At 64.5% G+C, this 128,156-nt stretch overlaps 14 protein-coding genes across 21 annotated transcripts in view; 8 read left to right on the top strand and 6 right to left on the bottom strand.

Moving 5' to 3' along the window:
• Positions 1–4,791: 4,791 nt before the first annotated feature.
• Positions 4,792–13,666, top strand: P4HB (prolyl 4-hydroxylase subunit beta). The gene is made up of 11 exons (XM_079797580.1): positions 4,792–5,010; positions 6,061–6,267; positions 7,639–7,772; positions 7,900–8,037; positions 10,839–10,943; positions 11,089–11,214; positions 11,311–11,511; positions 11,670–11,790; positions 11,901–12,082; positions 12,191–12,277; positions 12,851–13,666. The coding sequence occupies exons 1-11, from the start codon at positions 4,857–4,859 to the stop codon at positions 12,929–12,931; spliced, it is 1,536 nt and encodes a 511-aa protein (XP_079653706.1). The 5' UTR covers positions 4,792–4,856; the 3' UTR covers positions 12,932–13,666.
• A 3,841-nt stretch (positions 13,667–17,507) lies between these two features.
• PPP1R27 (protein phosphatase 1 regulatory subunit 27) lies at positions 17,508–18,394 on the top strand (the record flags this gene model as incomplete). The annotated part of the gene is made up of 3 exons (XM_079797627.1): positions 17,508–17,697; positions 17,791–17,941; positions 18,239–18,394. The coding sequence occupies 3 exons, from the start codon at positions 17,508–17,510 to the stop codon at positions 18,360–18,362; spliced, it is 465 nt and encodes a 154-aa protein (XP_079653753.1). The 3' UTR covers positions 18,363–18,394.
• Positions 18,395–18,589: 195 nt separating this feature from the next.
• On the top strand, positions 18,590–25,128 carry MCRIP1 (MAPK regulated corepressor interacting protein 1). 2 transcript variants are annotated; one of them, XM_079797634.1, is made up of 5 exons: positions 18,590–18,631; positions 22,920–22,972; positions 23,062–23,180; positions 23,769–23,870; positions 24,332–25,128. In XM_079797634.1, the coding sequence occupies exons 2-5, from the start codon at positions 22,965–22,967 to the stop codon at positions 24,394–24,396; spliced, it is 294 nt and encodes a 97-aa protein (XP_079653760.1). In that variant the 5' UTR covers positions 18,590–18,631; positions 22,920–22,964; the 3' UTR covers positions 24,397–25,128. The 2 variants fall into 2 exon arrangements, with proteins under 2 accessions (XP_079653760.1, XP_079653759.1); XM_079797633.1 differs by lacking the exon at positions 18,590–18,631 and adding an exon at positions 18,672–19,116.
• A 4,916-nt stretch (positions 25,129–30,044) lies between these two features.
• GCGR (glucagon receptor) lies at positions 30,045–37,228 on the bottom strand. The gene is made up of 13 exons (XM_079797640.1): positions 37,140–37,228; positions 33,596–33,693; positions 33,412–33,514; positions 32,620–32,727; positions 32,238–32,535; positions 32,006–32,162; positions 31,759–31,918; positions 31,618–31,678; positions 31,325–31,394; positions 30,960–31,048; positions 30,709–30,847; positions 30,582–30,623; positions 30,045–30,423 (listed from the first exon to the last, which is right to left on the bottom strand). The coding sequence occupies exons 2-13, from the start codon at positions 33,656–33,658 to the stop codon at positions 30,196–30,198; spliced, it is 1,518 nt and encodes a 505-aa protein (XP_079653766.1). The 5' UTR covers positions 33,659–33,693; positions 37,140–37,228; the 3' UTR covers positions 30,045–30,195.
• Positions 37,229–48,988: 11,760 nt separating this feature from the next.
• SLC25A10 (solute carrier family 25 member 10) lies at positions 48,989–55,606 on the bottom strand. Its single transcript, XM_079797608.1, has 11 exons — positions 55,396–55,606; positions 53,227–53,346; positions 52,673–52,787; positions 52,537–52,585; positions 52,385–52,426; positions 51,666–51,709; positions 51,414–51,484; positions 51,043–51,135; positions 50,770–50,847; positions 50,044–50,100; positions 48,989–49,932 (listed from the first exon to the last, which is right to left on the bottom strand). Exons 1-11 carry the CDS (start codon positions 55,486–55,488, stop codon positions 49,831–49,833), a joined length of 864 nt encoding a protein of 287 aa, XP_079653734.1. The 5' UTR covers positions 55,489–55,606; the 3' UTR covers positions 48,989–49,830.
• A 3,309-nt stretch (positions 55,607–58,915) lies between these two features.
• MRPL12 (mitochondrial ribosomal protein L12) lies at positions 58,916–62,379 on the bottom strand. The gene is made up of 5 exons (XM_079797615.1): positions 62,215–62,379; positions 61,438–61,624; positions 61,176–61,253; positions 59,559–59,696; positions 58,916–59,484 (listed from the first exon to the last, which is right to left on the bottom strand). Exons 1-5 carry the CDS (start codon positions 62,286–62,288, stop codon positions 59,368–59,370), a joined length of 594 nt encoding a protein of 197 aa, XP_079653741.1. The 5' UTR covers positions 62,289–62,379; the 3' UTR covers positions 58,916–59,367.
• Positions 62,380–63,738: 1,359 nt separating this feature from the next.
• On the bottom strand, positions 63,739–74,267 carry HGS (hepatocyte growth factor-regulated tyrosine kinase substrate). Of its 4 annotated transcripts, none has more exons than XM_079797554.1 (22): positions 74,121–74,267; positions 72,313–72,397; positions 72,009–72,084; positions 71,511–71,603; positions 70,249–70,372; positions 69,846–69,898; positions 69,468–69,536; positions 69,201–69,325; positions 68,315–68,393; positions 68,136–68,234; positions 67,896–67,991; positions 67,249–67,287; positions 67,036–67,179; positions 66,904–66,963; positions 66,283–66,493; positions 65,948–66,120; positions 65,737–65,877; positions 65,482–65,659; positions 64,741–64,874; positions 64,563–64,652; positions 64,299–64,388; positions 63,739–63,987 (listed from the first exon to the last, which is right to left on the bottom strand). In XM_079797554.1, the coding sequence occupies exons 1-22, from the start codon at positions 74,155–74,157 to the stop codon at positions 63,877–63,879; spliced, it is 2,307 nt and encodes a 768-aa protein (XP_079653680.1). In that variant the 5' UTR covers positions 74,158–74,267; the 3' UTR covers positions 63,739–63,876. The 4 variants fall into 4 exon arrangements, with proteins under 4 accessions (XP_079653680.1, XP_079653679.1, XP_079653681.1 ...); XM_079797553.1 differs by having other exon boundaries at positions 66,283–66,496; XM_079797555.1 differs by having other exon boundaries at positions 64,741–64,838; positions 66,283–66,511.
• A 169-nt stretch (positions 74,268–74,436) lies between these two features.
• ARL16 (ARF like GTPase 16) lies at positions 74,437–77,104 on the top strand. Of its 2 annotated transcripts, XM_079797632.1 has the most exons (5): positions 74,437–74,514; positions 74,746–74,802; positions 75,207–75,320; positions 75,701–75,816; positions 75,944–77,104. In XM_079797632.1, the coding sequence occupies exons 1-5, from the start codon at positions 74,452–74,454 to the stop codon at positions 76,113–76,115; spliced, it is 522 nt and encodes a 173-aa protein (XP_079653758.1). In that variant the 5' UTR covers positions 74,437–74,451; the 3' UTR covers positions 76,116–77,104. The 2 variants fall into 2 exon arrangements, with proteins under 2 accessions (XP_079653758.1, XP_079653757.1); XM_079797631.1 differs by lacking the exon at positions 74,437–74,514 and having other exon boundaries at positions 74,661–74,974.
• Positions 77,105–77,158: 54 nt separating this feature from the next.
• CCDC137 (coiled-coil domain containing 137) lies at positions 77,159–81,394 on the bottom strand. Its single transcript, XM_079797609.1, has 6 exons — positions 81,220–81,394; positions 80,745–80,878; positions 79,454–79,673; positions 78,660–78,742; positions 78,442–78,521; positions 77,159–78,314 (listed from the first exon to the last, which is right to left on the bottom strand). Exons 1-6 carry the CDS (start codon positions 81,345–81,347, stop codon positions 78,102–78,104), a joined length of 858 nt encoding a protein of 285 aa, XP_079653735.1. The 5' UTR covers positions 81,348–81,394; the 3' UTR covers positions 77,159–78,101.
• A 125-nt stretch (positions 81,395–81,519) lies between these two features.
• On the top strand, positions 81,520–86,843 carry OXLD1 (oxidoreductase like domain containing 1). 3 transcript variants are annotated; one of them, XR_013815042.1, is made up of 5 exons: positions 81,520–81,618; positions 82,463–83,201; positions 85,436–85,641; positions 86,353–86,535; positions 86,732–86,843. XR_013815042.1 is itself a non-coding variant. In XM_079797626.1 (2 exons), the coding sequence occupies exons 1-2, from the start codon at positions 81,559–81,561 to the stop codon at positions 82,880–82,882; spliced, it is 480 nt and encodes a 159-aa protein (XP_079653752.1). In that variant the 5' UTR covers positions 81,520–81,558; the 3' UTR covers positions 82,883–84,096. The 3 variants fall into 3 exon arrangements, 1 of the variants encoding a protein (XP_079653752.1); XR_013815043.1 differs by lacking the exons at positions 85,436–85,641; positions 86,353–86,535; positions 86,732–86,843 and adding an exon at positions 83,930–84,096; XM_079797626.1 differs by lacking the exons at positions 85,436–85,641; positions 86,353–86,535; positions 86,732–86,843 and having other exon boundaries at positions 82,463–84,096.
• PDE6G (phosphodiesterase 6G) lies at positions 81,547–86,865 on the top strand. Its single transcript, XM_079797635.1, has 6 exons — positions 81,547–81,618; positions 82,463–82,530; positions 84,248–84,320; positions 85,436–85,641; positions 86,353–86,393; positions 86,732–86,865. The coding sequence occupies exons 4-6, from the start codon at positions 85,496–85,498 to the stop codon at positions 86,806–86,808; spliced, it is 264 nt and encodes an 87-aa protein (XP_079653761.1). The 5' UTR covers positions 81,547–81,618; positions 82,463–82,530; positions 84,248–84,320; positions 85,436–85,495; the 3' UTR covers positions 86,809–86,865.
• A 957-nt stretch (positions 86,866–87,822) lies between these two features.
• Positions 87,823–90,339, bottom strand: TSPAN10 (tetraspanin 10; the record flags this gene model as incomplete). Its single annotated transcript, XM_079798605.1, is given in 4 exon segments — positions 87,823–88,336; positions 89,283–89,614; positions 89,616–89,867; positions 90,304–90,339. Coding segments are annotated over 4 exon segments (975 nt in total). The 3' UTR covers positions 87,823–87,981.
• Positions 90,340–93,169: 2,830 nt separating this feature from the next.
• On the top strand, positions 93,170–122,656 carry NPLOC4 (NPL4 homolog, ubiquitin recognition factor). The gene is made up of 17 exons (XM_079797565.1): positions 93,170–93,354; positions 96,130–96,210; positions 99,586–99,698; positions 101,124–101,291; positions 102,736–102,784; positions 103,483–103,577; positions 105,259–105,382; positions 106,321–106,500; positions 109,089–109,175; positions 111,033–111,104; positions 111,343–111,469; positions 112,946–113,106; positions 116,973–117,044; positions 119,220–119,315; positions 119,506–119,622; positions 120,578–120,680; positions 120,936–122,656. The coding sequence occupies exons 1-17, from the start codon at positions 93,340–93,342 to the stop codon at positions 121,091–121,093; spliced, it is 1,818 nt and encodes a 605-aa protein (XP_079653691.1). The 5' UTR covers positions 93,170–93,339; the 3' UTR covers positions 121,094–122,656.
• A 2,634-nt stretch (positions 122,657–125,290) lies between these two features.
• Positions 125,291–128,156, top strand: part of FAAP100 (FA core complex associated protein 100) — a 6,495-nt gene continuing 3,629 nt past the window's right edge. The window contains exons 1-4 of the mRNA XM_079797551.1: positions 125,291–125,592; positions 125,741–125,859; positions 125,940–126,871; positions 127,707–127,863. Of these exons, the coding sequence (XP_079653677.1) occupies positions 125,428–125,592; positions 125,741–125,859; positions 125,940–126,871; positions 127,707–127,863 (1,373 nt within the window). The 5' untranslated portion in view covers positions 125,291–125,427. The remainder of the gene's footprint in view (positions 125,593–125,740; positions 125,860–125,939; positions 126,872–127,706; positions 127,864–128,156) is intronic.

The following is a 128,156-nucleotide window of genomic DNA, read 5'->3' on the forward strand; positions in this document are numbered from 1 at the left end:
TTTGCTGGACTGACGGGTTTTGAAACCTGCCCTCTGAGCCTGTTAAAGTGGTTATGGCCTGGCCTGCGCGGCTCTGTGGTTGAGCATGGACCTATGAACCAGGAGGTCACGGTTCAATTCCAGGTCAAGGCACATGCTCAGGTTGCAGGCTGGATCCCCAGTAGGGGGCGTGCAGGAGGCAGCCGATCAATGATTCTTATTGATGTTTCCATCTTTCTCTGAAGTCAATAAAAACTTTTTTTTAAGTGGTTGTGTCAGGCTGGGGGCAGGAGCTGCTGCTTCCTGGCCATGCCCTCCCGCCTGCCACCTTCCCAGTGCTTATCAGCAGGAGCCCTGCCAGCTGGGGTGGCCAGGAAATGCCCTCCTGCCCCACAGGTCAGGGACCACATGTCCTTGCCAGGTCGGCTCCCGAGGGCTGGCCACCTACTCCCCTCCCTACCAGGACCCCTGTGGTTCCCGGGGGCCGGGCCCTGTGCTGGGGGACGAAAGGGTGCTTCCCGCATTGCCCGGCTCAGACTCGGCACCAGAGCAGCCCAGGAAGCAGCCTGGCCCCCGGGCTCTCGATTCCATGGGGCAAAGGTCCTCTCGCAGCGCCGGCCGCCCCAGCCCAGGGGGACAGATTGGGTGGGGGAGGCAGGGAGATTGCAGAGCCCAGGCCTTCCCTCTAACATCAGACACAGGCACCTGGGAGCCAGGAGGCTACCCCTGGAGAGGCCAGGCGGGGGTGGCGGCGATGCCAGGGCAGCCCGTGCAGGCAGGCGGCAGCTCGGTTTATGGGCTCGGGCCCCGCGGGGCTTCCTCGGGCCCAGAGGCCTATTTTCGTGCTTGGATTTTCCCAGGTGCACATGTGACCTCGGACCCTGAGTGCCAAGTTGTACGGGCGCACAGCCAACAGCCAGGACTTTGCTCTGCCCCTCCCCTGGGGAAAGGTCACACGAGGTGGCACCTACAGAACCTGCATGACATGACGTGTCTCTCGGGTCCCAAGTCTAACCTGATCTTTCTGGGTGCACCCTGAACCCCTGTCCAACCTGGTGCTCCTGGGCCTGGCCTCCTTGCCCAGCCAGCCTGTGGTCCCCCTCCCCCGTCCACCTCATCCCCGAGCCTGTCCTCCAAGCTTCTGCCTCCTCGCCCACCCCAGGTGGACCCTCCTTCCCCTGAGGGGGTGCCCTCCTGCCCCACAGGTCAGTGACCACAGTCACCAGAGCCGGACCCTGGATGAGACCAGTCACCAGTCACTGTGACAAGAATCTCCCGTCCCTGCACTGTCCACCCTGCCGTCGGGCCCCGTCAGTCCACCAGGCCACGCTGACCACAGCGCCTGCTTCCCGGCTCCACTCCCACCGGTGCCGCCTCACCTGCACAGCCCTGGGTCCCCACTGCTGCTCAGCAGAGACCCTGCGGCCAGGAGATGTCCTTCCGCGCCAGGCGAGCACCTCCTGTTCACCCCTCGCCCCTCGGCACCCCAACCCGGCTGCAGGGGGAAGGGATGTGTATTCTGAGGACTGCTTTGGAGAGTAGCATTTATCACAACATTGAACCACTCAAGAGTTCAACCCATATTTATTTTTTTAAATATATTTTATTGATTTTTTACAGAGAGGAAGGGAGAGGGATAGAGAGTTAGAAACATCGATGAGAGAGAAACATTGATCAGCTGCCTCCTGCACACTCCCTACTGGGGATGTGCCCGCAACCAAGGTACATGCCCTTGGCCAGAATCAAACCTGGGACCCTTGAGTCCGCAGGCCGACGCTCCATCCACTGAGCCAAACCGGTTAGGGCTCAGCCCATATTTAATGGGCTCTTTCCCTGGAGGATGTTCTGAAGCAGCTGTGCCGGTCCAGAGAGATGCCACAGCCACGGGGCAGGTGGCCTTGACCTCCAAGGGCACCTCCAACTCCAGGCCAGGGCACAAGGGGGACACCAGCCCTCCCTCCGCTAGGGCGAGGCCGGCAGAGCAGAGGTGTTCCGTGAACCTGGCTGTGTGGGTGCTGGAGGCAGCCTCAGAGCTCCTTCACCCAGCTCCTGACCAACCAGAGCCAGGGGGTCACAGGCCTCCCCCCAGCTTCTGAGAACCCCACTTTGCTGCTCCCACATGGTCAGTGGGCAAGGCCAATTAGAGATAGGTAGAGATGCCTGGAGGAGAAGGCGTCAAAACACCATGACCCAGCCCGGCTGGCATGGCTCCGTGGCTGAGCGTCGACCTATGAACCAGGAGGTCACGGTTTGATTCCTGGTCAGGGCACATGCCCGGGGTGTGGGCTCGATCACCGGCGTGGGGCGTGTAGGAGGCAGCCCATCAATGATTCTCTCTCACCATTGAGGTTGGAGTTTCTTTTTTTTTTTTGTTTTTAATATATTTTATTGACTTTTTACAGAGAGGAAGGGAGAGGTATAGAGAGCCAGAAACATCGATGAGAGAGAAACATTGATCAGCTGCCTCCTGCACACCTCCTACTGGGCATATGCCTGCAACCCAGGTACATGCCCTGGAATCGAACCCGGGACCCTTCAGTCCACAGGCCGACGCTCTATCCACTGAGCCAAACTGGTCAGGGCAAGGTTGATGTTTCTATTTCTCCCTCTCTGAAATAAATAAAAATACATTAAGCAAACAAACAAACAAAATACCACCATGACCCATCCAAGCCAGAGCCCTAGTCAGGCTCCGTTTTCACAGGACTGGGACGCGGCTGTGGCCACCCGAGCTACAGAACAGTGGCCCTGTCACCACTGCCTCAAGGTGTGCTCCTCAGCTGTAGCCACGGAGGCTCAGACTCAAGTGGAGTGGGTTCGACCATAGCCAGCGGCCTGATCCTCACCTGGTCGCTCCCCCTGGGTCCCAATGTCTCCTTCTCTGGAAATACTTCACTGGGTGCTCTGGGGCTACACTACCTCACACCATCAGGAACTAAACCACGTGGTGGTGGTGGTGTCGCAATGCCTTCACTCTGTCCCCATCAGCTGAAAAGACTCAAGCCCCAGTATTGAAGCATCTGCACTCCAAGGTGCCAGTATTTAGCTGCTTACGTACTGGGGCTTGAGTCTAGATGTGATACCAATGTGCCTCGTCTCAGGTCCCCAAATGCGGCCTGCAAAACGGGGTCATAGCAATGACAGAAAACCTGGGAGTGAGGGCGCAGCCACGGGGCAGTCCCCCCCGGGGCCCAGAGAGCAGAGGGCACTGAACTGGGGTGGAGGCACATGCTCCAATGCAGGAAGTTCCCGCTCCTGTACCGTCACCCCGAGAAGCAGGCAGTGTCCCAGCGGGTACAGCCACCTCGGCCTGACCCTTGCTCCACTGGAAGTGGGGGAGGTGCGGAGAGGACCTGGCCCTGACCTTCAGGAACTGCTCTTCTTCGAGTGGAGGGAGTCCCACGGAGATGAGAAAACATGCCTTGGGGAGCCACATGCCTTGGGGAGCCACAGATTAACAAACGCAAACTCTCAAGAAGCACGAGGCTCCGTTTGGCTTCCCCATTTCTGAAATCAGGATGTTAGTCGACGTGTACATTGGACGTGGGAGTGTTTCCCCTTTCCCTGCCAAGTTATTAAGTTGATGTTGAGTCTTAAAACCCAGTGGCGGCGGCGGTTCACAAACAAGGAAGCGACTACACAGAAAGGGGAACGCTTCCGGGAGAAGGGGGTGAGGGTGGGGGGGGGCGGCGAGCGGGAGGCGGCAGGTCCCGCTACACCCAGCGTTGTGCTATTTTAGGTTCTCCAGGAGCCACGTTCAAGAACACCCATAAAAGTCAACTTAAATGTGTGTGTTTAACTTAAATGTGTGTGTTTGGCCCAAAACATCCCAACCCGTCAGTACAGAGTGTGAATCCTGTCCCCCATCAGTCTCGGGTCTGGTGGGTGCCACTCGGGCCGTCGCTGGCGGGCAGCCTCGGGGGCAGCGGCGCCCACCTGTTGGGCCCGCGAGTCCGCAGGGAGCAGCGTGGGGCCGGGTTCTGCGGCTGCTCCGCAGCGTCCGGGGTGCAGGTGACAGCTCCGGGGGGCCTGGCGCCGAGGGGAGGGGGCTCCCCCAGGCCCGCGGCCGGCTCCAGCCCTGGCGCACCGTCTGCGCGGGGCCCTGGCCCGGTTCCTCGTTTCCGCACCTTTAGGTGCACCCGCCCAGCCTCCCCTTCCTCCGCCCGCTCCGCACAGGCTCCGCGCTGGTGCCTGAGGCGCTCGGCTCCCGGGACCGGATCCCGCAGCCCAATCCGCCAAGCCGAGCCCAGACGCCCCGAGCAGGCGGCGCACGGGCCGCACGCGCGCCGGAAGTTGCGTCACCCAGCTTCCGGCCCGTCGAGCTGGGGGGCGGGGCCCGTTACGGACGCGCGATCCAGTAAGAAAGCAACACGAGGGGTTTCGGAGGCCCGGGCGCAGCTCCGCCCCGCGGCGGGCGGGGGACTCCACCCACTGCCACGTTCGACGGAGGAACGCGCGGGGTGCGCGCATCTCCTGGCCAATCAGAAGCCGCAGATCCCGGGGCTCCGCAGGTGGCAGCCATTCCAGACCCGGAGAAAGTGGTGGGGGAAAGCCACCAGTCACGAGTCGAGGGGGAGAAAGTTCTCCGCCAGGAGCCAATGAGGGGCCGGGGCAGAGTGCGAGCGCGAGCTCCTCGGCCAATCCCGGGCGACGGCGAAGGAGCCCTCCGGAGCTCTTCCGAATCCGGGGCCGGAGAGGGTGTCGGCGTCCAATCGGAGCGCGGCAGGGGCGGGCCCCGGAGTCCGTCGGCCAATAGAGGGTGGGCGCGGGCGGGCACGCGCGCGGCGACCGGGTTGATAAGGACGAGGCGGGCGGCGCGCGCTCTCGTGGCCTCGCTGTCCGGCGGCGCCAACCGAAGCGCCGTCCCTGCTGCCGACATGCTGCGCCGCGCTCTGCTCCGCCTGGCCCTGGCCCTGGCCGTGCTGGCCCGCGCGGGCGCTGCGCCCGAGGAGGAGGACCACGTCCTGGTGCTCAACAAGGGCAACTTCGAGGAGGCGCTGGCGGCCCACAAGTACCTGCTGGTGGAGTTCTGTGAGTGCCTCCGGGCCTGCCGCCCCGCGGGGTGGGGACGGGGACGGGGAGCTGGTGGCTCGCAGGGCGGGTGGGGGGGCGGATAGAGGGCCGGGCACCCGTCCCCAGCCTCCCTCCCTGCCTCCCACCACCTCGCAGCGGGTTGGTTCCTCGGGGCTGTCCGCGTTGTGGACACAGACTCCCAGCCCCTCGGGAGGCTCAGCCTGGGCTGAGCCAGCCCCGGACCTGCGGCCCCTGTCCCTGTGCGCCGGTGCCCCGGGGACTCCCTCCTGCCCCGGCTGGACGCGGGCTGAGAGCCAGGACTGCTTGCGTATCTGACATCTATCTCCATGGCAGGATCCCTCTCTTATTTTAAGAAAAACAGGGTGGGCCGTGGGAGGTGCCCCAAATACAAAACACTCAGGGTCCAGCCCCCCACGTACCTGCTCCCCAAGAATTTTAGGAAATGCAAAGGGATCCCACCAGCCCCGGTCCTGCCCGCACCCCCTCCAGCCGATGACAGCTCTCACCCGGACCCAAACCTGGTGTTTTGTGTGTTCACGCCCCGGCTGTCTGGGCTGGAGACCTCAGGCCCCACACAGCTGCTGACCTTGGCTCAGGAGGAACCTGGTTCCCACCGCTGTATAAAGACCCAGTTGCAAATCTGAGGCTCGGGCAGGTGTGCCCAGATGTGTATCACCTCACTTATGTGTGATTAGGTCTTAATGCGGGTGGCACTGGCTTCTTAGCTTCTCCGCCTTCCCAGAGGGAAATTCCAGGGCCGGCCTGCCCCCTGCCCACCTGCAGGTGATAGGAAGTCACTGGCCGTTGAAACAGTTGGTCTTCCCGTGCCCAACGGTGACAAAGCGGGGGGTGGTGGTGGTGGTGGTGGTGGTTTGTCATTCGTGGCCTCTGTCCCCATATTGCCCAAGAGGACCACGCTATCAGCCCAGCCTTGTAGTTCGGAGGGTTATCTCGCTGAGCTGATAAGATATTCAGGGAGGGGAGCGCCCAAGGAGGAGGGAGGCAGGGAGCGGTCCAGTGCTTTTCAGCCTCTTGCTTTCCTTCCAGATGCCCCCTGGTGTGGCCACTGCAAGGCTCTGGCCCCCGAGTATGCCAAAGCGGCCGGGAAGCTGAAGGCCGAAGGCTCTGAGATCAGACTGGCAAAGGTGGACGCCACGGAGGAGTCAGACCTGGCCCAGCAGTATGGCGTCCGCGGCTACCCCACCATCAAGTTCTTCAAGAACGGAGACACGGCTGCCCCCAGAGAGTACACAGGTGGGCCGGCCGCTCTGCCCTCGCTGCCCAGCGGGATTTGCCTGCCATCCTGGGAGATCGCTGGGGGCGGGGGGGGGGGGGCATGTTCGGGAACCTGGCCTTGGACCTTGTTCTCGGTCTGGTTCTAGTTCAGGAACACTCGTCCTTGAAGAACCTCCCAAGTGGAAGGGGTGTCCTCGGGGTTGGGTGGCGGGGAAGAGGGGGCTGGAGCAGCCAGCGCAGCGTTGGCGTCCACTGTGCCTGCGCTGAGCGCCGAGGGGCTTCGCTGGGAGGGCTCAGTCACAGCTGTCGGGCAGAACTCGGATTCAAGCCCAGCGCCAGCTCCCTCCGCCTCAGCCGCTGCTTGCTGGCTCTGAGGCTGCTTGGCTGGGCTGGGCCGAGTCCGGGCAGCGCCTGTGACGAAAGGAGGCTCTCGCCCAGAGAACCGGTTCCGTGGCTCAGCCGCAGCTCCTCTCCCGCAGCCGCCGTGTGGATTCTGACCCCAGCTCCGGGCTGCGGCCGGCCCCGCGCTCACTTTGGAGCAGGAAGTGCCTGTCCAGCTGCCCTGCCCTCCCAAACCCTGGGCTTGTGGGCGGGGCTGCTCCCGTCCCACCTGTGACTGAGGAAAGCTGATCCTTGTTGTTGGAAGTATTACCGATGTCCCCGTGTTTTCCGTGTTGGCCTCCACCTGCCCCGGGCAGGGTCCTTTTAAACGTGAGGTTCCGTGTTGGGCCGGATGGTCAGAGCCTGCGAGGGGACAGCGTCCTGAGCTCAGTGTCAGGACCAGGCTCTTCCTTTTCATTCTCTGCTCCTGCGGGGCCAGGGGCTGTGAGGGGCCAGGACGCCTGGCCAGCCGGGTCAGGGAGCCAGGGTGGGGCTCAGCCCGTTTTTACAGGAAAACTGGCATCGTGCTTACTTTAAGAAAAATCCTAGTACATCTCTAATTTTTTTAAAAAATATATTTTATTGGTTTTTTACAGAGAGGAAGGGAGAGAGATAGTTAGAAACATCGGTCAGCTGCCTCCTGCATACCCCACCCGCAACCAAGGTACATGCCCTTGACTGGAATCGAACCTGGGACCCTTCGGTCCGCAGGCCGACGCTCTATCCACTGAGCCACACCAGTCAGGGCTGCATCTCTAATTAAGACAAAGCCTGGAGTGAGGCCGCTGAGGGGAAAGTGTTTGTGTTTAATGAATGCAAACGTCAAGAAAAACTTAGAAAATGCAAAGGGAGGTAGCCACTGCCGGGAAGCACAGCCCCTGGAGCCCTGGGGCTCGCACAGGTGCGCGGACACGATGCCTCTCCGTGGCGAGGGGCTGTCCTGCTCGGGCCGGCGGAGAGCTGGGCATGGGCCGCCCGGTGGACCCTGCATGTGTGTTTATGGTGCAGCCGGCAGGGAAGCGGACGACATCGTGAACTGGCTGAGGAAGCGCACGGGCCCTGCGGCCACCACGTTGCCCGACGGAGCTGCCGCCGAGGCCCTGGTCGAGTCCAGCGAGGTGGCAGTCATCGGCTTCTTCAAGGTGGAGATGGGGGTTCACCTCGGCGCCTGTCGTTGGAGGGGCCTGGGCGCCGCGGCCAGTCCGGCTGCTGACCCGGGCGGGGGTCCTTGGCGTGGGGCCTGGGGCCACCTCTGGTTCTCGTCTCCAGGACGCGGAGTCGGACTTGGCCAAGCAGTTCCTGCTGGCGGCAGAGGCCGTCGACGACATACCCTTCGGGATCACGTCCAACGGTGACGTGTTTTCCAAGTACAAGCTAGACAAGGACGGGGTCGTCCTCTTTAAGAAGGTGAGCAGCCTGCGCAGCTCTGCCCGGTGGTGAGGTGCTGCGCTGGGGGGTGCCTTCGGCTGCTGCTCCCCGAGAACCTTGCCCGGAGCCGCTGGCCTGCTGGGCGCCACTGGCCCAGCCTTCAGCTCTGTGTCCGCCTCTGTGACAGCCCGGCGGTCAGGAGGCGAAGTTGCCTGCCGGTTAGCTTTGTGGCTGTGCGGAGACATAGTAGCAAGCTGGCGGGTGACCACCTGAGTAGCTGAGCCAATTGCACCATCCCCGGTGCAACATTGTTTCCACTCCTAAAACCTTCCACCCGGACGGACTCCGGGATTAGCTTTTGGGGAGCGTGTTCCCCACCTGTGGGCATAGCCTGTTCCCACGGCTCCCACGGCCTCGTCCTGCTGCCCCTGTTGGTGACGGGCCACTGGTGTCGGAGCCACTGCCCACCGTTGCTGGGACACAGCGGGGTCCATGTCTGCGAGTGACCGACGTGGCAAGGTGGTCTTTGCCTTTCATCTCAGCCAGGACGGTGGGACGGGGCCAGCCCAGCACCCCTGCCCCTGGAACAGGACTGGGCCTGGATTGGGGGCGGAGAGCACACGGGGGGTGGGGGGAGTGGGCTGTGACGAGCCGGAGAAGGGGCCATGTCTTCAGGGCAGAGGCAGGACTGCTGTCCGGCTGGTCAGAGAGGACGCAGGGTGAGGCTTTGGGGTCTCTGCGGCCCCGTCCTGGGCAGAACTCAGGCCCTTACAGCCCTGTCTTCCCTGGCGGAGCCGCGGTGTCTCCTGAGGGCGTCGATTGGTCAGTTGTCATCGCAAACCTGCCAGGATGTTGTGGTTAGCATCTGGTCAGGAAAAAACTCAATGGTGGGTGAGGCTGAGTGGGTGTAAGCGGGAGCGCCCTGCGTCTGGTCCTCGAGTTTAGGTTGAGAGTTGCTGTGAGGCTGGGAGGCCAGCCCCAGTCATTCTTTTCTGTCCTTTTTTTTTTTTTAATCCTCACCCGAGGATATTTCCCATTGATTTTTAGGGAGAGTGGAAGAGGGAGGGAAAGACAGAGAGAAACATCGATGTGAGAGAAGCACATCGATTGGTTGCCTCTTGCATGAGCCCTGTCCAGGGCCCGGGCTGGGGAGGAGCCTGCCACTGAGGTACGTGCCCTTGACCGGAATCGAACCCGGGACCCTGTGGTCCACAGGCTGGCGCTCTACCCACTGAGCCACACCAGCGAGGGCTCTTTCCCATCCCTTTTGACCTCAGGGTGTCATTCTCACACCGGGTCCTGGTTTGGGCGATTCTGTGTCCTTGAAGGTTAGAGCTGCCATTTTTCTGCAAAAATCGGTGCCAGCTGATGTCCGTGTCCACCTGGCTGGGCACAGCCGCACCCGGGGGTCTGGTGCCAGCGAGGGGCGGTGGCCGCAGGGTCTGCTCTCGGCACAGTGTGTCAGGCAGCCAGTCGGGAGCCCGGTGGGTCGGGAGGGTCTCGGCGGCAGCCAGGTGAGGCCCAGAGCCCCTCCGGTCTCCCCGCCCGGCCATCGTCCTGCTCTGGGCCTCTGGTTCACCCAGGTCCTCACGTGCGCCGGGTCTTCCTGTCCCCCAGGACCACCTGGCTTCCCCAGCGGGACGGGCCAGGATGGCGGGGACGCAGTGGCCCCGGTGCCCTCAGCGTGAGTCCGCGGGTCACTGTCGCATGGACCGTGGTCTGCGCTGCGCGCCCTGTGCCTTCGTTCTCCCTACCGTTCGCTCCGTCTTTATTTGTGGAAGCCGGGCGTTGGGGTGGCAGGCCGCCGCTCCACCACCTGCGGCGTCTGGCCTTTTGGGGTGCTGGCCCCCCCAGATGAGAGAGGCTGTTACTGAAGTGGATGTGAACAGAGTGTGATGTGGCCACATCGCCAAAAAGACTGTGGCTCCAGATTGTGTCAGGTGGCCCCTGATTGTGGCGCCCAGCAGGCCGTTGGGCAGACAATGCTCGCTGCCCAGAGCGGCCAGGAGGGGGCCTGTTGGCCTCTAATTGGGCCTCGGCCCTGCCCGGGCCAGGACTGGCCTGCTGTGTGCCTGAGGGGCCGCGCTGTGAGCTGCTCCTATTTGCACAGCAGTCCTGGCCTTGGCTTCCTGCCTTGTGTACTCTCCCCCCTTTTGTCCTCCACGGGTGCAGTTTTGGGGAAGGGAGAGCCGGCTTCAGCCTCGGCACTGGGTGTGGGAGCAGGGCTGGTTCTGGCCGGTGCCCCTGGCGCCTGCCCCCCCTTGTGGTCAGCCTTGGGGGGTGGGAGTGCCGCCTGTTTTCTGGAGGCACTTGGAGGAAGTGCAAGGACAGGAGCAGCACGAGAGGCCTGGGGTTCCTCCCCAGTCGCTGAGAGCTCAGGGCGGCGATGCCCCCCCTCCCGACCCGCTAGCCGGACGGGCAGGCACAGGACACTGTCGGGTGGCGCCCGGACTTGTCTGAGTGTTAATTCTCAGCAGTTTAGTGCGGAGAGCCATGTCTCAGGTTTCCTTTTGACACCCGCCTCAACAGGGCTGGTTTGCCTTCGGGGGCTGCGGTGCCACAGGTCCTGCCCCTCCCCCCAAGCAGGAGACACCTGACCCCTGCTGGCCCCTGACTGTGATGGGGGAGTCGCCTCGGTGTGGCCGCAGGCTGAGCGGCTGCAGTAACGGGATGCTCAGGCTCCAGGCCCGGTGTGGCGGTGCTGGCTTCCTGGAGCCCACGGGGTGGGGCGTCTGGGCAGCTGGTCCCTGCCGCCTCACCGGCTTTGCGTGGCGGAGCTGAGCTGGCTGGGACGCGGGTGCGCGTGGAGCCCTCGGCGCTCAGGCCTCCTCTGTCCACAGTTCGACGAAGGCCGGAACGACTTCGAGGGGGAGGTCACCAAGGAGAAGCTGCTGGACTTCATCAAGCACAACCAGCTGCCGCTGGTCATCGAGTTCACCGAGCAGGTGCGGCTCCTGCCAGGCCGCGCGGGGAGGGGCACCCCAGGACCCCATGGAGAGCCCCCCACTGCTGCCCAGGCGTCGGCCATTGAGGCTGTCCTGTGCCAGAGCTGAGCTCGGGGCTGAGGCCCGGTAACTGTGTTTGTGACAGACGGCCCCCAAGATCTTCGGGGGCGAGATCAAGACGCACATCCTGCTGTTCCTGCCCAAGAGCGTGACCGACTACGAGGGCAAACTGAGCAACTTCAAGAAAGCCGCCCAGGGCTTCAAGGGCAAGGTGCGCCCCGCGCAGCCGGCCTGGCCTGGGGGGTCGGCCGGGGAGGGCGAGCCGCACCCACGTCCCTGCCCCGCTCACTGTGCCTCTTCTCCCCAGATCCTGTTTATCTTCATTGACAGCGACCACAGCGACAACCAGCGCATCCTCGAGTTCTTCGGCCTCAAGAAGGAGGAGTGCCCGGCCGTGCGCCTCATCACGCTGGAGGAGGAGATGACCAAGTACAAGCCCGAGTCGGACGAGCTGACGGCAGAGAAGATCGCCGACTTCTGCCACCGCTTCCTGGAGGGCAAGATCAAGGTGGGCGCCGGCGGTTGCGTCCTCCCGGGGTCTGAATCGTGAGCCTGGGGTCCTGGGGGCAGGCCCGGCCGATGTAAGGGTGGCCGTTCGTTCTTGTCCCCTGCGTGGGGAGCAGCCCTCTTGGGTGCAGACCCTGACCTGCCCCGCCCGCCCTCCAGCCTCACCTGATGAGCCAGGAGCTGCCCGAGGACTGGGACAAGCAGCCGGTGAAGGTGCTGGTGGGGAAGAACTTCGAGGAGGTGGCTTTCGACGAGAAGAAGAACGTGTTCGTGGAGTTCTGTGAGTGAAGCCTCTCCGGGCGGGTGGCTCCCTGGGGCTGCAGGGGGGACGTGGGGGTTGGGGGAGGCATGGCCTCCGGGCCCAGCAGGACTCAGCGCTGTGGCTTCCAGATGCCCCGTGGTGTGGTCACTGCAAGCAGCTGGCGCCCATCTGGGATAAGCTGGGGGAGACATACAAGGACCACGAAAATATCGTCATCGCCAAGATGGACTCGACAGCCAACGAGGTGGAGGCGGTCAAAGTGCACAGCTTCCCGACGCTCAAGTTCTTCCCCGCCAGTGCGGACCGGACGGTGCGCTGCGGGCAGGCGGGGCGGCGGGGCCCTGGAAAAGCTCGGCCTCTACAGGGCGGGGACCCCCCCCCCCCCCGGGTCTGCTGCTCACCTCCCACCCCATTATAGGTCATTGATTACAACGGGGAGCGGACGCTGGACGGCTTCAAGAAGTTCTTGGAGAGTGGCGGCCAGGACGGGGCAGGGGACGACGACGTAAGTGGTCGCCCGCGGGGCTCTGGGGCCACGGCCTGCGGTCCTCTGGACACGTGCTTCCTGGTTGGTGCTGGAGGCGTGTGCGAGGGCCGGGCCGGGCCGTGCCGGCTGCCGGCAAGCTCTGCCTCTCGCGGCCTGCACCGGCACAGGCAGCAGGGGACGCTCTGAACGCCGGGCTTGCTTATGAAGTCTGCCCGCTTGTCCCGCGTGGTCCCTGCTGATGGGGACTCCAAAGGGCTTCCCCAGCCCGTTGGCCGAGGCGCCCTGTGCCAGCCATGCTCAGCCGTGCAGAGGGGACGCCAGGGTTGGTCCCAGGTCAAGAGGGTGTGGCGGGCTGGAGGCTGCTGACTGGCAGGGAGAGGGGGCGTGGTCAGGCCAGGGGAAGAGGGCAGGGGAGCCGGCAGCTCGAGCCGCTGGGTCGTGGGCTCACTGCCCGGCAAACCCTGAGGCTGGAGGGTGGGCACAGCGCCCAGCGGCCCGTGCTGGGTCGTCTGGGGCTGGGACCCGGCTCCCCAGAGGGCAGGTGGCCGCCCTGCTTAGCCTTGACCTTCCGGCCTCCTCCCCGTCGCCCAGGACCTGGAGGACCTGGAGGAGGCAGAGGAGCCGGACCTGGAGGAGGACGATGACCAGAAAGCTGTGAAGGACGAGCTGTGAGGTGGAAGCAGCCGGCACCCCGACGCCCCTCAGGCTGCTCCCCAGCAGCCAGCCTCCGGGCTGCGCACCCTCCCGGGAGGACTGAGCACCCATCGGAAATGCAGGGAACTTTCTGAAGCCACACTTCACGCTGACACTCGTGTACATTTAAGCCCGTCTTCTGCTTCATCTCGGGAAGGGCTTGTCTCCAGGCCAGCCCTCGGGGCCTTTTTTAATTTGTGATGTACTTTTTTGTACACGGTTTTGACCTGAGCGCTCGCTAAAATGTTTTGGAATCTCACGCTGGCAATGTCAGCTGCCTGTTAGGTTCTATGCCATCACTAGCATGGTTCGTCTGTGGGATTTTTAGGCATTTTGGGACGGCGGGTTCGGTCCCACCCTGGCCGGGCCGCCCTGGAGACAGGTGTCCCCTGTGGGGGGGCCAGGCTGGTGGTCCCTCACCTGGCAGTGTTCCCGGGACTGCAAGGTTCCCATGCTGCCTGCTCAACAGAGACATCCGGTCTCACAGGGGCTCCCCAAGACAGAGGGCGGTGGGCACCCTGGGCCAGCACAGACCCCCCCCCCTACCCCCCTACCCAGAGCAGCACCCAGCTGGTCTGACACTGTGGCCTGGCCCGCGCTGCCCAGGACCTGGCCTCCGTTCCTGCGGGGACAGCGGGAAGCGTCCCGTTCTTCCAGGCGTTTCTACCACAACATTGGAGCTGAACACATTGGCCAAATAAAGTTGAAATTTTACCGCCTGCCTCTGTGCGCGACCTCCAGGCCACGGGGTGGGGGTTGGATCCTGACTGGAGAGAAGGGGGGCTTGGGGCTCATGCAGGTGCAGCACACAGGAGTCCCCATCCTCACGTCCGTCTCCAGGTGCAAAGCCTCACGCCACGCAGGTCCCCAGGCGGAGGATGGGGTGTGGCCGGCGCTCTCCCTGGGCATCTACTGTCTGTGGGTCAGCACAGGACACGTGGCGGGTCTGCAGCCGCTGCAGGTCGGTGAGGAGGCGTGTGGGCCTCAGAAGGGGCCGAATGACAGCCCCGCCCAGCTGCTAGGATGCCATGACTTCCAGGAGCTCAGCTTGTAGTTTGCAGAGACGAGGGGGTCGTCCACTGCCTTGGGCTGAGGGCATTTCTGAGCCGGGGTCAGGGGGACCGCAGGCCTGCGGTGCCTGCCTGGGTTCAGCTGGGCATTGACCCCTGACCCAGAGCACGGCAAAGGGCCCCCCACTCCTTGGAGGGGGAGTGCAGGTCCAGGACAGTAACCTGGAGCCCATGGGGTCCACCCAAGGCCCCGCCTCCACTTGCCCCAAGTGGGAAGCGTGCGCGGTCCGACCCCCAGTCCCTGCTCCAGGCTCGGGCAGGTGTCGGCGTCACAGCCGCAGACGTGACACGGGACTTGCCGCGAACGTGGTTCTCCCGGTCACGGCGCGTGGGGAGTCTGTGGTCGTTTCCATCACGCACCCTCTCCCGGCAGGAGACCCTGTGCCTGTCCCGCCCTGCGGTGCCAGCAGCCGCAACCAGGCCCTGACACCCAGGGCTGCTCCTGCCGCCGACCAGAGCGAATGTGCGGGGCACTGGCCGGGGTGAGCTCTGGCGGCACTGGGCGGCCAGCCTGTCCCTGCTCCCGGTCTGGGCCCCGCTCCTCCGTCCTGGCTCCAGGTGGCCTGTGCCAGGGCTGCTGTCCAGCCAGTCCGCCCAGTGTTCCCATGTGGTGCCCGCCCTGCCAACACAGCCTTCCTGGTGGGGGGTCAGCACCCTGGGGGAGGTCGCCGTGAAGGCAGCTCTGCCACCCAGAACCCGAGCGGTTCCACAGCACCGGGGGCTCCGGGCTCGGCCACAGGTGGGCTGTGCTCAGTCCTGCGCTCCTGCCCGCTGACCCTGCCGTGCCCCTGGGACCAGCCCAGAGGCAGGAGCCCTGCCATCACCATCACGTGCTCCAGGCGGGTCACCAGCCCTACCCGTCCCCTCCGCAGACACAGCTGGTGGGAGCGTCGCTGGGCCTGCATTGCTGAGAGGTGGCGAGTGGAGTCCAAGGCCTGGCAGGGCCCACGGATTAGCAGGTGACTCCCCAGGACAGTTAGGCTTAACAGCCTGGATGCCCCAATCTCTCTCCCCCCTTCCTCCCTCTCTCCCCATCTCCTTTCTCTCTCCAGGTGATAAGAAGCCACTGGCTGGTGTGGCTCAGTGGTTGAGTGCCGACCTAGGAACCGCGAGGTCATGGTTTGATTCCTGGTCAGGGCACAAGCCTGGATTGTGGGCACCATCCCCAGTAGGGGGCATGCAGGAGGCAGCTGATCCATGATTCTCTCTCACCTGGATGTTTCTATTTGTCACTCTCCCTCTCTCAAATCAATAAAAATAGATTAAAAAAGAAAATACTGTTATTTATTTTAAAGAAGAAGAAAGAAGCAGCCACTGGCCTGGAACCCGAACCCGCAGCTGCTGGGTGGGCAGCAGGCCCTCTGGCCTCAGCGGCCGCTGGAGGGAGGCGCCTGTGGGCCAGGGGCTCCTTACGCTTTTCCAAGCAAGCTCTGCATGACGTGTTTCCCTCCACGTCCGTCCTCTGATGGCAGAACCCGAAGTCACGCCAAGCAGGTGGCTGCACCAGTGCCAGGGGCGTGGAAGGGCCGGGCAGAGCCACCTAAACACAGGCTTGGTCCTGGCGTGGCTGCGGGACACGCAGGCTGAGCCACGGGGCAGGCAGACTGCTCGCGGCAGCTCCTGACGGCCGGTCTCCAAGGTGCCAGCTCAGGCCGCGCCAGTGACTATCGTTTGGGGGGGCTGTTGTGACTGGGGAGGCTTTGGCCCAAATCCCTTCCCTGGTCCTAAAAGGAAACACCCCCTCTCCGCGCCAGCTCTCAGCTTGTCATCAGCAGACAGACCGACAGACAGGAGGAACGGGGGCCCTCGAGGAGTCACCAACACAGCCACCTGCTGGCTCGCCCAGCCTGCCCTGGCCCCGGGCCTGGTCCCTCCGGGGAGGGCGTGCCTGGGTGGCAGCTTCACCCCGATCTTCCACCTGATCCTCTGAGCGGGGACAGTGGACAGAACTTTCCACAACATCAGAAACGGTATCTCCACGTGAAAGGAAAGTTCTCGTCTCCAGGCTTCGTGTAAAGAAGCCAGAGAAACTGTACCTGCCTCCTCCCCAGCGACCGGGGTGAGACCACCCAGGGCCCTCGGAGCCCTGAGGCGCAGGGACAGGGACTCTGGGCCTCACCCTCAGTCTGGCCCTGCAGGGAGGGCGGGGTGGGGGTGGGGGACCGCCAGGGAGGCGGTCCAGCGCCGCTTCTCTGCAGCGTTTGTTTGGTGCAAGGCTTTGCACCCAGAGGGTGTTAAATACAAGGGCGGCGACAGCAGGTTAAACCGCCAGCCGTCATTACCTACCAGGTAAAGCGTAAGGGTATGAGCTAATGCTAAGAAGACAGATCAGCCCCAGCTGGTGTGGCTCAGTGGCTAGAGCGTCAGCCTGCAAGCTGAAGGGTCCTGGGTTTGATTCCCGGTCAGGGCACAGCCTGGGTTGCGGGCTCCATCCCCAGTGTGGGGCGTGCAGGAGGCAGCTGATCCATGGTTTTCTCTCATCGTTGATGTTTTTTCTCTCTCTCTCCCTTCCTCTCTGAAATAAAGTTTTTAAAGAAAAGAACAACATAGCCAGCGTCAGGTGTGAGGGCTGCCCTGGTCCCACAGCGCCACACCCCCCTCCGGCGCCACCGTGCGCTGCTGTGTCTTCCGCATCTGTGACCGGCTCCTCTAGGCCCTGAGCCTCCGTCGCCCTCAGTCCACGGCTGCTGCGGTGAAGGCAGGTGCCCTGGCCCGGCCGCTGGGCCGTCTTTTTTTTTATATATATATATTTTTGTTGGGGATCAAGCTGGCAACCTGGGCATGCGCCCTGACTGGGAATCGAACCGTGTCCTCCCGATTCATAGGTCGACGTTCAGCCACTGAGCCCCGCCGGCCGGGCTGGCATGTAGGTTCTAACCCAGGAGGTTCCCAGGCAAGAGGGCAGTGCCATCGAGGCCCACGTTTTGGTGAAAGTGCCAAGAGTGACACAGCCACCCTGGGAGGGGACCTGAGGGGACAGGGTGGGCGAGGGTCAGGCGGGGCCTTCCCCGGCAGCCCCCAGCTTTGTGGGAGGTGGAGCCAGCCTCGCCTCCTCGCGTCCAGGCCGGGCCCCCGACGCCTGGTGCCCGCCCTACAGGCCTTGTCCTTGCCGTGCCCTCTGGAAGGCACCTCCCGGGCCCGTGGTGGAGCTGGGTGCGAGGGCCAGGAAGGATCTGACCCCTTTGGCCGGGCACAGCGACAGGTGGGCTGAAAGACGAGCCGTGAACTCGATCTGCGCGGATCTGAGCGCGGGGTGGCCAGCGGCTCGGTTTCAGCTCTCACGGGGGAGCATGACCGCGCAGCTTTATATAGCTCCGCGGGCCGCACCAGCGGGAGGTGCCCTTGCGGACGGAGCCTCGGAGCATCCATCGCGGTCCGGCCGGAAGCCCCCGTCCTCGGCTCGGAGACCCTGCCCGCTGGGCCGGGCGCACGCCTCCCCTGAGCAGCAGGGCCCCCACAGGGGCGGCCACCCCGCTGCCCCCGGGATGCCCAGCAGGACGGTCCGCTATGTGGCCTACAGCCCTCGGCAGCGGCGCCGGCGGATGCTGGCCCAGCGCAGCGTGCGCTTCCCCAACGACGTGCTGTTCCTGGACCACGTCCGCCAGGGCGACCTGGAGCAGGTGGGGCGCTTCATCCGGGCTCGCAAAGTGGCCCTGGACACCCTCTACCCCTCAGGTGAGCGCCTGCAGGGCCAGCCGAGGTCTGTGGGCGGCAGGGGGTGGCCTCCGCCCTGACCCGCTCTGTCCGGTCCTGTCCGGTCCCGCCCAGGCCTGGCAGCCCTGCACGAAGCAGTCCTGTCTGGGAACCTGGAGTGCGTGAAGCTGCTGGTCAGGTACGGGGCAGACATCCACCAGCGCGACGAGACGGGCTGGACGCCCCTGCACATCGCCTGCAGCGACGGGTACCCCGACATCGCCAGGTGAGGGGGACCGAGCTTTCTCCCCGCACCCCAGTCGGGGCCTCCAGCAGCCTCCAGGAGGTGTCCCCCAGGCTGGCCCTGGCGGTGTAGCTAAGGGCCCTCGGGGCCGCTGGCGTCTCCTCTGCCCTGTGCCCTCCGGGGCAGACGGGAAGCCCGGGGCAGTTCCCCAAGGGGCCGGTTCTCGCCCCTCAGCCCACCTGGAATAGGAAGGCAGGCGGGTCCCGGCTCCAGCTGGGCCCCGGGGTGGGGGCAGGTCCCCCAGCCTCTCCCGCTGCAACCAGGCCGCCCTGCGCGCAGGTACCTCCTCTCCCGGGGAGCGGACAGGAAGGCGGCCAACGACGACGGCGACCTGCCCGCCGACCTCATCGACCCCGACTTCAAGGACTTGGTGGAGCTCTTCCAGGGCCCCGGCATGGGCTGAGCCGCCCCGCCCGCGCCCCCGCGCCCACACCCACGCCCCCCACGCGCGCGCCCCCGGCCTGGCTTTTTCTCCAGGTGCATTTTGTATTGTGACACTTTGTACTTTTTCAATAAACGTGACGCCTGAGCCCTCGGTGCTGCCTTCCTTCCCGCAGACGCGGCGTGCAGCGCGCCCCGCGCCGGGGTCACGTGGCCCGGCTCCTGCGCGGCGCGTGCGCGGCGCGTCACTTCCGGCCGGGCCCAGCTGGCGGCGGCGGCGGCGGCGGCGAGGTGAGGCGGCGGCGGGGGCGGAGCGGGCGCGGCCGGGACCCGCCCTGGCGCGGCGGCCGCGAGGGCTGGGCAGGGCCCGGGCGGGTCGCGGAGGCCCGTGCGCCCCACCCACCCCGCCCCGCGCGGCCCCGCTTGGGGCGCCCCGACCCGGGCGCGGGAGGAGGGGGCGTGGGGACGTGGCGCCCGGGCCGCCTTTCGGCCTCGAAGCTGCCGCCCCCGAGCGGGACCGAGGTCCCGTCTCCCATTGAAAGGGACCCTCCCCGAGGGCGGCCCCTCCGCAGCCTCCCTGCCCCGGTGTCCGCCGGCCCGACCCTTCCCTGCGGGGCCGGTGCGGGCGCCCAGGGGTGCGATCTGGCCCGCCCCGCCCTCGGGGGCTCGCGGGGCGGCGGGAGCGGATGCGCACGGGGTGGGAGCCGAGGGCATCGTCCTTCCAGTGACAGAAGCCACAGCCCAGGTTGTGGCTGCAAAACCTCCAGGTCGCACAGGTGCGCCGGCAGCGTCCCCCCCCCCCCCCCACCCGCCTGTCCCGAAGGAGCCTCCACCTGGACCCCAGGATGAGGACGGGAGTTCGGCGCGGAGGGCACAGCTGAGCAAAGGCCCGAGAGGCCGGTGGGCGGCCCAGGGCGGCCCGAGGGAGCAGAGGGCTGAGCGAGGAGCAGGACGGGGAGGAGGGCAGGCCGAGGGCCTTATCAGGGGTGGGGGGTGGGGGGTGGGGGGTGAAGGGACGGCGGATTTCCAGGTGAGGTGGAAGGGCATGCACACGCCCACGTCCGTTTCCGGGGAGGGAAGCTGCCGTGGTCACTCAGGAAGGGGGCGGGTGGTGCCCTGTGCTGGAGGCTTCCCCAGCGTGGTGGACAGGCAGCCCCTTGGGGGTCTAGTTCAGCGGGGACCTGCAGGCGCTGCTGCGGGGTGGGCCACTTTCTCATTGGCTGGAACTGGGCGGGTGAGAGCCCCAAACACACAGAATGACAGGAAGGTGGAATCTAAGGAAACCTGCTGGGGAATTCCGAAGGAACACAGAAGGAGCAGCAGTGGCGTCACCGGTTCTACTCCGGAATCCCTAGTCACTGTTCTGGGCAGCAGATCCGTCTCTCCCGCCCGGCGATGGCTCTGTGTGGGGAAAGGGCTTGAGATGGGGTCAGAGGCCAGGCTGTGGGCCCCTCGCCTCTCCCCGGCGGTCTCTGGAGCCCGTGGTTCCCAGGGAAGAGCAAGGTAGGGCTTGTGCAGGCTCCCTCCACGTGCCTGCACAGGGCCACCTCGATGTCAGGGCGCCCAGAAACCTTCGGGGAGGCAGGCAAAGGCACAGGCGGGCACTGGGGTGTTGAGCCCAGCTGAACCATCCGGGCGGCCCTGGCTGCCGTGGCCCTGGAGGCCCAGAGGTTGGGGTACAGACCCTACTCTGCTGGGTAGCAGGTTGCTTTATCCACCAAGCCTCCAAAAAGGGGGTTGTCAGGACCATCTCTTTCCGGCCCAGTGTGGGACTTGAGCTGCGTGTAAAGCGCCCAGTGCAGTGGCCGGGTGTCCGCCGTGGCCGGTGTCTGCGTGGCCGGGTGTCTGCGTGGCCGTGTGTCGCCGTGGCCAGGGGCTCTGCTGTTCTCCTCAGCGCCCTGTATTTGTCTGGGTCTCCGCCTCCTCTGAGTGAGGGGGCCTGTCGGGTTGCCCAGAGCTGCCCTGGTTCACGCTTGGCCGTCAGCAGCACCCTCGCTCTCAGAAGTGCCTCGGTTGGCGGTACATTCCTCCCGTGATGGCCCGTCCGCCGTCCTGTCAGATAAGCAGCCCCGGAGGTCTCGATGGAGGTGGTGGCTTCCCGCAGCTGAGCTTGGATCCCTGTCGGGCAGGAGGGCCCGGGGAGCACCTTGGGGGCCGCTGAGGCCCAGAGAGAGAAGGGACTGGCCCAGGGGCAGCGGGAAGGGTGGCCTTCTGCCACCGAGTGGCTCTGGACTCCGCGGTGTGTCCAGTAAGCAGCCCTCCAGGCACTTGGGCTCGTCAAGGCCTCCAGAGTGTGGGGGAGGGGGGGTGTGGTTCTCCGAGCTGATGGCAGCTGGCAGAGGTGGCTCTGTGGCAAAGGCTGTGTTTGGGGGTGGCCAGGGCCCAGCAGCGGGACACCTGATGGAATGGATGGGGCCAGGCCGAGGGCGAGGTGGCAGCAGAGGCCGGGGTGGTGTCCGGGTGAGAAACTGCTGGGGAAGAGGGTGTCGGGAAGATCATGCTGGCAGCGTGTGCTGGGGGGGGGGGGGGCAGGAGGCTGTCCCCATGTGGGGTGGTCCTCGCACGGGTCCCCGCCCGGGAATGGGGAGAAGTAATGAGCACCGTGGCGGAGGCTCTGGGAGGGGCGCCCCTGTGGGCTGCGGGGAGACTGATTGTGTCCTCAGCTCTGAGACCCAGGGATTGCGAGCGCCTCGAGGCTGTTGCACTCGGTTGGAAAGAGCAGGCTGACGGGGACGGCCCAGCTGGGAGCTGTCAGTACCTGGGGAGGCCTCGGGCTGACAGCTCGCTCTGTACACCATGGATGGCGCTTTGAGCTCAAGGCTTGGAGTGACTGTGTTCGACGGTCCTTGTGAGGGAGGTTCTTGGCAGGGCAGGGCCAGCAAAAGGTCCTGCGAGAAAGCCCGCGGGAGCTGAGCTGAGGGAGGCGTGGGAGGACTCGGACTCGGAGGTTCCTCGCTGGGAAGCCGGGTGGGGGGACAGAACCATTCAAGTCAGGCCCTGGGGTGTGGCCCCCCCTTGAGAGGAGGCAGGCCATGGCTCCTTTGAAAATGTCATGTGATTTGTCTTCACATCTGGAGGCGAGAACCTGCGGAGTGTGGCTCCTGGGAGAGAGCTTCCCAGGTCCTCCGACCAGACCCCTCGGGACGGCGCGGACGCTCGGTGACAGGGCACAGCGCTGGGCCGGGAGCGGCGCCACCTCAACCCGGTCCTGGTCCTGGTCTGGTCAGGAAGCCCAGCCCGAGGGGTGGCCTGTGGTGGGCCCCCAACGCCAAGACCAAGCATCTGGGGGCCTGAGGCCCAGCCCAGCCAGGCCTGGGACGCAGAGACGGGAGCAGGGGGAGCCAGGCTGTGACCAGGGGCCGAGGCCGAGCTGCACCGGGCAGAGAGGAGGAGGCCGGCCAGGTCGAAGGGCACAGGCTGCAGGGAGCAGAGGGCCAGGATGAGAGGAGGAGGGCCTGGCCCAGGGCGGGCAGGGAGGTCATCTTGCTGGCACCTCCATCCCCTCTGCTCACGGCCACAGCCCCTTGGGGCGTGTCTCTGGGCACCCCCTGTGCCCCGGCCCTGGAGACCCCTGCCTGGAGGGGTGCAGGGCCCCGCGTGCCTCCTGGAGGCTGGTTTTGTGCATTTTTGTTCTTGACTTGGCCTGTGGGCACCTGCTTACCTGCACGGTGTTTAAACATGGCTGAGTGAGCTGGGGAGGACACACCACCCACCCACCCTCCGGGCCTCCAGGAGGGGCTGTGGCTCACGCTCTGAGCAGTCTGAGGGCCTGGGACCCAGGGTGAGAGGGGAGGCTCTTGTGCTCAAAGCCCCCTCCCGGGCCCCCACCCCAGCACCTGGGGTGCCCTGTTCTGGGCGAGGACTGGCCTGGGACCAGCCTGTGCAGCCAGTGCCCTCAGCCTGCAGTGTGTCCAGCTGGCAAGGCTGAGAGTGAGCCTAAGAATAGCCTCGCACCCAGGGCTCTGAAATCCCCTGGGCAGAGCGCGGGTAGAGACAGGCCGAGCTCCAGGGTCTTGGTCACTGGGTCAGGCCCCAGACTGGCCGCTTCCTCCTGGCTCTCACCCCTCCCCCGCCCTCGCCCTGCTCACTCACCCCAGCCTCGGGGCCCAGAAGCTGGGCGGGTTCTGTGCAGCCATTGGGCTCCTCACCCCTGGAGGCACGTCCCACTCACAGGTGGGAAACTGAGGCTCGTGGGAACAGCGTGCCAGGCCTTGCAGGTGCGGGGCAGTTGGGGTTCACCGGAGAGAGAGGCGCTCTGTGGTTCTGGAAATGGGTGTCAGCCGCTGGCACCATCCGTACCTCCCGACTCTGGGGAAGGGCTCCCGGCAGCTTCTCCGGGTGCTGGGACTCAGGTGCTCCAGGTCCCATGCCGCTCCCCGCACCCAGCCCTGGGGCTCCCACCCGTTGGGCCTGCTGCATCCCTAGCCCAGATGGTGGTGGACCCCCCCTCGGGGTCCCCCCAGTAGCGAGGCCACAGCAGTTTGTCATCAGCTTAGAGGGAGGAAGGCGGCACCCCACGCCCTCCCCTCTCTGAGGCCCTGGAGAGGGTGACCTGCTCTGTGTCCGGGTTTCCCTGCAGAGGCTGAGGGATCCGGCAGCCGAGCGTGAGGACCAGACCCCAGCGATGACCAGGTGGGTTTTAGGCCTCAGAGCAGCCTCCGTCCGTCCTGGGGGCAAGGGGAGTGGGATCCCCACTCTCCTCACGAGCCGGGTTCCCCCAGTTCCCCCGTCTCCAGAGTCGTCTACAACGGCAAGAGGAACAGTAGCCCCCGCTCCCCCCCCAACAGCAGCGAGATCTTCACCCCGGCCCACGAGGAGAATGTGCGCTTCATTTACGAAGGTACAGGTGCCCGCCTGGCCGCCCCCCAACTCTCCCAGCCTTCGGGGCCAGGCAGGCGGGGTGATGGGGCCTGTCTGGGGAGAACAGGTTCTTGTAATGGGGGCCGGTCAGCACTTGGGGTTCCCAGTGGGCACTGCCCCCAGAAGAGGCAGTGTTTGTAGCTAGTGGGGGTGGGGTGGGGGGAGGGCTGTGGAAGACAGATGTGCACTCTAGGGGAACCCAGTGGTGTCCCAGAAGTGGGGGCTGTGTGCCTGGAGGGGTGAGCGCTGTACCCCAATGGATCACATGAGCCTCTGGGACCGCAGCCCTGGTCAAACATAACAGGATGAGGGACCGGCCTGCTAGAGGAGCCGGGCAGGAGGCCGAGGGGGTGGTCCAGGCGGGTGTCTGAGGGAGTGGGGTGCACTGGGAGTGACTTCAGGTCCAGAGCCAGCCAGTCTGGGGGCCACATGCTGTGAGTGGGGAGATGGTGGGGCCCGGGAGGGGCTGTGAGGACGCCCTGAGGGGGAGGGGTGCTCTCCTGGCCGGACACTGGCGGGGACGCTGCCCAGTGGGCTGGAGCTCTGACTGCTGCCTCGCCGTCCTTAGCCTGGCAGGGCGTGGAGCGGGACCTTCGGAGCCAGATCTCGGGCAACGAGCGGGGCCTGGTGGAGGAGTACGTGGAGAAGGTCCCTAACCCCAGCCTGAAGAGTGAGTGGGCGGGGCTGGCGGGGCGGGGCACACAGGGGGCGGGGCCTGGCGGAGAAGGTCCCTAACCCCAGCCTGAAGAGTGAGTGGGTGGGGCTAGCGGGGCGGGGCACACAGGGGGCGGGGCCTGGAGGAGAAGGTCCCTAACCCCAGCCTGAAGAGGGGGCGGGGCGGGCGGGGCGGGGCGCACAAGGGGGCGGGGCCTGGCGGAGAAGGTCCCTAAGCCCAGCCTGAAGAGTGAGTGGGCGGGGCGCACAAGGGGGCGGGGCGCACAAGGGGGCGGGGCCTGGCGGAGAAGGTCCCTAAGCAGCCTGACGAGGGGGCGGGGCAGGAAAGCCCACCTGCTTCCTGTTTCCTGACGAGAAGCTGGTCGGGTGGGTGGGTCCCGGGGCCTCCCGAGGTAGGAGCGGGGTCAGGCAGGAGCCGCCTCCTGCTCCCCCACTGACCGAGCTGCCCCCGCACAGCCTTCAAGCCCATCGACCTGAGCGACCTGAAGCGCCGTGGCACGCAGGATGCCAAGAAGTCCTAAGGCCGCGGGCCTGGCCTCTGGGGATCCGCGCCGCCTGTGCGTCCGCCCTCCCCTGGGCCCAGCGCCCGGGAGGGGGAGGGGAGCCGGCTGCGCTCCCTGTGGGTGGCAAACCCCAGGACCCAGACAGCGTGATTGAAGGCCAGCCTGCCCCTCCTCCCCAGCCCCTCCTCTCCTCTGGGCGGTCTCAGCTGCCGTCCCTGGGAGGGTCACCCTGCCAGCCCCGCACTCCCGGGCCTCCGGCCTGGGTGTCTCTGGAGCTCCCTGGCCCTGCCTGCCTGCCCCCAGGGTCTTGACCCTGACTCTTCCTGTCTCCCCCACTGCCCCAGCCCCGACCCGGCCACCTCCAGGAACAGGACAGACTGAGGGCCCTCTAGTCTCCTGGGCCTGGGGCACTCGTCCAGGTTTGACTCTGAGGTGGCCAGAAGGCAAGGCAAGGGCGGCCCCACCCACACCCAGCCTGGGTCCCCACGTTGCTGCTTCTCTGGCCTGGACACATGGGAGCAAATAACCCCGACCCCTGCACCCCCTCACTGCCCAGCCTGGCCCTTCCTCCAGGCCTGGGATCCCCGGTGCCTCATGGGGTTCTGGCCCTGGGGTGCGTGCCCTGTGGCCATAGCAGCCCCCAGGCAGGGGCCAGGGCCCTGGGGTCCTGTCTGTGCCGTGCGGGGAGGGTCGCCAGGGCCCTTTGCCTGTGCTGAGCCCGGGCCGTGAATAAAGGTGGCAGTGCTGGTGGCCTCTTGGCGGTCTGTCCCTGCAGCCCACACTCGCTGGAAACCGAGGCCACGGTCAAGGCTCCTGAGCCCCGAAATTTCATCTGATCTCGGGCTCTACTGGGGGCTCAGGCCTCTTGGGGGCTGTGGGGGGGGCCTGGAGGACGAGGGGGGGGGTGCTGTGGGCTCTGGGCCAGCCCTCGGGGGCAGTGGCACCCTCTGCAGCCTGGACCCACAGAGACCCAAGTGCCCGCGACCTTCCAACTGGAGAGCCTGCCGGCCACACCAGGTCTGTTTGGGAACATCTCTTCCCAGAGGAGTGTTTGGGGCTTGAGTGCCCGCAGGTGGCTCTTGGGGTGTCCTCTGGGGGTGGTTCCGCAGCGCCAGACACAGGCAGGACGTCCGTGCAATAAACAGCCACCGAGGCTGCTGCCAGTGGGCGCTGAGCCGAGTTCCTGTGACCCTGCGGCCTCTGCTCCGGGGGCCTGGGAGGGTTGTGAAGCCTGGGCTGGGTCAGGCTGGGTCGCTGAGCTGCCCCGCTGTCGGGCCGGAAGGGAGTGTGCGCCAGGGGTGGGCGGGGTCCAGCGGGCTTCAACCAGAGGCTGAGTGAGCACCAGGCCACATCACGTCCTGCACCCGCAGGACCCAGACCCGGGGCAGCGGAACCAGGCCTGCCCCTGCTGCCCTGGGGGTCCCGCTGGGGAGGGGGCGGGCGGGCTGGGCCCAGCTGCCTGTGCTGCAGGTGTGACCTTGAGTAGGTGCTGAGTCTCAGCCTCAGTTTCCTCAGGTGGAAATCGGAACCCACCTCCCAGGTGCTGCCCAGTGCGAACGCCGCTGCCGCTGATGGTCGCCTCTGGACGCGGCACAGCCCGGAAGGCGAGGGCTCCTGGGCAGCAGCTGGTGTGTGTCCCCCTGTAAAGTGGGGGTGGGCTGTGGGGGTTCAAAGGCCTCTCCCGAGGGGTGGGGAGGCCCAGGCGGCACGTGGGGAATGGCGGCATCTAGCTGTGTTAGTTAAAAATCCCCTAGGCCAGTGACGGGCAACCTTTTGAGCTTGGTGTGTCAAACTTCGCCAAAAAACTGAGCATAACTCGGGTAGTGTGTCACTTTGAGGAAAAAACTAACTCCAAGACTCTAGTCGCAAATGTTTCATCCTCAGGAGCAGCAAATGTTTCATCCTCGGCATGCGGCCGCGTGTCATCAGAAATGGCTACGCGTGTCAGTGCTGACACACGTGTCATAGGTTCGCCATCACTGCACTAGGGTTTTTTTAGTTTTTTTTAATCCACTTGATTTTGACTCCACGTGCCTCTGGGTTATCCGTCCTGTGGGGCTGGGAGGGGGAGGGGCACCTTCCCCAGCTCCCTCGGCCACACGGCCCTGGCATCGGCCTCCTGCCCACAGCACCGTCCGGGCCTCACTCACTCGTGGTGATACCGCTGGGCCTGGGCACCCCCTCCGTGTGGGTGGCCACGAGACCCCCTCCAGGCCTCACTGCCGCTGTTCCCGACTCGGCGTCTCAGACGGAGGGCCGCGGGCTGGTGTGTCCACCCAGAACACCTGGAGCTGGGAGAGTTCCACGGGCCGCGTGCTGGGAGGAGCTGGGGGCTCTGGCCCTGGAGGCAGAAGCTGGGCTCGGGCCGGGGAGGGGAGCACGGTTGGGGATGGGGCCCAACCCATGGATGCCCAGTGGTTGGGCCTGGAGCCCCCCTTACAGCAGACCCGTCCTCCAGGGCCCTCCTTCCCCAGGTGGGGCCCAGACATCCCGTCTGGGGGTTCCCCCTAATGGGCGAGCCCTGCCACTTCCTGGTCCCAGGCACTGGGGGCTCAGCCTCCCCCAGTGGCTGCTCTGGCTGCCTGGCACCCCAGCAGATTCCTCCCCGGTCTCCCTGGTGAGGGCACGGGGGCCTGTGAGAGCCCGGCTTATTGGGACGTGGCTTTATCTCCATCAGCTATTCATGGAGCAGACCCGCCCGGAGCTGTGAGCACCCACCCAGTCCGGGTCCCCGATGTCTGCCCCGTGCCCCCCCCCCCCGCCCCTCGACCTCCCCCCCACGCTCTGGATTTGGCTGGTCCCCGCGTGTGGTGGTAACAGGCCACTCTTTCTCCTGCATTTCTGTAAACGGGTGAGACTGAGGCTCCATGGGATGGGGGTGGGGTTCGGAGGAGACGTGGATGTCAGATATGTGCTCTGCTCTGTGGGTCGGGGAGAAACAGACCGGCTCGGAGGGCGTCCAGCAAACCGTGGGGGGAGGAGCTCATGTGGACAGCGTGGGGAGCGGGGCCCACAGTGTGGATTCGGGGGGGTCCAGGCTGCAGATGGAGTCCTTTGGCTGTCGACTTTAATTCTTTGAATATTGACTTTTAAAGATTGATAAGAAGGGAGGAGAGTTGGGCCTGACTGCTGGGGTACTGCACCCCACAAGAGGAGGAGGAAGCAGGAAGAGGGATTGAGCCTTGGAGAGCAGGTGGGGAGGCCTGGGCTGAGGGCCGCCAGGTACCCGGGCTGAGGGCCGCCAGGTGCCCGGGCTGAGGGCCGCCAGGTGCCCGGGCTGAGGGCCTCCAGGTGCCCGGGCTGAGGGCCTCCAGGTGCCTGGGCTGAGGGCCGCCAGGTGCCCGAGCTGAGGGCCGCCAGGTGTCTGAGGCGAGGAGCTCCAGGTGGACCTGCCCCAAGGCAGCCGCTTCCTGCCGGCAGCCGGTCTTTGTATTTCCACCCCAAAGGGCAGACAGGAGCCCTGTTTCTGGGTCTTCCCATCCGTGCTCCCCTCCCCCACTGCACCAGCCCTCCCCCGCCCGCCCAGCGGTGGTCCCTTCTCCCAGAAGGCCCACGACATCGAGCATTTACACCCCGATGTGTGTGTGCTCAGTGCCGAGCCATGTGGTAAACGGGTCATTTTTCCTTTCCTGCCCTTTGGTTTTCCTTAGTTATTGTCTTCTTTTTCACTTGCTGTTTCCTATGTACCTGTCTCCCCGGTCATCCCAGTCTCCTCCCCGTGGGTCGGTCACTTTGGCCCTTTGGGGTGCCTCCCCGGAGCCTCTGCCCTGCTCGGGGCCCAGGGACCCCCTCCCCCGGGCACACCTCCTGGGGATGCGCCCTGAGGCTCCTGGTGTGATCTCTGTTTATCAAAGTCCATGTTTTCCTCTTCCTTGGTCTCCACACTCTTTTTAGTAACACACACACGCATGCGCACACACATACATACACACGCACACACACACGTGCACAGGCTGGGTGGGACCTGTTGCTCTGGGCGCCAAGGGAAGGCCTGGGTGGAGGTGGTGAGAGACGGGGAGCAGGCCGGGCATTTGTCTCCGGGGGAGTGATGCTGTGGGGTGCGGGCCCTGAGTGAGAAAGTGGGGCCCTCCCCTGGCCCCCTCCCCCCTGCAGGGCCCCCCACTCAGAACCAGGGTTTACTGGCTGGTCAGGCCCAGCCCTGCCAGGCCTCCACTCCGCCCGACTCCGCTGCCGCCCGGGTCCCCTGGGGACGGACGGGGGAAAGGCGGACAAGGGCAGAGGGGTGGGTGGGGGGGCAGCAGGCGGCCCTGGTGAGGACGCACCCCCAGGCGGTCACCGACCCTGAGCTCAGCCGCCGTGAAGGAGAGCTGTGCCTTCCTGTGCCAGCTGGGGCCACACAGGCTCCCGGCGCCGAGGGCTGGTGGGTGCCCCGTGGGCAGGGCTCCGAGGAGACTCGGGGGCCTGGGCCGGAGGTGGCCTCCGGCCCCTCGGCTGGCACAGGGGCGCTGGCTGCCCACCAGGACTCTCCCCTAATTAGCCTCCCCCACCCCCGCCTCATCCGGGCCTGGGGGGCGTGGGCGGCTGGGCGCAGCCCCCTCAGGAGGCCCCAGTCCTGGCGGAGTAATTCTATTTACCTTTCCTGAGAGCCTCCAGTCCTCTCATTTGCTCCCATTAGCCCGGCTGTGCCTGAGTGGCTCCAGCCACGTGGCCGCGCGGTGGGTACCCCTCCCCCAGGCCAGCCTGCCGCCCGCGCAGCGGCTCCAGGAGCAGGGCCACCTGGCTGGCGGCCTGGCCGCGCGCTCTGCCCCGGCTGCCCCCTCCTCTGACAGCGCCCCCGCCCCCACACATCCCGCCAGGCTCTCAGCTGTGCTGCCCGGAGGGGTGACCGCCGCCCCAAGTGGCTCCCCCTCCCGCCCACACCCCGGGCGCCTGGTCGTCCGCCCGCACTCGGCTCCGTCCTGGGGTCAGTCCCCCGCCTGCCCGCAGGTGCCCGCCCACGGACTGCAGCCCCCGATGGGAGGACGGTGGCCTGGCAGAGGCCGGGGACACTGGTCACCTCACTCGGGCCAGTTCAGTCGGGGTCCCCTCTCCCCCACTTCACCTGCTGCGGGGCCTGCTTGCTGCTCAGGTGGGGGAGCCCGGGTGAAGCAGAGGCGAGGGGAGGACTCGGGCCAGGTTGTCCGGCAACGTCCCCGCTGACCCTGAGTGCAGCCGGCCCGTGTCCATGGGGAGGAGGGGTGATGTCAGTGCCCCCCTGGCCATCGCCCCCCATGACCCTCCAAATGGTGACCCCTGAGGGCCGGGGCCACAGCTGATGGGGGCCTATCCCCTCGGCCTGCGATGGCTGAGGCCGCCTGACCCGGCGAGAGGCGGCAGCCATAACCTGCTCCATGGGGCAGCCGGGTGCTGCCAGCCACCACCCACACTCGGTCCCATCGGGGGTTCCAGCTCCAGTCCATCTGTAAAATAGGGGTCCCAGAGGGCAGGGCCAGCCCAGGGGTGGGAAGAGGACCTGGGCCCAGCCCGCCCCGCCCCCGGCCCCCCCTCAGGGCGCGGCAGCCACTGCACAAGCTCTTTATTGTTGGAGGACACATTCCTCCACAGACTCAGACACACGGGACACACAGACATGCACTCACGAGACAGCTCCCCCCCATTCCCCCCGACCCCCCGGGCCCCGCTGGGCACAGGGCAGGTGTGGGGAGGGGAGGGGAGGGGAGGCCTGCCCCTCAGGGCCTGCAGTGGGGACCCGGGGACAGTGGGGCGCTCTGGCGACACCCCACGCCTCTCTGGGGCCTGGTCTGAATTGTTCGTCGTGGCCTCTCCCTCCTGAGTCCAGCCCAGGGCGGCTCCGGCTCACAGGGCGCTCTGGGCCCACCCCGGGATGCGGCCGGCCGCGCGGGGCTCCCCGGGGGGTGCGTGGCCGGCCCCGTTGCTGTCGTGGCCCCGGGACAGCAGCAGCTTCTCGGTGGGGGCCCCGCTGGTGGGCTGGGCCAGGGCCGGGTGGCCGCTGCCCCTGCGCTCCGCCCGCAGCGCCTCGCCCTCGCGCCAGCGGTGCCAGCTCCGCAGCAGCTCGGCCTGCACCTGGGGGGCCGACAGGTGGGGCCGGGCCCAGCGCCCCAGTCCCCCCGGCTCCCCGAGGGCCGCCTGGCACCCGGGCCGGGGCAGCCGCGGGGCAAATGCAGGTGGGCATGAAGGGCTCACTCTCCCCCACCCCAGGCCGGTGCCAGGCTCTCACTCACCTCCTTGTTGAGGAAACAGTAGAGGACAGCCACCAGCAGGCCCTGCAGAGAGGGGGGGTCAGCGCAGCCCTGAGGGGGGGGACCTGGGGGGGGCACCTGGGGGTCGGGCACCTGGGGGGGTGGGCACCTGGAAGGAGCTGAGGAAGAGGTCGAAGAAGAGCTTGGCAAAGCGCAGGGTGCCCTGGGCGTGCTCGTCCGTCACGAAAGCAAACACCACCTCGTGGACCCCCAGCAGGGGGATGAGGGTCAGCGTGGACTTGGCCAGCCTGTGGGGGCGGGGCCTGAGCACCGGCACTGCCCCCCGCCCACTGCCCCGCCCCCCGCCCCCCCCCCCCGCCCACCGGCCCACCCACCCCCCGCCCACCGGCCCGCACCCACCGGAATTTGTAGTCCGTGTGGCGCATCTGATGGGCCTGCAGCTTGGCCACAAGGATGTGGAGGATCCGGATGAAAATGAAGAAGTTGATCTGCACGTGGAGGGCATGGCTCAGGGCGGCCCCGGGGCTCCCCGTGCTCCCGGCTCCCGAGGCCCTGGGGCTAGAGGGCACGGGGCCAAGACGGGCAGCCCAGCCCCAGGCCAGGGCGCCGGCCAGTGTCCTGGCTGCGTGCCGGCCTCCCTCCCGGTCCGCCCAGGCAGGATGCTGTCTGCCTCCTTGGCCGCCGGCGCTGCAGGCCCACGAGGAGGGGGCTGGAGGCCAACCCCACGCCCGCCCTGAGGAGCCGCAGGCCCGCCGTTTCCTCACCACAAGGGCCAGGAAGACGGGGACGCGCAGGATCCACCAGAAGCCCATGTTGTCGTTGCTGGTCCAGCACCTGCAGGGCGGCCGCACACCGCTGTCAGCCCCCGCCCGCCCCCAGTTCCCTGCAGATCTAATCAGTGACTCGGGAAAGACCCCCATCCTGGGCACCAGGTTTGCTTACCCCCAGTGGCCTCAGGCCAGCGATACCCTCCCCTCCGCCCCCCAGAACTGGCGGCCGCCCCGCCGGCACCAGGAGCGGGGAGCCGGCCCGTCCTCACGGAGCCGCTCGTACTCACTGGATGTTCTCGAACAGACACTTCACCACCGCCCAGGGGATGACGAACAGCATGGGGGCGCCTGCAGGGGGCGGCAGCTGTGGTCCAAGCTCCCCCGCCGACCCCCGACCCCGCGCCCCCGCCCCCCAGCGGCCCACTCACCCCAGCCGATGCCCAGGTAGAGGGCGAAGAAGCTCCGCTCGGGGCCGGTGGAGAGGCCCAGCAGGCTGAGCAGGTACACGCCCTCCACCAGCAGCCAGCAGGCGTTGGCCACGACGCCGTACTGCATGAACACCGCGGCCACCCGGCAGCCGGCCACCGCCTGCGGGCGTGGGGTGGGCAGTGCGTGAGCCGGGGCCGCCGGCCGCCCGGCCCGGGGCGGGAGGGGGGGGGGGGAGCGGGTGCTCACCCCGTCACTCAGCCAGCCCCTCACGCTGAGGTCGTCCCCGATCTTCTGGCCGTAGCGGGTCTTGAGCAGCGTGTCGATGACCAGCACGGAGCTGGCCTTGAGCACGAAGGAGGCGAACAGGTTCGCGTGGATGTAGTTGCGGGTGCAGTGCAGCCTCCTGTGGGGACGGGAGTCGGCGCCCGCCCGCACCCTGCCCGCGGCGCCCTCCCGCCCGGCGCGGCGCGGGGCGTACCTGAGGCCCAGCAGGACGGCCAGGGCCAGCAGCAGCGCCCCCAGCGAGAGGCAGTACCCCACCGTGTACATCACCTGGAAGCCGCGGTACAGCTTGGCCACCTCCCTCTGCGAACCACAGGGCCGGTCAGGCAGGAGGGGCGGGCGCTCCCCCGGCCCCCGGCCCCCTTCGCTGACCTGGACCTGCACCTCCTCCTCGTCCATCTGGCACTGGGACGCGTTTCTCCACGGCTGCCCCCGCGGCCCACGCACCCACTGCCCGTCCGGCCCGCACCTCTTGTAGACGAACCGGTGCTGGACTGCGGGGGGAGGCGATGGTCAGCGCCACGCCCTGAGGCGGCCCCGCCCCCCACCCCCCGCGGTCCCCCGGCCTCTGCAGTCACCTTTGTGGTACCAGGGCAGGTACCAGGGGCAGGAGATGTTGGCCGTGGTGTTGGGAGGCGTGTCGGGCCAGCAGGAGTACTTGTCAAAGGTCCTGTTGCAGACCAGCTCTGCGAGGCGGGCGGGCGGGCGGGGGCTCAGCAGGCCACGGCCTCTCGTCCCCCGAGGGGATCCCCTGAGAACCGTCCTCTGCTCCCGCCTCCCAGGCCTCTCTGACCACCCGCCTCCCCTGGGACACTCTGCATCTCCCCCAAGTGGCCCCAAACCTACCTGGGCTCCCACTCCTCCCGGTTCCCTTCTCAAAGTGCCTCCTGCTCTGGGACTGACCCCTGATTTCGTTGGCTCTCTTCCTGGCCCAGCACCCACCTGTGGGCCGGGCCCCCCTGCCCTGTGCGGGCCCTCCCTGCCAGGACAATGCTGGCCTCCCAGGCCGCCCTCCTGCTCCCGCCTCTCTGCACCCCCGGGTCCTCCAGGATGGACCCCATCCTGGGCTGGCCCTCTGCACAATGGCCGCCCCCCTCCCGGCCGTGAGGCCGGCCCACCTGTCTCCGCAGCCTCCTGTGGCCTCTAAGCCGTGGGAGCAAAGACACTGTCCCCCAGCCCCAGGGGGCGCCCAGCAGGGGGCACGGAGCACCCCGGTGCGGAGGCCAGTCTGCCACCTCTCTTCTTCCTGCTCCTGTGGCCTTGGGCAAGTCACCGCCTCTCCGTGACTCAGTTTCCTCCCCTGAGCTGGGCCTTCCCACAAGCAGAGCCCAGGAACGCCCCTGGGAGGGAGGCGGGCTCACCGGGCTCACCCGTGGGCGGCGGCAGCAGGCTCAGGTTGTGCAGACACTGGTCCCCGTAGAGCTTCCACTTCTCGAACAGGAAGTCCATCACCTGCGCACGCGGGGCCTGCGGCTGCCGACAGGGAGGGGGGCGGGAGCGGCCGGGTCAGCGAGGGAAGGGCGAGCGAGGGTGGGAGAGGGAGGGGGCGCTCACCTGGCAGGCCAGCAGCAGCAGCAGCAGCAGGAAGGGGGGTGGGCGTGGCCGGGTGGGGGGCATGCCTCCGGGCTGCCGCCCCCCACATCTGCCTGGGGCTGCAAGGCGGGGGCAGAGGGTCCTTTCAGGGGAGCGCTCCGGAGCTGCGGGGGGTCAGGCAGCTGGGCCTGGGGCGAGGCCCAGTGCGGAGGCTCGGCTGGGTCCTGTCTTGGCCACGGGGTGCCCTGCTCCCCTCAAGCCCCCTCGGAGCCTCCGGGTCCCCTCGATGAGGCGGGACCTGGGAAGCAGTGCTCCTGGCCCGAAGGTCCTGCCCGGGTCCGGGGGGCAGGGGGCTCCGTGGCCGCAGCTGTCTCTCCCGCGGCTCCAGCCCCGCCCTCCCCTCCCGTGGGTGGCAGCCATCAGCCTGCTGGCCGAAGCTGAGGGGGGAGGGAGAGCAGCGCCCAGGCAGCCCCCTCCCCCCTCGGCCCCCACCGCCTCCCCCATTAGCCCTGGGAAAGGCGGGGGCAGGGGGCGGCCATGATCACTCGCCCCGTGCACATTCTCAGGGTGGCCCCTGTCCCACGACTGCCAGCTGCTGGGCCCAGACGCGGGGGGGGGGGGGGGGCGCCATGGGGCCTTGTCCCAGGCGGCAGCCGCCCCATAAATCCTCCCCGGGCTTCCAGAGCCCGCCTAGCGCTCCGACCGACCGACTCCCATGGGGCAGCCGGAGGGCCTCCCTCGGGGCCGGGCGCAGGGCTGGCCCCCTCTCTGGGCACTGGCCTGGCCTAGCAGGTGACCGAGGGACGGAGGGACGGTGGGCTGGCTGGAAGGCACTGCCAGGGAGAAGCCAGGAAGGGGGAGCGGGTGCAAGCTGTGGCTGAAGGTGGAGGTTGTCCAGACACCCCAGGTTTCAGCCCCGCCCACGAGGCCAGCTGGTCCTCACGGGGCCATTTCAACCAGGGGCCTCCCTGAGACGCACCTCCCCTCCCCTCCCCTCCCCTCCCCTCCCCTCCCCTCCCCTCCCCTCCCCTCCCCTCCCCTCCCCCTCCCCTCCCCCTAATGGGGCCCTGAGATGCCACCCCGAGGGGAGAGCGGGGTGACCTGGGTGCACCTGGCTCCCAGCCTGCTTGGGGCTCCTGACCCAGCCGTGGGCCCGGATGCCGGCCAGGCCTGGGGAGGCCTCCCAGTGTGGCTGGTCCCCGTCCCTGCAGGTGAGGCCCCGAGCTCAGGGCTGCAGGTGGGGGAGCCACCGTCTGAGGGGTGCTCTTGGCAGAGAAGTGGGCAGGCACGTGTCTTCAGCCCCAAGGTCACGAGGTCATGAACGGTTCCTTCCCTCCGGATTCTGACCAGACAGCCCCTCACTGCCCCGCCCCTCCTGCCCCAGCCCTGAGCCAGAGGGGGGGGTGGGGGGGTGAGGATCTGCCTCTCCCTGTCCCACCGCTGCAGGTGAGGGGGCTCGGGGTGCAGGGGTGTCCTGAGCAGCTAGAGGCTCCAGGCCCCGGGAGGGGAGTGACGGGCCGGCTGGGCGAAGTGGACAGCGGGACGCTGGGGCCACGGAGGACACTGCCCGATAAGCTGTTCCCTGTCCGGGCCCTGCAGCGAGGGGGGGGGGGGAGGGGGGCTGCGGGCCCAGGAGCTCCCCCAGGAAGCTCAGCCCCTGAGAGCCAGGGGGGCTCGCCCGGCCGCCTGGGGCCCATGGGGGAAGGTGGGCGGGGCCTCGGGGCGCCCAGGCCGGGTGGCCTACCTTCCTGCAGGTGCTGACTTATTCCTGGGACCCTCTTCCCTGTCCCTCCCAGGATTCTCTGGGGCAGCCACGGCCAAGGCGGGGGGGCGCCCCACTCCCACCCGGTCTGGCAGGGGGTCAGGAACCAGCGGCCACAGGCACAGGCCTCGGCTCAGGTCCAGAGGCTGCGGTGACCCCGCGGAGCCTGAGGGCAGGACAAGGGGCAGGGGGAGGAGGTCCTCTGTCCATTTATGGGCGGGGGGGAGGGAGCCCCTTCCCCTGTGCAGAGCGGAGGCCCTGGGGTCCCTGCTGGGCGCCCAGTGCTGGTCCCGGGTCCGAGGACAAAGGAGTTAACTCCTCGGAGCCTCAGGTTCCCCACTTGGGGAGGGGGTGCCGCCTCCTCAGGAGTCAGGGAGCTCTGCCACCTGAGGGCTGGTGGGGTGTCCTGGCCAGGCCCCCCCCGCCACGGGACACGGACCCCCAGGGCAGCCCGAGCACAGGTCTGGGCTGTGGGGTGAGTGAGCTGTGAGCCCGGCAGGTGGGGCTGCAGGTGGAGGTGTTCTGGGCCCCTGCGTTACGTACTGACCCCCCAGCTGAGCAGGGGGGGAGGCGATCGGCCAGGGACCAGGACTGTGCCCCGTAAATGCCAGCTCAGGACGGGGCGGCTCGAGCGGACAGGGGGGGCCTCTCCGCTCTTCCTCAGCCCCACCCGCCCCCGGGTTCCCCCCACCTGCCCACGCCCAGCAGAAGGCACCACTCACTCCCCAACAATCACGGTTTGGCCAGTGTCCCACCAGTTTCGGGCGGGGGGTGGGGGTGGGGGGGGGCGGCCGGAGGGACTCCCAGGCCTGGGGGAGGGACCCCGGCTGGTGGATGACGGTTAGGGAGAAGGGCAGGTCCCCCAGGATCGAGGGTGGGGTTGAGGCCTCCCAGCCTCGGAGGTGCAAGAGGTGTGTGTGCGTGTGGATGCGCGCGCGCGCGCGCGTGTGTGTGTGTGTGTGTGTGGGGGGGTGGGGGGCGGTGTTTGTAAAACCAGATCAAGTGGCAGGAGGTGGTGGCCGAGGTGGACCAGGGGCCAGGCCTGTTGACAAAGCCTGATTCCCTGTCCTTCACCCCGGCCCTGGGGGCGGGCCAGGGCACAGCTCCCCCTGCACCCTCCCCCTTCCCCCTTCCCCTCTGCACCCTCCCCCTGCAGCCTCCCCCTTCCCCCCTGCACCCTCCCCCTTCCCCCTTCCCCCCTGCACCCTCCCCCTTCCCCCCTGCACCCTCCCCCTGCAGCCTCCCCCATCCCCCTTCCCCCTCCCCCCTCCCCCAGCCCTGGCCGGCCGCTGCCTGCGGTGGATGCATGCGGGTGCCCAGGCCTCCGGGGTCAGTGGGTTCAGCTGGGGGTGGGGGGGCGGGAGGGGAGGCGGAAACCCTGCGCCTAGAAGCGAAGGCGGGGGGGGGGGGGAGCGGGTCACAGTGACAGGTGGGCTTCCGGGGTGCTGGCCTCTCGCCCCCCCATCCCGGAGACATCCCCTCCCCGGAGCTGGGGTGCTGCTGGGAGCTTCCTGGGGAGCAGGGCCCCGAGGGGGGGGGCAGGCCGCCGAGGACGCGCGCTGGGGAGTCTCCAGGGGGCTGCCCGTGGGGGAGGGAGGCGGGGGTGCTGGAGGGAGAAGCGGGGAGCCCCGTGGGGGTGGGAGCGGACGAGCACCGGCGGCCGGGCACCCCGCGCTTCCCGGAGAGGAGGGCGCACCCCGGGGCTGGGTCGACGGGGTGAGGACGCAACCCCGGGTCCCCGTTGGCCGGTTCCGAGCCCCCATTCTGCGCGCCCCCGGGACGTCCCCTCGGCCGGGTGCTCACCGCGCGCTCGGTCCGGGTCCGGGTCCGGGTCCGACTCCGCGCTCCCCGCCGCCCGCCGGCTCCGCGCCCGCGCCCCGCGCCAGCCGCGCGCAAACTTTCCGGCGGCGACGCTGGGCGGCGGCGGCGGTGGCGGCGGCGGCGGCGGAGGGGGGCGGGGAGCGGGGAGCGGGGGGGGGGGGGCAGCCGAGGGTCCCCGCTCCTCCCAGCGACGCCCCGCTCCTGCCCGGCCCCGGCCCCGGTCCCCCCAGGCCCCGCGGCGGAAGGCGGTCGCCGGGTCTGCGCTGCGGCTGGGCCGGGGCGGGGACGGACAGGTGGGGGGGCCCGGCTGGGGCGCCCCTTCCTCTTGCTCCCTCTCGTCCCAGCTTCTCCCGGGGTCGGGGTGCGGGGTGCGGGGCTGATCTCCTGGAAGGACCGACTCCCCACTTACCCCCCGCGGCTCCTGGGCGCAGCGCGGGCGGATGGGGTGGGGGCGGCCGAGGCGGGAAGGGGGCCCCGGGTGCCCCTTAACCCCGTCTCAGGGCCCAGGTCACCTCCGTTAGCCCCTCCAGCGCCCCTGCCCCCAATCGTGCCCCGCTGGCTGCGTCAAGCCCCCCCCCCACACACAGTTTGGGGGCGCTCCACAGCTGCACCCCAGCCTTGTGCCTGCAGACCCTGGGGCGCCCCGCCCTGCTTGGGGCCCATCCACCCCCCCACCCGCCAGGCCCCCCAGCGGTCCCCGCTCAGGCCATCACCCCCACACACACTGGGGCCCATCTGTCCTGGGCTTTCAGCTTTCAGGACAGGACGTTGCCGCTCCTTCTAGAAAGTTCCCCCACCGCTGTGGCTTCCAGGGGCCGCTCCGGCCACTGCCCCTCACTGTCCCCCTGCTCTCCAGGCCCCACGGCTGCTCGGTCCCCCCCGCCCCCCCCAGGGGACACCCGGCCTCTGTCTCCGGCCCTTCTGTACTCGGTTCTGGGGGCGCCGGCAGCCATGGTCTCCCCGGGGCCCCCGCCTCCAGCCCCAGAGCCGAGCACCCAACGTCCCACCCGCAGATGCTGGCAGGGCCTGGGCCCACCTGTGCAGCCTGGAGCCCGGTGGGGGGCCCTGGGGGGAGCCCGCCGGACCCCCCTTCTTACCCGTGCACCTGGAGCCCTGCCCCCAGGGCGGCCTTTCTATTTCAGTTCAGGTGCCGCCAGAAGGCAAAGGTCAGAGGCAAAGGTCAGAGGCAAAGGTCAGAAAGCGGGCTCTGCCTGCAGGTGCGGGCGGGGGAGGGGCCTCCAGCCTGTGCCCGAGACCGGCCCCCTCCCCCTCCCCCTCCCCCTCCCCTCTCCCTCCCCCTCAAGTGCACCTGCGTGGGGGCACAGATCCGGGTCAGGGTGGCCCCTGTGTGTGGGGTGACTGGACCACCCCCAGGCGGCTGTGATGTCAGAGGTGGGGCGACCCCTCCCGTGTGATCCTCAGAGATGCCCTGCCTCCCTGGCCCTTATTCCCACGAGTCTCTGGCTGGGCACAGGCCCAGCTGTCCCGGGCAGGCGCTGGGTGGCCGAGAGGGGACAGATGGGGTGGGGGTTCCCTCCCGGGCTGGGCCACCTCTGTTTACATAACTGAACTCATGGACATAAACAGAGCAGATGGGGACGGAGGGGCTGGGCCTTCCCACACGGCCGTCCGGGGCCTGGGGACCAGGAATGCGCCTGCCCGCCGGGTTCCCGGGGGTCCTGTGGGGCGGCCTCGGAGGTGCGGGCACCCGTGCCCGGAGCCAGCGGGGGGCAGGGCGGGTAGCTGCCTCGGCCCGGTCCGTGCGGGCCTGTCTGCACGGGGCTTAGTGGGGACCTGCGACCACGCCAGGAGGACTGCACCCCGCCCTCGTGTTCTTGGGGGGCCCAGACGACAGTAAGTAGAGAAAGGGGGCCAGACTGGGGGGCGCGGGCGGAGCCAGGGCGGAGGGACCTGGTGGGAGGCCCCGGGCGGTGCCCACACACACGGTGCCTGAGGCCCCGGGCGGTGCCCACACACACGGTGCCTGAGGCCCCGGGCGGTGCCCACACACACGGTGCCGGTGGCCCCGGGCTGGTCCCTCCGTCTCCTCACTGCACGCTCTCGTTCCTTTTGATTCCTTGTCTCCAATTTTCTTGGCACAACTCAGAACACAAGCGTTTCCTTCTGTTAATTAGAGGTCCTCACCAGTTGGGCGGCTCAGGGTTGAGTGTTGACCTAGGAACCAGGAGGTCACGGTTGGAGTCCCGGTCAGGGCACAGGCCCGGGTTGCGGGCTCCATCCCCCGTGGGGGGCGTGCAGGAGGCCGCCGGTCCGTGATGCTCTCATCATGGATGTTTCTCTCTCTCCCTCCCCCTTCCCCTCGGAAACCAATAAAAGTACATGTACTAGGTTTGTGTAGAAAAAGAACTAAAACCCTGATGCTCGCCCAGCCTGCCCCATGGCTCCCACTGAACGGGGGGTTGCGCCCGGCGTTTGCAGGCGCCGGTCCCGGGTGGAAGTGGAAAAGGTGCGTCGCATCAGCCGGACCTTCTGAGGCTGTGGACGCTGGTCGGCTGACCGCCTGCTGCGCGGCCCCGAGGGCTGGGACTTGGGTTTACCTCCCGCCCCCCTTCCTTTCTTGTTTTGACCCAGACGCGGCCCCTCCCTGGACAGGTCCCCTCGCTCTCTGGGGGGCGCCCTGGGTGAACCCTGTGTCCTGGGGCGGGCGGCAATCTGTTCTTGGAAACGACTGTGTCCATTCACAGTCCCGCCAGCAGGGGTCGCTGCTCCTGGACACACTCCCCAGCCCGCAGGTTATTTTATTTTATTTTATTTTATATTTTATTTTAAATATATTTTATTGATTTTTTACAGAGAGGAAGAGAGAGGGATAGAGAGCTAGAAACATCGACCAGCTGCCTCTTGCACACCCCCTACTGGGTATGTGCCCGCAACCAAGGTACATGCCCTTAACCGGAATCGAACCTGGGACCTTTCAGTCCACAGACCGACGCTCTATCCACTGAGCCAAACCGGTTTCGGCTATTTTATTTTTTTTAAATATATTTTTTATTGATTTTTACAGAGAGGAAGGGAGAGGGATAGAGAGTTAGAAACATCGATGAGAGAGAAACATCGATCAGCTGCCTCCTGCACACCCCCCACTGGGGATGTGCCCGCAACCAAGGCACATGCCCTTGACCGGAATGGAACCCGGGACCTTTCAGTCCGCAGGCCGACGCTCTATCCACTGAGCCACACCGGTTAGGGCCCTGCAGGTTATTTTCAAGTACACATACGTGTTAAAAAATTATCTTTATTGATTTCAGAGAGGAAGGGAGAGAGAGATGAAACATCCATGATGAGAAAATCATGGATCCGCTGCCTCCTGCACGCCCCCTCCTGGGGATGGAGCCCGCAACCCAGGCCTGTGCCCTGACCGGGCATCAAACCCTGACCTCCTGGTTCCTGACCGATGCTCAGGCCCTGAGCCGCGCCGGCCGGGCCACAGTGTTAGTTTCACAGCGTGTCTTCGGGGGCTCGCTGAGCGTGGTTAACACACAGAACCATTCGCCCTTGAGAAACGTCCAGGCCAGTGAGTGCAGAGTGCGTGACCCCGGGAGCAAGGCCCCCCAGGAGCCGCAGGCCCGGGCACCGGCACCGTGGAGGGCGGGCGGCACGCGGTGTGGGAAGGGGTGAAAAGGGCCCACAGGGCTGTGGTTCGGGGCGAGTCTGACTCAGCCAGTTCCAGGCTTAATGCCCCCCCGTGGCTTCCCAGTCCTCCCCCAGGCCCGGCCCTCCCATCTCTCCCAGCACCCTCTCACCCCCACCCCAGGCCTGACCACGCGGACGGGCCTGTGGCTTACCTGTTCCCTCCGGGGTTCGGGGCCTCCCGCCCTGCTCCCTCCTCGGCCCCCGCCCACCTGTCCCTGGCCAGTGCTGTCCACCCCCAGCCCCCACGCTTGTCATTGACCCCAGCCTGGTACCGTCCACAGCTGCGGCCCCGCGCCCCCTCCCGCCGCGCCATCCCTCTAAGTGGCCTGATTCAATCGGCAGGCCGGCTGGATGCGGCTCCCGGAGCCTAACGACCTTGCTGGTGGCTCGGGGCGAGAGGCGCCGGCGAGACGAGGCCAGGGCCCAGCGCCCTCCCGGGGGTGGGGGGCCACTCGGGGAGAGAAGAGACACGGAAGGTCCCTGTTCCAGGCTGGACTGTGTCCCCCAAATTCACGATGAAGCCCGACCCCTCCCCCGGGAGCTCGGGAGGTCTGTATTGGGAGGGAGGGCTCTACCGAGGGGCGTAGGTAATGAGGTCATTAGGGACCGGCGGTGCAGCTCAGGGGCTGGGCGTCCACCTAGGAATCAGGAGGTCAGGGTTCGATTCCCGGTCAGGGCACAGGCCCAGGTTGCAGGCTCGATCCCCAGTGAGGGGGCGTGCAGGCGGCAGCTGATCCATGATCCTCTCTCATCATTGATGTTTCTATCTCTCTCTCCCCCTTCCTCTCTGAAATCAATAAAAACAATAACAACAACAATAATAATAAAGTGTGGAGGGAGGAGACAGGCCCAGGGCGGGGGCGGGGGCGGGGGGCTGGCCGTGTCTCCTGTGAGATCATAGAACCGGCTGCTGACCAGCTCCCTGAGGCCCGGGGCGGGAGCCGGGTGGTGGGTCCGTGGGAAGATCGGCTCCCTCAGGGCAGGGTCGCGGTGGGGGGCCTGTGGAGCCCAGGTCCTTGCGTATCTGTAGGGTGATGCTAAGGTGGGGTGCTCGCGGGGCAGGCGCCGATGGCCTCGGGGAGCCCTAACGGCAGGAGCTGGACACCGTGTCCTCGCCGAGGGCATTAGCCACCCACCGCTGCAGAGCAAATTACCTAAATGTGTCTGCTCGCAACAGCCAACACTTATCCCCACGGGGTTCCTGCGGTCCCTGCCGGTCAAGGTGACAGCTGGGCTGCAGCATCCTGAGGCCCCTAGAGGCGCCCCTGCCCAGCTCAGCCGTGGCCGTCTCAGGCCTCGGTCCCTGCAGGCCGCTCGCTCCTTCCTCGGGCCAGGCAGGATGGCGGCCACCGTCCTCCTTGAGCCTGATCTCAGAACATCGCCTCGGCCAGGCCCATGCGTCAGAGGCACGCCCGTCTGTCGGTCCGGTCTACGCTACAGGACGGGGGTGCCAGGGCGGGGGTCGGTGTTGCATGGGACAGAGTTTCAGGTTAAGAAAATGAGGACGTTCTCACCCGGCTCAAGGGTTGAGCATCGACCTAGGAACCAGGAGGTCAGGGTTCGATTCCCGGTCAGGGCACATACCCGGGTTGCGGGCTCTGTCCCCAGTGTGGGGCATGCAGGAGGCAGCTGGTCCATGATTCTCTCTCATCATTGATGTTTCTATTTCTCTCTCCCTCTCCCTTCCTCTCTCTCTAAAATCAATTTTTTAAAAAACATTAAAAACAAAAAAACGCTCACTATCTGTTTTTTTATCCTCACCCGAGGATAGCTTTCCATTGATTTTTTAGAGTGGAAGGGAGAGAGACAGATACATCGATGTGAGAGAAACACATCGATTGGTTGCCTCCTGCTCATGCCCTGACCAGGGCCCAGGCCAGGGAGGAGCCAGCAACCCAACTGAGGTCTGTGCCCTTGACTGGAATCGAACCCGGGACCCTTCGGTCGGCAGGCCAATGCTCTATCCCAGTGGTCGGCAAATTGCGGCTCGCGAGCCACATGCGGCTCTCGAGCCGCGGTTTGCCGCTCTGCTGACTAATGAGTTTGCCGACCACTGGGATAGGGGCTTAATCACAAGGAACAACAACAGCCTGTAATTATTGGAATCGAGAGTCTAGGTCAGTGGTCGGCAAACTCATTCGTCAACAGAGCGGCAAACCACGGCTTGTGAGCCGCATGTGGCTCGCGAGCCGCAGTTTGCCGACCACTGCTCTATCCACTGAGCCAAACGAGCGAGGGCACAACCCTCACGATTTAAAAAAGAAAGAAAAGGAGGCGTTCTGGAGATGATGGTGACGGCTGCACAGCCACGTGCATGGGCTTCCTGCCGCTGAGCCGAGTGGCGGGCCCGGGCTCCCCAGCGCTGTCCCAGTCCGATGCGGTATACCTGCAGCGTGCGCACCGCGCACCTGCGGGAACGCTCCTGCCCTCGGCGAGTTCACCTTCCGGAGGGGAGGGTCGGCCTTGACCTTGACCTCGATGGACACGCAGCGTCTGAATGCAATGGAGTGAGGTGTACTCAGATTCATGATATGTTAATATCATTATATTATTTATTACATTTCACCATAATAAAACAATTTTTATATATGTTTTTATTGATTTCAGAGAGGAGTGGAGAGGGAGAGATAGAAACATCAATGATCAGAGAGAATCATGGATTGGCTGCCTCCCGCACACCCCCCACTGGGGATGGAGCCCGCAACCCGGGCCTGTGCCCTGGACTAGAATCGAACCTGGGACCCTTCGGTCCCCATGCTGACGCTCTATCCACTGAGCTAAACCAGCCAGGGCAATAAAACAATTAAAAATATATATATTTTTATTGATTTCAGAGAGAGGAAGGGAGAGAGAGAAACATCAATGGTGAGAGAGAGCCATGGCCGGGCCGGGTTGGGCGAGGGCGCTGGGCCCAGGCCACCCTAAGGCTCCCGCGGGGCCAGCGCGTCGGGGTCTGGAATGGGCCTCGTCGGCATCTCAGCTGCCAGCGGCTGCAGGACGTGGATGGGAGCGGGAAGGGGTCAGGTGCAGGCTCACCTGAGGGTGCGTCTCCCAGGGGGAGGCCTCAGGGACACGGGCCTGGGGCCCGGCCTGGGGGAGGGGACCTGTGGTGGGCGGTGGGTGCCCCCAGCACTAGCCGCCGGCTCTTCCTGCTGCCCGTGCGGCCCCTGCAGTGGCTCTGCGTGGTGGTGGCTGGTCCTCCAATCCCCACCTGGGGACTCCGTGTTGGGGTGCTGGGTAGAGGCCACCCCAGGGGGGTCCAGGGTTCCCAGTAACCCCCGCGGGGTGCGAGCTGTCGCCTGGGAAAGAAGGCTGCACCCCGCGGCCTTGGAGGGTGAGGAAGGACTGTCACATGCAGGGGCACGGGGGTCAGAACAGGAAGTGGGGGTGCAGGCCCTTGGGGGGACACACGCTGCATCCTGCGTCCAGCGTCCCCAGGCCGGCTTCCTCTGCAGAGCCCTCTCCCTCCAGCCCCCATGTCCACCTGCACCCGCGGCCACCCCAGTCACGCACCAGAGGCAGCCGGAGGCTCTCTGCACACGCTGCGCGGGCGGTCTGCTGGGGTCCCCCAGGCCCCCCACGGCGTCCGCAGGGCAGACACTCCGGCGGGACAGACTCGCCTTCGCCCTCCCCGGCCTGCGCTCAGGCCACACGAACCCGCTCGCCCCTGCAGCTCCGACGCGTGTCACCCCCGCACGCCCCGCCGCCCCTCCTCCGCGTCCGCGCCGGCTCCGGAGCGCAGGCAGGTCGATGTCGGCCGGGCGCCTCCAGTTCGGGGAGCCCTCAGGGTGGGGGCCCCGCCGGCCGAAGCCTGCGCCCTGGTCCCGCCCGGCAGCCCCCCTCGCTCGGGCCCTGCGGCCTCCTCCGCCGGGCGGGCGGCTCGGACCGGATCTGGGCCTGAGTTTTCCAGTTCGTATGGTCCCGGCCGAACCCCGGAAACTCTCCCTCGGCCGCTCCTTCCACCCGACGCCCCGCCCCGGCCCCGCCCACAAGCTCCCGGCCACACCCACCGCCCCGCCCACCAGCCCCGGCCACACCCACCGCCCCGCCCACCAGCCCCCGGCCACACCCACCCCGCGGTCAGCGTCGCCCGGCTGCCCCCCAGCGGCCGCGCGGGGAGTGACAGGCTCTGCTGTGTTGCGGGCCCCTAGGTGGTCACCCCCCACCCAGGCTTCTCCATCCTCAACTGGGTCCCCTGGGGGCAGAGGGTCAGTTCCGGGGTTTGGGAGACGGAGGAGGAGCAGGAAGACACACGCCCCTATACGAGGGCGCTAGGAGTGGCCCTGCCCCCGGGGTGGGGGGGGGGTGGAGGCCATGCCGTGCCTGGGTCACCCTTGGGGTCAGTGATAGGGTCAGGGGTCAGGGTTCATGCTGGGGTGGGTCAGGGTTAGGGGCCATAGAGGGTGATCAGTGGCACTCATAGTTGTTAGGATTTCGCCAGATTTAAAAAATATATTTTTATTGATTTCAGAGAGGAAGGGAGAGGGAGAGAGAGAAACATCAATGGGAGAGAACATTGATTCGCTGTATGCCCCCTTCTGGGGATCGAGCCCACAATCCGGGCATGTGCCCCGACCGGCGACCTCTTGGTGCACGGGATGGCGCTCAACCAAGTGAGCCACCGACCAGGGCAGGAGTGACTTTTTTTTCTTCTTTTTGAAAATATATGTCTAGCCCTGGGTGGTTTGGGGTTTGGCTCAGTGGATAGAGCATCAGCCCATGGACTGAAGGGTCCCAGGTTCAATTCCGGTCAAGGGCATGTACCTTGGTTGTGGGCACATCCCCAGTGGTGAGTGTGCAGGACTCAGCTGACGGATGTTTCTAACTCTCTATCCTTCTCCCTTCCTCTCTGTAAAAAATTAATAAAATATATTTTATATATAAATATAAATATAAATATATATATATATATATATATATGTATATATATATATATAATCTCTGGCTGGTTTGGCTCAGGTGATAGAGCATCGGCCTGCGGACTTAAGGGTCCCAGGTCTGATTCCAGTCAAGGGCACAGGCCCGGGCTGCAGGCTCGATCCTCAGTGGGGGCGTGCAGGAGGCAGCTGATCCATGATTCTCTCTCAGCATTGATGTTTCTATCTCTCCCGCTCCCTTTCTCTCTGAAATCAATTAAAATATATTTTTAAAAAATCAATGAGGCCTGGGGCTCGAAACCCCACCCGGCCTTTGGCAGGAGGGTGGGAGCCACCCGCCAATGACACGCCCACGTGAGAAGGCGCGAAGCCTTAGGGGAGTTCTGAGCTTATTTGAGCCAAACAGGCCACACAGGTGTGGGAGCAAGAGCTCAGGTGCTCCTGGGAAGGCCATTCGCAGCTGCTTTCACGCGTTTGTAAGGAGGGGGTGCGCCCTGGCCAGTGTGGCTCAGGGCACAGTGTTGGCCCTCGGACTGAAGGGTTGGATTCCGGTCAAGGGCACGTACCTGGTTGCAGGCGCCATCCCTGGCCCTGGTGAGGCACCAATCGGTGTCTCCCTCCCTCGTGTGGATGTTTCTCTCGGTCTCTCCCTCCCTCGTGTGGATGTCTCGGTCTCTCCCCTCCCTTCCCCTGGAAGAACATCCTCGGGTGAGGATTAACCAAAGAAAAAAGCAGCAGCAGAGGGTGGAAGGGGCACAGGAGGGGAGGAAGCCAGGGGTCCGATTGCGGGCTACGTCCTCCTTGAGGGTTCATCCCCGGGAGGTAGTACTTGGGGCACCTGCCCGGTACGTGCCTGTAGCCGCAGCGCTGACTGCGGGCAGACAGCAGCCCCGCACACGAGGAGCCCGGCTGCTCCGACTCCCGCAGGGCTGCCCGGCTAGGGCTCACCTCGCCGGGACACTCCCTGTGGCCCTCACCTCTGTGCGGACACCGGCAGGCACCCCGAGACGGAGCCGTGGGGAGCGGAGCAGCTCCTCCCAGGAGGCTGTGGCCGGAGCCCCGCACCCTGCCCCCCCCCCCCCGGGAGGCGGGTGACCTCGGGTGTACGACCCACACAGGACAAGGCAGAACCCCAGATGACACACAGGACAGGGCCTGGGCCCCGGCCGTGGGAAACGGTGGGAGGATGGGACCGACCGCGGGCGCGCTCCCGGGTCACGGAGGCCCCTCCCGCCGAACTCTGAGTGCACAGCCTCTGCTCGTCCCCTCCGTGTTCTGCCCACGTCTCCACGTTGTCGTGTGAGCTCTGCCCTTTAGCTCGGGGTCACTCTGCGTGTGCGGGAAGGGTCCAAAGTCGCCTGTGCATGTGACTGCTCGGCTCCGGCGCCGTTTGTTGAAAACCCTGCGTCCAGCCCGGCCGGCATGGCTCAGTGGCTGAGCGTTGACCTATGAACCAGGAGGTCAGGGTTCGTTTCGATTCCCGGTCCCCAGTGTGGGGCGTGCAGGAGGCAGTCGGTGATTCCCTCATCATCGATGTTTCGCTCTCTCCCTCTCCCCTCCTGACATCAATAAAATATATTTAAAAAATAAAGCCAAACCTGGCTTTCCCACTGAATCTGTCTGGTGCCCTTGCTGAAATTTTAAAAAAATATATTTTTATTGGTTTCAGAGAGGAAGGGAGAGGGAGCAAGAGAGAAACATCAATGAATTGATTTCAGAGAGGAAGGGAGAGGGAGCGAGAAACAACAATGATGAGAGCACGCTCCCCACTGGGGATCCAGCCTGCAACCCGGGCATGTGCCCTGACCAGAATCAAACCGGGGACCCTTCAGTCCGCAGGCCGACGCTCTATCCACTGAGCAACACCAGCCAGGGCATTTTACAAACCAGACAGTCTTTCTTTAAGGAAAAGGCCTGGGCTGATGGGAAAGGTGGGGCTTCCCTCCTGCCCTCCCGGGGCCAGAGGACCCAAGGCCGGGGCAGTGAGACCCCCGGAGGGCGGGGCCGGCCCAGGCCCCTCACACTCCAGATGGTGCTGACCCCACGCAATGAGGGCTGTGGGCCCTGAACCAAAACCTCCCCGGGGAGGGCCCTGCGCCCAGCCCTTTGCTATGCTGGGTGCTCTGTGCCAGGAGGCCCGGGGAGCTCTGCCCACGCCCTCCTCTGTGCCCTGGAAACCTCATCCCGTCCACCCCACCCTCTGCTCTCTGCCCTGCACTGGGCCCCGGCCAGGCCCGTCCCTGCCAAACCGCCTAACCAGACGGGGCACTTTCTCCCTCAGCCCTGGTCCAGCAGGCGTGGCATCATGGGGGCCAGGCTGGGAGGCTGGTGAGATGCCAACTGGCCGGCACACTGGCACGCAGGTGATCGATGCCAGGCTGGTGCTCCGTCAGAGCAGCTGAGGGCCAGGTGGCCGAGGCCAGCACACCGACCCGTCCTCTTCACGCCCACGAGGCTGCTGGGTTGGCGCCCCTGCAAGGCCCTCCCAGACGCGAAGCGTCTCCCCACCAACGACCCGACTCCCAGGGTTTGCTCCCGAACGCTCCAGCGGGTGCGGAGGGCCCGGGTGCTCCCGCGGAAGCTGGGGAGGGAGGTGGGTGCGGGCGCTGGCTTTAACAGCAGCCTCATTGAGGTTCCGCGGTTTTCAGCGTGGTCACAGCTGTGCAACCATCGCCACCTTCTACAGTCCTGCTTACCCGCTCGACGCTCCAGACCGGGGTCAGGGCCCTGAGGTCTGAGCGGGCTGGGCTGCCCAGCCCTCCTGGCCTGTCCTGGGCAGTGCCCAGCTCCCCACCCCCACCCGTCTGAGGGCCCCCCGCCCAGGCTCTCCCCAGCCCTGGGCTCGCTGGACCAGCAGCCAGTGTCCAGGAGCCGCTGGGACTCGGGCGCCTCCCACAGCGGAGAAGGGGACGCCACCAGCTCAGCTAAGGGTCTCCCGCCCCAGGTGCCTGCTGGGAAGGGGGCCTGTGGGTCCACGGTGAGCGGGACCTGGGACACAGCACCGACCAGACCTCCCAGCTCGCACACCTACCCACCCCCATGCTGGTTTAGGGCTGCCATCCCCACACCCCAACCCCTCACCCACACCCCCAATCCCTCACCCACACCCCAACCCCTCACCCACACCCCCAACCCCTCACCCACACCCCAACCCCTCACCCACACCCCCAACCCCTCACCCATACCCCCAATCCCTCACCCACACCCCAACCCCTCACCCACACCCCAACCCCTCACCCACACCCCAACCTCTCACCCACACCCCCAATCCCTCAGCCACAGGCCTCAGGGCACCAGCCAGGGCTGGGCTTCCCGCTCTGGGCCCCCCATGAGCCTAGGCCTCCTGGGAGGGTGTAGGGGGCCCCGTTGCCCTTGAACAGCAAGGTGGCCAGACCAGCGGGCAGCCTGGACACAGGGACAGACGCACCAGGGGCAGCTCACTGTCCTTTATTGCCGTCCCTGCCCCCCCTGCCGGGGGCACAGCCGAGGCCGGGCGCAGAGGACGGAGCCGGCTCGTGGGGAGAACGGGCCGCGCTGCAGCAGAGCCTGCGGGTTCTGGCTGACCCGCTGCTGGGCCTTGGGGCGCCGTCCGCAGGGAGGCCCCGAGGACCCCACTGCCCAGCTCTGCTCGGGAGGGGGCGCAGCGCGGCCAGCGAGGGACAGGCTCAGCCCAGGGACAGCAGTGGCCTCTGGGCGCTGAGTTCTGGCAAAACGAACTGTTGAAGCAACTGGGGTTGGCTGGCGCGGGAGGGGCAAGGGGCCCGGCACTCGAGCCCGTGCGCCCGTCTGCACCGCCTCGTGGTCCTGACCTAGCTGTGGGCTCAGCTCCTGTGAGCATCACGGAGGCCGCAGCCCGGGACAAGGGCGCAGCGCCCGCTGTCCCTGAGGGACGTGCTGAGGGCCCCTCGGGGCCAGGGGGCAGGGACCCCAGGAAACGGGACAGCCCAGCGCACCCCCCTCGTGTTCACTGCCCGCTGGGGAGGGGAGCGGCCCGGACGCCTGCCTCTGCGTGTGGCCGTGTGCAGGGCGGGGAGTGGGGGGGGGTGCAGCCACGGGGTGGGGGCCACGCTGCCGGAAGGGCTCTGACCAGGCAGGAGGCAGGTGGCCGCGGGGAGGAGGGGCGGGGCCGGTGCTCCCGCCCGTCAGGACGGCGCTCTGACGCCAAAGTGCCTGCGCAGCTGCTCCAGGAACACGAAGGTGAGCACGGTGTGCGGCATGAGGCGGATGCCGGCCGGCACGAGGCCCTGGGGGGACGGAGTGAAGAGCTAGGGGACCCCAGCCCCCACCCGCTGTGCCCTGACCCCCGGCACCACCATCCTCCCCACCAGTGCCACCCACGCCCCCTCTCGCCGAACCTTGTAAAAGGCCAGCGGCCCGAGCTTCGCCGTCTCCATGGTGCAGTGCAGCACGCCCTGCAGGGACGAGGGAGGCAGATGGAGGGCGCCCCTCCCACACGGAGCCCCCCTCCCACAGCCCGGCCACAGCGCCCCTCCCACACGGAGCCCCCCCTCCCACACGGAGCCCCCCTCCCACACGGAGCACCCCCTCCCACACGGAGCACCCCCTCCCACACGGAGCCCCCCTCCCACACGGAGCCCCCCTCCCACACGGAGCCCCCCTCCCACACGGAGCACCCCCTCCCACACGGAGCACCCCCTCCCACAGCCGGGCTGCAGGCCAACAGCTGCGTGCAGTGACCCGCGGCCGGACATTCAAACAGGGACAATGTGTGAGCCAAAAGGTCACGGCTGCCCGGCCGCTGCCCGGCTGACTGCTGATGTGGCAGAACCAGAGCCCTGAGGGCGGGGGGGCGAGGGGGTGAAGACACAGAGGGCGCCGTGGGCACCGTGGAGCCCAGGCCGTGCTCCTGGGTGGGCGCCGGGCCCTGCCTGTCAGCGTCAGAGACTCTGACTCAGGGGCACACGGGGCCAGGCCTGCTTGGAGGCGGCTGGGAGGGACGGGGCGGGGCAGGGAGGGGGGAGCGGGGGGGGGGAGGGCAGCTGTCGGCCACCCCCGGGCCAGGACCTGGGCGCAGGGCAGAGCCTGGCAGCCGCAGGGCAGGGACCCCCAGGCCCCCTCACCTGGTACTCGCCCTTGGAATTCATCAGGCGGGTTTTGAGCACGTCCAGGGGCTGGCACAGGACCGTGGCACACCCGCCCTGGGGAGGGGGCATGTCACCAACGGGCCTGCATGGGCGATGCCTGGGCGCCCCTCAGCCCTGCCCAGACCCCTGGGAGGCGACCCAGGGCTGCAGGGGCACTGACCACTGTAGCCTGGGCCGGGGTGCCCTCTCCTGGCCTGGCACCCCCAGTCTGAGGGGGCGTCCAGCGCCCCCGCCCCGCCCGGCACTCACGGCGATGAAGCTGGCGATGAAGTGCGTGAAGATGCCGTCCGACAGGTACCCCGTGCTCAGGACCAGCTGCTTGGCCTGATCGTAGCAGGACAGCTGTGGGGTGCAGGGAGGTCAGGGAACGCCGAGGGGGCCCACGGGGACACCACCCAGGTCACCCAGCACCCGCGGGCGTCACGGGCACGCACTGGAGCTCCTGGGCAGGTGAGACCCGGGCCGCGAGGGGCTGCCCACAGCCACCACCCGCCCGCCTGTGCCCACTTCCCAGTGCCCACCTGTGGCCCCCACTTCCTCTGTGGTCTCTGGGGGGGCTAGGCAGGACAGGGACCCCCGGAGGCTCCCCCGAGCCCCCCTTTCCCTCATAGAAGGCCTACCTGGCCCACAGTGACCAGCATCCCCCGACTGGAGGCCATGGTTGCACCCGAGAACAGCTTCCTCAGACCCTCTGCAGGGGGGAGAAGGTGGGGCACCGGCCACGTCCGTCAGGCTGCCCCAGCTCTGGACGATGCTGCCTTCCCCTCTGCCTCCTCGGGGCTCTGGGCTCCCGGTTGGGGCTGCCCAGCTCCTGCCCAGCCCCTGCCCCAGCTCCTGCCCCAGCTCCTGCCCCACCAGGGCCTGCTCCTCACCTTCACGGGCCACGCGATACAGGCCGTCCAGGGCGTGGGCGTAGCTGCCGGGACACAGAACGGAACCACGTGAGGCTCCCCCGACCACGGCTCCCTGGGGGTTCCCCAGGACGAGCCCCGAGACCCTCAAGGAAGGATGGGGGAAGCCAAGGAGCCAGGGCCTGTCCGGAGCTCAGAGCAGTCTCCTCCCTCGGGGACCTCGGCCCCAAGACCCCAGAGACCCACAGGAACACCCCTGGGCACCCGGGAGCGGCCCGCCCGGCTGATACCAGGACAGGAGGACGGGGCGCCCGGGTCCCGTCACCAGGCCCCTCCGCACGCTCTGCCCGGCTGGGGGGTGCACAACGGGCTGGCTCGGAGCCACCTTCCCCCTAAGCTGACGCCCGTGACGGGATTCACCTGGGCGTCTGTCCACAAACAGCCTCAGAGTGGACAGTGCTTAGACGTCATGAAAAACGGTGCTTTTATCACCAAAAAAATCCCAGCTCCCCACCCCTTTGAAAAGCCCAACGCAGGCTCCTAGGCCGTCCTCCGGAGAAACGTGGGCGAGGCGCCGACGGGGAGCAGACGTGACGGGCGCCCGCCATCAGCCCTGGTCCCAGACCCCCCAGGGAAGCCCCCGCGCCCTGCTCTGCTCCCCATGGCCGCTGAGTCCCAGCTGAGCCCCCGCACAGCGCCCACCGGCCACACCCAAGGGCAGAACTCGGCCCACGACTCACTTCCGGCGCTGGTTCTGGGGCAGCTTCATGTCGTTCTGCATCCTGAAACGAGGACGCGGCTCAGGGGGCGGCGGGGATCCCTCGGCTCGCCCCACAGGCTCGGCCGGACCCATCGGGGGACAGCCGAGACCCTGACCTTGGGGGCCACTGACCTGACGTTGACCATGTCGGCGGGAGTCCCCACAAAGCCTCCGATGCAACCTGGCAACAGACCAGACCCAGCACGTGACCCGGCAGTGTCCCTGCGGCCCCGCGGCCCCGCGGCCCGAGCCCCCGCGCCCCACTCACCGCTGACGGCGCCCAGCAGCACCTTCTTGTAGAAGGGCAGGGGCCCCTCGCTGCCCTTGGCCACTCGGTCCCGCACGGTCTCGTAGATGGCGAACCGAGTCAGCGAGTAGGTCATCTGGGGGGAGGGGCCGGCTCAGAGAGTGCAGGGGGCGGGGCAGGACAGGGCAGGCACACCGTGCACCCCTGACCCCCCCCCCCCCCCCGCCCAGCTGGCTGGGCATCACCCTGACCACGGGGACAACGAGCAGCCCTCCCGGCCAACAGGTGGCTGAGCCCGTTTGCCTCAGTTTCCCCACCTGTAAGTGGCAGTCTCCCGCCGGCTGTGCGGGTGGAGCAGCACACCCCACACCACCCGCCCTGCGCCCACCTGGGGGCCAGCTCCCGGCCCGGGCTCCTCCCTCCTGAGCAGCCTCACAGAGGAGGAAGCTGCTGCGATGCCCACGGGCGCCCAGCGGGCAGGAGGCACAGCACGTCCGGGCCAGCCCTCCCCTCTGCCCCGGGGGCCGCTCAGCACGTGGGCTCTGGGCCCGGACCCACGGGAGCCCGGCAGGCACCTGTCGGCACAGCGAGGCGCTCAGGCCGTTGTAAAGCGCCAGCAGGCCGTCGGAGCGCACCACCTGCAGCGCCATGCCCGTCATGCGCATCCGCACCTCCTGCTGCGTCTGCAGGTGCACCTGGGGGGCAGGGACACACCGCTGAGTCCTTTCCCGCAGCCTAAGCTGCTCCCCTCCCCCACACAACCCTGTGGCCACGGGCCACGCCTGCCACCAACCTACTGTTTACAAGTGACAACACCAGGGAACTGGCGCACCCACCAGGCATGTGAGAGTCGTCTGGGCACCTGCTGTGGGTGGGGATCAGCAGCCCCATTTTACAGACGAGGAGACTGAGGCAGGACCCAGCAGGGTGACTCCAGAGCCCCACTGTTCAGCCTAACTCACTTCTCAGGGGACAAAATTATGGGGACTCAGAAGCATGGGGACTGGGAGAGGCAGGTGGGGACTGGGAGAGGCAGAAGGGAAAGGCCGCCTCAGGCAGTCACACTCCGCAGGGCCGGCGTGGGCGGGTCACTGACCCGTGCCTCAGTTTCCCTCGTTGTGCTATGAGGATGAAGGGACTCAGTGGATACACCCTCCCCCCTCTTCAGGCTCTTCCCGGGGCCTCCGGGTAGTGGAGCAGCAAAGGTGGGGATGGAGAGGGCTTGTGCCCAGCTCAGGGACACAGCCGTGTCCTCCTGCTGCCCGAGCCAAGCTGGGCAGGACAGCAGGCACTGGGCCTGCGGTCAGGGCGGCCACGCGGGCAGCAGCTCCCGTCCAGGCAAGAAGAGGCTGAGGATCAAGTCAGGACATGAGACAGAGAAAGATCCAGGAGCTTTAAAATAATTTCCCCAATGGCCACGCTGAGAGGTAAAAACCCGGCCCGGGCCTCCTCCAAGGCCGGCCTCCACCCCTGGCACGAGGCCACCTGCTCCCGGGCAGAGGGTAGCCCTGCTCCTGTGGCACCTGCCTCCCCTGACTCATCCTGGAGGCAAACAGCACCTGGGGGCGGGTGGGAAGGGCCAGGGGCAGAGACCACGCCCCAAGGGGCCAGGCCAGGCTGCGAGGGCTCCTGGTCAGAGCCTGAGCCTCGGGGCCCCCTGTGGTGGGGGTGGGGACCTGTGTGGGCATCCAGAAAGCAAATAAACAGGGTGAGGGAGGGCTCTTCACTCCCAACCAAGAAGCACCTTCCCGCTCCCCGCCGTGCCCTCTGGTGGTCAGCGCACCCTCCAGGCCCGGGGGCTGCTGCCAGGCCAGCCAGGTCTCAGGCCCGGCAACTGGGCTGCCAGCCTCAGCTTCTGCTAACCGCAGGGCAGGGACGCCCAGGTCCCTGCTCACCTGATACTCGCCCTTGGAATTCATCAGGTGGCATTTTTACTAATTACAGGCAATCCCTTCCCTTTAGGAGAAGGGCTGCGGAAAGAAGCTTGCCCACAGGCAGGGGACGCGGGGCTGGGGGGTGGGGTGCCCGGTCAGGCGGCCCACAGGAGTCCATTCCTCCCAGGAGGCCACGTGGGCACAGACAGCTGGGGGTGGCTGGGTGGCCGGCCCTTGCCCACAGCCCCACGTGACACAGTGCCCACTCCCTGGGCGGCCTGTGGTTTGTGTCCCGGCCCTTTCTCCTTTGTTCTTTGTGGGGAGACAGGGCAGAAAACCAGCCCGTGGCTGGCCCTGGAGACAAGGAGGTTTGATCTGATTCTGCCCATAAGCGGGGCAGCACCCGTGTGTACACAGGCCCGAGGCTGCCAGGCACCCACCAGTCCAGGAGGAAGCAGCCCAAGGCGGGGGCGCCGGGGCCACATCCCTCCTTCCCCTCCCTCCGCCGGGCAGGGGGGCAGCCGGGTGCGGGCCCTGGGTGCGCGGGGACCGCCCCTCGACCGTCGTCGTCGGGCAGCACAACGTCCTCGGAGGAGCGGGGGGAACCGGCGCGGCGAGGCCGAGTGGCTGCCGAAGGTCACGGGTAGCGAAGCGCGGGGCGGGGAGGGACAGGCCTCCGGGGCCGGGACGCGGGGCGCCCACCCCCCGGGGACAGGCTGGGGCCTCCCTCCTCCCCGCTGTCGGCGGCGGGCGGGGCAGCGAGCCCGGGGGCTGCGGTCCTCGGGGCCAGGCCAGGCCGGCCGGTGCCCGCGGGTGCGGGAGCCTGGGCGGCGCGGAGCCCGGCCCCGCCGCCCGGCCGGCCGCCCTCACCTTGAGCAGGTCCAGCGGGTGCGTGCAGCAGGCGGCCCCGGACGAGGCCAAGCCCCCGAAGTACCAGCGCGACACGCGCGCCTCGGCCGCCATGCCCGCGGCAGCGCCGGTTGCCCGGCTTGACCCGACCCCGCCCGGACCCCGAGCCCGACCCCGACCCGAACCGAACCGGCCGCGCCGCCCCAGCGCCGGGTTCAAAGCGCGTCTGCCACCCGCGCCCGGCGCAGCCAATACGCCCGCGCGGCGCGGGGCGGGGCCGCATCCGGGGCGGGGCCGACGAGGCCACGCCCCTGTGTCTTAAAGGGGCCGCGGAGCCGTGGATGCCACTGCCCCGTTCTGCAGGCCGCGCGGACTTCGGAGGCTGCTGCGTGGGCCGCCCCGGTGCCCCCAGGTCCGCCCCACGCCTGGGGCACGTGGCTCTGCCAGCCCCCGCCTCCGCAGGCACCCGCCCCGCAGGTTGCGGTCCTCCCCGGACACGTGCAGTTGCAAGCAGCAGCCGACTCCCCTGGGACCAGCCTGCGGTTTCAGTAAAACTAGGGGCGAAAGGCAATTCCGAGACCAGACACCGCCTCAACCCGGACTTCCCGGCCAAGTCCGGCCTCAGGCCTCCCTCTGACCAGGCAGCCCCGGGCTGGAGTCCTGGGAGACAGACCCGGGTTCCAGCGCCAGGCTCCGGCCCCCAGGCGACCATCAGCAGGGTGCCCGCCTGTAGGCTCCCGCGCTCACCCACCCCCCAGCCAACAGTAGGAAGGGGAGGGAGGCCCAAGTCCCCAGGGCCACACTTTCAGGCAGGATCTTGGGGACCCAGGCGTTCTCTGCCGGAGCAGCCTCCAGTCTCAGAGGGGGCACAGCCAGCCAGACCCCTTCCCCAGGGCAGGACCTACGGGCTCCACCACTGCAGCCCCCAGCCCAAGGGAGAAGGGGGAGGGGCACTGGGAACCCACTCCTGGTCCCCTGAACCCGCAAAGCCTGGCCTCATGGCCTCTGGGCACCAGCCAGTCTCCAGGATGTGAGCAAACCCGCCATCTATTGGACTGAAGTGGCCACTTGGAGACTCTGGAGCCAGGTCTTCCGGAGCACCGGCGGCCTCGGACCCTGAGGTCATCCGCTGGGCAGTGAAGAGCCGGATGGTGTCCGGGGGCAGGGGGAGGGGCAGGTTGGCCACAGGCAGCTGCCTGGTCTGAAGGGGGAGGGGGGCTTGAGAAAGATGTCCGTGCGGCGGGGCTGAGCCGGCTCCTGTGCCCAGAGAGGTTGCTGGTTTGATTCCTGGTCGGGGCGTAGGGAAGGCAGCCCATGGGGTTCCTCACATTGATGCTCCTCTTCCCCCTCCTCTCTAAGCACGTCCTGGGTGTGGACTTGTTTTTAAGGATGTCAGATGCAAACTAAGTAAGCACACCCCCAGGGGCTCGCTGGGGGCGGAGGGAACCAGAGGGGAGGGGGTCTCACAGGAAGCCCCACCAAGGAGACCGAGTGGCTCTCACAGCTGATCCACAGGCTGGGAGCCGCCCTGGCCCGGAGCTCAGTTAGCGCCCTCCCCAGGCACCAGGGCTGTGGGGACCCCGGTCAGCGCACCCACAGGGTCAGCCAGTGAGTGCACAGGTGGGTGGGAGCAGCCAGTGTTCCTCCCTTAATCCGTTTTTAGCAAACAGAACCCGGGAGGCAGGGGGCGTGGCCCTGGCAGGAATCCCAGGAGAGTGAGGGGCCGGCCAAGCCCACTCCCTGCCCCACACCTGCCCCGTTCACCCTGGGATCAGCCCCGGTGAGGTGCTCGGGCCCTGACTACAAAGAAGCAAACAAGCTGATGAGCAGGGGCCTCTGAAGTGGGAGTGAGCGACCTCCGGGGGCCGGGGCTCGAGGGGTGTGAGGGCTGGACCGGGTCCTGCTGGCAGGGACCCCCAGCACTCCCTCTGGGGACCGTCCCCAAATTGGGAAGGGCTGGCGGGAGGCTCATCAGCCTGGACACTAAGAATAAAAATGCAGCCCTGGCTGGTTTGGCTCAGTGGATAGAGCATTGACCTGGGGACTGAAGGGTCCCGGGTTTGATTCCAGTCAGGGGCACATGCCTGGGTTGCGGGCTCGATCCCCAGTAGGGGGCATGCAGGAGGCAGCCCATCAATGATTCTTTCATCAATGATGTTTCTATCTCTCTCTTCCTCTCTGAAATCAATTAATAATAATAATAATAAAAGAATAAAAATGCAAAGAGCAGCATCTGAAATGCAGTTCCTGGAAAAGACCGGTCAGAATCCGGGAGGTGGGGAATGCACTAATACTGCGGGTCAGGGACAGAGAACGGCCCAGCGGGCTTCGCAGATGGATCCCAGCCCGGGGCTGACGGGCAGTGACGGGCAAGTCTGAGGACAGGGCTGCCAGCCAGGCCGGGCTCTCGGGTGGGGCCTGGGGTCTGTTCTGGGACATCTGCACTTTCTCCCGGAGCCCAGCAGGGAGGACGGAGCCACGTGGGTGGCCTGGCAGACACCGGGGTCCCTGGAACGGCCAGTGGGGGCAGGAAGCACAAGCCAGCTCCAGCTCCCTCTCAGCTGTGTCCCGTGACCTTTCCACCAGGCTGGGCAAAGAGCAGGAATGCTAATAATTCCTACTGGGATCTCACGGGGTCCTGTAAGGTGCTGTGTGGGCACCAGCGGGGAAGTCGGGACCCACAGATCCCCCTCCCAGTGCAGAGCCCACGGCCAAGGCCAGGTGGCCCCAGGGCCAGGGCCATCCCCCGGGCACAGGCCACAGGGGCCCCCAGGTCTGACACTGCTGTCCGGCCACCTGCAGGCTGCAGCACGTCCGGGGGAGCCAGGATGGTGGGCGAGACCCCCAGGACCGACTGTGAGGTCGGCTGCAGGGCACCAAGCAGGCGCAGGTGCTGGCCTCGCCTGGGGTACAGAAGGCACTTGGCCAGAGCGCCCCGACCGCAGGGCCACTCCCTTTGAGAGCTGCCACGGGAAGAAGCAGGGGCCCCATCCCCCCAGCTGTGTCCCTGGTTCCCTGGGAAAGCAGGCCGAGGGTCCCCGAGCTCAGCCCACTTCCTCCCCCCAGCCCCCCAGAGGCAGGCAGCTCAGCAGGCCCTGCCCGGCCCCAGGTGACCCAGCAGCCACTTCTGGGAGGGGGGGGGGGGCCACACCCAGAGATCTGCTGATGGAGAATCATTAACCCTGTGCGGCGGCCAGGGAAGCTCTTCGGGTCAGGGGGCAGCCTTCCCGCCTCCTTAGACCTACAAGGTCCAGTGGGAGCACAGAGGGGGGGTGGGGGGGAGCCGGTCCCCGGGCTTGGGGACCACTGGGAACGCCCACCCGGGAGCTGTCCCACCAGAGGCCGACTCCCCGACACAGCGCCCCCTCTGGTACCACAGAACTTGCAGGTCATTCTTCCAACAGGCAAAGGGGGGTGCGGGGTCCCCGAACTCAGGGGATACCGCAGCCCCTCCCTCCCACTCCGGGCCTAGGGCAGGGGAGGAAGGCTCCTGGGAGCAAGGCCCCGGCCGTCTTCACTCTGCGGCTGGCGCTCTCCAAGGGCCCAGGGCACAGCCTCACCCCTGCCGGCCGGGGCGGGAGCTGCACACCCAGCTCCTGGGGGAAGATCTGCCGCCAGCCAGGCAGGACGGTGCAGGCTGCCGGCTGCGGGGTCTCGGACCCAGGTGATCGCCTGCAGACCCCCATCCCGCTGCCCAGGACACACAAGCAGCGCGCTCGGCCCAAACCATGTATTTTCTCAGCGGCCACCAGGGGGCGCGTGGTGAACCCGGGGGCGGTCCAGTCAGGCCGGTGCCCAGGGTGCCCACAGGCAGCGCTGTGCCCTGCCCGCTCGGTAGGTCCATGCCTGTCCCGGCCCGGCTGCCGCGCAGTGGCGGGTGGATGTGGCCTTCTGCTCCGAGGAGGAGGCGCCGGGCAGCTGGGCCTGGGTGCTGGGCGGGCGGCCGGGCCTCTCCCGGGTCCCAGGGACCCCTGTCCACAGTTCTCGGGGAGCCTACTCCAGGACCACCGTGCCGCCCACCGCCTCCAGCGCGGCCTTGATCTTCTCCGCCTCGGCCTTGGCGACGTTGGCTTTGATCTCCTGGGGCAGCGACTCCACCAGCTTCTTCGCCTGCAGAGAGCCAGGTCAGAGGCCGGCCGCCTGGGCTCCCCGCCCCCCGCCCCCCGCAGGGGCCGCCCTCTCACCTGCACCAGGTTGATGCCCTGGACGTAGTTCTTGATCTCCTTGATCAGCTTCACCTTGTCCACGGGCTTCGCCTCCGTCAGGCGGACGGTGAAATGCGTCTGCTCCTTTTGCTTGGGGACGTCTTCTTCCTCCACCGCCTGGGGGGTGGGGGGGCTGGGTGAGCAAGGAGCGGGGAGCAGGCACCTTTGCTCCTGGGCTGCGGGTCCTGTGACCCCAGAGGCAAGGCCCCCGATTCTGGCAGGAGGGACGCCCAGCAGGCCGCCCTCCCACGCGGTGCCCCCCCTACCTGGTCCGCTCCTCGGTCAGACTGGGTTCCACCGCCCAGAGCTCTTCCCAGCTCTCCAGGGGCTGTGCTAAGACTGCCTCCCTCCCTGGCCCCCCAAACTCATCCTTTTATTATTTATTTATTTATTTATTATTATTATTTTTTTTAAAATATATTTTATTTATTTTTTACAGAGAGGAAGAGAGAGGGATAGAGAGCTAGAAACATCGATGAGAGAGAAACATCGACCAGCTGCCTCCTGCACACCTCTCACCGGGGATGTGCCCGCAACCAAGGCACATGCCCCTGACCGGAATCGAACCCGGGACCCTTGAGTCCGCAGGCCGACGCCCCATCCACTGAGCCAAACTGGTCAGGGCAAAACTCATCCTTTTAAAACTGTAGCTTAGGAGACAAGGCAGAGCAACCCCCAAAGTGCTTTGTGGGCGAAATGACGTTATAGAGAAGCGGTGGGTTCCAGCCCCGGCCAAGCCAGAGCCGTGTCTCAGGACCACGGACACCGGCTCAGCCCCCCCTCGCCCAGGGGCCGGCGGGGAGCCCCCGAGATGGGAGGCGTTGGGGTCGGAGTCAAGGCCAATGCCCTCTGCCTGGCCACCTGTGCTTTGGGGGGGGGGGGGGGGGCCGTGCAGGGCCCCGCGGAGCGGACAGGCCAGAAGCCTGCCTCCAGCGTAAGGGAAGGAGACACAAATGTGGCAAAACCTTCGTTATTCCTCAGGCTGGGGAGGGTGTGATTATTTCTACTTGTGGATAACTTGAGGTTTTAAAAAAGGACAAATATTGAAAAACACACACATACAAAAAAGCAACAACAAACCCCCACAGATGAGCGTGTGGCCTCACGTCTGGTTTCCTCGCCGACACCCAACCCCGTGGAGCTGCCCACCGCCTGCCCGCTCCTCTCCAGCCTGGACACACTCACGGCCTCGTGCCTGGGAATGCCTTGCTCTCTCCCTCCACTCCTCACGTCTCCTCTCCTCACGGCCTTCCTTGAAGCTGTAACCCTCCCCTCCCCCAAGCTTCTTCCCTACTTCCCCCACAGAACTTAGGAAGCCCTGCTACTCGACGTAACTTCTTTGTGTCCTTTTCCTTCCATCGGCTCCCTGTTCCCCGCCCCTGGAAACACAGTCCCCACTGGGCACACGGTCCCCAGTGGGCAGGGAGGAGGCGCAGGGAGGCTGACCAGAGCCCCGGCCGGAGGCACACAGAAGTAGGGGGGTGTTGACTGGTGCAGGACAGAGATGAGGGACAAAGAGGGAAATCGGGACGTGAGGGGAGCTGGGAACTGGGCACCAGAGGAACAGGTCTCTGCGGAGGCCAGCGCCTGGCTCACCTCGGGGGCGGCAGGGGCAGCAGCGGGCATCGCGCCACCCATGGGCATGAGCCCCACATCCTGGATCTTGAGCGTTTTCTGCAGGGACAGAGGAGAGCGGTCTCAGAAGCTGGCGGTCACACCCAAACAAGCGCAGGGACGAGCCTGGCGCAGCCTCGCACCAGGGAGCACACTTTCCACAACTGACCAACCCCCCCCCCCCCCAATACTCCAGGAGCGAGACACCAGCCCCAGACCCCGCCGCCCGGCCCGGCCGGGGTACCTTCAGGAGCTCATTGAGGTCCGAGATCTCCAGGAGCGTGAGGCTGGCGATGTCCTGGACCAGCTGCTGGATCTTGGGGGGGTACTCCTTGGGGGCGTTATCTAGGGGTGCACCGGCGAGGGCCTCTCCCCTCCGATGGCTGCTGCATCGCATCAGCCGCACGTTGCTGATGCGTGGAACCTGTTGCCTGGACCCCATTCAAACAGAGCTGTCAGCCCGGCACAAGCGGGTGACAGGCAGTCCAGGCAGGTCGGTGCCATGAACCCAGGTTCTCAGACTCCAGGGTCCACGTCGAGAGCAAGGGGCTTTCCCAGCTACTTTATATTTTATCCTCTTCACAAGCCTTAGAAACTCACATCATCATCATTATTGTTATTATTGCAGGATGTTGCCCTTAACAACTTCCTGGTTTGAATGAACCGTAGCAGCTCACGGGGAAATGCAATCACGTAAATGCATTTTGCTGCACAAAGCTTTCAGAACCCGGAGCGCCGGATGCAATGGTGGGGGTCCTACACGTTACTGGGCTGCGGGGGAAACTGAGGCCCGGGCAAAGGCGGGAACCCTTCCCATGTGATCTGAGGCCACCCTGGCACTCTCTGCGGCCCGCACGGGGGGGGGGGTTCTCCGCACGGGGGGCGGGGGGGGAGTGTCCCCGCTTCCCCTTTGGGACCCGCCGGACTTGGGTGGCCTCCCGCCCGCTGCCCCGACCTGAACCATCGGTGGCCGGCTGAGGACTCCCACTCTGCCCGCCCGGCCCTCGGCAGCCCACGGTACCTGGCGAAGCGGAGCGCGGCGCCCCTAAGCCCTAGACACGGCCCCCATAGGGGGCGAGCAGCCGCCGGCAGCATCGCTCCACCGGCGGGAAGGTCACACGAGGCTCCCAGCAGGAGGGACACTCTAGCTGCCAGAGCAGCCGAGTACACGCGCTGGGGAGGACGCTCTAGCCGCCAGGGCCGCCGAGTACACGCGCTGGGGAGGACGCTCTAGCCGCCAGGGCCGCCGAGCATATGAGCTGAGAAGGACGCTCTAGCTGTCCGGGCCGCCGAGCATACGAGCTGGGGAGGACGCTCTAGCTGTCCGGGCCGCCGAGCATACGAGCTGGGGAGGACGCTCTAGCCGCACCTCGCGCTTGCCTCCTCTCGCTCGCCGAGATTACCCAGAAGGGACCGGGGCCAAGGGAGGCCTGTGGAGGCCCCGGGTTAGCGCGGGCTCCGTCGGAGTCGGGGGCGGGCCCGGTCCGTGTAGAGCTGCGCAGTGACCCCTCGGGAGCCTCGCGTCAGCCGACCGCGGCTTCCGGCTCGTGCCGTTTGCTCGGCATCCGTGGTCACCACGCGCGGAGTGCTCGCTGGGCTCTGGCCCGCGCGGCTGCCTCTCCCGCCGGCCCGGGAGGGAAGGAGCACGTTTTGTCCTGCGGTGCAGCCGCCCCGGGAGCGAGGACGCCTCCTTCCGCGGGACCGGGCGCGCGTCCCGGGGCTGTGATAGCCCGGAGGGGGAACCGGGCGGCGGGCTAGCAGGTCCCGGGAGAAGAGGCTTTATAAGCCCTGGTTCTGTCTCCAGACACCGGACTCTGCGCCCTGCCCGCCTCCTGGTCCAGCCCCCGGACACCGGCCGCAGCGCCTGCCCGAGGGTCTTGGCGTTGCTCTTTAGTTGCAGCCAGAGGAAAGGCGGGTTCCTCTCCCGCTGCCCTGCCGATGCTTAGAGCCAGCGCGGAGCGGGCTTGTCCTGGCCCTGCCTTTGGCCTGCGCTCCGGGAGCCTCTGTGCCTATTAACTAGTCCGGCCCCTCCGAGGAGCCAGGGCTGCAGTCACTAGGAGTCTTGGGTGTTTCAGGGGCTGAACTCTGGATGCAAGCGGCGGACTCAACATTGAACATTTCCCTCCAACTACAGCTGCTGGCGTTGCAGTCGGACCGCAGCCGCGGGCCCTGTGAGCCCGTCCCAGGACTCGTGGTCAGGGGGGGGGGGAGGGACAGGCTGGCCTGCGGGGATGCCCACACCCTCCTGCCCAGCATCTTTCCCCTGAGCAGACACGTGGTTCTTGTTGAAGAGACTTTATTATGGCCGATCCATTCCGTCTACTGGGCACTGGGTGACATGACAGCTCAGAAGCAGAGAAGCTGGAGACTAGCCCCCCTTCCTGTGGGGGCCAGGAGCCCCTGCTGACAGCTCTGGGGGGTCCTAGAGGGCTCTGGGGTGGGGCAGAGGGACCTGACACCCAGGCTGGGGCTCCCCCGCCCCCCCAGGCCCGGCCATGGGGAAGCAGGTCGGAGGACAACTCCGGGACAGGAGGGTGGAGCCCGAGGGGTGAGGAGAGAAAGGCGGGCTGGGGGCAGGGCACTACATGGAGGAGGGGAGCGCGAGGAGGGGACAGGACGCTAGTCAGACGGAGGCGGCGGTCTCGGGGTGTAGTGTTACTCTGGGCAGCGCGGGCCTGGCAGGTCAGTCGAAGGAGATGAGCTGGGCTTCGCTGCCCTGCACCTGCAGCCCCTGCGCGGGCGGCTGCGGGGCCCCGGGCGGAGGCTGCTGGGGAGGGCCGCCAGCAGGTGCCATCTGGGGGCGAGAGGCCATTGGTGCTCCTCCCAGGCCCAGCTCCCCTCTACTGGCTGCTCTAGAACACCCCACCCCAGCCTTGTCCCTGTCCCCTCCAGCCCAGGGTGCAACCCCCCCTCCCTCCCTCGGCTTGTCCTGGGCTCTGAGCTTCACGCCCCAGCAGGGCCCACCCCTAGAATCCCGACAGCTGAGCTTTACGTCAAGGTGGTTTGCTCCCCCCGGACGCTGCGTGCACCCAGGGTCTGTGGGCCGAGTGGCATTCCCAGCTGGACTGCCTATCTTCCCGGGACAGCGCCCTGCAGAGGGCTCACCTGCTGGTACATGGGCTGCTGCCCCGAGATGTAGGGCTGCGGCGGGGGCGGCAGCGATGCGTCCTGGCTGGGGAGGGCGGTCATGAGGTTCTGTGGAGAAGGAAGGGAGCCCTGTAGCCAGACCAGTGGGGAGTTTCTGACTTGGAAGACCAGCTGGGGAGCCCAGGGGGGGGAAGGGGGTGGGATCAGAAGGGTTGCGCCTGGCCAGCGTGCCCCCAGCGTCTCCCCCGGGACCTGCCTGTCTGGATGCCCGCGTGGTCTCACCTGCATGGCGTAGGGCTGGTAGCCCATGGACACCGCCTGGCTCCCCATGTAGCCCACGCTGGCGGGCTGCGGGGGCTGCGAGGGCACCGTCTGTGGAGGGAAGGCCTGTGAGGAGCTGGGAGGAGGGCTGGGCTGGCGTCGCACGGGGCCTCTTGGGGAGGGAGCAGTCTCGCCCTACCTGGTAGCCCTGGGTGGGGGTGGGCTGGTAGGAGGAGTAGGCTGGGCTGGCGGCGGGTCCCGCTGGGCCCTGGGGGGCCGTCTGTGCGCCAGTGACCCCTGCTGGGTACATGTAGGTGCTCACCACGCTGGGATCTGGAGGAAGAGGAGGGAGGGGGAGACCCCGGAGTTGGGGAGCATTTTTCTGAATTTTCCTTTTGGTTGTGAGACTTGGAACCAAGTTCATGTTTTGCCTTCTCACCAAAGGGAAGTAAGGACATCAACGCAGATGGGAGGGGCCCCCAGCGAGGAGTGGTCAGGAATGAACCCCACTGTGTCCCAGCTGGGTAAGGACACTGCAGGGCGGGCAGCTCCGCCTCCACCTCCTGAACCCAGAGCCGGGTCAGGACGGCAAACAGCCTGGCACAGGCCTGGGCTGGCATTCCTGAGACTCCTTTCTGAATCCTGGGACCCAACAAGTCAGTCAGCACAGGGGACGGGTGGGGGCGGGGGATGAAAGGGGGAAGCCAGAGCCTCCAGACAGGAAGGTGTCAGAGTGAACGCACTTTAGTGTGCGCAGTAGAGGCGTGTGCATGTGCGTACAGAGAGCAAATGTGGTAGAACATTATTAACATTTGGGGAATCTCTTTGCACCATTCATTCTCTTAGCTATTCTGTAAAACAGGCCAAAATAAAAACGAAACAAAAAAGTAATGGTCTGGGGCTCATGTTGGCTGTTCGGCTCGTCCGCCCACCCAGTTACCTGCTCCGGCCCCGGGCATGCTGGGATAGGGGCTGCCGGCGGCCGTGGCCGGCTGACTCATGTACACGGTGTGCATGGGGGAGCCCTCCACCGAGCCTGCCGGGCTGTAGGTCCCTGGGAAGCTTGTGGGGCCAGAGGGCTGGTACAGCACGCCACCCGCCGTGGGCATGGCCTGGAGCTGGGGACAGAGAGACGGCTGTCAAGGGGCTCCGGGCGGCTGCAGGGCAGCAGGAGCGGGAGGGGCAGGGCGCCTGCCTGGGCGTAGGGAAGGGAGAAGGCGGGCATCTGGGCGCGCATCTGGATGGTCTGCTTCTGCTGCTCCAGGCGCAGCTGCCGCTCCTTCTCCTGCTCCTGCAGGCGCTGGATGGCCAGCTGCCTCTGCACCTCCAGGTACTCCTGCGGGCACAGAAGCCGTCAGCACCGGTCATGCCGGTGCCCACAGCCCGGCCCAGGCCGCCCTCCGCACCTGCTTCTTCTGCCGCATGATCTCCAGCTTCTGGGCCAGCTGGATCTGGCGCTGGCGCTCCGCCTCCTCGGCCGCCCGGCGCAGCTTCTCGCGGTGCTCCTCCCGCAAGGCGCTCAGCGCCCCCCGGGCGTCTCGGATCTGCGCCAGCTTGTCCTGCAGCCCCTCGTAGTACACTGCAGGGGGCAGAGGGGCGTGGCTGGGGGATGCCTCCTTCAGCTGCCGGTCCCATGCTTGGTGGGCTATTTCCCGTCACTGGGACCACCCCCCGGAGCCCAGGAGCCGCGCTGCCCAGCGCCCAGCGCCCACCGCCCGGCAGCGTGGAGGCGGGGACGCACGCCGGCGCTCGTCCAGCTGGTTGAGCAGCTCCAGCAGCTGGGGGTGCATGCTGTTGATGGACTGGAAGAGGGACAGCACGGCCGAGTCGTTGGTGATGCTGCGGCCGCGCACGTGGTTGCTCTTCATGCGGTTGACGAAGGTGCTGACGGCGTTCTGCAGGGCCTTCAGGAACTGCGCGTGGCTCTCCTCCGACTCCCCGTTCTGGAACTGCTGCTGGGGACGGGCACACTGTGGGGTCCCCGGGCTCCCGAGTCAGGATCTGCCTCCGTGGGCAGGGCCTCTGCCCGGGCCTCAGCAGTCCCGCCTGCACCAGCCCCTGACCCGAGGCAAGCACCTCAGGCTCCGGTCTGTCGATGAGGACAGAGCCGGCTGCAGCCCCGTGGCCGCCCACAAGCACCCCCCGCCAGGTGACCCGGACGGGCCTCCTCTGCGAAGGCCTGGCATCTACTCCAGTGGCAACAAGGCCGGAGCCCCAGGACCGACAGCTGGGCGGCCTGGGCACTGGTCTGCCGGGTAGGCAGCCAGCCCAGCCGCCTCCAGTCACTGGGCAGCGGCGCCGAGGCAGCGGGGCCTGCGCTCTGCACCCAGAGGCTGTTCCGTGGCCCGAGGAGGGCGCTTACCTCGCTGAAGAGGCCCCCGGAGGAGGTCAGGGGCTGAGGGTCCGTCTCTGGGAGGGCAGTCTGGAAGACACCAGAGGGTGAGCGGCCGGCCAGTCCCCGGGGCCCTCCCAGCGGCACTGAGCGCGGCCTCACCTCCACCGCGGCCGCAGGGGCTGCGTGCGCCTCCACGGGCTGGGCGGCGGGCTCCGCCTGGGGCGCGGGGGCGGAGGGCGTGGGGCTCTTCCGAGCCTCCTCCTGCTTCTTCTCCCAGTAGTTCCGGTTGAGGTACCGGGCGAGCTGCGGGGGCAACGGGAGGTCATCCAGGGCCAGGGCTCAGGAGGGGAGCCCCGTGCACAGGACACTCACCTCGGGGTCCATGTCCTCAGCCAGCGGCGCTGACGAGTTCTGGGGAGAGAGGGGAGGGGCCGAGGGTCACTGGCCACAGCACAGCACCCCCACAGCCGTCACTCAGGGGCCCGATGAGCCCAAGGGGCTCCATAACAGCTGACAAGATGCAAGGGAGCACCTGCCCACCCCCCCACCAACCGTACGACTGGTCCCCGATGGGCAGACGGCAGGGCTACTCTCAGCCTGGGCCTGGCTGGCCCCACCCCTCGTCACTGAGGACTCGGCCGCCCCCACAGAAAGTTAGTCCCGTCCTGGCCAAGCTGAGGCTAGAAAGGGCAGCCACCTAGGCTCCCGCCTGCTCCCGCCTGGGACAGGCGGACAGCACGGGCCTCGGCACCCGCACACCGGGGACGGGGCCTCCCTCCTGGTCCCACCAGGAACTTCAAGCCCAACTGAGAGGCGTGGAAGAGCCGGGGCTCTCACCAGTGGGGCTCCCTGCCTTCCCAGGTTCTCCCCCTCGGGGGACCCCTGGCCGGGAGCTGAAAGCAGGGATGGGAGGGCGGGGAGGCCAGGGGATAAGGCGCCATCCTTCTGGGCAGCCCCCCGCTTCCTCCCACGGGGAGCAGTCCAGCAGTGTGTGGCCACGGGGGGCGCAGGGGACTCACCACAGGTGACGCGTACAGGCTGCTGGCGGGGGGTGCGGATGAGGTCACAGGCGTGGGCTCCGCCTTGGGGTACGCTGTGTACCCCGACTTCTGTCTCTGCGGGAGAACCAGGAAGAGTGTGTCCCGCAGGGAGCACGGGCATAGCAGGCCCAGCCTCCATACTCAGCCCTCCCCAAACATTTAGGGGTGCTCCCCCAGCACCCCAGCTCGGTGCAGCCTCGGTTCCCCCTCCCCACTCACCATCCTCTCCTTCTCCTCGGCCTCCGACTGGGACAGCGCCAGGGCCAGCTGCAGCTCCTCCTCCTCCTGCAGGGCCGTCTCGTCCCGCTTGGGGGGCAGCTGGGGGCAGACAGGCTGGTGAGCGGGGCCGGGGAGAGGGGCCCGGGGAGGAGGGCTGGGGGCGGGCCGCGCGGGCGTACCTGGGACTGCTGCGACAGGGGGCTGGTCAGGTACTCCGGGGGCAGCTCCGTCGTAGGGGGGGCCTTGCCATCCGCTTTCCTGGACAACAGGGTGCTGTGGGGACCGGGCACCGCACCGGCCCCCAAGGATTCCCCAGCGTCACCACAGTGATCACCGTGGTCACAGCTGCACCCCAGAGAAAAACTGAACCTCAGACTAGCGGGCGCTTCCAGGCAGGGGACCCTGGTGAGTCATCGGCCTGAGCCACACAGCCTGTCTCCAGGAAGTGAGGCTCAGACACCGCCTGGGACAGACAGGCGGACAGCACGGGCCTCTGCACCCACACACTGGGGACACGGCCTCCCTCCTGGTCCCACCACGAACCACGAGGGACCTCAAGCCCAAACTGAGGGCCACGCGGCAAGGGCCTGGACGCGTCGGGAAAGACAGAGGGGACGCCGGGGAGCGGAGAAGAACAGGCCGACATCACTGGGACACGCGGGACCAACAAGGTGCAGAGGGCACGTCAGCGCCGTGCGTGGGCTCCGGAACAGAGCGCTCCTCTTCTGGGGCACGCACACGAAGGTCCAGGACCAAACACGTGTGTGAACACACATGCAGAGGGAGCCCCCATCAAGGTCAACACCAAGGGACCAGGCAGAGGGCACCCCTCACCTGTCACGCCCCTGTCTTTCCTGGAAGTTTTACTTCCAAAGTAAACAGTTAAGAGGCAGCAAACTCCAGCAACGGGCTGGCAGCCCCAGGCCCTGGGTGCCCGCCTGGCTCCGCCCTGTGTCCGGGCGGCTGAGGCTGGAAGGGGGCAGGGCCGGCCTCTGCCAGGCCTCGCTTGGCGAACAGAAGCCGGGCTGCGGGGAGCGCGGGCAGCAGGCGGCGCCGGGGACTCACTTGTTGAGCTGCTCGTAGCAGGGCTCGCACACACGCACCTCCTTCTCGATGCCGAACTTGGGGATGGTAGAGTACCGGGAGGAGCACTTGCCGCAGAAGATCTGGCCGCAGGCCCGGCAGTGGTGCTGTGACAGGGCGGTGGCGGCTGCAGGACGGGCCACTGCCCCACTCGCCACTCCACCCAGCAGCACCCACCGAAAGCTGCCAGCTGGCCTCCCGGGGGGGGGGGGGGGGGGGGGAGGCAGGCCCTCCTGACGGTGCGCTCACCTTGCGGGTCACCACCCCGAACTGCACCCTGCAGCGGTGGCACTCCTCGGCGTCCACCCAGTCGGGGGCCTGTGGGCGGCAGAGTCAGGACAGCCCCGCCCGCCGTCTGCTCCCGCTCCGCCGAGGCCCGGCCGGGAGGAGCCCTCTCCAGAGGACTTTTCCTCCTGAGGCCGGACACCAGGCGCAGTGGCCTCGGGGACAGGCCAGTGCCATTTAACCGCGAGCCCGCCAGCCACAGCCTGCTCACTCCACTGGGCAACGCTGGGTGCCTCGCTTTCAACGCAGACAGCGGCTCACGGCGGCCCAGGCTCCCAGCAGGCCTGTGCCCAGCCCCCTCCGCCCCAGAGCAGCCCTCCCCTCGCCCGGCACCAGACTCACCCTCTCCGCAGCGAACATGGCATCGCTCTCCTTGAACTCCGGGAAGACGTGTCCTGGAGAAGAAAGGCTGCAGTCACCACCGGCCGCCAGGTGCACGAGGCCCCAGGCTCGCCTGTCCCCCAGCCTGCCCTGCCCTGCCCGCTTAGGACCACGACCGAGGCTCAGCACCTGTCTCCACAGGCCTCCCTGCCCGTGTGTGCTGCTTGGCCCCACCCCGGCCCCAATGGGGCTGAAGTCTGGAAAGGCAGGGGCTCGCGTGCCTGGAGCTGGGCTGACCCATGCATCACCTTGGGGATACCCGCTCCGTGTGCCACTGCTGGTTTGGGTGGGTGCTGTCCCCGCCCGCCCAGAATGAACACAGCCCTCAGGTCACCCGATGCGGGCACTGTCCCCGCTGACTCACCCTCCACCTTCATGATCTGGTAGGTGTCCTGGACCACCTTGTACTTGGGCTCGTTCCGGAAGGCGTGCGCCCAGGCCTGGATCAGGTACAGGATCTTGTTTCGGACGTTGACTTCCACCTGCCTCTGCAGAGGAGGAAGGCGTGAGGAGGGACACGCACAGGCAGGAGTAAGGAGTGTCAGCGTGGCCAAGCGGTTGGGAGGACCCACTGCTCGGGCAGAGGTGGGCAGGTCCCCGGGTGAGGCGCAGGGGCCACCCTCTCCCCAGGGCCATCTGCCCTCCATGGAACCCCAACCCTGAGGAGAACCCCTTGCATCTGTCCACCCACGGGGCCTGCACAGTAACCCCAGATCCCGTAACAAGACCGGCCTGGGAACCCCTCAGCCTGTACCCTGCCTGACGCTGGGCCCTCCTTCCAGTTACAGCCAGGCCCACCGGGCACCCTCTCCACCAGCTGGAGCACCCAGCTACACTCCTAGCACCTCGGGCGCCACCCACCCCGGCCGCCCAGGGTGGGCCTTTCCTGTGATCTGTGAGCACTCGGTGGAGGCCCTCTATCTCCACGGGGGCCTAACGGCCTTAGGCCATGATCTGCCGAACTCCTCCCCCTCTTCCCAATGGGCTCTCGGCCCCATGGGCCCAAGGCACCGGCAGGACGAGGAAACCATTGGAGCCTGGGGCTGCGCTCCTCAGAGCACCCAGGCAGCCTCAACTCCGTGGGTGCCCTTTCACCCCAAAGAATGTCTGCCCCACCCAGCTCTGCATCACACAGCCTCGGGGTCACTGCCCACGTCACAATCCCTGCAGGGGCAGCGCAGGCCCGGGGGCTGCGGGCCGGGCCCCTCTGGACCGTGTTTCGGGCTCAGCAGGACTTTCCCTCCTCTGCCAAAGGAGGGCATCGCCCCTCCCCCCTCCAAAACACATTAGCCCACGTGCACCCCGCTCAGAGTAGCCGGGGCGCCCAGCTGCCCTCGGGGCTCCCCCGGCCTCTGCTCACACACACGCAGCTCCTCCCTCCACCTCCCCCCTCAGTGAGTGCCGTGACTACAGCCCCGAGTGTCAGTGTGAGGTGGGGCAGGTGAGGCCCCTGCGCCCAGACATCACCGGGTGAGACCGGCCTGGCGCAGGGACCACCCACACTCACCCCGTGGCCTCTGCCACACCTGGAGCTGCTCCTGCCACAGGTGCCAGCAACACCCACACAGCAAAGGCCTGGCAGCGGGCGACACCCCCTCTCCCCCCCGGCTCCCGAGGAGCGCTCACCTTCAGCAGCTCCTTCAGCTCCTCCATGGTCTGCTTGTTGGCCACCTCGTCGTGGACCGTCTGGCCACAGTTCTTCACCACGGACTCCATGACCTGCAGACCCCGAGGAGGGGAAGGGACAGGCTGCTGGTCAGCGCAGGGACCGCTCCTGGACGGCCCACCTCCTGCAGAGGCCGCTCTCCACAGGCTCTCGGGCTCCCAGCCCGTCAGGAGTGCCCCGGAGCCTGCGCAGCCCGGGCTCCACCCAACCCCGCGGGCCATCACCACAACCGAGGCTGGAGCCACCCTCCCTGCCCGAAGCGTGTCAGTGTCAGGTGGGGCAGGGGAGGCCCGGCCCCGGCCCCGGCCCGGCTCTGCAGGGCTGCTCACACCTGCCTCCCGCCCGATGCCTGCACTGTGCTGGCGCTGCCCGGGCGGTGGGAAGGCCGCGGGCCACTCCCCTGCCACCCTGACCGCTCGGGACGGGGCCCTGAGGGGGGGGTGCAGGCGTCCAGTCACCTCTAGGGCATACAGGGCCACGTGGGGGTTCTTGTCACTGACTTTCTTCTTGATGGAACTCACAGCATATTTTGCCCTAAAAGGAAAGGGTGTTGGTAGGAGCGCAGAGAGACGGGAGAAAGAAAACCGTCTCAGCAACTAAGACGAGAGCAGCCCAGCTGCCGTCTGGCCCTCGAGGCCCCCAAGCTGGACGGAGAGTCCTCTGGCTGCACCCAGATCTCAAACACCCCAGCGCCCGGACCACGCAGCTCCGCCAAGGCTGCGGGGCCCTGAGGGCAGTGGGCACAAGTGTCCTCTCACTTACTGCGTGTCCCCCTGGCGGATCAGGTCACAGATCTGCAGGATGGACTCCCAGTCGGTCTCCAGCAGAAGCTGGCTGGTCGCCTTGTCTAAGACAGAAACGTACCATTATGGGGGCTCCTCCTGCTGGGATTGCCTAGGGGGCCCCCGGCTCAGCAACAGGGAGGAGCTGCCTCCATCCCATTTTAAACACTTGGACGCAATGGAAAACCCCCTGAGAATCCTCCCGGCGCAGTGGTAACTGTGAGTGCTGGCCTGACCTAATGAGGCAAACAGCCTGGAAAAGAACCACGAGCCGGGCCAGCGTGGCTCAGTGGCTCAGCGCCGACCTATGAACTAGGAGGTCAGGGCTCAATCCCACAACCTGGGCAGCAGGTAAATGACTTTTCTCTCGTCATTGATGTCTCTATCTCTCTCCCTTTCCCTTCTTCTCTGAAGACAATGAAAATGTTAAAAAATATATAACAACAGAGAAACCCTGCTGTGTGCTGGTCACAAGCCTCTTCCCAACGCTCTGCATGAACTCACTTCTTGCACAGCCTTACCAGTCAGTGATGGCGAACCTATGACACGCGTGTCAGCACTGACACGCGTAGCCATTTCTGATGACACGCGGCCTTTGCGAAATAATGTTTTTTCCTCAAAGTGACACACTACCCGAGTTATGCTCAGTTTTTTGGCGAAGTTTGACACGCCAAGCTCAAAAGGTTGCCCGTCACTGAGCTAGGTCCTACTTCCACCCCCTTGCAGATAAACTGCAGCAGAGAGGGGAGGTCACTGCCAGGGGTCACACAGCTTGCTGGGGACACAGCCAGGACTTGACACTAATGCTGGCTGACTCGCATCCCTGAGCCCCCGTTGAGGGGAAGGGACAGGCTGCTGACAGTTTGACCTCGTTGGTGGGATTTGCGCTGGGGCCAGGCTTCGGAGAGGCCCCTGGACGCCTGTCCTCTGCTTCAAAGGACTGACCTCCGAGGATTCTCCAACGAATCCCTCCCTCCCTCTCTCCATCACGTGCAAGGCTCCAGCCCTGCTGGCACCCTCTTCCCTGGAGACCGCGAATAACCTAGCAAGGCCTGGCCACCTCCACGTTGATCTGCTGGTAACTTCTGGATTGATCCTCGAAAGGCTGAGCCACCCCAGGTGGCTGGGTCCCTCGCCTGCACCTCCCAACACCAAGAATGATGCCTGGCCCGAGGGTGGGCTCGGACTGACCAGTGGAGACCCAGAGCGCCTGTCCCGAGCCGGCACACGCCGTTTCATCCGAGGGAGGGGGGCTTGCCCAGGAACATCCTTTTCCTTCCTAAAACGTGTGACCTCCAGGAGGCTCAGAAAGGATGGGCCACAGCCCCCGACAGACGGGGAAACGCCTTCCCGAACCACCCGAGCCATTGGGGACAGGGGGGCTGGCCTGGTCCGCAGGGAAGCAGGCCTCAGAGGAGCGTGGCAGGTCCCAGAAAGGTGTCCTCTTTTGGGGGTGCTCATGTTTGGGTCAAGAGCCCTAACCACACGCAACCTAGGCTTTTTGCGGGGAGGACGTCCACTGAGATTTGCTATTCGGTCGAGTCACCCATCTTGATGACTCAGAATCTCGAGCTCGCTCGGTCAGGCGCCCGTGGTCGGCTCCGGGAGACCTGCCGGCTCCGGGCCCGGCTCCTCCGCGGACCCTCAGCCGCCCGGCCAGCGCCCGCGCCTGGCACTGCCAACCCCCGCTCGCGGCGCGCCCACCCAGGGCCCGGGCCGCGCGGCGGCCGCTCCGCTCGGATCCGCTCGGGGCCGCGGGCCGGCGGGGAGGGGCAGGGGCCGCGTTACCTAGGAGACGCTCGAAGGTGCCGCTGCCGCGCCCCATGGCGACCCGGACCCGACCCGACGCCGAGGCCTCCTTTGCTGCGAGCCAGCGCGTCCCCGACTTCCGCTTCCGCCTTCCCCCGCGGGCGCGCGCACGTACACGTCGCCCTCCTCCATCCGCGAGGGGGCGGCCTTTGCGCTCGCTCCAGACTCTGCGCGCCGATTGGGCCGCGGCTGCTGGAAGACCAATGAGCGGCCCAGGAGGCGAGGCTTGTCCAATGAAAGCGGGGCCGAGGGCGGGCCTTGCGTCCCCGCGGGGCGGAGCTACGGGGGCCGAGCGGCGCGAGTGGTTGGGATGTGTCTGCTGTTGGGGGCCGCCGGCGTGGGCAAGTCGCTGCTGGTGAAACGACTGCAGACTATCCTTCCGGCCGGGCGAGGGGCACCGGGGAGGCGGGGGCGCCTGCGGGTGGGCGCGGTTGTGGGGGCGCCTGGGGTGGCCGGGGTGGGCGACGCGCGACTCTCCGGAGGCGGTCGGGGTCGGGGTCGCCTTGGGGGCTGGAGAGGGAGCCTGGGGGCCGGGGGCGGCCCTGGCGGAGTCCCGCCTCCGCCGCCCCGCTGTCCCGCTTGCGTCCTTGACCGCCTCGCACAGCTGAGCTCTCAGGATGGGAAGGGCGACCTGGGCGATCCTCCCTCGACGCGACCCACGGTAGGCGTCGCGCTCCCGCACGTTTAGTAGAAACGGCACCCCTTGCGTCTTGCCAAAGTGCTTTGGCTTCTTAAGCGGACCGGGAATCCAGCCGGTCGATGAGCTCAATGCACCCCAGGGAAGCGAGGGGGTGTCGGGAGGAGCCGGGCCCACGAGGACACCGCGCTGTAAGGTGGGATTCCTGTCGCGGGTCGCCCACAGAGCGCACCCCCGGTGGGCGCTGACTGGCCACGGCCAGCGGGAGCGGGAGGGCCCAGACGGGAAGCCCCTCTTCCTTACGGTTCTGCTTTAGGGCCCACGGCCTTTTGAATTTGGGTCACAGTGTGAAGGGCCTCGCACGTTGGCTCTGCGGGGGTCCCAGTGGGAAGGAGCTGTGCTGGTCTGCACCCTGTTTCTCCCCGCAGGTGGGCACCAACCTCACGGACATCGTGGCCCACAGGAAGATCACCATCCGGGAGCTGGGCGGGTGCATGGGCCCCATCTGGTCCAGTTACTATGGAGACTGCCGTTCCCTCCTGGTGGGTCCCAGTCTTGGAACTCTTTTAGGGGAAGTATGTCCCCGAATCGGTATTGTCTGGTCCCGGACCTGACTTTGTGTAGGATGGAGTTTGGCTTCCGGAGCGACTGTGCTAGTGGAGGGAACAGGGCCCACGCTCCTGTTTCCCTCTGGGAACTCCGTCTGACCCTGGGGTCCCCCTGGCAGCCCCCCCTGGCAGCTCGTGTACAGACTCGGGGAGGCTTGCTGAGGGGGTGTTCTTGCTCTGCACAGCCCTCCCCACAGCCCTTTGCTTCAGAGTCATCTTGCTCGTCTCAGGCCAGGGCTGTGGTGCCCAGGGGAGGAGGTTGGCAGGGGCTGCCTCCATCACAGAGTGGCCCTGAACTTTGCCCTTCTCCCCAGTTTATGGTGGACGCCTCCAACCCCACCCAGCTCTCCGCATCCTGTGCACAGCTCCTGGGCCTCCTCGCTGCAGAGCCGCTCGCAGAAGCACAGGTCCTGATCCTCTTCAATAAAACGTACGGGTCCGCGAGCCGAGAGGGAGCAGAGGGTTTCCGGGGGAAGGTGGCCCCTTAGGGAGGGGTGCAGTGGGGTCTGGGGTGGGCTTGTGGGGCCCACTTTAACAAGGCGCCCCTTTTGCTCCAGTGACCTGTCCTGTTACATGACCATGGAGGAGATGAAATCGTTAATCAGGCTCCCAGACATCATTGCTTGTGCCAAGCAGACCATCACCGTGGCAGACATCAGTGCCCGGACGGGCACGGGCTTGACCAAGGTGCTGCGCTGGCTCCAGGACACACACGGAGCCGGCCGGTGACTGTTGGGTGAGGGCGTGGCTGGACCGCCCTATGGGGAGGAGGCAGAGGGCAACCCAGCTTGGCCCCGGAGGCTTGTGCCTAGGAAGAGGAGGACCCAGCGTAAACCTCAAGGGGGGCTGCAGTGCCGCCGTGCAGTGATCAAAAGCCGAGGCACCCAGGGTGCAAGTCCTGACGGCGGACGTTGGAACGAAGACTGCCCAGGGCTGGGGGAGCAGCACCGCTCCAGACCTGAGCACCGGAGCAGCGTGCGGGCCAGGCTCTGGCGGCCGGGAGGGGTCTGGTGGAGCGCGGGTGCCGCTGAGCTCATGACATCGGCGAAGGCCCGTTCACATTGGCACGTCCTGGGGTTACGCTTGAACGTACCTCTTTGGGCCACTATTCCCCCTCCTGTGACTGGTAAGGAGCCGTCTGCCGAGTGTGGTGACACCTCAGGCTGTGCCGTGCTTCTGGCTGCACTGGTTTGCTTCGGCTCTTTGCTGTGCACGGCCTGTGCCACTGCTGGGCGCCACCTCCCAGACGCCACCAAGCAGCCCTGGACGCGGGCCATCTCCACTCCTCAGTGGGGTCCCCGTTGATTTCACAGGCAACTTGAGACCCAGAGGACTTTAGCAAAGCCTGGTTAAAGGCGTGAAGTGTTAGGACTCTGGGCTGTAAATCATCCATTTTTCAGCTAAGAGTGTGACTCCCAGAAGGGGCCGCAGCAGGCAGGAAGCCCCCTTTTTCGCTGTAAACTTCTGAATTATGTAAACCACGCTCTCTGTGTTCAAAAAATGAATTAAAACAGCAAAGCAAAAGTGGCAACTTAAAGCCTAAAAACACAAACGATCTTAACTGTATCCAACTGGTACCCCAACCAGAGAGAAGAACCTAAGGTGCCAATCCAAAACCATTGGCCTATATGGTTGGATGAGAAAACTGAAATCTTAAACCTCGTTCTGTACGTTTACGTTAGTGCTGTTCATATTAGAGCTATTTTATGTTTGTTGGAGGATAAAGTATATTTGTGAAACATTCTCATTATAAGATACAAAGAAAGAAAGCATAAAATATTAAAATTTAATAGCAAATATCAATACAAACTCAGAACTTTAGTTACACGTATATACATTTAAAAAATTATATTCCTAAGGCCCGTCTGCAAAAAATGGTCTAGAAACAAGGACATCTCAGCCTCAGTGAGCATTCCTAGAACCCAGATGCTGGTCTCTAAGCACCACACCCCCCACCAGAGGGAACAGTGGTCCTGGACAGAAATGGCTCCGTATGGTGGGCAGGGAGAGGCGTGCACCTGAGAGCTGGGAACCTGTCAGGTCAGTGTCCAAAGGCACCAGGTCTTGTTTGGAGGACCGCTCCCGGTGAGAAATGCTTCCTGCTGCCACGCCCCTTGGTGTGGTGCTGTCATCGGCCTCCACGTCAGAACTAAGGCGTGCACGGACTCCAGCTGCCTCTGTGGGGACTTAACTGGCACTGGGAGCCAGCAGTGTAGGTGCCAACAACCCCTGGTGGATCCTGCCCCACCCTCCCCGCACTGGCTGCCCCCGGCCTCCGGTCCAGCCGTGCTGCTCAGGTGAATCCCGGAGCCTGTGATGGATTCGGCTCGCCCGAGTCCACAGCGTCTACAATCAACTGGCACTTAGGGATGGGATTAGGGGATGGGCCTGCGGTTGTCTCAGCCCGGACCTGTGTGTGCAGTACAGGTGAGGGCGATGCTATGCTCGGGACAGTGCCAGGTGTGATAGGCTGTGACTCAACCAGGCGCTGGCCCTGCCATGGGGGCTCGGCACAGATGCTGTCCATGGGACGGGCCTGGCGGATGGTCTCGCTTGAGAGAGTGTGTAGGGAGGAAAAAATGAGAGCCAAGACTGGAGCCCTTTCCTGAACTCTGAGCTGGTGCACCAGGCTGTGTCCGGGGGTGCGTCCAGGGAAGGACTTTGATCTGGGGACCCCCTGCCCCTCACCGCACCGAGTGCAGGAACCCTAGTCTCTCAAAGGCAGGTCTCTGGCTTCTTCCTGGGAGGGAGGTGGGCTGACGGAGGCCCCTGCGACTGCCGCTGCGCCTTCTTTACCGCCCTGTAGGCCTGCACAGCCCGCTCTCGCTCCTCCGCCATGATCCGCTGTCGGGCCATGGAGGTGGGTGGAGGCCGGGACACACCACCAGGGCTCAAAAGCATCGCCAGCATCAGCGATTTCTTGCCAGGCTGAGGACCAGACAGAAGGGGGGCACGGGGTCAGGAAGAGGGGAGGTGACAAAGCCTGGTCCCAGAGCCGATAGCCCCGTGAGAACCGCACTCCCCGGTGGAGGCAGGGAAGCCCCACCCTCCTTACCTGGCCCGCGCTCCCGCTCTTCCTGGGCTGGGCGGTCAGCTCGGGGGGCTGCAGGGCGACCTCACCAAACTTCACCGTGTCTAGAGGGGCAGAGAGCACGCCTGAGGCCTGCTGCCACCTGAGCCGCTCGCTGGGTGCCCACCCACCGACCCGGGGGCACATGGGTGCCGCCGGCCCCAACCCCCGCCCAGGCCCACAGTCCCCTCAGGATGAGCCACCTCGGAGCAGCTCCTGCTCCAGCCTCTCCGCGGCCTTTTCCTCTCTTTTCTTCCGGACTTTGTCCCGCCGCCGCTTCAGGAACCTGGGGAAGGGAGCACCGCGGGTTCCCAGCTCATCCCACTGGGCTCGGAGGCCCGAGGGTCACCCTGTCCTCGAGGGGTGCCCAGCGGCTGCCTCCAGTCCCCACTCCGTCACCCCCCCACAGCTGTCCACCAGAGGGGGCTCTGAACCCCGCCAGCTAACCGCTGTAAGATGGAGACACCTGCGCCCCCTCTTCACAAGGAGGAACTGGCGCTAATGGGGGTCACTGCTAAGGGCTCGCACATCTCCTCTGGAAGGAAAGGTGACACTGAGAACAACCCCAGTCCTGGTCCAGGGAGAGACGTGGCACCCGCTGACCTGAGGGGGAACCCGGGGCTTCGTGTCAGCCTCACCCAGACCCCCACCCACAGTCCTGATTCCCACGGGGGTGGGCATGGTCCCTGGCAGCCAGCAAGCCCTCCTGGGGTGACATTAAGCCTCATCCTTTCTCCACCTCCCGACAGCAACCAGCCTGGTGGACCGCTGGCCCTGACCTGCGCTGGCTCTCGGACCCCCTTGATGACTTTCCAGAGAAACACAGAGACAAAGCTAGGCCCTCAGAGTTCCTGGGTCAGAGCCTCCCTGACACCCCGCCCCCCCCACCAGGTGACCAAGGTTTTCAACTTCTTTCCGTGAATCACGGGGTGGGGTGGGGTGGCCCCTGGCAACAGAAAACCATCATGGGACCCCAAGCCCCTCCAGCCCCACTCACGCTTTCTTCCCCTCCGACTTCTTCTTGGGAGCCACCTGCGCTTCGGGCTGCTGGTCGGCCTGGTTTTTGCTGAGGAACAGCACGTGCTGGGCCGCCTGCTCCATGCGCTGGATGTAGGCCCCGTCAGACTCCCACTTCCTCTGCTTGAACTTGGGGACCGCGATGTCTGGACCCACTCCCCTCGCCTCCTTCTCCAACGTCCTTCTAAAGGCCGCCTGGGCTGAGGGTAAAGGGAGATGGGGCACGAGGGGCCGGAAGGGTGGTGGCCCCAGGCTGGCTGCCATGGTCATTGCCCTCCCAAGGCCACAGGAAGGGAACAGCAGGCTCACGAGGGAGCAGCCCAGCGACTGTGGCTGAAGGGGATGTACGGTGCCCATCTCGGGGCACCCACAGGGACGGGGTCACCCCAGACCACGGGTACATGTCGGAGAGGTCACTGCAGCTCAGCTGAGAAAGGAAACAGGAAGCCACCTAAACGTCCATCAGGAGATGAGTGCTGAGCGAGTCCCTGTGCTCACACAGAGGCCTCCCTGCCCCGGTCAGAGGAGAGCACAGCGGAGCTCCGCACAGGGGTGTGGACAGACCCCTAAGTCCACTGCACATGACATGGAGAAGGCAGGCACGAAGCTTGGACAGTGGTCGGCAAACTCATTAGTCAACAGAGCGGCAAACGACGGCTTGTGAGCCGCAGTTTGCCGACCACTGCCTTAGGGGGAGGAGGCCTTCAGAGCGGCCTGATTTTACCACACGTGAGTTTACCTTCTAAAGAGCCGGGGTTTAGGTTCAATTACCCAACAGCAGGGCTGCAAAACCAGGCCTGCATTTGGGAGAACAAACACATCTACACAAAAGACCCCACCCCCCAACATGTGCCAAGGGCCACCTCAGGCAGAAGCTGATGGAGGGCACTGGCCTGGCCTGGGGGAGGGGTGTGATGGGTCCGTTTGTCAGAGTGAGCCTCGTCAATGCCTTCCTTAACCCCAGAAACCCCCCACTTCTCCCCACCATTCTCTCTCACAACAGACTCGCGGGCTAGCCCTGTCCACTCTCCCTCCCTCGCTTGCTCCACAGTGACCGCCGTCAGATGGCTCTCCACTGCTCTTGGGGGAAATCAATGCTTCTTACACCAGGCCCCGGGCTCCCTGGGAGCCTCTTCTGAAACCAGAGGCGGCTGTGGCCCTGGAGACCCGGCCTTGGGTCAGTCCTCGCCCCCGCCCCCTCGGACCACTGGCACACCCTTGGATATTTGGACAATTTCGCTCTATTGCCACCCACATGGGCCGCACATTACCCTCTTTCTTCCTCTTCTTGTTACTGACGGGTTTTTTCATCTCCTGGCGGCTCCTCATGATCTCCCGGAGACGGAAAGGGATTTCCTGTTCATCCTGGTTCTTGGGCTTGCAATTCACTTTCTTCTTTTCTTGGCTAAGAAGGAGAACACGGGGGTGAGATGTGTCCTACGTCCAGCAGAAGCAGCGTCGGAGGAAACAAAGCTTCGCAGGCCGCCCTAGCTGCGGTGGGGCGCGCGGGTCGAGGCGGCATCCTCCCCCGGAGGCTGTCCCTGACCCGGGTTCTCGCAGAACGCTCCGAGCGCCCCAGGGGCCGCCGCTCCCTGACCTCGCCCAGGATGGCCAAGACGCACCCTGGAGGTGGCAAGTGTCCCCTCCTTCGCGCCTCCACGCGCGGCACGGACAGGGCAGAACGCGAGGGGCCCGGCAGGGGGAGAGGCCGGGGCAGAGACGTCGGGGGGCGGGGGGGAGACCCACCTGCGCGGCCTGGGCCCCGGCGCCGGCTGCTTCCCCAGCAGCTGCTGCCGCCGCCCCTGCGGCCGCTCCTGGCCCCTAGGCCCCCCTCTCTGCGGGGGGCCCGCTGCTCGGAGCCTGGCTCCCGGCATTTGCACGCGCCGGGGTCCGGGGAGAAGCCACTTCCTCTCTCGCGGGCGGTCCTGCCCAACGACCGCCACTTCCGCTTCCTGCACCGAGCCCCACGCTCATTGGGGCGGTGCAGCTCCTAGCCGAGTCGCGATTGGCTAAGGTGGCCGCCGCTCACGGCCCGGAAGGGGCGGAGACTGGAGCCCGCGTGCGCAATGGGTCGGGCCGCGGGCGATGCTGCTGTGGAGCGTAGCCGCGGGCGGCCGGGCGGCGGCCTCAGCTTCCCTGTGCTCGGTGAGTCCCTGGCGGGGACGGCGGGGACGGCGTGGTGGGGGTGGGCCGGGGGCTGGGGCGGCACGGACCGGGGAAATCCCGGCCTCCCCGTTTCCCAGGGACCGCGGCTGCAGCCCGCGCCGCCGGCGGGCAGGGCAGCCTCGGACGCCGCTTGTCCGTGCTGCTCCCGCTAGGCCCGCTCCCTGTCTGCGAGGAGGGCTGTTTTGCTTCTGGGCCGAGCCCCGGCATTGGGCCAGCGGGTTCTGGCTCGTCCACCCGTCCGGCCATATCTAGGAGCGCCTGCTGCATGCGCGCCCTTTGGGGAGGCCGCAGTGAACAGGGAGCTCGTGCTCCCCCGGAGCTGGAGACAGGAGTTCGGGCTGAGAGGGTCGGTTTTCAGTGCCCTGGAGACACGTGGAGCTGGGAAGGGGGCCCAGGGCTAGGCCGGGGCTGGGGGAGGCAGGGAGGCTGCCCACGGGCTGTGCGGGGACCCGGGCCGCCTGGGCTTCTCCTGTGACTGAAACAGGACGAAGGGGTGATGCGGTCAGTGCGATGGTCAGAGGGGACGGGCCCTCTGCACTGGCTAGAGGGAGAGGTGGCGTGGCTGGGGGTGCCAAGCTTCCCACCACCCTCCACCTGCTGGAATGCGTTCCCAGTGACAGGCCCTGAAACCCGCCCTTGTCTTCAGTCACATGTCCTCATACCAACCATCACATCCGGTCACGGAGGGAAACCGAGTCTAGACTTGTCTAAGGTCACATGGGAGCTTTCTGCCATTGCCCAGAGGCCGAGATTCCCACGGAGCTGGGGGCGGGCCAGGCCTGACCAGCATCCTGGAGACTCAGAGGCCTATTTGCGTTCTTAGGGGCCAGGACAACTCGCCAGCTGGGAGTGGTGCCGCGGGCTTCCTGGAGGCGGCAGCCCTCTGCACAGGTACCGTGCCTGGATCCTGGTCTGGGAAGGCCGCAGAGGGTTGGGGAAGGACCATGGGGAGGAGGGCTCCCAAGCAGGTGCCGTCGGCACCAGGCATCCGAAGTCCTCCCTGCCTGGCGGGAGCACCTCTGAGGCCCCGTACCCCCCGCCACCTGAGCTGCAGCCCCCCACGAACTGCTGCATGAGCGGCTGCCCCAACTGCGTGTGGGTGGACTACGCCGACGCACTGCTGCAGCACTACCAGGACGGCGGGGAGCGGGCCCTGGCCGCCCTGCAGGAGCACGTGACCGACGAGAACCTCAAGGCCTTCCTCAGGATGGAGATCCAGCTCCGCATGAGGAGCAGAGGCTGAGCGGGCCCGGCCCACACGCTCACCCGCGGGGAGCCCGGCGCTCCTGCCCAGCAGCACACGACCCTCTGTCCCGGGCGCTTCATGAGGCTTGGTCGGGTGGGAATCGACTTCACCTGAAAATAAACAAACTCTGCTGCGGAGACAGGGGCCTCTGTGCTGTGGTCTGCGAGGCCTCGTCAGAGCAGGCGTCCTCAGACGGTCCCCGAGCCTCTGCACCAGCCTGTGAGGGCGAAATAAGACTCCTTTCCTTGAACATTCAAATGATGCTGACCCCAGGGCCCCCTTCCATGTCGCAGCAACTCGGGAGTCCTGCGGGAAGGTCAGCTGTGGTTACTCAGCAGTGGGGCAGAGGGAGGCCTATCTGGTCCCAGGAAGTTGCCCTTGGCAAAGCCCTTGGCAGCCTGGGAAATTCCCCATTTGTCCTTGGGGAGACACCCATCTGCCAGCCAAGTAGCCGGCTGCCCATCAGCCTGCAGGGGCCTGAGCGCCGGGAGCCACCAGTCCTTCCAGCCACTTGGGCAGTTGGCCAGGGGGAGGACTAGGAGGCCTCAGGCATTAACCCTAGAACCAGCGTCCCCACTCCGGCCTGGTCCTTGGCTGCAGACCTGGCCATGGGACCATCGGCCCAAGTGGGACTTTATCTCGGGGCCCTCGCTGCGCATCCCTGTCTTTCCTCATCCTTGTCCATGGAAATTCCCCACCTCACCCCCCACCCCAGCAATCCCAACTCCGATGCTAGTGGCCTGGGCAGGGCAGGGTTAAAAGAATTTATGCCGGTTTATTTCCTCATTTAAGGGAAAAGCTAAGGTTGTAACACGACTTTACGAGGGATTTGAGCTGACAAACCAGCCTCCCTTTGATGTGAAGCTAAAAACGGGGAATGCTAATTCCTGCTGGGATCCGGTGGGGTCTGTAAGGTGCTGTGTGGGCACCAGCAGGGAACTCGGGACGCACGCCAAGGCCAGGTGGGCCCCAGGGCCAGAGCCACCCCTGGGGCACAGCCCATAGGGACCCCAGGTCTGACACTGCTGTGTGGGCCACCTGCAGGCTGCAGCGTGTCCGGGGCATGCAGGCGGTTTTCTGGAAGTCAGTCGGGACTGGACTGAGGTGGGGAGGCCCAGGATAGCAGCGTTTCGTCTTTGTCTCAAAGAAGAGCTGCTTCAGGAGAGCCCTGCCGGGCTTGCTGTTCCTGACCACACTCCCCCCGTCCTGGCCCGTCCCTAGCTCCCTAGCTCGCCCTCCCTTCAGGCCTGACCGCACCTGAGCCCCTTCCCCTGGCATCCTGGGTGGTGCCCGCCCCAGCGGCCCCGTCAAGCTCATTAGTGTGGCATCGAGGACCGTGCTAATCAGCTTACCTGGCAGCAGGATAAATGCCCGCTGACCCCTGGTGAGGGAGGCCGCCACTCACACCGATGCCCTGAGACCTGCCGGGTGCCTGGTGAGTAGTGACCGCCCCCGTTGCCTTTCCTGGCAGCCACTCACCCAAGGGTGTTCGTGGGCGTCTGCGCAGGGTGGGAAGCGGGCGGCGTTTTGCCACCATGCTGAGGCCTGGGTCTGAGGACACACAGCTCATCACCTCTGCTCCCCCAAGTCAGACGGAGGTGCAGGCCGTCCCCAGGCCAGCGATGCTCTGGGAGTCCCACGCCCAGCCACCTTGCGGGGCACCAGCCGGGAGCCTGGCTGGAGCCGGGCAGCTCAGGCAGCGGTTTCCATGGGGACAGCATCTGCCGCTGGAGCTCCCTCAGGGCACAGCTGTCCACGCCAGGCCCGGGCCCAGGACGGGAAAGGACCCGGCCAGGCCTGCTGCCGTCCACCTCGGACCCTCCTGGGCTGGTTCTGGTCCCAGCACAGAGGCCGAATCTTAGGGAGGGAAGGTCCAGGGCGGGGCCACCCCAATCCCAGGCACCCAGTACCCACCACTGAGCCTTCCTTGCCAGAGGGACCACCTGTCCTCGCAGCCCATGAGACGGGGGACGGCGCCTGGGGCCTGCGGTGTGGGCACCGCACTCCTGTCTGCCATGCTGAGCCCCAGAACCTGGGCCCCAGTGGCCCCGGGGATTAGTCTCCCTCTGCTGCCAATAGGCTTAGAGGAAGCCGAGCTGCCCTTGTTCTTGGCCAAGGTCACTGGGGCTTAGGGCACCTGGGGAGTGGCTCTGGGGGAGAGGAGAGGAGGTCACCTGGTCAGTGTTGTGCGGACACCAACAGACACTGGTGCCCGGAGGGAGCTCCGATGCAGTGAGCGGCGGGGAAGATCCTGCCACAGCGCAGCTCGGCGACTCCTGTGAGACGCCCCTTCCTGCCGGCGTCCCGCCCCCTCCCCGGGCCCCCCTCATTGGCACTGCTGGGTGAACGAGACAGTATGTCCCAGCCTCGGGGAGGAGGGGCGCACTTGGGCCTCCAGCGCTGTCCCCGGTGTGGCCCAGTGGAGCCCTGCGTGGAGGTGGCAGGGGCTGCTGTCGGCCATGCTGAGGGCCCCTAGGTCTCACACTTCGGGGTTCCCTCTGGCGGGTTGGAAGCAGGAGGCTGACAGAACTCCACCTGGTCTGCCCCCAGCGCCCAGCCTGAGGGAGTCCAGAAGCCCAGGGTCGTCACAGGGTCTCTGCCAGCCTGGCCATGAACCTGGAGCCACCCAAGGCCGAGATCCGCTCGGCCACCAGGGTGACGGGGGGCCCCGTCACTCCCAGGAAAGGGCCCCCCAAATTTAAGCAGCGGCAAACCAGGCAGTTCAAGAGCAAGCCCCCCAAGAAAGGTGTCCAAGGGTAAGCAGAGCTGGGGAGGGGCCTCTTCAGGGGATGGAGGGGCCCAGCAGGGAGGCGGGGGCTGGGGGCTCAGCCATCCTTTGCTGGTAGAGGTGGTCCCATTGTCCTCTAATGGGGTTCTGGAGAGCCCGAGCAGGGCCTGTCTCAGGGCCCCCCACTCCCAGGAGGGGTACTCCTGTCACTGTCTCCCGTCCTTATTCCAGACAGGCCCAGAGAGCGGGCTCACTGTCATCTGGACTCCATCACAGGCACCGGCATGCGTCCCTGCACGCACACGCACACGCACAGCCCACGGTGCACACGCAAGGCACACCCACACACTCCACACTCAGACAACTGCACACCCACACACTACACACTCAGACACCTGCACACCCACACACTCCACACTCAGACACCTGCACACCTGCTCACACTTCACGCTCAGGCACCTGCACACACTCCACACTCAGGCACCTGCTCACCTTCACGCTCAGGCACCTGCTCACCCTCACACTCCACGCTCAGGCACCTGCACACCTGCTCACACTTCACGCTCAGGCACCTGCACACCTGCTCACACTTCACGCTCAGGCACCTGCTCACCCTCATACTCCACGCTCAGGCACCTGCTCACCCTCACACTCCACACTCAGGCACATGCATTCGAGGGCAGACATAGCCCCCACCCCATTCCACTCTCATCATGGCCTGACGGCTGTGTGCTTGCAGGTTTGGGGACGACATCCCTGGAATGGAAGGCCTGGGGACAGGTATGACCATGCTGGGTCCCGCCAAGTTTTCCCCACTCACCTGCCCACAGCAGGCAGGGTCCCAGCCTCCTCTGGCTTCCCCAGGCCAAGACTCATTTAGGGACGCCCCCAGCCTGTCCTTCATTTTCTCCCAACATCAAAGGTGAGGTCCCCCTGGAGGGGCTGGGAGAGGAGGAGGAGCCCTTGCTGCCCCTCCCTGGGGCCTGCTGCACCCACCGTCTTCCTGGCGGGGTGTCCACTCGACACCCCAAAGCTGGTGTGTCCTGGGAGGAGGGTCTTCCCCATTTGAGGTGTGGACAGCAGGGCCCTGAGGGGACGGCGGGGCCCCTTCTCCGCAGACATCACGGTCATCTGCCCGTGGGAGGCCTTCAACCACCTGGAGCTGCACGAGCTGGCCCAGTACGGCATCATCTAGCCGCACCTGCGTCCCGACCCCCCGCGGCTCCCCACCCCCACACACCGCAGCCAGGGCGCCAGGATTGCGAGATCGATCTGAAGACCAGAGGGCAGCGACGTCAGGCCCCCTGCCCCACCTCCCGGGAGACTGGCCCACATCCCCTCCTCCTGCAGCTGGAAAACCAGGGCTGGTGCCTCTGGGTCAGCGCGGTGGGTGGCCACGCTCACGGTCCCCGTTTCCAAATAAAACTATCATCCTCATCGCTGGCTCGTCTGGGGGTGTTGGGAGGGGTGTAGGTCGCTTCCGCAGGAGCGAATGGATGAAGGCACGGCGCTGGGGCAGCAGCGGCCTGGCCAGGCAGAGAGGGAAGAAAATCCGCTGGCCGCTGAGCCTGGACCTGTGATGGCTGGGCACGTGCGGCCAGACCAGGGTGGGTGGCCAAACGCACTCCCGGCGGCCAGAGCAGGAGGCGGCCTGGAGGAGGCCCAGCAGCAGCTTGCAGGAGGGAACTCCTATCCCCACCTCCCCGGGCGGGAAGCAGGTGCAGAGAAGGTGGGCAGCTCGCCCAGTGGCCCAGCCAGCCGGGCCTCAGTGTCCCCTAGAGCTGGACAGGCTGGCACCTGGGACCCAGCAGTGCCGCTCCTGACACCACCCCCAGGAGGAGCAGGGCCCACGGGGACCTGTGCCAACAGAGAGTGCATGTCCACACGGCCGGGGCAGGGGCCAGACGACGACTCGGAAAGGCCCTCTGGGGCCCCACTTCTGTGCGGGCCAGAAAAGACCACCCTAAAGAAAGGGGGTGAGCCCATACAGGGATGGCCGCAGGGGGTCGGGGAGCCTGCGGGGCTGGAGCTGGGCCTGAAGGCGTGTCCGTCCGCAGGAGTTTAGATGCTAAGAACTCCTCACACTGCCCACTTGAGATCGGTGCAATTTACTGTATGAATGACGCATCCGCACCCCGAGAATGTACTCCCTCCTCAAACAAGCCCTCTAGAGGGAGAGGCTGGGGGGTCAGGGATCAAGCTGGCGGTGTTGGGGGTGAGGATCTGAGGATGCCCTCAGAGGGTGTCAGACATGAGGTTAGCAGGACCGGGCGGGCGGCGGGTGGGCACCTAGGGCAGGGGAGCCCGGGGGCAGAGGCGCAGCAGGTGGAGGAGGCGGGTGTCCGAGGCGCGCGTTCACAGCCCCAGGTCAGCAGGAGACTGGCGCGGACAGGGCCCCGGCGCGGGGTCCGCAGCTCCCCGCCGCCCCCTTGCGGCCGGCCAGGGCCCGCAGCAGGTGCGCGGCCACCAGCAGCTCCGCGCCCTGCACTAGCGCCGCCGCGATCGCCACGCCGCCCGCCGCCCGCACCGCCCCGCGCAGCCACCGGCGGAGCGGCGCGCCGCAGCCCTGCACGTGCACCAGCCTCCGAGCCGCGTCCTCCTCCAGGCCCAGCGCCCCGAAGCCGCACTGTTCGTTGACGGAGGCTCCGTCCTCGCGGGGGTCGAGGCAGCAGGAGGCGGGCAGGCTGCAGGCCTGGACGCCCGGGGCGCTGCAGTTAAAGTACCTGCGGGGGGAGGGGGGCCGCGTCAGTGTGCAGGGCGGGTTCCAGGGTTCGGGGACCCCACGCTGCACAGGACATCTCCTCCCACCTCCACACCTTTCCAGGGCCACACAGGCATAGGCGCATGCGTGCACACACTCAGGCCTGAATGCACACGCGTGAGGCACACAGGGGTGAGTCCACACAGGCACAGACACACACACACACACACACACACACACACACACACACACAGCGGCGGGAGAACAGCCTGAATTAACCTAAAAGCCATTTTCATTCGACACTGAGCTGTTCCACGTGCCGCCCTTACTGAAAACTCCCACAGTGACTTCCCAGTCTGCAGCTGAGCTCTGCATGGCCACCTGACTGCACATGGGTGTGTGTACGAGTGTGTCCATGTGGGAGTGTGTATGAGTCTGTCCATGTGGGAGTGTGTAGGAGTGTGTCCATGTGGGTGTGTGAGGAAGTGAGTGCACGTGGGTGGGTGTAGGAATGAGTGTGCACGTGGGTGGGTGTATGACTGTGTCCATGTGGGCATGTGTAGGAGTGTGTCCATGTGGGAGTGTGTATGTGTGTCCATGTGGGCGTGTGTAGGAGTGTGTCCATGTGGGAGTGTGTATGTGTGTCCATGTGGGCATGTGTAGGAGTGAGTGCATGTGGGAGTGTGTCCATGTAGGAGTGTGTATGTGTGTCCATGTGGGCGTGTGTAGGAGTGTGTCCATGTGGGAGTGTGTATGTGTGTCCATGTGGGCATGTGTAGGAGTGAGTGCATGTGGGAGTGTGTCCATGTGGGAGTGTGTATGTGTGTCCATGTGGGCGTGTGTAGGAGTGTGTCCATGTGGGAGTGTGTATGTGTGTCCATGTGGGCGTGTATAGGAGTGTGTCCATGTGGGCGTGTGTAGGAGTGAGTGCATGTGGGGGGGTGCCCCCTCTGGGCATCAGGACTCACAGGTTCCGCTGCCAGTCCTGGTAGGAGGCCGCCCCACAGCACTGCAGCCCGAGCTGGACTTGGTCCATGAGGAAGCACAGGTCAGGGTCGTCCTGGTAGTGGGTGATGGCCACACGCAGCGCGCGCTCCAGGCCGTCCTGCAGGGGGCCCCAGAGGGCCGCCACCAGGGCCCCCGCCAGGGCCTCCAGCACCAGGAAGGCCAGGAGGCCCCCAGAGAAGCAGCGCAGCAGGCAGGCGTTCTCACAGAGGGCGCCCAGGCAGCCCGCCAGGCTCACCGCACTGACCGCCAGCCCCCCCAGCACCAGCCCCAGCATGGGGTCTGCAGGCAGGGGGGCCCCCCCAGCTGCTCCCCAGAGAGCCCTTGACGGCCAGGCCCCAGAGCCCGGTGGCCAGGGCCAGCAGGCCGAGCAGAGAGAAGAGGAAGTTGGACAGAAAGATCAGGCACTGGAGGCAGCGGCTTCTCAGCGGGAGGGAGAGCGTGGCGGGGGCCCGGCCTCCCCCCAGGCCTGCCCTCCAGGCCCATCCTTCCTGGCTCGCGGGACCCAGGCAGCTGGCAGGGACGGGTGGCTCCTGGCCCCCAGCATCCTGCAGAGGGAGGAGGGACAGGGGTCAGAGCCTGCAGGGCAGGGCGAGGGAGCCGGTGAGTGGAGGGGGCAGTTCAGAGACCCTAGACAGCCAGGGACATGAGCATGGGGACGGGGTGCCGGGGAGGTGAGGGGGCTGAGGAGTAGGGGTGGTGGAGGGGGATGGGGAGGCCCTGAGGGAGGCCTGAGGGCCCGTGGGCACCATCTCCTGGGCCTGTGCTTTCCTGGGGGCCGGATGCACCCCGTACCGGGTCAAATGCAAGGGCAAGGCTGCGCCACACTCCAGAGACCAAACGGGGTGCGGGGTGAGGGGCAGTGCCTGATGCCTGACTGGGAACAGCCCACCCCAGTCCTAGCAGCTCGTCCGGGGCCTTGGGCCTGGGGACATCTCCAACGGGGAGAGGGGGGTGGGGGCGGCCGCCAGGGCACTGACTTACCTGGGACAGCAGGGGGCTCTTCTCCCCCTCCTCCATCCCCCCTCCCCAGGACAGGTGTGCTGGTCCCTGCGGCCTCTCTGGCGGGGACACGGACACGGGGGCTGGTGCGGCTGTGTGCCGGCCACTCTGGAAGCCGGGAGCCCCGCCGGGATGCGCAGTCACGATGGGATCATGTGAGGAGTCACATTTTAGGGCTCAGGACGGCCTCTGCTTGTCCAGACGCAGCCGCCTTTCTTCCTGAGCCGGTCCGCAGCCTGGCTCTGCGGGCACCACACGGGAGGGTCTGCCCCCACGGCCATCGCTGTGGGGCCCCAGTGTGGGCCTCAGCCTGGCAGTGTCCACGGCTGCTCCCCCTGCTCCCCCAGGGACAGGGAGCCCTGAAAACTGGTCACAGTGACCGTCTCAGGCCACTCGCCCATGGCTCAATGCCCGTTTATCCCCATTTACTCCCTGTAAAAATGAGCCAGGCCACGTCCTTCCTGGTTACGAGGTACCTGGGATCTGAGCTTCAAAGGGGTAGGACTGCCCCAGCCGGTTTGGCTCAGTGGATAGAGCGTCAGCCTGCGGACTGAAGGGTCCCAGGTTTGATTCTGGTCGGGACACACCCCCGGGTTGTGGGCTCGATCCCCAGTGGAGGGCGCGCAGGAGGCAGCCGTTCAGTGATTCTCTCTCATCATTGATGTTTCCATCTCTCTCTCACTCTCTCTTCCTCTCTGAAATCAACAAAGAAAATAAAGAAATATTAGGTGTGCTGGTTAATAATGCAGATTTTTTTCAATAGATGGAGTTACACATATGTTGATATATATGCGATGTGACATGTGTGCTATTTTGTGGTGTTGCTCCTTCAGATGACCACTTGTTCTGATCGATGGCACACGCACTTTCTGAGCAGTACTTCAAAATGTACAAAGAAGTGGACAATTGGGCCTCTGAATGGTCACATTAACTATTAACCGGTTAATGACGAGGGTTGATTATTAACCGGTTAATAGTGTAGATTTACTATTAACCAGTTAATAGTGCGGATTAACTAGTAACCGGTTAATAATGCGGATTTTGTAATCCAAAGAAAACACGATAATTTAAAGAGAAACATCAAAAGCGTTTTATTCAAAGTAAAGTCCATCGATAGCTACACATTTCCCCCATCTTCCAGGTAATTTGTGGATACCGTCCCAATAGAACTTTTCTTGTTTTGAGGCAGACCATTCAGAGACCCAATTTTCCACTTTGTACGTTTTGAAGTGCTGCTCAGAAAGTGCATGTGCCATCGATGGGAACAAGTGGTCATCTGAAGGAGCAACACCACAAAATAGCATACATATCAAATCGCATATATATCAACATATGTGTAACTCCATCTAGTGAAACAAAATCCGCATTATTAACCGGTACACCTCGTGTATATTAAAAAAAAACAAAACACAAAGGGGTAGGACTTTGTCATGGTCACCATTGTGCCTCATGCCTAATATACCTTTAGAAAAATCAGTGTAGCCCTGGCCGGTGTGGCTCAGTTGGTTGGATTGTTGTCCCATAAACTGAAGGTTCATGGGTCCGATTCCCCGTCAGGACACATACCCAGGTTGTGGGTTTGATCCTGGTTGGGGTGCTCACGAAGGCAGCAGATCAATGTTTTCCCTCACATCAATGTTTCTCTCTGTCTCTCCCTCTCCCTTCCTCTCTGAAATCAATAAAAACATGTGAGAGATGGAACCAATCCTTAAAAAAAAAAATTATTTGGTGACGAAATAAGTCAATGGAACAGAATGTGTCCCAAACACTGACATTGTAACAGTAACAACAAAATCAGGTGGAGGGGCAGGATGAGGGAGTGGCAAGTTCCTGACTTTTTCCAGCACAGCAGTTAAATAAATACAATTTGAAAGTGAACCGCAGGCGTTAAAAAAACATAGATTTTCGCCCGGACCGGTTTGGCTCAGCGTTGGCCTGCGGACGGATGGAAGGGTCCCAGGTTCGATTCCGGTCAAGGGCATGTACCTTGGTTGCGGGCACATCCCCAGTAGGAGGTGTGCAGGAGGCAGCTGATCGATGTTTCTCTCTCATCGATGTTTCTAACTCTCTCTCCCTCTCCCTTCCTCACTGTAAAAAAATCAATAAAATATATTTAAAAAAAAAACACAAAAAAACACCACCACCAAGAACCTACTTTAAAAAAAAGAAAAAAAACACATAGATTTTCGCCTCTTGGATGTTTTCATAACTTTTTTACAATCAAGGGCGAGGTCAGCCACAACATGTGCAGGGCCCAGTGCAACATGAAAACGTGGGGCTCCTTGTTCAAAATCACTAACAATTTTAAGACAGTGCGCTGGGCGGAGCTTGGGGCCCGGGCGGTCCGAGGTGGGGAAGCGGCCCGGGGGCACGCGGGAGGACGTGTCTGTAGGCAGAGACACGTTCACCGAAATGCAGCCGAGCCCCAGCCGGCGCGGCTCCGAGGACCGAGCGTCAGCCCGGGACCGAAGGGCCCGCTTCCCCGCCGGGTCAGGGCACACGCCGGTGGGGGCTCATCCCCAGTGCGGGGCGTAGCCCATCCGTGATGCTCTCTCGTCATCGATGTTTTCCTCTCCCTTCCCCTCTGAAATCAAGAAAAATATGTAATTTTTTTCAATGGCAGCTCACAGTCACCAGTCCTTTACGTTAGCTCCAGGCGCGCCCCCACCCGCCTCCCCCTGGGCTTCCCGGGGGGCCAGGTCCTGGCTCCGGGCCGCGCGCCGGGCCCTAAGGGGCGGGGCGCTGCGAGGGGCGGGGCGGGCGCAGGGCCGCCGTGCGCATGCGCGGCCGTTGGTGCAGCCGGAACCCTGTTTCCGGGCTGCGCGGCCTGGGGAACGCGTTGCGCGAGGCACCGGACGTCGCGGCTGTGGCTGTCCGGCGGCGGCGAAGCTGGAGCGGCGGTGGCGGCGGCGGCGGGAGGCCGGGGCCGGGGCTGAGGCCGGGGCTGGGACTGCGAGGCCCGCGGGGCGGCAGGCGGCGGCGGCCCGGGCGTCGAGCCCGGAGGCGGGAGCGGCCGCCATGGCCGAGAGCATCGTGAGTGGGGCGCCGGGCGGGAGCGGGCGCCGGGATGAGGCAGCAGATTTGCCGGCGCGGCCTGTGGCGGCCCCCGCGGCCCGCCTGCCCTCCGCTCCGGGCTGGCTGCGGGGCGGGCCCCGGCCTCCCCCGCGGACCCTCCCGGTCCCCGACCCTCGCCCTCCCCCGCGGGCCTCCCCGCGGCGGGGCTGCCGGGCGTGCCTGGCCGGGCGCTGTCCTTTGCTCACCTCTCGTCGCTCCGTCCTGTCCCACACCCGCCCCAGTCGGTGCCGAGTCACGACTCACGGCGGCAGGCGCTGCCTCCACGCGGGGACCTGGCAGACCCCTCCCCGGGGAGGCGCGGGCAGGAGACGGGAGCCCGACCGGCTCGCTCCCGGTGGCCGGAGCGGGTGACAGCCTCCTGTCTATGCAGGGGCCGTATGGAAGTTGCTCTCCTGAAGTTAGGACTCGCCACCCTCTTCGTTTTACCCCTTAAAGGACACAAAAAAAGTCCCTGAAAATCAGAAAACCGGCCCGCGTTTACTCGTGGAAAGTTTTCCCTCCAAAGTCAACATGGCAGGGAGCAAAGTCAACAGACCAGGTGGACCGAGGGGCCCTGGGGCCTTTAGGGACTTGGGGATCCCCCGGCGGCCGGGCAGCACCGGGGGGGGGGGGGGGGGGCAGGGAGCCGGGGAGCGGCCTGGTCTGCAGGCTCCAGGCCCAGGCCAGGGCCTCCCTGCGCCGCCTCCTTCCCGGCGCCCAGCAGGGGCCCAGCCTGGAGGGGACCCAGGGAAACTCCACTCCTGGGAAAATACAGTTCACCCATGGGTGGTGGCTTCTTCTAGAAACTGGCCGAGAGCTCTCAGACTCGCTTTCCAACTTCCTGCCGACAGCTGCTCCCTCACCTGAAGGGCAGCCCCCGGGCCGGTTCCCCAGATTGTGGGGGACAACAGGGGTCTTCTTCCTTCTTCTGAAATTGATCCAAAGGTTTTTTGTTTTTTAATTGATTTCAGAGAGGAAGAGAGAGATAGAAACATCCATGATGAGAGAGAATCATGGATCGGCTGCCTCCTGCACGCCCCACCCGGGATGGAGCCGGCAACCTGGGCCTGTGCCCTGACCAGGAATCGAATGGTGACCTCCCGGTTCATAGGTTGATGCTGAGCCATGCCAGCCGGGCAGGTGGTTGTTTTTAAAGTTGAGAGAGAGGTCTTCTGAGAACTTCTGTAGGTATAACTGATGTTCATCTGGTCAATTCTTAGACTTCCCCAAGAAGCTTTCTGAGCTCATTTACTTAGAAATAGGGAAAGCTAAGCGACCCAGGGCTTCATCCCTGTTGCAGGTCTGCCCCTGGGGGTGTGTGTTTTGTGTGTGTGTTTTTTGGTGTGTGTTTTATTGGGGGCCGTGTTAGAGGCCAGGCCAGAGCTCCCCTGGGGCAAGTTAAATGCTGGGCTCAGCCCAGAGGGGCGCCACGCCCTGCCCCTGCGGTAGCCAGGCAAGTAGAGTGACTTCCTAGGCGGCAGCGCTGTCCCCACGCCTGGGAACCTGACCTTGGGCTCCTCACGCGGTGGAGGGTCCAAGGCAGGCGTGTTCCCAGGTGTGGAATCAGTGGAGGCAGCTCGAAGCAAAAGCCAAAAGCCTCTGTGTTTGCACTCCACACGGATGAGGGAGGAAGTTACACAGAAAGTCAGACCGCAAAAAGGTAGAGAATATTTCATGCTCCTAACAATTGGGATTTCATGGGGAGTATTGAAAACAAAATCGTAAAAATTGAGAATATGGGGCAAAGCCTCTTCAGTGAAGTGAAAGCTAATAGAATATGAGGACAGTCAAGCTATTTTAGGAAAATCTGGATTATTCTTTGATAAGAACAGATAGTAGATTGAAGCTGTTTCGGCATTTTGTCGTGTCATTGAATCTTTTTTTTAAAACAATGGCTTGTGACGTTTTTTCATCCGTATAGTGTTTCAGACAGTGCAGTGCCGTGGTTGCTGAGGGGAATATTCTGGCATATTCCTGTCTGGCATACCCCTCCCCCCCAGGTGGTTGGAGCATCACCTGTCTGGGCGGCAGGGCATGCTGTCTCCTGCCCCGCAGTTGCCAGGTAGTCAGTCACCTTCCAAAGGGCTTTGATCAGATGAAATTAAGTCCTGGAATATGATGCTGTTTTACATTTTCTTAAAATTCTGCTAAGTTTCACACCATGTCACACACATTTCTTTTAATCTTTACCACAAGCCAGTGATTTCAGAGTGGAATGGAGAAGGAGAGAGAGAGAAACATCAATGATGAGAATTATCGATCGGCTGCCTCCTGCACACCCCCTGCTGGGGATCAAGCCCTCAACCTGGGCATGTGCCCTGACTGGGAATCGAACCCAGGACCCTTCAGTCTGCAGGCCGATGCTCTATCCACTGAGCCAAACCAGCCAGGGCTGGTGCTTTTAAATCAGTCTAATGTGTGTGTATAGATCCTGGAACAAAGTTTGGTCTTTTTTGAGGAACCCAGTCTTTCATGATTCATGGTGGGCTTTTTTCCTTCCCTTTTTTTGGAATCTGAAGATGAACATGTGTCAGTGTTTCAGATACACTCTTTATAAGTGACGGCTAAGAACTGAAGTGGTGTGCTTCTGAGTGAAACAGTAAGCTGAGAATCAGCGGACTTCGCCCTGTGCGTCACCTGGGCACATTGGTGGGCACTGCCAGGGGGAGGGGGCTCCGAGAGACTGCACCCATTCCTGGGGATAGAGCCAGACCTTCCCAGCCTGTAGTGACCGTCTTGTTTCGTTTACAACAGATAATCCGTGTCCAGTCCCCGGACGGGGTGAAGCGGATCACAGCGACAAAGAGGGAGACGGCTGCAGCGTTCCTGAAAAAGGTACCTGTGCTGTGGCTCCCACCGCTGAGGCTCCTGCTCCTCCATGGCGACTCCCTTTTTGTTCTCTGCCTTCTCTCCTTCCCTCCTTTCCTGGTCCCTCCCACCCGGGTCAGTCTCCCGCTCTGCTCTTTCCTGTTGTGACCGGTTGGATTGATAGAGGATCAGGTTGTGGCACAGCGTACAGTTGTAGGACCAAAGTCCCAAGGATTTAGAGAGGGAGAGGGAAACATTGATGTGAGAGAGACACATTGATTGGTTGCCCCCAGAAACATGTCCCAACCAGGGCCGGGATTGAACCTGCAGCCCAGGTATTTGCCCTCGACCAGAAGTCAAACCTGAGACCATTGGGTACATGGCCAGTGCTCCAACCACTGAGCTACTGGCCAGGCGAAGGGCTGTATTCATTTTTAACTGGATAATTTGGCTGTACATATGTGCCCTATAGGGGGCTTTGAAATGGCCTTCTGCCCTCACAAACTTGCCTGGGGAGTGTGTGTCGTCCACTGTGGCACGGCTGGCTCCAGCTCATTGTCCCCACAGCCGGTGGCCTTGGCCCTTGTTGACACGTGGCATCATGCCCTGTAAGGGATGGAGGTGGGCAGGCGCGCTGACTTTGTGTGCGTTGCAAATGCCTCACAGAATCTCAGTCCACGGTTCCTTTGAGAGCAGCTGCTGCTCCTCCCTCGGCTCCCTCTCAGTCCCCTCTCTGCGTCTCAGCCGTACCCAGGACAGTTCCTCAGGCCACCACTCGCCAGGCCCGCGCCCTGTCTGCCTTTTGCTGTCCCTCCGGAAACGGCCCCTGTTGAGTCACCCCAGGTCCGACCTGTTCTTTCTCGGGGGCGGTTCCTAGTCCGGTCATAATTGGCCGCTCAGCAGCATGTGACACGGTCCCTTCTTTTAACACTTGGAAACTTTTTTTAAACCATGAAATAGATACAGACTGAGAAATGCTTGAGAAATGGTGACCAAAGGCCCAGGTCACAGCGGGGGTGGTGCCAGCCTTCCTCGCTCCTCCACCCGGCACCCCTCTCCTGACCCGACGGGAATTGCCCCCTCTGTGCCACCTCCTCAGCGTGCGTTCCTGAGCCCTGAGTTTTCATTTTGCTGCTTTTGAGTCTAACTTAGATGGAGTCACGCTGCGCATCCTCTTTTGTCGCCTTCCGTGGTGTTTGCAGTGTTTTCATTCCATTCCGCGTCCCTGGTTATCCATGTCCTGGCGGCTGACCACAGGCGCGCTGTGAGGCTCCGCTGAGCTTGTGCCGAAAGGCTCAGCACCTCACGTTAGATTTCGGCATCTTCAGGTGCAGAACTCAGACTCTCCAGGGGCAGTGGCTCCCCAGGAGCCCTGTGAACACACCCGGACTCCCGCACCTCCCCGGGCCAGCACGTGTGCGGGGCTGCCGCAGCTGTCCACTGGGCATCGCTGCGTCCGTGCTGACAGGACAGGACGCTCCGTGGTGTGCTCGTCCTGTCCGCAGCCACCTTCACTCCGAGGGCTGGTCTCGCGGCTCCCCTCGGAGTGTTTACCTCGGGGAGTGTTATATCCCTACGGCTGGCACCCTGCGGAAGAGTTCTCACTCCTGGAGGTAGCTTGCAGTGCTTTGTCTACAGGAAGCATCCTTTTTGCAGAATTGGTGAAATACCACAATTAGTTCATTTCAGTTTATATTGAAGCATTTTCAGAGAAGAGTCAAAGCTATTATTTTTAGTCTTGAGTCCTAATTTTTTTGCAGTTGGGAACACAAAATTTCAGTCTTAATTTCCTGATGCTTTATTGTATGAATGCCACTTTTAGCTTGGGAAAAAACTACATGGTATCAAATACTTATTACAGTATATCTGATATAAAATTGTAACTTTGTCTTAAAGATCTTTTGGTCACTTTTAGAACTTCAGAATGACAAGGTGATTTGGAGTTAGTTTTAATCCATTTTTTAAAATCAGTAGAAAATAGGTTAGTACCTAAAGTTAATTATTAAGTCAACTCCTTTTCCTTAGTAAGTCAATGCTGGTTCTATCCGTAACTCCCTGTGAAAGGACAAATCCCTCGTCGGTAGAAGGACCAGGTAGAAGAGAGCGTGTGAGGTGAAGGGCTCGTGTGGGTCTCGGACAAGCTCCGCCCTGGTTCGCACCTGCCTCGTCCCCGCAGGCTTCTCAGGGCGGGTCCCTGACGTTTCCTGTGTATAACGCAGGGTTTCCTTAGGTCTGAGTTCTGTCTGGTCCGTTGTTCTGCAGCCTGAAGGGTGTCCACGAGCACTTACTCAGGGGAGCCTGTGGCCACAGCCCCTTGCCTGTGGCTGACGTGAAACCGGTTTCCTCCGACCCGCGTGGGAGGTGTTCCCAGCTGCGGGATGCGGGGCTGACCGTCTTGACCCGGGCACCTGAGAGCTGTCACTCCGTTGTCTTCTGGTCCCGGATGCCCGTTCAGCGTGGGCCCACCATGTGCCTGGGACAGCTTCCTTCTTACTCGTTCTCCTTTAGGTTTGCTGAGCTCCCTGGCCTTGTTATTCTATGGTTTTCATCAAAGCTGAGGTTTCCAGCCATTTCCTTTAGGATGTTTCCCAGTTCTGTTCTGATCTCTCCCTGAGGGTCACCTGACATGTCCCCGGGTTCCTCGGGCTGTTTGTTTCCCTTGTGTAGTTCCTGTGAACCGTTTGTATGTTAATCGGCTCCTTCTGTCCTCTCCCTCCTGCTGAAGCCCATCCAGTGGCTCTCCCATGTCAGTTCCTTATAGTTCATGGCGGATGAGGGCCTGCTGCCGCTCTTCCCCGGCTCTGCCCGTGCGGCTCTCTGCTCAGGCCTGTGCTCAGGGCTCCTCACTCTTCCTTCCCTGCCCTGGGGTCTCCATCTTGGTTGACTTTGTCTCCCTTGTTGGTATTAAGACCCTCGATGGCAGGAGCCTTGTCTGTGTCACCCACTGCTCGGGGCGCCCGTGGAGCCAGCACGAGGACTGCTTGCTGCATGCTGGGTGCCCGTGTGCATGGCCCGGCACCCGGCCCAGCGGGTGTTCATCGCTGACGCACAGGCGTCTTCCGCTGCTTCATTCTTCTCGTAGGGTCAGCATTGGAATTGGGTTTTCACACTTGATTTCAACAGAAGTTACACCTCCAGACAGTCATGGCTCTGAAATGTGCCGCTCACTCTCAGTGTCACATGGCGCTTTGCTTCTTTTTGGCCACTTTTCTCGTTTGGCTTGGCATCTGTGTAAGCAGCACTCTCTTCCTCAGGAGAGCAAAGGTAACGAGAGCACTGTGGGTAACCAGGAGCCGTTTCTGAATTGAGGGAGTGTCCCAGGAACGCCTGCAGGGCGTGCGTGCAGTCAGAGGACTGATACGGAGATAATTTATTAAATCTCGGTTGTTTGGGCTCTTTCAGGTCGCAAAGGAGTTTGGCTTCCAGAATAACGGCTTCTCGGTGTATGTCAATAGAAACAAGACTGGAGAGATCACAGCGTCCTCCAACAAGTCCCTCAACCTGCTGAAGATCAAGTGAGCACCACTGAGGAGACGGGGGGGGGGGGGGGGGGCATGGTGGCTGCTTTTCTTGAGCATTTTCTTCTGTGGCATTCCTGGTGGCAGGGGCCACACGGCACGCTGTCAGTGTGGGCGCCGCACATGCGTCCTGAGGCGGCTTCCCTGGGGAGCGTCGTGCAGCCACCCGAGGTGACGGTCAGACGAGACTGGGGTGGTCTATGAAGTGTTGTCCCATGAGAAAAGCAAATGCAGCCCCGCGTGTGGCTGAGTGGTTGAGCGCCGACCTATGGACCAGGCTGTCAGGGTTGGTTCTTGGTCAGGGGGCGTGCAGGAGGCAGCTGATCAATGATTCTTTCTCATCGTTGATGTCTCTCTTTCTCTCTTTCCCTTCCTCTCTCTGAAATCAATGAAAATATATTGGAAAAAAGAAAAACAACCTGGGGCCTGGGCAGGAATTCCTGACCAAAAAAAAAAAAAAAAAAGCATGCCCTGGCCCGTTTGGCTCGGGATAGAGTGTCTGCTTGTGAACCGAAGGGTCCCGGGTTCAATTCCGGTCAAGGGCACGTGCCTAGGTTGCAGGCTCCTCCCCCGCCTGGGCCCTGGTGGGGGCTCACGCAGGAGGCAACCAGTCAATGTGTTTCTCTCACAGATATTTCTCTCTGTTTTTCCCTCTTCCATTCTCTCTAAAAAGCAATGGAAAAATATCCTCAGGTGAGGATTAAAAAAAAAAAAGCAAATGCAGACAGTTGTCTCTGAGACTCGTTTTTGTGCAGCAGTGACGTGTGTGCGCACCGTGCGTGTGCAGGAACAAGGAGGAAGAAATGGAAGGGTGTGTCCAAAGCAGATAGGATGGGGGCGCTGAAGAGGGGGCTTAGGAGCGAATGAAGGAAAGTGGGGGCCAAGCTGAGAATGAGATGGAGAGAGAAGCTGCCTGCCCCCCGGTCTGTGTTGTGACCACAGCTGACCCTTGACCGATGAGGGTCTGCGCTGCGCAGGTCAACTCACACGCAGATGTTTCCCAATAAATACACGGGCTCAACCACCCGCAGATTGAAAACAGTATCTTCAGTCGGCAGCTGGAAATCCGAGGGGTTGGAGGGTCGTCTGCGTGATCAGAGCATCTTAGAGGAGGGCGGTCCTAGCGCCGCGTTCCCGCGTCCGCTGGGTGTCCTCTGTGTGAAGCTAGCTAGGCATGTGGGCGTGAGGCCCCAGTGCTCACATGCAGTTGGCAGGGAAGCGCCGTTGCAGAGACCCTGCTGTTGGCCTCTCTGAGCTGGAAGCGGAGGGGAGACGGAGGAGAGCCTTCCGGACTCTGTTAAGAGCGGAGGCCTCGTGCTGAGCTTTCAGCACGGCCGGCCTGATTCTCACGTCCAGGTGGTGTGTGTGCAGCTCGGGTGCTGGAAGGAAGATGGGCCTGGACTGATGTTTGTCGTTGAACAGGCATGGCGACCTGTTGTTCCTGTTTCCCTCGAGCCTGGCCGGACCCTCGTCAGAAATGGAGACTTCCGCCATGATGAACTTGAAGGCTCCCAACGTGGTGGAAGATGAGATCGACCAGTACCTGAGCAGACAGGACGGGAAGATCTACCGGAGCCGCGACCCACAGCTGTGAGTGCCGGATTGGGCTGCTGGCTTCCGGGTCGGGACTGTTCATAAAGCGTCTGCTTGTAGCGAGGGTCCGAGGAGGAACCTAGGTTGACCCTGACGTGCCCAGAGAGACTTGAGTGCTCCGTGGCAGAGGGGGTTAGGAAGTGTGACGGGCGGGAGGAGGGAGGGAGAAGGGGTGACATCTGGGTGCCCGTGCGTGCAGGGTGCTCGTCCCTGCCACCTCGTGTAGTGAAGGTGGAGCGGCTTCAGCGTCACAGGCACAGACTTGCTTCTGTTCTTCAGTGAGCACCTCTTGCTGGAGACAGTGCCCTTGGAACGTTCGCTTCCTCCTGGGATCACATAAGCGCCTGTGGCGTGTGCATCCGTTGAGACTTTTCAGTTCCTTTTAAGGACAGCAGTTAGGAACACCCGAGTCTGCGCTCGGGGAGCAGAGCTGCCTGAGGGAAGGTCCTGCCTGCGGCCGAGTCTTGCTAACGCGTCCTCCCTGGGGTGGAGGTGCCAACACCCAGACTCGGGCTCCAGACGCTGCCTTTGCGGCTTGTCGGTCTCGGGTCCAAGAGCCCGGGCGGTGCTCTGCTGCCGTCAGCACAGAGCCGCCTCCGCGCCCTCTCCTCCTGGCTCCACTGCCCGCTCCCGGCATGCCTGTGGCTTCCTGAGCAGCGTGTGCGTGTGCAAGCTGACCTCTCGTCTGGCCAGAGAGCCTGCCTGTTCGAGACCAGCCTCTCTGCTCAGAAATGGAGAACTCGCGGCACCTAAGAGATGGCCCCGTTTAGAACGGGCTCTGGCGGAGCTCTGGCCGTGCACGGCTCAGCGCTCAGAGCGTCAGCCCGCACGCCAGTCTCGGTTGGCAGGAAAGCGCCGCTGCAGAGACCGTGCTGCTGACCTCTACGCTGGAAGCGGGAGAGACTGGAGAAGGGGTTCTGTCTCTTTTAAAAGTGGAAACCTCGTGTTTAGCTTTCAAGGGCACCCTGCCAAGCAATCATGTGTCTGTCATCGATGTCTCTCTCTCCCTTTCCCTCCCTCCCTCCCATTGTCTCTGAAAGGGCAGTGCAAAATATCCTCAGGTAAGGATTAACAACAACAAAAAAGGACTCTGTGAGCGGGGAGGGACCGCTCGGCTTTCCCACCAGCCCATCCCGCCCTCGTGCCCTGGGTACGTGTCCGCGTGGCTTGTGCGCAGAGAGCTCCCGAGGTTTCTCTGCCCAAAGTGACGGACCCGAGCCAGGCTCCTTGATGGGCCTTTTCCGAACTAGAGTTGTTTACCTCCCTCTGTGCGGGTTCTGCCGTATCCAGGGAGCCCCTTGCTAGTACTTGCTTAAGATTTTTATTTGTTTAGATGACTTTACGTCCCTTCGCTTTCACTTGGTTGGTGTCAGCAGCGCCGGGAGGCAGCAGTAGAAACAGGCACGCTAACCACTGTGTGTCTGTGCCCCTCTCTTCTCAGGTGCCGCCACGGGCCGCTGGGGAAGTGCGTGCACTGCGTTCCTCTGGAGGTGAGTCTGCAGCAGCTCCTGCTTCCCCGGCCGTCTGGCTCTCCCTGAGCCCTGCACTGCGCTCGGGGTAGAGGAACTCGCTTCTTTACTGCCCTGGGCCTCGTCGTCCCTCCAGTGCAGGCTGCATGGAGGCGAGCCCTTATTTATGGCGGCGACCTTCTGGGTGGATTGTGGACGGCTCAGCACTTGTGTTGCTGTGATGAAGGGCCGTGCTTACGGGGCTCCCTGGACCATCCTTTAACCCTGACACACAGCTGCGCCAGGCACTTCCGTGCTCCTCGTCTTTTAGATTTGCTTTGCCCCGAGTCCCACGTCTGCTGATCTGTCTGGTGAGATTGAGAGTTACCGTGGGCATGCTGACCGTGACTGGCCAGGCTGAGTTACGGCAGAGGCAGCCCATCGCCACGAGGCTTCTCTTTCTTGCTTCATCTTGTGACTTTTTTGGGGAAAAATTTTCCCAATACTTACTTGACTTAGGGCGTTTTATATTTAATAGGGATCCATTTTCCATTTTCATCTTGAAAAGATAGGGACCCAAAGAAAAGGTGGGTTCTGACCTAGAGTGGTAGAGAGAGCCAGTCCCAGCTCCCCCTTGCCCGTGGGCCTGGCCTTCCTGCCGCACCCGTCCTCCTGTGCCAGCCTGCGGCCCCAGCAGGTGGGAGCAGCAGGTGTGTGACGCTCTGACTGTGTCTCGGCAGCCGTTCGACGAGGACTACCTAAACCACCTCGAGCCGCCCGTAAAGCACATGTCCTTCCACGCCTACATCCGGAAGCTGACCGGGGGCGCCGACAAGTGAGTGACCGCGTGCGGGCAGCACGGTTTGTTGTGTGTGTGCGTGGGTGTTGCTTGAAGCCACTGGGCAGATAAATAAGAAAAGCAAAGGTGGGCGCCTGGGCCCGGAGCACTTGGACTAGGGTTTTTCCTGATTGTAGAAAAGAAACAGGTGGAAGCTGATGCCTGGAGCCTGGAGTGTTGGGCAGGTGCCAGGCTGGCGATGCCACTGTGGAGGCCCCAGGGACTTCCCAGGCTTTCCTGGGAATGCAGTGCCCTGGCCACTTGGTCCATGAAGGTGGATGAGATAAGGCATGATGGTGGCCAGTTGTGGCGGGTGTCTGAGTTTTTGCTCTGCTTTCTGGAAAAACAGAACCACCCCATGGTCATGTCGGACCGCCTCCGTCAGCCCCCTGCCCAGAGCCTGGTGTGTGGCAGCCCTGTGGGTCTGGAGCGGCGCTGGCACGGGCTGGCCGTGTCTGCAGGCTCAGCCAGGTGGGCAGGGGCGGCGGCAGCGGGCAGCTCTTCCCTTGAGTGCAGGCCGTGATGGTGGCCAGAGACCGACCGTTTTGATGTCTTTCAAACCATGTCGAGTCCTTGCCTGTGTGAGCCTTCTGTTGACCACAGAGTCACTTACCTGCTATGATGTCTCATTCCTGCCGGTTCAGCAGGAGATGGTGAGCCCGCGTCAGCAGCATCGTGAGGCCCGATGGTCGTTTTTCTCTGACAGCCCGCTGACACCCTAAAATGACTTTAAAAATGTTTGACCAGGAGGGAAAATCCCACCAGAACCCATTCTTGCCTGCCAGTGGGATGAGCTATGGAACTTTCTGGACCAGGGGCATGACTGTGTCAGCCTTTCTTCCGTCTGGGTCAAGGACCTTGGGGTCCGGGGGACACATTTGTAGCTGTCACCAACCTGCGACCACCGTGGCGGCAGCCGCTCCACTCGCCCTCCGAGCAGAGGCCCGTGGCCTGGGAGATGAGGCCAAGTGTTTGGTCCACTTTGTGGGGAGGATACGGCAGAGGGCTCGCCCATGTTCAGAGCAGGAACGGCAGAGGGCTCGCCCATGTTCAGAGCAGGGCAGTGCTTCCTCGCTGGCAGGCTGCTAGGGCCAAAAGCAGGGTGAAGCTGTCTTTGTTGTGTATCCTAATCAGTTTTTTCCTCAGAAAAAGCAATTTTTACAAACCTCGAGGTGTGCGTCTCACAGTGTGAGTGTCGCTGATGAATTAATGAAACTTACAAAGCACTGCATTTCCCTTCAGGGGCACAGGTTAGATCAACAGATACTCAACAGTACCCTTTTAAAAATATATATTTTTATTGATTTCAGAGAGGAAGGGAGAGGGAAAGAGAAATAGAAACATCAGTGATGAGAAAGTCATTGATTGGCTGCCTCCTGCACGCCCCCCACTGGGGATCGAGCCCTGAACCTTTCTGTGCACGGGATGACACTCAGCCAGCTGAGCCACGCCGGCCAGGGCTCACCAGTCTTCTTGAAAACCTTCATGGAAGTTCGAGCTGGACGGGGACAATCAGATGGTTTATGTGGGAACAGCGAGGCGGGCCGCCACTCTCCCTGCTGCTCCTCCACGGGCTCGCACGCAGAACTCTGTTCAGAGTGGACAGTGTTTGAATATTGTTGCCAGTCTCCTGCCGGTTTTCTTATTGTCACGTCTAATTACGTTGGCTCTTGTTCAGGGGGAAGTTTGTTGCCCTGGAGAACATCAGTTGCAAGATTAAGTTGGGGTGTGAGGGACACCTCCCGTGGCCCAACGGGATCTGCACTAAGTGCCAGCCCAGCGCCATCACGCTGAACAGACAGGTGAGTGACGGCGGGGAGCGGGGTTTCGTGGCTGAGAGTGGACTTTGCCTGGAGTGGAGCTGCCGCTCGCAGAGACGTCGTCACACGTGGCAGATCCCAGTGTGCTGGCCGAGGAAGGACCCCTTGTGCACTCGCACCCGGAAGACGGGCTTTGTGAGGTCGGCAGCTCTTGCCAGCAGGGGTGGGCGCCAGCTTCCTGTTTTGTCAGCTTGTGTGGAGGCAAAACTTTCCCCGTGGCTGTTCCTGCCGCTCCGTGCTTATGGCTCGGCCTTTCGAGGCCTCGAATCTTCTGGAGCCTCGTGAAGCGCTGTCCTGGACCAGCTCGGGGTACCTGCCCAGGGCTCGGGGCGGCGGGGCTGAAGCCGGAGGAAAAGAACCAGGAAAACGGGTTCTTCTGGCCTTTGCCGCCGAGGCCCTGCCCCGAGACGCCCACTGTGTTCCCTGCCGCTGCGGCCGCGCTTGCTCCTCAGGGAACCCCTGTCCATCTGGAAACTGTTCTTCCTCCTCCTCCTCCTCTTCCTCCTCCTCCTCCTCCTCCTCCTCTTCCTCGCTCTCCCCTCGTTCTTTCTTTTTGAGAACTATTCTTTCCTCTAGAGACTTTGAACACCTCCATTTTAGGTGAAATCCCAGTACGGTTCATTTGAATTAACTTATCGAGGAACCCCTCTCCCCCGCGTACCCACTAGAACCTGAAGTGGTCCTGAGGCACGTTCTAAAGTGGCACATTCTAAAGCAGGGGTTGCCACCGGTGGTCCGCGAGGTCTGAAAGGATGGCGGCCGCTGTTCTAAAGCGTGTGTGCGTGTGTGTGTGTGTGTGTGTGTGTGTGTGTGTGAGAAGAGCCAGGTCAAAGCTATTTATTTTTAATTTTTATTTAATTTTAAAAAGTCTACTTATTTTTATGGATTTTTTACCTAGCCCAATGTTGTTAATTCTACAGAAATACAGACATGTGGACAATATCATGTTTGAGAATCACACGGTTGCTGACCGCTTCCTTGACTTCTGGAGGAAGACGGGGAACCAGCATTTCGGGTACTTGTACGGACGGTACACGGAGCACAAGGACATTCCTCTGGGCATCCGGGCCGAGGTGGCTGCCATTTACGAGCCTCCTCAGGTGGGTCTGCGGCTCGGCGGCCCCGCGTTTCCTCTTGAGGCTCTGCGGGCCTCTCAGGTTGTAGCTGCTTTTGTTTCGTCCTTTGCCCTGTGTCTGTTCCACACATGCGCTCGCGCGCACGCACGATGCTTATTTTCTGAATTATTGGAGAGGAATCATGGCTCCTAAGTACTTCAGTGTGTGTTCCCCTGAAGGACGTAAGAGAGCATCAGGACATCCTCTCACATGACAAGTACATTTGTCAACCTAAGTAAATTGGACGTCGACACAGTGTTCTTCTCTCACCTGCCATGGGCAGTCCACTTGCATCAGCTGCGCCCAGAGTGTCCGCAGTCCTTCCCTCTCCCCTGGCTCAGCTCTCCAGGCATAGCGGAAGCAGGGTCACGCAGTCTTCACCCCAAGGCCCCCCCCCCCCCCCCCCCCCACGGCTCAGAACACGGCCCCGGCATTGCCACTGGTGTTGCACTGAAAACAGTAAAAGGCTTTTTTGGTGGGGGGAGGATCCTTAGGGTACCTCTGTTCCTGTGTGTGTTTGCTTTTTAAGATTTTGATTTTTAGAGAGCAAAAATATCGATGTGAGAGAGACCTCAATTGCTGCCTCCTGCACGGGCCCCTGTTGGGGATGGAGCCCTCAATCCAGGCATGTGCCCTGACCAGGAATCGAACTAGCCATCTTTTGGTGCAGGGGATGATGCCCAGCTAACTGAACCACACCGGCCAGGGCTGTCACTGCTTTAAAGTTACGTGGGCCCTCGCCGGTGTGGCTCAGTTCGTTGGAGTGCTGTCCTATATACCGAAAGGTTTGATTCCCTGTCGGGCCACATACCTAGGTTGCGGTTTGATCCCTGGTTGGGGTGCCTATGGGAAGGAAACTGATGGGTGTTTCTCTCTCACATGGATGTTTCTCTCCCTTTCCCCTCTAAAATCAATAAGCATGTCTTTGGGTGAGGTTTGAAAAGTAAAGATTAAAATTAAAAAGGAAAAGTAAAGTTCCTGGGAAGACCCTTCCGTATGACGATGGACCAGTCAGTTAGGGCCCACGCTCGGTGGTGGTTTTATTTTGAGGCGAAGGGTTGCTTTTACGTATTGTGGACGTGAGTTCCAGGCGCTGCCACGGGAGGTGTGCCCGTGTCTGCACTTGATGGTGAGATGCGACAGAAACAAGATGGCCGGAGGGGTGGCTAGGGCACGGGATGGTAGAGCACAGCACGCTGGCAGCTGAGCTAGGTGCTGGCCCACGGTGTTCTGGGTACCTGCTGGTGACTTTGCTATGTATTTGGGGAAGAATCGCCCATTTCTAAAGTCAGACCTGCAAACAAGGCGTTTCCTCCTCCTGTACCTCCCTCCCCTGCAGGTAGTACCACCTGTAGCAGTTTCTAGTCTAGTTGCCCAAGTCTGACGGTTATGTAAGCAGACACCACGCACTCCCTGTTCCCACCCTCGGTCCCGTGGGTCTACCTGCCCTGGGGAGCGCGCCACGACCGCCTGCTTTATACACGAACCAGGGTCTGACGGCAGGCGCGTGGCCGTGCCGTGTGCGGGCCTGGGCTGCCCGCCAGTGCCAGTGCCTCCCTGCTGTGTCTGTGAGTAGGTCTGAGTGCAGTCTCCCTCCCATTGGCATTTGCAGTGTTTACTGAGCTACCATGAGGTGTGTGGCCACGCCTTTGTGTGGTTTCCTGACGAGGGGACGCTAGGTGGCAGCAGAGAGCCCTCTAGAAGAGCCTGGTGTGGCGCACCCCCCTCCCCCTCCAGGCATTGGGCTCGGCTCAGTGTGAGGACCCCCGTTCCGTTAGAGTGAGACTGAGCAAGCGGTCGGGACAGGAACCTCTGGCGCCCAGACTGCTCACGGCACCCTCAGCCCCACCGGGGCCTGGAGGTGCACCGGCGACCCGGCACCTCCCGCTCACCGGGGGCTGAAGCTCATGCTGCACGTGTCGCGAACAGGGTCCTCGGGTCTGTCCCGAGTGTGACTTGGTCTCTGCTCTGAAGGATTAATGGTCCCGGATGGGGACACCAGCAACAGGCGGCTCTGTGGCTCTCCAGGCGTGGCTGGTGGGCAGGTGCAGGCAGGGAGCGCGGGCTGGGCTTGCTCGCTGTCCTGGCTCTGCGGCCGCGCTTCTGCTCAGCACCACACTTCTCCCTGCTGACCCACAGCTGCCTTCCAGTGTGGGTTCAAGGCGCCCGAGCATCGCCTCCTGCAGGCAGTTGGGGCCGGGGGCCAGGAGGCTGGGCGTGAGCCAGCCAGAGGGAAACTGTTTATCGAGGGCGCTGTGCAACTAGCCTCGTCCCAACAAAGGACCCTTAGCCCGTGGAGAGCCTTCCTGAGCCCCGACAGCCCACGCTGGCGGTGCCGCTGCGGCATCGGATCTCCATGTCTGAGTCTTGACTGGAAGCACACGCAGCCGAGGGACACGCGGAAACGGCTTGGGCTGTGTGTTCTCTGGCGGCCTGGAGTTCTCTCCGCTGCCCTCATCCTCCTCTAGGCCAGGGCGCCCAGCGCTCCTTTGTGACGGCGAAGCCAGGGTGGAGGGGGGCCCACGCTCTTCTGAGCCACTCCTCTAAATCCCTCTCCCTTCACTGCCCGGCAGATTGGGACACAGAACAGCTTGGAGCTTCTTGAAGACCCAAAAGCCGAGGTGGTGGATGAAATCGCTGCCAAGCTCGGCCTGAGGAAGGTACTGGTGGAGCCGGGCTCTGTGGGGTCATCCAGGAGGGGGCGTGGCCAGCCCCGGGCAGGACTGAGCCCTCAGCTGCTCGCAGCCAGCGGCCCGCGGTCGGTGCAGGTGGCCTCGCCATGTTGCCTGGGTGCCGATCGCTTTTGTTTCTCTGATTCAGTGCGATGCGAACGTGTCCCTGAGCATAGAGGGAATGACCCCCAACGCAGGGCCGTGACACTTCAATCCGCCAGCCACACTTCTTGGGGACTGCCTCATGAGGGGGACCCCGTCCTCCTGCCAGGCCGTGCCCTCCCGCACTGCTGCGCACACCTCAGGCAGGCGCTCCTCCTCCCTGCACCATGGCTGCCTCTGGCCAAGGCCCGCCACGTGCTCACGCTCCACTCGGGCTGGAGGTGTGTCCTCTTCTGTCGGCGCTGAGCTCCGATCACAGTGGGGGCGGAGGCCCTTAGGAGGCGGAGCTGCCTGTTGAGCCTGTCGACCTAGCTCAGTGGTCGGCAAACTCATCAGCCAACAGAGCCAAATATCAACAGGACAACGATTGACATTTCTTATGAGAGCCAAATTATTTAAACTTAAACTTCTTCTAACACCACTTCTTCAAAATAGACTCGCCCAGGCCGTGGTATTTTGTGGAAGAGCCACACTCAAGGGGCCAAAGAGCCGCATGTGGCTTACGAGCCACAGTTTGCCAACCATGGACCTAACTTGTCTCATCACATCCTTGTAAGGTGGCCAGGACCTTGAAGATGGGGTTGACAGCTGCATGTTGAGCTGTGGGTCTGAACACAGCTTAGAGGCTCACTGTTAGTCCCTTTACTGCCAGATCCGTGTAGACAGTGAAAACATTCCCTCCGCTCGGTACGGGAACAACTGGAAACGCGCCTTCTAACCCAGCAATGTCAGGGCGAAGGCACTGACTGTTGTAAGAAAGGCGTCCCTTGGTTTCTGATGGGTCAGCATCTCCGTTTAGGGCCACGTGTCTGTTTTAGTCCTGGGAGTTTTTCTCGGTATGACTTTTTGACCTATGTTGGTTACACGCATGAAGTTCATGATCACTGTGACTACAAGGGAGGATTTGGAGTTACCTAAATGCCTTTCTGCAGACACTGTCTCCCCAGCTTAGTCACCTCGGGCTGGTTGTGGATCTGCCCCTTTGCTGCTTCCTCACAGCTGTCCTTGAAGGCTCCTCCCCCTCATTGCCACCCTCCTGTTCTTCATTCATTTGGGCGTTTTAAAGGAGAAGGACGGCCTCCAAGTCGGCCTGGTGGTGTGCGCAGCAGCCGGATCTGAGGAGTTCTGTGTCGGGGTTGTGCAGGCGAGCGGCCTGGGCACCAGCTCGCTCCTCCAGGGCACGGGGGTCGGTGTGAGCCTGGATCCAGCCCGTGGACTCCCAGCCAGTCGGCTTCGTGAAGGCTGGAGGCTCGCGGGCGGGGGAGGGCACAGACCATCACGGTAGCAGGACACACCTCGAAGGCCACCCCGGGGAGGACTTGGACTGGGTGGGGGTGCCTTGGCGCCGGGAGGGTCTCGCCCTGCACCCTCAGGTGCTCCCTTCAGCCGCAGTCCCCGAGGTGCTGCTCCTGTCCTGCCCCCTCCAGGCCTGGGTTCCTGCCAGCACAGAGACACGCCGTGTGCTTATTTCCAGGGACGGTCTGTCCCTTTTGCTGACCGTGGGTCCCTGCACCTGGCACAGTGCTGGGCATGCCCTTGGCTGGCGGGTCAGTGAGTTTGGTTTGTTCACCAGGAGGGTGGCCGCCGGGAGCTGAGCAGGTTGGGAGCCCAGGTGTGGCCTGGCTGCTCGGAGGCCCATGGTCACCTGCTTGGGGAGAGGCTCAGCCCTGTCCTTGTTGGCAGGTCGGCTGGATATTCACAGACCTCGTCTCGGAAGACACCCGCAAGGGCACCGTCCGGTACAGTCGGAACAAGGTGAGGGCAGGGCGGCTCTCGCTGACCACAGCGGGGTCCACTCTCGTCTGGGTGAAGTGAGGCTGCGTCTGTCTCGTAGAGCGCCCCCCCGGGCCCCCCACCGCCCATAGACCAGCCTTGGGAGGGCGGCTGGCCAGGCGCCGTGGGCATGGGTCCTGCCCCAGCTCCTGGCGTGCTGCAGTCCAGGCCTCGGTGTCTCTGAGGGCGTGGGGGCCTAGCTGACCTGCTGTCTCCCCAGGACACCTACTTCCTGAGCGCAGAGGAGTGCATCACCGCGGGGGACTTCCAGAACAAGCACCCCAACATGTGCCGGCTCTCTCCGGACGGGCACTTCGGCTCCAAGTTTGTCACTGCCGTGGCCACAGGTAGAGTCAAGACCGTGACGCTGTGAACACCGCTTGTTCCCTGTCGTCCTTCACGGACAGTTTCCTGAGGCGCGAAGTGACTGCGTAAAGCTCTGAGCTGAGGGGACCCTCCCTCAGCTCCCACGCGTCCTCCTGGGAGCTTGTCCTGATGAGGCTGCATGCTTGCTTCTGTAGTTCCACATCGATCCGCTCCCCCTGAATCTCGTCATCAGAACGGGGTTGTCACCCTGGCTGGTGTTGCTCAGTGGATAGAGCGTCGGCCCTCGGACTGAAGGGTCCCGGGTTTGATTCTGTCAAGGGCACGTACCTCGGTTGCAGCATCAATCCCTGGGTCCTAGTCAGGGCCCGTGGGGGAAGCAACTAATTGATGTGCCTCTCTCACATCGATGCCTCTCTCTCTCTCTCCCTCTCCCCCCCTTCTCTCTCTCTCCCTCTCTCCTTCTCTCCTTTTCTCTCTCTCTCCCTCCTTCCCCCTCCCTTCCACTTTCTCTAAAAATCAATGGAAAAATATCCTTGGGTTTTGTCTGCCCGAGTGTGCAGGTCCATTCAAGGCCCTGCTGGCTGTGAATAGGTGTGTGTGTGGGGGGGAACTCTCCTGAACTCAGCAATGTCTGCGTCTTTTACTACATTTGACTACAGCCGCCAACCCTTCCCCACTGCTGAGCCACCAGCACCTTCCAGATTTTCAGAGCACGTCCCCCGCCCCAACGTGCTCTTTTAGGCTCCTCCGGGCTCCGGGGCCGCCTGCCCCTTTAATGCCTGTTTCTACAGGGAATTACTCGGGGGGCCAAAGGCATATTTAGAATGACGGCTCCTCTTGGTCTCACTGGCCGCCTCACTCCCGCTCAGCAGCTGTTTGCACTTGGCCTCAGCCTTCACTGGCGCGCTCACTGGAGGCTTATGGGTGGGATTGGGAGACGGAGAGGGCCGTGTGGGGCGGTGCAGGTGCAGGGAGAGCGGCGCCCTGGGCAGGGCCACGCGGCAGCTCACGCTGGGGCCGTGCAGGTTTCTCAGGGCAGAGACTGCGCAGTGTGATGCAAGTGCGGTCGATGTTTTGGCTGTGATGGCTCCGGCCTGCTCTTCTCTCTCCCGCTTCGCGCCTCCTGCCTCCAGCTGAATCCCCCCCGCCCCCCCCCCCCCCCCCCCCGCCCCTCACTGGAACGAAAGCTAGCTGGCATGCAATCTCTAAACCAGTAGCCCAGGCTTTGGCTCTGAGCCGGGTTTGGGCGGATGTTGGGGAGTGCTTACCACCTCTTTCCCCGATTCTGAGAGAGGGAGCCCTGGGTGGGGCTGCTGGAGGTGCCGCTGTGGCGGCTCCATGCCCTGCGTTCAAGGTGCTCAGGCCGCTCGGAAAGCCGCTGCCGGTGGTCTGAAATCTTGGCTACAACAGGCTCCTGTGGCTGCCTGCCTGTGGTCTGGAGAGGAGCACAGGGGCGGCCTGCCCGTCCTTGGGTGCTCACGGTGTCTCTCTTGCAGGCGGCCCGGACAACCAGGTCCACTTCGAAGGCTACCAGGTGTCCAACCAGTGCATGGCGCTGGTGCGGGACGAGTGCCTGCTGCCCTGCAAGGACGCGCCCGAGCTCGGCTACGCCAAGGAGTCCAGCAGCGAGCAGTACGTGCCCGACGTGTTTTATAAGGTAAACACGGCGCCCAGGGACGAGGCCATGGGGACCCTGGCCGGCCGGCCCCGCCTGTTCTGGTGCTTTCTGGCCACGTGGCCATTGATCAGCGGCCGTGGTTTAGTCTCAGCTGTGGATGAAGGTGTCCGGGGCGGTTCTGGGGCTTGGTAGGGCCTGTAACTGGAAGTGGGCGTGGCTTCCCTGGGTCTGGCGTTTAGGCACCAAATCAGACCAGGCAACACGAACAGCTCGGTCTCCGAAAACAAGAAGACGTGCGCGCCAGGGCCTCCCCGGATGGCGCTGGAGCTGTGCTCAGTGCGGGCTCTCCCGAGGCGAACAGCGGTCCCTCCGGGCCTGGGCTTCCTGTGGAGCCGTAACACACGGCATTGAACGGCGCGTCCGGGTCGCCCGTGAGGAGTGCCGTGCTTCCTGCTGTGACAGACCCCTCACGCTCAGCTGGGACTGGTTCCTGGTCGTGACCGAGGCCCTGCCCTCCCTACTCCGGGCAGCCTAGGGCTCACCTGGCACCGCCTGCCGCCGCCGGGACTTGGACGTTCTCGGAGAGCGGGGCGGCCTCTATGTCTGAAGGCGTTCAGTCTTCACTTTTCACGGCTGTTCCACTGGGTAGACTTGAGGCTGAAGGCTTTCGCCAGTCACCTGACCCACAGGGCTTCCCCAGGAAGTCGCTGTCACCCGCGCGCGTCCCTCTGTCCATAGTGCGGCTCTTGCTGCTGCTGAGCCATCCTCCCAGGTCAGGGTTTTTGCGGTCTGATCGGGATGTGCCCGGGCCCTGGCACGTGTGTCCTGTCTGGGGTTTGTTGAGCTGCTTGGGTCTGTGGGTTGATGGTGGTGTTTTTGGGCCCTTGTGTTAATTTCTGTTGCTGCCCTAACACGGCCGCAGCTGGTGGTTGTAACACACGACACCTGTGACTCCCCGGACTGCTGCGTGTGCAGGAGTCTGGGCAAAGCCGGCTGCACCTGCTCCAGGCCACCCCGGCCACAGCGGGTGTGGGTCTCGCCTGTTTCACCTGAGGTGGCAGCACTGGCTTCCGGTGTCCGCCCGGGCGGCTCCCAGCCTGGCCGCAGGAGCATCTGTCTCGGAGGCCAGCGCGGCCTTGAGGGGCTCCTGTCGTCCAGTGGGCGTCCAGGTGACCCCAGGTCATCAGATCTTTTTTAAAAAAATATATATTTTACTGATTTTTAACACAGAGGAAGGGAGAGGGAGAGAGTTAGAAACATTGATGAGAGAGAAACATTGATCAGCTGCTTCCTGCACACCTCCTACTGGGGATGTGCCCACAACCAAGGTACATGCCCTTGACCGGAATCGAACCTGGGACCCTTCAGTTCGCAGGCCAAGGCTCTATCCACCGAGCCAAACCGGTTAGGGCTCATCTCCTGATCTTGAGGTCAGCGGGTAGTAACCTTTGCTACACCTGCACAGCCCTGGCTTGTGGTGTCTGCATGCACATGTTATAACTTCTCCACGTTACAAACAACACCTTCTAAAGCAGGTTTCCAAACTGCGGCTGTTGGAAGCTGGTACACTTTCGTATCGAGCCCCTTTGCTGTTCCTGCCCCGTAATTCCCATGAGGGTCCTGTCGTGGTTCCCAGGACGCACCCCCCACCCCTGCCCGTCCCTGTGTGGCCAGGTTTCCGGGGTAGCACCCTGTGCCCACTCCCTTGTCCTGTTTCACCGTAAAGGACGTGTGTCAGGATCTCCCTGTTAACTGTGAGCTGGCTGTGGGTGTTGCTAACTTTTGCGGGCCACGTGCTTTCCTGGGTCGCGCTGGGCGCTGCTTGCACGTGGCCGCGGGGCCTGCGCTCCCTCCTGGGTCCCCCCACGGTTCCCATGGGTTGTTAGCTGCCTGGGAGCGGGAGCAGCGGAGCGCGCTGCCCAGCGTGCGTGTAGCCCCGGAGGGTGGAGGCTGAGGGCAGGCCTGGCAGCCGCTGTCCGGGGGCGCGGGTCAGGGTTAACGCGTGCTCGTGAGCGGACGTGCGCAACGTTGGTCTGAGGGGCCCCGAGGGACGTCTTCCTGCTCCAGCCTGGGAAGTCGCAGGTGGAGCTGCTCATGCCATTTGCTGCCTCTTGTCTGTTCATTCAGGGTTTCACCCGCCTTTTCCAGAGCAGGGTGGTGCCACTGATTGGGGGGGTGCTGCTGTCCCAGCACCAGGCCCGGTGCCCTAAACGCTCACGCAGGCAGAGGCCCTGGGCTTCGCTGTCTCCGTGCTGGTGCCCTGGGTCCAGATGTGGCCGTGGCAGGGAGGGAGGCAGTAGGGACCACGACCTTTGACTTGGTGTCTTGCTGAGGAGGAGACAAAACTGCCGGCAGACTCGGAGGGAAGGTTCTCCTCCCGCTGCTGCGCCGACAGGGCTGACGCTTGTGGAAGTGACGGCCGTGAGATGGTGGGTGGGCTCGGCCCCGGCACAACCATTGGGGGAAGGCATGCGGGGCAGGGAAGGGGGTGCAGCACCTTTATCTTCTTGGGGAGCAGAGAGGTGTGGTTGGGTAGTTAAATTTGAGAGAGAATGGCAGACAGAGCGACATTAACAAGAGCCTCTGGAGGGTCCCAGTGAGCAGGTGCTGGGACTGCTGCTGCCGTCGGAGCGTAATTAGATGTGAATGAGTTCCAGGTGGGCTCGTTACGTGTGAGTGGTTGCAGGTTAGGTCTTGTAGGGGCGAGCGTGCATTTTTGGAAATGGTGATTTAGTTGGATTGGATTTGACTCCTGCCTCCTAGTCTCCTCCATCAAGAAACTGCCGCTTCGGGGACCCCGGGCCCCTCAGCAGGCCCCCACCTTTGGCTGCCTCTGGAACCCGGTGAGCTGGCCCAGCCTGACCACCAAGGAAGCCAGCGCAGGGCACTCCGTCCCCTCCAGGCCGAGGGGAGAGCCGTTCGGCTTCACGGGTGCAGACAGACAGATAGACAGACAGACAGCTGTGTGTGGTCTCCAGGGAGGTGTCCTCTGGCGGCCGATGCGCGTGCAGGCAGCTGGTTGGGTGGAGCCAGGACAAGTGCTTGTTGGCAGCTCTGTCGTCGTGAACAGGAGGTGAGGAAGGTGTGGACGCAGGCGCCATGTGTTGCAGCCAGGAATTTCCATTTCTGAATCAGGAGCCAGGCCAGAGGGCAGCAGGCTGGGTCTGACCAGGGCCCTGCGTCCTGGGAGGGTGGGTGTGCCGTGCTCCACCCCGGCGGGTCCGAGAGCTTAATGAACGGAAACTTTTACGTAAGACCCCGCAATGGGAAGTACGGATGTCTAACTTACATACGGTCCGTGAGCGATTTACACAGTGTTCAGTGAGGATTTCAATAGGAAATAGCCCTGCAGGGTCTCTGTGAGGAGCATCCGTTCTCATGAGTTTATGTCTAGGGCTCTGGTGGAACTCGGCATGTTGGACATAAATCGGGTTTAATTGTCACTTTCTGATGAATGACCATGTGCTGGCCGTCTTCCCCCTAATTAAACTTCATGTTCTGCGCATCTGACAGCAAACTGCGGACAGGGCAGATAGGCGGTGGGTTCTGTCTGTGTCCGTGTGCATGTGGGCTCATGTGCGCGTTTTCTTAGAAACGCGTGAGTATTCAGGCCCATCAGGTGGGGTTTCTGCGTGGTAAGAGCGTGGAGATGGAGCGCTCAGCCCTGCGCGAGCTTGTGGAGGAGAGGCGCCGGCGGCCGGGGGCGGGGCTCGGGGTGGAGGCTGTTTCCCTGTGAGGCGGCACTAAGAGCTCCGAGGGATGGAAGGCGGGTCCTGCAGGGAAAGGCTCGCTCCCCTTCCTGTTCGCACACCTCGGGAGGCACTGACACCATTTCCCAGGGAGGCAGCCTGCGCGGGGAACGGTCGCTGGTCAGCAGACCGCCACTCACCCTGTTTCCGTTTCAGGACATAGACAAGTTTGGCAACGAGATCACCCAGCTGGCCCGCCCGCTGCCCGTGGAGTATCTGATCATAGACGTAAGTGTGTGCCCCGGGCCCGGGGGCTCCTGGCTTCCCTGAGGAGCCCTCCGTTTTAAGGGCTTTTTTTTCAGTCTTTTCCCTTAAAAACCATTAGGTGTTAGCTTCTCCCGAACCAAGTGCAACAGCCGACCGCCAGCCGGGCAGGCGTGGCGGGTGCAGGTGCTGCCACGGGCGGTCCTCGGGGACCCAGCTGTCGTGGCCTTGAGTGGGGGCAGTGGGGTTTCCTGGGTGGAGCTCCAGGAGCCGAGAGGGCACCTGCTCCCGTGCCTCTGCCCAGGGTCTCAGCTCGGCTCTGGCCTCAGGCTCTGGTCACAGATGAGGCCACAGGCCAAGGCGGTGACTGTTAGTTGACAGCAGGCCATGCTCTGCCCGCCGGGACCTGGGGGCTGCGCTGGGCTCGGGACGGCATGTGAGGCAGGCCTGGCATTGGAGGGGCGGGCCCAGGAGCCAGGCCGTCGATGCTGCATCGGGTTGACAGCTCCCGAGAACATAGCGATTACCCAGGTCGCAGGCATCTGATTTCAGACGACCGGGTGTGACGGCGAGGCAGGCAGACTGCGGGGACACACACTCGGGCGGAGTCGGCGCACCTCCCAGAGGCCGCCCGCCCGCCCGCCCTGAGTTCTTGCCTCGCGCATGGTTCCGGTTGTGTTTGGTAGAGGAGGGGGTCCCTGTGACACCCAGTTCCTGTGGAAGAAGTTCTGGGCAGCAGGTGCCAGACAAGTGCTCAGCGCCTCGCCCCCAGGCCCAGGCCTGACGAGGGCCATCTGCTGTCTGAAACCTTGTGACGGGGCCGTCGCCTCAGGCTCCTGTGGAGGTTCTCAGAGGGGCCCATGCATCAGCTCGTCGGCCCCGAGAAGGGCCGGAGGGAGAGGGTTGATGCACAGGACCCGGTGCCTGGTGGCCTGTGCCCACCCCCGGCGGGCCCTGGATTAGTCCTGGGCTCTCCAGGGGCAAGTGCACGTGAACAAGCACTTCCCTTCGCTCCGCTCGCCCTCACCAGCAGGCGCTCTGCTTCCTACAGGGAGGGCCGAGCTGTCCACGGCTTTGTCTCAGCCGCACGGGCCGCCCTGCCACCGTCTTTCGAACCGTGACCGGCTAAAGTTGAGTCCGTGTGTGGCCGTCCTGAGGGCTTTACAAAGTGTCTGAGCATTTAACTCTCTGAGCAGCCTTAGGTGCAGGCGCCAGGTCACCCTCATCTTGCAGATGAGCAGAGAGGCCACACCGCTGGGACGGGCCTGTGGCTCAGGTCCACGCCCTCCGCCATGACCCGCCTGTCGGTCAGCGAGGCACAGCACAGCCGTCGCTGCCTGCCCCTCCTGGCCTTTAGAAGCAGCCCCGAGGACCCAGAAGAGCTGCCGAGTCTGGCCTACAGGCTGCTGCCTCTGGCTGAACTGCAGAGGGAACGCCGTGGCCACCGCAAGGGGCAGGCAGGCCACCCTCGTGCTCGTGCCCTCTGTGGGGAGAGGACATCTGCCAGGAGGCGGGAGAAAGCCTGTGATCCCAGAATGGTCAAGTTACGCGGCTCCCGTGGCTCCCACCGCTGGGTCTCACGTGCCCTTCCTCATCGCCCGAGCACGTCTGAGCCGAACGAGGGCGCGGCTCCCTTTGGACACAGGCGCTTGACTCCAGCTGTTGTGGGGGGACAACAGGCAGCTGTGCCCCATCACAGGCCCCGATTCCCTTCCCGCCCTGACTCGCCTGCTCTGGAGCAGGCCCCTGGACTTCAGGGCTCGCTGCGGCTCTCCGACCCGCGGGCTGCTCTGGGGCCCTCAGACCCAGCAGTGGAACAGAGTCCGCTCCTGAGGTGCCTGCTCGGCCTCCGGCTGTGCCTGTGGCTCACCCTGGAGGTCGTCCAACCACGGAGAGCAGCTGGGGGGCTCGTCGGATGGACGCCCCTTGGCTGACCCAGTCCGGCTGAGTTATATCCTAGAGACGGCAGACAGCAGCTGCCTGGGGGCGAGGCCATCTCGGAAGCGACTGGAAGCGGTTCTCAGCACGCTTCCCAGGGTCAGGTTCGGCGTTTCGCTCAGGGTGCCCAGTGGTGCCCGTCCTCGTGGGCAGCGAGGCCTCTGGCTCTGAGTGCTCGAGGCTCCGACTGCTTTGCCCTTGAGGGTCGCCCACACCCTGTTCACACAGGTGGTTGACGCGGTTTGTCTTTTCGTTCCTTAGATCACAACAACGTTCCCCAAGGATCCAGTTTATACTTTTTCTATTTCACAAAATCCATTTCCTATTGAGAACCGGGACGTATTAGGGGAAACACAGGTAAGCTCTTTGCTTTAGCAACCGAATTTGAAGTACCTGCTGCCTGTTTGTCTAGTGCCAGGGTCCTGGTCCCATCAGGGGGACAGGCAGGGGGAGAGGGATGTCTGTCGGCCTTGAACCCCTCAGGAGGGAGGGCTCCTGGGGCCTAGAACGATCCGTGTTTATGTCTTCCTTCCGCCCGCCGGTCCAGGACTTCCATAGTTTGGCCACCTACCTGTCGCAGAATACCTCCGCCATGTTCTTGGACACCATCTCAGATTTCCACCTCCTGCTCTTCCTGGTCACCAACGAAGTCATGCCTCTGCAGGTGGGGAGCGAGTGTGCCGCGAGCCGGCAGTGTGCCGGGGGCGGTGTGCCGGGGGCTGGGCACGGGGCGTCCTCGTCCTCTTCCTCTGGAGCAGACGGGCCGTCCCCTGCGCCCTGCGGGCTTATTGATGGAAAGGTGACTCTTTCACCCTCGGCGTCTGCATTAGACAGCGTCTAGGTGGGGCCCTGTGCTGGGGCCGGTCTGCTTTGTGTGAGTGAACCACGAGGGACGCAGGGCGGTTAGCTCGGTCCCTGGCTGAGCCCTGTCCCAGCAGCTCCAGATCCACAGCCGCTCCTTCCCTGTCTTCCCTCCCGAGCCAGCTGCTGTGGCCGTCGGCGGGCGGGCGCCCAGGCCCCGTGCAGCTGCAGTTGGCGCCTGGAGGCACATGGAGGGAGGAGAGGGCAAGTGCACGGCGGCAGGTGCTTTCTGAGCAGTGCGGGCCCTGGGTGCGGGCAGCGTCCAGCCAGGAGGCCCCGGCAGGCACCGGGGTGTGGGTGGCCTTTCTGCCCAAGACCCCAGGAAGCATGAGAGAGGAAGGGGCGGTTTCTCCAGAGCCTCTGATGCTGGCTCAGCGTGTCCCCCCAGGAAACAGTGGATGGAGCAGAGGGGCCCCCCAAGGAGCCCAGGCTTCTCTGTCAGCTGGCCCGTGGCTGCTCTTGTATTTCCCTGGCTTTGTCTGGCGCAGGACCTTGACTCCTGCCCGTCCACCTCAATCCAGGAGCCTGTCACCTGGGTGCTGGCAGATGGCTCCGTGGCAACGCGGAGCGTGGGAGGAATGGCAGTGCTGGCTCAGTTTTCTCCTCTGTGTCTACACGGAGTGTGACAGTGTGCGTTTCGTAGTGACAGCCTGTGCGGGTCCCGCATCCCCTCTGAACTGTGTGATGCTGGGGGAGAAGCCGACGGGCAGGAGCCGTCCACCGCAGGCAGCGCACGGACCCCCCTTTTTCCCCCGCAGGACAGCATCAGCTTGCTGCTGGAGGCCGTGCGGACCCGGAACGAGGAGCTCGCCCAGACCTGGAAGAAGTCGGAGCAGTGGGCCACCATCGAGCAGCTCTGCAGTAAGTGCTCCCTCTCCTCGTCCCAGGACACCCTCGGGCTCCCGGGACCTACGCTCCCAGCTCCTCAGGCCCCAGCGGCCACTGGGCGCAGGCGGCCTCTGCCAGGGCACGGGCTCTCGGGCTGTGAGGTGTGCGCTGTGGACCGGCTCGGCTGCTCTGGACTCGGGAGCAGGTGCTTGGGGTGCACGTTGATGCCGAGCTCAGCTGCAGGCTCCTCCCTGTGAGAAATGACGAGCGCCTCTCTCCCCTCTGCAGGCACAGTTGGGGTGCAGCTTCCGGGCCTCCAGGAGTACGGAGCCGTCGGGGGCTCCTCACATGCCGCCACGGCCGCCATGTGGGCCTGTGAGCACTGCACCTTCATGAACCAGCCGGGCACCGGCCACTGCGAGATGTGCAGCCTCCCCAGGACCTAGGGCTTCGGCCCTGCTGGCAGGACTGGCCCCGCCCGCTCTGAAGCCAGGGACGTGGAGCCGGGCCGCTCCTCATGGAGGGCGGGGGCTGCCCTGGGGTCTCCGGCCCACGAAGCCTCTCGGCACCAGGCTTCCCTGGAGGATGGAGCCCCTCCCAGCAGAGGGGCAGGTGGCCGTGGACGCCTCTCCGGGGGGAGGACTGGCGCCCCGACATCTCCGCCTGCGGGGTGGGGGGGGTGCTTGCTGCTGCCCCCGCCTCCTCCCGTCCTCTCTGGACGCTGTTTGCTCTTGCTGGCCTCTGTAGCCCGTTCTCTGGGGCAGACCCTGCTGTGGGGGCCGCTCCCCGCCCGGTAGCCGTGGTCTGGTGGGAACGCAGTGGCCATGGGCTCGCGGCCGCCGTCTGCTTGGCCCACAGGTCACTCTGCTGCCCGCCCCTTCTGCTCTCACCAACCTCCAGGCGGGATTTTAAAGTTGGCATTGGTTGTAATAACAGTTATCAGTAATTCCTGCCCCGAAGACTTTTATTTATTTTTCTAAAGATAAAAACTGCAAAAGGGGAGTGAGAGAGACTAGCTTCCACTTCCTTCCCTCCAGGAGTCCCAGTGGGAGTGTGCAGGGCGGTGCGTGCAGACGGGGAGCCCCAGTCCCTTCTTGGAAGTAACCTCAGTGCCTGAGACTTTTGCCGGGTGCATGGCTGCGGCAGCCGAGGCCCGGGCCACCTGAGCAGGGGCACAGCCTGGCTCCCACCAGGCAGGCCCTCCAGATGCCGAGGCAGCTGACCGGGCTGCTGGGGTGAAGGAGGCTGCCCAGAACTGGAAGCTCCGGGGGCCTCGCCCGCTCTGGCCTCTGACAGTGACGTGGCCATTGAGACAGGCCTGGGGAGGGAGGGGCCTGGCCTGTTGTGAACCACGTGGGTCTGCCACGGGCGTTGGAAGGTTGCTGCTGTGCTGATGGTGCGAGGTCTGGGCCATCCCACGTGTGCTCTGGGGTCCCCACACGTCCTTGGTGGCACCCTGCCCCAGGAACCTACGGGCGCTCTGATGCCTCTTTGCCTTAACAAGAGCCCCTGACTGAGCTGCTCTGCGCCCACGGGGGAGGCTGCTTAGGAACCCCACATCTGCCCTGGGGGGCCGGCCTGTGGGCTCCTCTCCACCCACCCAGTGCCAGGAAGGCGCTCGGTGTTGGCTGTGGTGGGAACGGCCCTGTCTGGCACCTCCAGGTGCACAGCACAGATTTGTCTGCTTGTCGGCAGGGGCTGATGGGGTGGGTCTGGCCAGGGCAGAGGGCTGGTCTGGGGGCAGGAGGGGCAGAGCAGCCACCCAGAGCACAGCCACCTACACGGACCGTTGATCGCCCTCCCAGCAGCCCTGGCCTCTGGTCCCTGCGACCAGATGGAGGCTGCAGGTGGGCCCGCGCCGGACCTCACTCAGACCTACTCAGACCTCGCGCCCCAGGCTCTCCGTCTGCCCAGCTCGCTTCTCACCAGCATCCTCACTCCCGTCTGGCGTCACGGAATTCACTTGTTCCTGTGTCTTTTAGCTAAAGAAAAAGCATTGTGATTCTCTGCTTCTGGTTTTGAGTCGCTCTTTGTTCAGTAATGCACTTTATTTTATTGTCCAAAGAGAGTCAGAGCTCAATATTAGGGTGGGGGGGCGCCTTGATGGGCTTGACCCAGGCAGCTCAGCCACCTCCTCCTGCACAGGGAGGGCCCCAGCGCCCTGCGTCCCACCTGCCCTTGTGTGAACACGACCTCTTCTACCAGGCCCCCAGCGGAGGGTGACTGCGTGAACTGTGCCGGCTGCCGGCCGCCTCCCCCTCGGGGCTCCCCCCGGCCTGCAGCGCGCTTTCCGTCTGCAGGGCCAGTTCACACGGCCCCGTCAGGTGGGGACCATTGGAGCAGAGGGGCCCTTGCCGGGGCTCCTGGGCTCTGCTCCCAGCAGGTGGGAGGTGGGGGAGGAAGAGGGGAGCCTGGCCTCCCTGGTGCCCTTCCTGACCGTCACCAGGTGTCACTCCTGGGCTTGCGTGCTGGGACAGGTGCACGTGGCCGGCAGCAGGTGAAGGAGGGAGTCAGGAGCCCCTCAGCTGCAGGGAACAGGCCAGAGAACACGCTGCTGGCCTGAGCGACCGTCCCTCTGGGTGCGGTGCTAGCCTTCATGCACCCTTCAGCACTCTCCTCCGGGTGACTGCTCCCCGAACAGGCATGTAAGACACCATGGCTGGTGGGCAGGCCCTCAGGCCGCCAGGCCCCCTGAGACAAGGCTATCACCAGCAGTGGCTTGCATGGCTGACAGCTCCCACGTCCAGGTGTGGCCGCTGTGCTGGCCGAGGGCACCTGAGGCCGCTGAACTTGGTTCTGGAAGTGAGAAGGTTCTCGGCCTCCCCCCAGTAATCAAGCAGGTGGAGTGCACTACTTGGCAACAATCTCGGGGCCGCCTTCCTACCCTGGCATGTGCGCCCCATCATGGCTGTGCTGCCTGTGAGCAGCACCTGGCACAGCCTGAACCTGACTGCCCCCCCCCCCGAGTCTGGGGCTGTGATCTGTCCTTGGTGACGCTGCCTGCAGATGTGGCGTAGAGACCACTGGCTGTCCCAGGCTCCCGCCGGGAGCACGGAGGGTCCTCAGTGTCCCCCTCGGGTCTGAGCCGACTAGAGCCCTTTGCTCGTGCTTGACCTCCACAATCAGCACTCAAGGCCCCTTGGAGTTTGGATGGGCAGGTGATGCTCATGAATCCTCGAGTCACAGGTGTGGGACGGCCTGGGCTTGGGGCCAGGAGCCTGCTAGCCGAGCAGAAGGTCGTGGGCCGGAGGGGCCACCCACGTAAGTGTTAGAAAACTCAGGCTTGCTGAGCAGGGCAGCTCCGAGCACTCCTGTGTGGGTGTGTGTGGGGGTGTGGGGGGGGGGGGGGCTAGAAAGGAGCATGGCACAATTAGAAGGCCGAGGGGAGCTGGTCTTCCTTGTGCCCGTGGCCGCCCTCCCAGCGTCCAGGACAGCAGGGAGCAGAAGGGGGCCAGCACTGCAAACGCCACGCTCCCGCTGTCCACCGGCACCGAGACAGGAGGACTGGCTGGCTGCTGCCCGGGGCTGCGTGCCCGCCCACACCTCAAGGGCAGTGAGAACTTTCGCTGCTGGCTCTGTTTTGGCAGGATCACCAGCCTCCCTGGTGCCAGCTTAACTTCCAAGCCAGAGAACATTTGGCAGCTAGGCCCCTTCAGCATGCCATGCCTGCCGTGCCCCCCATATGCCTCTCGTGGGTGGCCTTGGAGATTGTCCCATTCGCTCTTTTAAAAAAATAGAGTTTTATTTCAGAGAGAAAGGGAGAGAGAGGGATAGAAACATCAATGATGAGAGGGAATCACTGATTGGCTGCCTCCTGCACATCCCACACTGGGGATGGAGCCCGCAACCTGGGCATGTGCCCTGACCGGGAATTGAACCGTGACCTCCTGGTTCATAGGTCGGTGCTCAACCACTGAGCCACACTGGCCTGGCCCATTGGCTTAAAGGAGAGGGGTGTAGTTGACGTCTGCAGGCACCTTTCAGGGGTGCTCTGGTCTCCGTTTTTCATCCAGAGGAAAGTTCTGGGCTCCTCTCTGGTCAGCACTTCTCCAGCCCCGGAGGGATGAGGGCAGCCCTGTCCACTCTCACCCCCAGGTGATTGCTGGCGATCCCCTCATTTTCTTTACGGCCCTGCTCCCAACCCAGAATTCCTCTGGCTTACCCCACTGTCCATGCAAACCAACACACCCACACCCGGTTCGTATCCAGGCACGGAGCGGGCTGTCTGTCCACGTTTGGCTCAGCAGGTCCGAGGGACGGGACCCATCACTAGGCCCAGAGCCTCTGGCTGTGACCAGGCAGCATCCAGGCGCTTCCCAAACCCTAGCAGATCGCTGTAGGAGTGCCCGCCTGCTCCGAGGGGAGCGGGACTCGGTGCCGGGCCGTGTGGCTCTGCACGGGCGAGGGAGATGGTGCGGACGCACAGGGCACCCCCAAGAAGCGCCTCGGGCCGCGCAGAGGACGGACCGCCGGGTTTCCCGCGTTTGCTAAACTGCTCGGTGTCCCCTCCCTCCCCGCCCGCGGGCGGGGCTGCAGCACAGACCCCAGGACCCTGACCCGTCCCTGTTCCATCCAGGCCCCGCCCCCGTCTCGGCCCCGCCCCGTTCCTTATTGGCCACGCCCCCGCCGCGCCGTTTTACGGCGGAGGCCGCGCCGCAACGTGGGCGGCCGTACGGCGCCCCCGCCGCCTCCTCAGCCTCCTCAGCCTCCTCAGCCTCCCTCCCCAGGCGGAGCGGCCTCCCGCGCGCCACCCGCGCTTCCCGGGCGGCGGGCCCGCACCATGGCCGGGCTGGCGCCGCGCGTGCACTACCTGGCGGGCTTCAGCTGCCCGGTCGGGGGCCTGACGGCGGGCGGGCCCCGCGTGCTGCACCGCGGCGCGGAGGTCTTCCTGGCCGCCGGGCGGGAGCTGGTCTACGTCTACGACCGGGAGGCGCGGCAGCTGACCGTGAGCGGCGGGGGCGGGGCCCCGGGCCCGAGGGGCTGCGCGCACGGGGGGCGGGGCTCCCGGGTCGTCGGGGGCAGGGGGCGGGGGGGCGCGTCCGAGGAGCTCGTTCAGACCCGGAGCCTCCGCCGTCCCCTGCCCCGCCGGCCAGGCGGCGTACAGGTTTCCCGGGCAGGTGTGGCACCTGGAGGTCCTGGCCCCTCGCAGGGCGCTGCTCGTCCTGTGCGCCCGGAGGGGCGTCTACTGCCTGTCCTTGGACCAGGCCCGCAGGTAAGGAGGGGTCGCTGTGGCGGGTTGCCATGGAGACAGCAGGGGCCTCTCGGCAGTGACACCTCCCTGTGTTCCCAAAGGTCTGTGAGCCAGAGGGATGGGGACGACGAGGACGGCGAGTCCCCGTCCCCCGTGACCGCTGTGGACCCAGACACCTGTGTGCTCCCCGACGCCACGCTGTGCGCGTTCACGGTGCTGGGCGACCTGCTCATCGCGCTGGCGCAGGGCCCCGCCCAGTGGAAGGTGCAGCTGTTTGAGTGTCCGTGTCCGGGGGAGGACCCCGGGCCCAGAGGCCAGATCGGGGAGGTGGAGCTGTCGACCCACACCCCCCCAGCGGGGAGCCCGGGGAAGCCCCAGGCCCTCCCCTTCCTCCCGGTGCTGTGCTGTGTGTCCCTGCCCAGCTCCAGGGCTCGGCACGGCCCCCCACAGGGCCCCAGGGCCCTCACGCTGGAGCGGTCCCTCTTCGGGCTCCTCTTCGGAGCCGACGCCGCCCTCCTGGAGTCGCCCGTGATCCTCTGTGGCCTCCCCGACGGCCAGCTCTGCTCTGTGGTCCTGCAGACCCTGGTCACCTCCGGGTTGGCCCCTGGTGACCCCAAGGCCCTGGTCAGGATCCTCCACCACCTGGAAGAGCCCATCATCTTCATCGGGGCCTTGAGGACGGAGCCCTCGGCTGAGGGCCCAGAGGCTGCGGACTTGGACTGCCTGGTGGCGCTCGGCCGCCACGGCCGGACCCTGGCCATCAAGGCCAGCTGGGACGAGGCGGGGAGTCTGGTGCCGGAGCTGCGCGAGTACTGCCTGCCGGGGCCTGTGCTCTGCGCTGCCTGTGGCGGGGACAGCCACGTCTACCACAGCACCCCGTCCGGCCTCTGCGTGGTGGACCTGGCTCGAGGAGGCACCCCCGGGGACCCCGTGCCGCCCGACAGCCCGGGAGGCCTGCCCCCTCTGCTGTGTCCCGCCAGCTTGGGTGTCTGCAGCGTCGTCACCCTCTCGGCGCCGACTAGGTCGCCTGAAGGTATGAGCCGCTGTGGGGACCCGATACCTGGAGCCTGGGGGATGGCGGACCCCCCTCGGCCGGCTTCTCCCCGTGCGTGGCCTCCTCCCTCCTGTCCCCGGCTGCTGTAGCCCTGCAGGGCAGCCCGTCCCGCGGGCCTTTCTCGGGGTCAGGGGCTGCCTGTGTGTCCTGGGTGGGGGTTAGGAGTGGGAGGTGCCGCTCTGTCAGGGGGGGGATCTGCGCTCGGTGACCAGGTCCTGCCTCGCGGACAGTCGGGAGAGTTGGCCTTGACGTTTCCCCGCTCACCGCGTGGCCACCAGCGAGCCCACTCTGCACGGGAGGCGCTGACTTCCTGAGCTCTGAACCTGTGTGTTCTGTCCCGTGTTGGGGGACAGCAGTCTGCCCGGGGCATGATCCTGTTTGGTGGCCCACGCGTCGGCCTGAGGCCTGCCACGCAGCGTTCTAACGTGAAAGAGGCGCTTTGACGGGGAAAGGCCACTGTCCACGCAGGGAAAGAGGGCCACGGGGGGGGGGGGGGGCGGGCGCAGGGCGTGGGGAAGCACGCAGGAGCCCGACAGACTCGGTGACCCACGAGGGTCCTGGCTCGGCCCCTGTCAGTCCAGCCCCCGTCCCCTCACCACCTCCGCTGTGCCGAGGTCCCCTCCCGGGGAGGGCCCTGGGGAATGTGGGCACGAACACGGGCAGCTCCGTCAGCCCCTGGCGCATGCCCGGCTCTCCCGTCGTCCTGGGTCCTCCTCTGGTGCTGGCTTCCTGCCCGCGCTCGTCTGGAGTCTGGGGGAGCTGCCCAGCAGCCGCCCTCCTCCCGCTGACTGGCCCGGCCCGTGTCCACCTGCAGGGGGCACCGAGCTCCTGGCCCTGTCGGCCAAAGGCCGCCTGATGACCTGCCGCTTGGACCTGAGCCCCGAGCCCCCTCAGCCCGCCCGGGTGACCGCGGCGGACACGGGCCGGAAGATCAAGGACCTGCTCTGCGGGATCGGCACCGTCTCTGAGAGGTGAGAGGCTGTGTCCGCGGGCGTCGCCCTGGGCGTGGCCAGTGGTCCCCAGCGGAGCTACCTGAAGAGGGGCTTCCTCCCGCCGTTTCCTCAGGCTGCCCCCCTTTCCTCGGGGGGGGGGGGGGGGGGGGACGTGGGAGACTCTCCTCAGAGGCCGCCTCCGCTCTGTGCTCAGTGACGCCACCAGCCGCCCCTCCCCTGGCCCACCCTCACCTGCCTGCCTGTTCCCCTGGGCTGCGGGCCTCTCTGTGGGGGCGGCGGGCTCCCTGGCCTGCTGGGCGAGGCCCGGACAA

Source organism: Cnephaeus nilssonii, assembly GCF_951640355.1.
Source record: "Cnephaeus nilssonii genome assembly, chromosome: 19".
Taxonomy (NCBI): Eukaryota; Metazoa; Chordata; class Mammalia; order Chiroptera; family Vespertilionidae; genus Cnephaeus; species Cnephaeus nilssonii.

What these genes read in the sequence shown, in the direction of transcription:
- P4HB (XM_079797580.1), top strand. Translation starts at nt 4,857, where the DNA reads ATGCTGCGCCGCGCTCTGCTCCGCCTGGCCCTGGCCCTGGCCGTGCTG. An exon ending in GTACCTGCTGGTGGAGTTCT is followed by an intron (nt 5,011 to 6,060) that starts GTGAGTGCCTCC and finishes CTTTCCTTCCAG; the next exon opens with ATGCCCCCTGGTGTGGCCAC. An exon ending in ACGGGGCAGGGGACGACGAC is followed by an intron (nt 12,278 to 12,850) that starts GTAAGTGGTCGC and finishes CCCGTCGCCCAG; the next exon opens with GACCTGGAGGACCTGGAGGA.
- MCRIP1 (XM_079797634.1), top strand. An exon ending in TGTGCGCTTCATTTACGAAG is followed by an intron (nt 23,181 to 23,768) that starts GTACAGGTGCCC and finishes CGCCGTCCTTAG; the next exon opens with CCTGGCAGGGCGTGGAGCGG. An exon ending in CCCTAACCCCAGCCTGAAGA is followed by an intron (nt 23,871 to 24,331) that starts GTGAGTGGGCGG and finishes GCCCCCGCACAG; the next exon opens with CCTTCAAGCCCATCGACCTG.
- GCGR (XM_079797640.1), bottom strand. Translation starts at nt 33,658, where the DNA reads ATGCCCCCCACCCGGCCACGCCCACCCCCCTTCCTGCTGCTGCTGCTG. An exon ending in TGCTGCTGCTGGCCTGCCAG is followed by an intron (nt 33,515 to 33,595) that starts GTGAGCGCCCCC and finishes CCCTGTCGGCAG; the next exon opens with CCGCAGGCCCCGCGTGCGCA. An exon ending in TGTCTGTTCGAGAACATCCA is followed by an intron (nt 31,395 to 31,617) that starts GTGAGTACGAGC and finishes GCCGCCCTGCAG; the next exon opens with GTGCTGGACCAGCAACGACA.
- SLC25A10 (XM_079797608.1), bottom strand. Translation starts at nt 55,488, where the DNA reads ATGGCGGCCGAGGCGCGCGTGTCGCGCTGGTACTTCGGGGGCTTGGCC. An exon ending in ACCCGCTGGACCTGCTCAAG is followed by an intron (nt 53,347 to 55,395) that starts GTGAGGGCGGCC and finishes CCTGCCCCCCAG; the next exon opens with GTGCACCTGCAGACGCAGCA. An exon ending in GCCGACATGGTCAACGTCAG is followed by an intron (nt 52,427 to 52,536) that starts GTCAGTGGCCCC and finishes TCCTCGTTTCAG; the next exon opens with GATGCAGAACGACATGAAGC.
- MRPL12 (XM_079797615.1), bottom strand. Translation starts at nt 62,288, where the DNA reads ATGCTGCCGGCGGCTGCTCGCCCCCTATGGGGGCCGTGTCTAGGGCTT. An exon ending in GCCGCGCTCCGCTTCGCCAG is followed by an intron (nt 61,625 to 62,214) that starts GTACCGTGGGCT and finishes AATGGGGTCCAG; the next exon opens with GCAACAGGTTCCACGCATCA. An exon ending in AGGGCATCAACCTGGTGCAG is followed by an intron (nt 59,485 to 59,558) that starts GTGAGAGGGCGG and finishes GGCTCTCTGCAG; the next exon opens with GCGAAGAAGCTGGTGGAGTC.
- HGS (XM_079797552.1), bottom strand. Translation starts at nt 74,157, where the DNA reads ATGGGGCGCGGCAGCGGCACCTTCGAGCGTCTCCTAG. An exon ending in TGGCCCTGTATGCCCTAGAG is followed by an intron (nt 71,604 to 72,008) that starts GTGACTGGACGC and finishes CGGGGTCTGCAG; the next exon opens with GTCATGGAGTCCGTGGTGAA. An exon ending in TCGGGGTGGTGACCCGCAAG is followed by an intron (nt 69,326 to 69,467) that starts GTGAGCGCACCG and finishes GCCCTGTCACAG; the next exon opens with CACCACTGCCGGGCCTGCGG.
- ARL16 (XM_079797632.1), top strand. Translation starts at nt 74,452, where the DNA reads ATGTGTCTGCTGTTGGGGGCCGCCGGCGTGGGCAAGTCGCTGCTGGTG. An exon ending in TGGTGAAACGACTGCAGACT is followed by an intron (nt 74,515 to 74,745) that starts ATCCTTCCGGCC and finishes CGCCTCGCACAG; the next exon opens with CTGAGCTCTCAGGATGGGAA. An exon ending in CTGATCCTCTTCAATAAAAC is followed by an intron (nt 75,817 to 75,943) that starts GTACGGGTCCGC and finishes CTTTTGCTCCAG; the next exon opens with TGACCTGTCCTGTTACATGA.
- CCDC137 (XM_079797609.1), bottom strand. Translation starts at nt 81,347, where the DNA reads ATGCCGGGAGCCAGGCTCCGAGCAGCGGGCCCCCCGCAGAGAGGGGGG. An exon ending in AAGTCGGAGGGGAAGAAAGC is followed by an intron (nt 78,743 to 79,453) that starts GTGAGTGGGGCT and finishes TCCCTTCCCCAG; the next exon opens with GTTCCTGAAGCGGCGGCGGG. An exon ending in AGAGCGGGAGCGCGGGCCAG is followed by an intron (nt 78,315 to 78,441) that starts GTAAGGAGGGTG and finishes TCTGGTCCTCAG; the next exon opens with CCTGGCAAGAAATCGCTGAT.
- OXLD1 (XM_079797626.1), top strand. Translation starts at nt 81,559, where the DNA reads ATGCTGCTGTGGAGCGTAGCCGCGGGCGGCCGGGCGGCGGCCTCAGCT. An exon ending in CCTCAGCTTCCCTGTGCTCG is followed by an intron (nt 81,619 to 82,462) that starts GTGAGTCCCTGG and finishes TTGCGTTCTTAG; the next exon opens with GGGCCAGGACAACTCGCCAG.
- PDE6G (XM_079797635.1), top strand. Translation starts at nt 85,496, where the DNA reads ATGAACCTGGAGCCACCCAAGGCCGAGATCCGCTCGGCCACCAGGGTG. An exon ending in CCCAAGAAAGGTGTCCAAGG is followed by an intron (nt 85,642 to 86,352) that starts GTAAGCAGAGCT and finishes GTGTGCTTGCAG; the next exon opens with GTTTGGGGACGACATCCCTG. An exon ending in AATGGAAGGCCTGGGGACAG is followed by an intron (nt 86,394 to 86,731) that starts GTATGACCATGC and finishes CCTTCTCCGCAG; the next exon opens with ACATCACGGTCATCTGCCCG.
- NPLOC4 (XM_079797565.1), top strand. An exon ending in TCCGGTACAGTCGGAACAAG is followed by an intron (nt 111,105 to 111,342) that starts GTGAGGGCAGGG and finishes CTGTCTCCCCAG; the next exon opens with GACACCTACTTCCTGAGCGC. An exon ending in TGCCCGACGTGTTTTATAAG is followed by an intron (nt 113,107 to 116,972) that starts GTAAACACGGCG and finishes TTTCCGTTTCAG; the next exon opens with GACATAGACAAGTTTGGCAA.